The sequence below is a fragment of the Dryobates pubescens genome, chromosome 17, assembly GCF_014839835.1.
Source record: "Dryobates pubescens isolate bDryPub1 chromosome 17, bDryPub1.pri, whole genome shotgun sequence".
In the NCBI taxonomy this organism is placed as follows: domain Eukaryota; kingdom Metazoa; phylum Chordata; class Aves; order Piciformes; family Picidae; genus Dryobates; species Dryobates pubescens.
Genome location: NC_071628.1, coordinates 19,231,696 through 19,345,293, shown reverse-complemented (window position 1 = coordinate 19,345,293; position 113,598 = coordinate 19,231,696). Strand labels below are relative to the sequence as shown.

At 38.6% G+C, this 113,598-nt stretch overlaps 2 protein-coding genes across 3 annotated transcripts; one reads left to right on the top strand and one right to left on the bottom strand.

Annotated features, from left to right (window-relative positions):
* Nucleotides 1-7,376: 7,376 nt before the first annotated feature.
* Nucleotides 7,377-100,810, top strand: HERC1 (HECT and RLD domain containing E3 ubiquitin protein ligase family member 1). Its single transcript, XM_054168981.1, has 78 exons — nucleotides 7,377-7,523; nucleotides 24,484-25,439; nucleotides 26,655-26,750; nucleotides 27,042-27,236; nucleotides 28,827-29,138; nucleotides 29,809-29,905; nucleotides 31,439-31,582; nucleotides 31,677-31,804; nucleotides 32,677-32,821; nucleotides 32,914-33,085; nucleotides 34,194-34,328; nucleotides 35,232-35,397; nucleotides 35,980-36,105; nucleotides 37,582-37,803; nucleotides 38,913-39,065; nucleotides 39,235-39,367; nucleotides 39,895-40,086; nucleotides 40,412-40,633; nucleotides 40,878-41,051; nucleotides 44,310-44,424; nucleotides 44,568-44,688; nucleotides 44,930-45,101; nucleotides 47,105-47,411; nucleotides 48,653-48,773; nucleotides 49,052-49,103; nucleotides 54,820-55,091; nucleotides 55,400-55,615; nucleotides 55,700-55,820; nucleotides 56,354-56,591; nucleotides 57,540-57,730; nucleotides 58,674-58,829; nucleotides 59,061-59,167; nucleotides 59,402-59,512; nucleotides 59,591-59,767; nucleotides 60,677-60,916; nucleotides 61,137-61,220; nucleotides 62,292-62,812; nucleotides 64,521-65,296; nucleotides 66,406-66,604; nucleotides 67,545-67,705; nucleotides 68,037-68,153; nucleotides 68,287-68,518; nucleotides 69,636-69,760; nucleotides 69,993-70,213; nucleotides 71,600-71,868; nucleotides 72,387-72,439; nucleotides 73,617-73,817; nucleotides 74,445-74,619; nucleotides 75,244-75,514; nucleotides 76,126-76,339; nucleotides 77,112-77,317; nucleotides 77,883-78,010; nucleotides 80,541-80,668; nucleotides 81,844-82,044; nucleotides 82,879-83,009; nucleotides 84,052-84,251; nucleotides 84,736-84,850; nucleotides 85,354-85,500; nucleotides 85,963-86,064; nucleotides 87,015-87,188; nucleotides 87,494-87,787; nucleotides 88,453-88,518; nucleotides 88,635-88,760; nucleotides 89,382-89,520; nucleotides 89,977-90,158; nucleotides 90,896-91,051; nucleotides 91,487-91,609; nucleotides 92,179-92,281; nucleotides 92,832-93,001; nucleotides 93,550-93,688; nucleotides 93,948-94,117; nucleotides 94,456-94,625; nucleotides 94,799-94,964; nucleotides 96,821-96,897; nucleotides 97,280-97,532; nucleotides 97,770-97,922; nucleotides 98,893-99,198; nucleotides 100,139-100,810. The coding sequence occupies exons 2-78, from the start codon at nucleotides 24,510-24,512 to the stop codon at nucleotides 100,322-100,324; spliced, it is 14,589 nt and encodes a 4,862-aa protein (XP_054024956.1). The 5' UTR covers nucleotides 7,377-7,523; nucleotides 24,484-24,509; the 3' UTR covers nucleotides 100,325-100,810.
* A 5,668-nt stretch (nucleotides 100,811-106,478) lies between these two features.
* FBXL22 (F-box and leucine rich repeat protein 22) lies at nucleotides 106,479-110,488 on the bottom strand. Of its 2 annotated transcripts, XM_054169110.1 has the most exons (3): nucleotides 110,126-110,488; nucleotides 107,150-107,452; nucleotides 106,479-106,512 (listed from the first exon to the last, which is right to left on the bottom strand). In XM_054169110.1, the coding sequence occupies exons 1-3, from the start codon at nucleotides 110,458-110,460 to the stop codon at nucleotides 106,479-106,481; spliced, it is 672 nt and encodes a 223-aa protein (XP_054025085.1). In that variant the 5' UTR covers nucleotides 110,461-110,488. The 2 variants fall into 2 exon arrangements, with proteins under 2 accessions (XP_054025085.1, XP_009909468.2); XM_009911166.2 differs by lacking the exon at nucleotides 106,479-106,512 and having other exon boundaries at nucleotides 107,107-107,452.
* Between the last annotated feature and the right edge of the window lie 3,110 nt (nucleotides 110,489-113,598).

Genomic DNA, 113,598 nt, shown 5'->3' with positions numbered 1-113,598 from the left:
AAAAAAAGCAGCTATCACAACTGCAATGAAATGCTCCTTTTCCTGGGCTTAATAGTTATTAATAACTTTCATCAAATTAATGCTATATTCTGACTTAAATCCCTATTGCTGAAAGAAATCACCTAGGATCTTGTGTATAGTAATACATTATATTTGTGCAAAAAGATAGTTTTGAAAGGAAATTATGCATCTAACTAGTGACATTAAGGTCATTTCGGAGAGGAATAAATAGGAAGGGGCCTTACTCAATTTCGGATGGCCTCAATGAAAAGAAATGGAAGCTTTCTGCTTAACTGAAGCTATCTAGATAAAGTAATTAAGGATTATTTTTTTTTTAAATTATTTACTTTTGCCTCATGAAAATGGGGACTGGGTCAGTTCTGTGTTTATAACTGTGTAAACATAATCTTAATTCCTTATGGTTTTTTATCTCTAGAATTTCCTTGAAGCAAAACAGAATACAAGTACTTGTTAGAATCAGCTCAAGCATGATTTTGCTGCTGAGTCCAGTTTCATGTGATGCAACTCTTCATAAATATTAACTCATGAAATACTGTGGCTACTCCTTTTAGGAACAGCAGTAAGTTTACTGTGTGTTAAGTTAATGTGTACAGGCACACGTCTTCTGTGTGCTATATTTGGCAGTCCTCCAGTACATCCCCCTATGTCCTGCCAAGACTAACCAGTCTATTTGCTTCTGTTGCTCCAGGGCCATGATAGCTGGATGACCTCTCCACTTTAAATGCAAAGGGACAGCTAGTCTCAGTCTGTTTGTATCTGCTTACTCCAGCAGTGAGCACAAAGGTGATGTTAGAGCTCTGTGTTGTCTCTGTTCTGTGTTTCCAACCAGAGTATCACAGTATAACCAAGGTTGGAAGAGACCCCAAGGATCATCGAGTCCAACCTGTCTCCACAGACCTCATAACTAGACCATGGCACCAAGTGCCACGTCCAGTCTCCTCTTGAACACCTCCAGGGATGGTGACTCCACCACCTCCCTAGGCAGCCCATTCCAATGACGAATGACTCGCTCAGTGAAGAACTTTCTCCTCACTTCGAGTCTAAACCTCCCCTGGTGCAGCTTGAGACTGTGTCCCCTTGTTCTGGTGCTGGTTGCCTGGGAGAAGAGACCAACCCCTTCCTGGCTACAACCACCTTTCAGGTAGTTGTAGAGGGCAATGAGGTCACCCCTGAGCCTTCTCTTCTCCAGGCTAAACAATCCCAGCTCCCTCAGCCTCTCCTCATAGGGCTTGTGCTCAAGGCCTCTCACCAGCCTTGTTGCCCTTCTTAAACTGAGGGGCCCAGAACTGGACACAGTACTCAAGGTGTGGCCTAACCAATGCAGAGTGCAGGGGCACAATGACCTCCCTGCTCCTGCTGGCCACACTATTCCTAATACAGGCCAGGATGCCATTGGCCCTCTTGGCCACCTGGGCACACTGCTGGCTCATGTTTAGGCAGCTGTCAATCAGAGGTCTTAGTTTACCTTCTTTATTGAGCAGGAAAGACTCCAGGAGGGAGAAGCAATTGTGACAAGTGCTTTTCCTGTCTGTATTGCTAAGGGCATAAGAAGTGGAGACACAATTGCAGGATTTCACAACAATGGTACTTAAAAGAAAATGAAGGATCGAAATTCACTCATAAGGCCCTAAAGGTGTTATGAACAGATCATAAGAGTACATAGGGGAGTGGCAATCCTATGATTGGTACTTTGACCATTGGTCATTTCTTCTTTAACTCTATTAATCTTGATGCATATAGCTATTATATCACAGTATTTAAGGTACACTTTCGCTGGGCAGTGGATGTTATCACACTGAGCTAACGTGAGTTACTAATCCTTTTGAAGTTCCAATAATTTTCTTGCTAGTGTTCAAAATGTTTTGTACTCATGGATAAATTAGTTGGGCATTAATTGCTACTTAGTTGTTCATATATAATCCTTTTTTTTCCCCTTTTATATTCTCATTTATTGCCTTCTGGTGCAAAGCCCTATTTTTCCCCTTTGTGCTTTTCCCCATTTTTACTCTGATGTTTCCTGTTTGTGCATTTCTGCAGTGCAGAACACTAGCTTGCAACAGTTTGAAGTTACTAGCTAGCTAAAGAAAGAGAAAGATGGTGATGGATTGAATCAGATCTTGAACCAGGTTTCCTCAGACTGGCTCCTGCTCTGCATTGCACTGTGTGTTGGCAACACAGCCACCTGCAATCCTGAGCTCTGAAAGTGCTGATTATGTGGCAGTGATGATTTGTACTGGGGTAAGAGCCAGCTGGCTGTATGGATGTGGCTTTAGATTGCTTTCTAATAAATAACAGTTAGTGTAGTTCAGCTGGGTATGAATAGGAAGTGCTAAGCAGAACTGTCACTCAAGAACATGAGTCAGAAAATTAAATTAGTTACTGACACAAATACATATATTTTAATGTTTTCCTGCTCAGGAAAAGGTTCTAATAACAGCTCGGCTCATACACCTTGGATCCACAAGAAGAGAGCTAGTGTTGTGATGAGTAACATATAGAAGACATAGGTGAATGGTGGTGTTAGTCTGGCAATCAATTTTTTGGTAGACACTTCATAGATAAGTGTAGGATGGCTCCAGTCATGTTTCTTAGTATTTGCAACTGCTTCTTCCACACCTGGTCGGTGAGTGATGCATGTTTTAACTGGTACTAGTTAAGTTACTGCACAGGCAGATCAGTGTGATTTTAATGCTGCTGGAGCTTTATCCAAAGCTTTATCCAAAGAGCCCTAATTGAAAGATGAGGGCACAAGTAACAATTTGGTGTCTTATATCCAATCAAGAAGCTTATGTTCAATGTCTTTTATTGCTGGTTTGGGCTCTTCCTTTTTCCCCCTGTTAACCGTTTATGAACTGGTGGCACAGAAGTATCCAATGTCCATTATTCTAATTATTGTCCCACTTCCGTATGAAATGATTTCTGAGTCACATCCAAACCCCATATAGACTCCTTTCATTGCCATGACAACAGCAAGGCATGACAATGTTAGCAATGTCTGCTGGAGGAAAAAAAAAAAGTCAATAAAAGGCAAGCACAGTTAATTGAGCTGTTTCATACATAAATCTGATTTTCTGTAATGATCCAAAATTAGCCTGCATTGTAGAGAACAGTTAAGAACCAGCCCTAGATAAACCGCATAGTCCAGTGCTGAATGTTGAGTCCTGTCCTAGGCACTGCATTACCACTAAAACATTTTACAAAAATAGAGTGGAATTGGTCATAGGTCTGGTACAATGTCTGAATCAGAAGAAGATAAATAGTTAAATGTGGTTACTATAAATAAAGGATAACTACTAAGCTTTAGAAAAAGAAAAGCCTATGTTAAAGTGCGCATTATGTTTTCATTGCCATACCTTTCTCATTGTTACCCAAGATTAACAGTAAATTCGATGGCATTACATAACAATATCTTTAAAACTCCTAAATAATGTATTATCTCCTGTAAAGTAAAAGGAAATCATTGTACAACAGGTCATGTACAGCTGGGTGCTAGAAGAAATGTGCCTTAGTCCATGGGAAGCTGGGAAGGAGGATGGCCAGGAGGGTGGGATTTGAAGGATCTGCAGCCATCAGGAGGTATTACTTCTGTTCTAAAAGAGGGATGGTAGCACAGAGCTAATGGAGTAATATCTTCAGCCTCCTTTCATGGAAACCTGAACTATACTGTGGGCTTTCTTCTGGTCTCATTCTGTGCTTGGAATTTAAGAGGGAGACTGTCTTGGAAGTAGAAACTGAGCACAAATATTCTGCAGGTAGGGGCATTAGCTACTGACTTCTGGAAGACTGACTTTTGACGATTTCTGCTTATGCTTTCTGTGAAGGAGAGGGGAGAAGATTACTGATGCTGTCCACTGAGAATCTGTGATTCAGGTTTTCTTGGCCTTTCTCTAGGCTTCTCCCATTAAGCTCTTCTCAAGTTATTTTTTATTTAGTTTTGCTCTGTTAATAGGTAGCTCAAAATGACCAGAGGGCTATTCTTTTCTCTGAGTCCTCAGGGTGATGAAAAGTGTTTTAGGAGCCTCTTCAATTTCCAAAGGATGGAAGTGCTGTGTTTTCATTTAATAGTAGTTTGACTCTCAAATGATGTGGCTGACTTCTAATAACAGCCACAGTTGATGTCAGAGCAAATGTGGATCTTGTTCCCTTTATTTATAGCATCATTTTTACACCTACAGGTACTGCCGTAGACTAGGATGCCATTGGCTTCATTTGGGTTCTCAGAAATTTTGACAGTGCTCGCATGCATAGGACAGGTGGACAGAGTAGGCTGCCTCATCTTGCATCACTTGCCATCCTGGCTTTTCTTTATGTCAGGGAGGTCCTGAGTGCCAGCTGGCTGCAAGCGCAGACATTGCTCCAGCAACATAGTCACCAAGGAGCTGCAGCTCTAAAAGAGCCCTCCTGGACTGCCAGAGAAACTGGGGAAGTCTGGATGATGTTTGAGACTTAGCAAAGATTGTGGTTAATATCCAGTTGCTATCTAATGAAGCTTCACATGAGAATTCAGAAAGATAAATTGCAGTGGTTCTTTGCTACTTTGGTAGCACTTCATGGGCTGAAAACCTTATGAAGGTTGAGTATGCCAAAATAGATTATTTTTTTCCCATTTTGTTATTGTCCCTCTTACCCTTACTTTAGTTGGCAGCATGCTATTTTGCAACAGTAATGACTAGAAATTGTGTTGCAAAGATTTTCAAGGCATCTTAGAGGATTAGGTACCTTGACTACAACAGTCTACATTGTAGTCATCATCTATGTTTTAAAAGCTATATAGCCTAAAATCACAGGAAAAATTTCAACCTGAAGCATAACCCTAACCCTTACTGTAATGCTAACTCCCTCTGTTGATTGGTTTCCTTGATTTTTGTCATGTTCTTAGCACCTTAGGTCCCAGTCTGGAGGGTGGCTGCATAATGTCTCCAGTGTAACTTAGATTGTAAGATCAGTGAGCTGCTGTGGAAACATACATCGTCATGTAGACAAACGGTGAGATGAAAGCCCTAGCCTCTCAGCATTGTAAGGTGATTGATGGGCTGTGTCAGGACTTGACAAACCCAACAAGAAAACATTCAATGTGCCAACTTAAGAAATTCCTTGAAAACTGTGCACCACTTGGTTGCTGGTGTAGTCTGCATGCCCTAGAAACCTGCAGATAATGATAAGGTTTGTCTTCATGCTGCGGCTAACATAAGTATGTGGGTGTGGGCCATGTTAACATGTTGGAGAGTACTGCTTAGGCTGTCTGTTTTTTGGAATGGCAGACCTGCTGGACATTGCTGAATTGAAGATACTTTGATGCAACTTTAAATATCAAAAGTTTTTCTTACACAGCATCTTTTAGCTGGCATATCATACTTACAGAATGCTTTTTGGTGATGTTAGTTTGCACAGGTAGTCTCATCAATGAAGAAGTTGCTGATTCACAGCAGTTTGGCTTTAGATAAAAGATTAGCTGGTGCAGTTAGGGATACAAAACTTAGAAGAAAAAAAAAGAAAAGACTTCTTGAACAAAAAATTGGTTGCCTCAACCATTGTTCTGTGGGTCGATATTAGATGGGGTAAGCTGCCAACAGAGACTTTTTTGTCTTTTAGCTTGGTTGAGTGAAAGACTATTTCAAAGCAAGGTACTTCAGTTTTATTCTGCTGCAAATAATTATGAATCCATGAGTAACCTTTTAGGGAAACAGAATACAGAGCCATAAATAACTGGGATCTGCCTCCAAAGTTGCCACTGTTACTTGATCTAATTTTGTTTGGAACTTGTGTCATATGAAATGCAACAGAACCTCCAGGGAACTGAGCTCTCTACCCTTGGTAAATCCCTGTTAAAGATACGTGATTTGGGCTGAAAGGGGGCCTCATGCTGTGGCAATGCAGTAAAGTTTGGCTGCAAGATGGGAACACTGGTCCATCAGTACCATGTGTCTGAGAACAGCCATCACCAGATGGCTAGGGAAGAAAAGGCAAGCGTGCAGTAATGCGTCCCCAAAGACTCTATGGTCTTAATCTTAATTACGTATATATCAAGAAATAATCACTCTTCTGCTTATTTTCAATTTGACATCTACTAGTTCCACTTCTTAGCCTCTAGTTCTGCTATTGGAAGAGACACTAAGTAATTGTTGCCTGCTCCCCTATTTCATGTCACCAATATTTGTAAATTATCATTATGTTCCTGCCTTAGGGTGATATATCCAAATAGACACAATTGATCCTCACACGGAAGTTTTTCTCTTGCTTATCTTGTCAGTTTTCCCTTTAATGGAAGTCATGAGCAATGACATCCCTACCACTGTAGTTACACCTGGATGTAACTGACATGTCTCATTGTTTTGTTTCCTGCCAGCATGGCCTCAACTGATCTTCTGTGGCATGTCATTGTTGCTGCCTCATCTTAGCCTGTAATTTAGTCTTTATAGCATTTTACTACTTGTTATCTTGTTCATCACATTTAAGTCAAAGCTTTCTTTTTCATTTTATTTCTGCTTGTGTGCTGGTATGACCACTTTAACTGTTTCTGCACTTTTTCTGTCCTTACACGCAGCTGCCATTTCTCTGCTTCTCACTGACTTTCAAATATATCCATTTTTATCAGCATCCTCATCTCAGATACTTCATCCCCCCCATAGCTATTCTATAAATTGCTTTTATGCAGAAAGCTGCCTGCTCTTCCTTGCACTTGAAGAAAACAAATAAAACCGTTTCGGCAGTATTGTCATTCCCAGTGCCAGCAGCCTGCTTCCATTTTTGACTGAGGAAAGGCATCCCTGCTGCAGCTGCTGCCCTGCTCCAGCCCAGCCCTGTGCGATGGGTTTGGGCTCTTCTTTCTTCTGCACACCGATGTTTTCCCCAGGTTTCTCCATGGCTTTCGCTAGACTTTTCTGTGGCCCTGGTGGGAGCCTCTTTGCCTCACCAAACTCTCCAGAGTCAGCACCAGGCACTCGCAGCGCAGCCCTCCCCCTCCGCCCGCTGCCTGGGCTTCCGCGACAGCGCCGAGGCGCGTGGTAGTTCCCGGTTTTTGCCACCGTCGGCCCCCCTCTTTGCGCGTGCTTAGCCAGTGGGTGGAAACTGCGGCCGCCGCTCGGCCCGAGGCACTGCCGCCACTTCCCCTTGCCGCGGCTGCTCGCCCCTGCGCGGCGGCCGGAGCCCCGAGGCTCTTTCACTGCCTTTCCCCGCCGCGACTGTTCCACGCGCCCCGATGACAGCCGCCGATACGCCAGCGCGCGGAGCGGCATGGGTAGCCGCGCGCCGAGCTTTCCCGCCGCGCCGCCGGCCCTGCGTGCGGAGGCGGGGAGCGGCCGGTTTCTCGCGAGACCCGCGCGGTAGCCCCGCGAGAGTTCGGCGCCTCCCTCCCCCTCCCTGCCCGCGTCATGTTTTCTCTTTGACAAGCCGCCGTTGCTGCCGCAGGAAAGGACGCGGCTCCGGTCAGGACCTGCCGCTTGCCCCAGCTTCGCGGAAGACCTAGGCTAAGGTCTGCCACCTGCCTCCGCCACCGCTGCCTGGTGAGCGGTTGGTTGCGGGGTATTGCAGAGCCGGGCGCCCAGTGGGGTTAGGGGTGGGAGGCCTGAGCGCGTCGGGCGGGGGAGGGGGGTTGTTCTCCTTAGCGCCGCTCCCCACCGAAAGGAACCACCGTCTCGCGGGGTGCGGCCGAGGAGGAGTAAGCGTGGGGGGGGTTACGCAGATGAAGCCCCGCTGCGCCTCGCCACGGCTACCCACCGGCTTGTCGTGCAGGTGGGGCACGAAGAGGCGAGGCCGCGACTCTAGCCGCGGGCGTCTGTGGAGGGGGGAAGCTGCAGGCGGGGATGGAGAAAAAGAGGTGGCAGGTGGGGCTGGTCGGCTGTCAGTACCCTGTTGCTGAGGGTGAGAGAACGGCGGGCGGCCAGCAGCGCTCCTTTAGCAGGGAGTGGAGGAGGCGGCTTTTTGTGTTTCTTCAGAGCAGTATAAACCATACAAAATTTGCGTTGTGCTTAGGATGAGGTCCTCAGAGCCTGTGCTTTCCTTCTTGAGCCTCACGCATGCGGTTGTAGCGTGTCCGTGCGTTCTTCCTGCAAGTGCTAAATACATCTGTGGCTGGGTGCATCATAGATGTCTGGTGTCAAAGATTCAGACTGAAATTTGTCACGTTGGCGTTTATCAACTGTGTGTATGACTATAGGTGTTCCATGTGTATCCAGACATGCCATCTGAATGGCATTGTCGCCCTGTGGCTTATCTGCTTGCTCCTACTTGCAGTACTGATAAATGAATATGTATACTTTTTATTGGAGATTATTTATGTTTATTCGAAAATGATGACGTAGCAGGTTTGGGGTCTTTTGCTTTGTTTTGTTTTAGTTTTAGTGGCACACAGTGAATTTCTTTTAGAAGTTACTTTTTACAATCTGCTTTCCGTGTTTTTTAGGCACAGAACCCTATTGTTATGCACTTTCCCTTTCATAGTGTATACAGGAGAGGTTTGTGTGCAGTTAGTGAGATATATTAATCTTCTCTTGGTTTAGACCTGTTATTTATGTCACTTATCTGAGCTGATTCTTGTTTCATGGACTGTTCAATTTGATGTAACAAAGGCCATGTGCTCTATAGACACACATACACATATATATGCAAGTATTTATATTGTATGTGCACACGTACGTATCATGAGCTTTTATCATACTTGTAGTTTAGCAAAGTATTCTGTGCTATTACTTCATAACAAAATGTCAAAGTTATAAGTGTACATGTAATGAATTTAATGCTTCTCAACAGAGGTTCCATTTAACCACATCTCCATTGTATAGGGGGGTGGGACTGTGGAGCACTTGGATCTCAGGATTGAGTCTGACATAAGTATGAGGAAAAATACAGTAAACATTTAATCTGGAAATACAGACTGTGTACCTGCTCATCCTGCTTCAGCTTCCTAATACTGCAAGAGGATTCTGTTAATTTTGTATGAAAGATAAAAAGTGTTAGTGTGCTACCAGACAGAAGGGAACTGCCAATCTTCTGTATTCTTGCACTTGCAGGGAATTAGGTGACTTTATACACAGTGGTTGCCTCTCAGAATGAAACATTTTAGGGCTTCTTGTCTCTGAGTACAGACAAACTTGTATATGTTTGAGGCTTTCCTCTCTGCTATTATGTTCTTATTTAAATGTGGTGTGTATGTTTTATTGCTATCTTACCGTTAAGGGTAACCATGTTTTTGTGGCTGGAAGGATATAAGTAGAACTTGCAGCAGGAATGCTGAATTTGTTTTCTTCAAGCTGTGTAAAGGAGGTATTGATTTCTAATTTCTAATTAAGAGTAATAAAGATATAAAGTCCTTGACTTATTTTTACTTGGTGTAGTAAGACTATAGTACACAGCTGCTTTTTTTTTTTTTTATTTATTCATTTGATCTTTGAACTGAAAGATAGTTTGCAAGTGAAAAGTTTCACTTCTGTTGTTTTAGAACTGAATTAAATGAATGTTACTTGATTAGGAAAGGATTTAAATGTCCTGGCTAAAAATCTCAGCTGTCTTCTGTCTTTGAGATAAACATAGTCTTCATTCCTGTATGAAGAAAACAGTGCATGAGTGCTGTGCATGTTTTAAAGTGTCAGTGATGACTGGAGTGGGACCATTTTATGGGTAGGAAAATGACAGGCGATATTTTGATAGTAAAATTAAAAATATATACATTTAAATATCTTTGTTGAAAGATCACTTAATATTCCAGTCATTCTTCCTGTTTTTAATGTAATTAGTTTTGTAATAATTGTGGGGTAGAGATGCACTTTTATCATGGTTTTAGAAACATGTAATGGAGACAAGAATTCTAGGTATTTCAGGAAAACTTGGTGGAGCAAACATTTGAGTTCTCATCAGCACAATACAGATACTCAGTCTTCCTCAGTTTATGTAACTTCAAAGATTTTTACCTTGTTTTAGTTAAGTGTAGGGTGCGTTTGTCTATGGCTGATTTGACTTGTGCTGTCAAAGTCATCTTAGTGAATTGCGAGTAATATTATTTTTTTTTTTAGTTCTCAGAAGTAGTCAGGCTCTCAAAATTGCTGGCAGGTTTTCTTTTTCTGTTTCTCTGTAATGGTTGACAGTCATATGGAACATTCAAATCTAGTGGGTGTTTTCTCTTTAAAAATATCTTAACTAGCCCTCTGAAAATGAAGCTCTGTTTTTTCTAGGGCTGCTGGAACCATTTGCTACGGAATTTGCCGGTGAAAAGCAAATGTCATTGTAGCCTGGGAACTGGCCAGGTATATTCTCTGGCTTTGACTGCCTGTTGTGCTTGACCTGATGTCATGAAGCTAGTTGTGACTGTGTTCAGGTGGCTCAAGCCATCATGTTCTCTGCTGGAAGCTGAAATTAATTTTCTGTTTAAAGAGGAGCCTACAGTCTGAGTCCTCTTTACATGTAATACTTTTTCTTTTTTTTTTTTTTTTTTCTTTCTGTCAGCTCTGTGTAATACAGAAATTTAACTTTCTAACATTTCCTTGCAAATAATTTGGTTTATACTACATTTTTTTTTTTCAGTTAGTTATACTGGGAGTAATTTGGGTGAAGAAATGGAAACATACACTCGTATTTATACTTTGCTTATTCTGCATTTAAGTTGCAGTCTGGTCTGCAATAAAAACATGCATATTAAAACAAAAATGGATTCAGTTGTATTTTAAAGTAGGATTACCTACACTGTGTTCCAGAGAGAGAAAGGATTCAAAACTTTGCTAAGAGGACCATCAGGCAATTATGTTCTAAGTCACCTCTGGAGGTTATGTGGTCACAGAACTGTAGAATGGTTTGGGTTGGAAGGAACCTTACCTAGTTCCATTCCCACTGCCATGGGCAGAGGCATCTTTCACTAGATTGAGCTGCTCAGAGCCCTCTTCAGCCTGAACCTTGCACACTTCCAGGGTTGGATTATCCACAACTTCCCTGGGCAACCTGTTCCAGTGCCTCACCCCCTTCATTGTAAAAAGAGTCTCTCCATCTTATATGCCCCATGTATTTATATGTGTTTATTTTAATATATTTATATATATATTTTTGTAGGCTGCAGTCCACTTCTCTGCTTACTTCAGAGCTAACTTGACAGTTAAATGAGGTCACTGACTTGGTTGAATTTTTTAATATCTGTACTTACATGGGTTTTACAGTCTCCTGTCTATTGCTGACTTGCTCAGTTTAAAATCATGATTACTAATAAATACATCTTAAATTTTCTTTTTCTAGTTCTTACAAGAAAATTTCTGTTCCTATGTCTTACGACAGTTGGAAATGTCGTGACTAGATAGTTAGAAGTAATGCAAGTTAGTAGAAGTACAAACACTTGGTCATACTTTTGGCGGAGGGTGTTGGTGCCAAAACATCACCAGGGTTTTCATCCCTTTCCCAGTGCAAGATCAGGAATTTCTCTTTCCTCAAATTTTTGGAACATTTTTGATGCATGAGTGTGGCTGCTTCTCAGTTCCTCTTATGAACTGCTTTTGGTGGTTATTTCTGCATTCCCAGCTTTTGTTTCAGTGTACTTGTATGGATCTGAAGTAATGAATTAAATTGATTTAAAAGAAGTTTTTCTGCTGAACAGCATAAATAAGCTTTTCTCTTCTGCTTGGGTGTTTTTTTAACAGCAGCCAAGGGTTTACATTCAGAAATTGTCATCAGGTTTTTGCATCATAGTCTTATAAACATAAGGAAAAAGAGCAAATAGATTTAATTTCTTACCAATTTAAAAATAGCTTTGTCCTTCTGTCTGTTTCCCAGAAGGTTTTTGGAGTGACCCTTTATGTCCAACAGAAAGCATGGGTTATATTGGTTTCAGTAGTAGACCTCACAATAAATAAACAGTCCTAAAGGAAACTAAAATCATGTAGTAAGATTGAATTTGGAAGAATATCAGTAGTAGCTCAATGCTGCATTCTTGATAAATACTATAAAGGTAGGTGGAATTTAGTGTTTTTAAAGAAAGATTGACAATTGGCCACAGAATTAATGTGAATTAGGATATCAACAATTTGGTTTCCATATGCTGAACAGAAGGCTAATACAAAGAAGAAGGATAGTGCACACTGTGACTGGTGGAGACAGATGTTTGCAGAAATCATTTAATGTTAGTGTATGTTTTACTGTAATGTTTTTCTTATGAAGAATATTCTGCTGTAGCTGCTGTTCTTGCTTACTCTTTTTGGTTTAGTTCCTTTGGCTCAGTGTCTGGCTGTTACAGATTTATAGGAGACTATGGCTTATTTCTTTTATGCTGGTGGTTTTACTGTTCATCTCCTGTTACCTAGCAGTGCTTCCTATTCCCATTGTTTTGATTCTAATGTCTCTTTAGATTCAGTTGTCTGTTAATTTGTAGTAATTTCTCTGCAGCATCAGTGTTTTCTAATTTATTGTTTTCTCTTTCCCATGATTGTTTTGTATAGATTCCCATTCACCTCACATATGTCATGACGGTGTATATGTATTAAATGTATTGGCCCAAAAGAGCATTTGAGGAGCATTACCTTGTGCAATGATGTACAGTGCTTTTTGACATGAATAAAATATTGCACAAGTAACTCTTTTAGGCCTGTCCTGTTACTATCAGTTAAAGCTGTCATAGCTTGCCCTGGCCATGAGTAATATGGAACATCTTGAGTGTTTTGTGTTGCTTGTAGGTTTTGCATTGCTGGCCTGTGACAGGGCAGGATTTTAATTAACTTTATATATTCCTGGAATCTAAATTAGCTTTTCAATAAAAAGGTCATAAATGTTTTTTGGAGCCCTGATATGTGCTACTACCTCTTATATATACAACCCTTTATTTATGGAAAAAAAGGAAAGTAAACTTTAATTGTAAAACTTTCATAAGGATTGCAAAAACTACTTCATTCTATCAGTAGCCTGTGAAGCATGATTCCTACTGGTACTTAGTGCCTCTTTTGTAAGAAGCATAAAAGACTGTAATGGTGGAAAGTTCAGGTAACAAACTGTTTTCTAGAATATTAGAAACTGTTAGGACAGGAACTTGGTAGAAACAGAGAACAGGCCTTCTGTTGCGCAAGTTCAAGGTACTGATGTGTCTTGAATTTCACACTCAGTTTTGGAGTCATATGAATGACCTGCAGGCAGGTCATTAGATCAATATAGATGATCATATAGGAATAAAGGAACTTGGGAAAAGGCAAAGGAATATGGTATGAATGATCAGAGGTATGCAATACTTCTTTAAAAAAGAGGGTCTTTGGCTGTAGTCGATAGTGGAGAAATAGTCACATTTCTTTGTGTATCGTATTACTAGGAATTGGGCAGAATATTGATATAATAACTGAGTTGACCCTGATATGAATATAGACTTTGATTTACTGCTAAGAGTACTTTATAGGGGATCTAAGTGCTTATGCTATAAAACAAAAATAGTGTAACTTCGAAGAGATTCCACTTGTATAATGAAACTGTAGTAATGAGGCAGTAAATAGAAACATGTTTGTCTTGGTTTCATCTGGGATAGAGTTAATTTTCTTCCTAGTAGCTGTGGTTTGGATTTAGGATGAGAATGATGTTGATTAGACACTGATGTTTTAGTTGTTGCTGAGCAGTGCTCACACAAAGTCAAGGACTTTTCAGCTTCTCCCACTGCTGTGCCAGCAAGGAGGCTGGGGGTTATAAGTTGCTAGGAGAGGATGTAACCAGGACAGCTGACCCATCCTGGTCACAGGGATATTCCATACCCTACTACATCATGTTGAACAAAAAAACCAAGGGGAGTTGGCTGGGGGTGGCAGCCTACTGCTCAGGGACTGACAGCGTATTCTTCAGCAGCTGGTGAGCAATTACATTGTGCATTGCTTGTTTCATATATTCTTCCATCATTATTATTATTTACCCTTTCCTGTCCTATTAAACTATTTTCCTCAACCCATGAGTTTTACCGTTTTTATGTTTCTCTTCCCAAGTGAACAGCTGTGTGGTGTTTAGCTGCCTTCTGGGTTAAACCACAACTATATTGCATCAGGTTTTTTGTCATGTTTCAGTTTAATTAATTGTTCCAGACCCGTGGTCAGCTATGTATAAGGAACTTCTGGTTTCTTAATAACTTGCCTAAAACAACATCCCTGGGGAAAAAAAATATTGGAATGGTCAGTCTCATTCACGGTGAATGAATTGAATTATATTCTTAGTAGTAGAATTACTTGATTATTACGATTGTGAAATGTTTCCTGAATTCCATGTAAGTTATGAGAACCTTGATTCATCTAGGCCATCTGCAGAAATTACTTCTCATTGTTGCAAACAAAGATTTAACTACTCTTAGCAATGTTAAGAGCTTTAGTGCACCCTGGCTGCCATCTGTTTAAATATTAAATTTTCTAATCCTTTTCAGAAACGACCCAGGTGACATCATGCTTAAAATACCTCTAGCACAGTTTAGTCTAGGACCACTCATGTTGAAAATGGTAATGAATATGCTGTGAACTTGAGAAAAATAATTTGCAGTGAACATACAGTGAAGAACACTGTTCTTTAGAAATGCACAAATCTGCTTATTTGGTTTGCTTATTTTGTAAGTTTTTCTCCTCTTGCACTCTGTTGGTAAAATATCTTTACCTATCCATTGGGGAAAGGTAGTATAACATTAGTAAGTCAGTAAATAGAATTCAAACATGTGAGTGTCACAACCAGTTCATTAGACGTTTTGGCATTTCCTGCCTTCGATTTGACTGTACAGATTTACAGCTTCTTGTGTTACAAGCTCTTGTAATTAACTTTGCATAAAATAAAGTTAAATGTAGTCAGCATCTTACGAAGGTTGCTGAACCTGCCATTTGCAGAGGTGGGGGGAGGCAGTGTGTGCTTGTGAGGACTGTGTTTCCTCTCAGAAAGCTTCCAGTTTTCAGGGCACGTAATGTGTGCAGCTTTATAGGTACCATTTTCAAAGAGCTTTGCAGAAAATAAAGCTTTCATCTGGTTTTGTAGCTGTTCTGAGTGCCTAAGCACTTAGATTCTGTCAGAATAATTGGTTTTGTCTGTAATGTGTAGCTTTGCCAAATTCTGACATTTTTTTCAGAGTGGGTGCTAAGGGTCAACTGATTTAAGAAAGTGTATGTTCTTCATACTGATTTGAGATACTGTATCTCTTTTTATGTATGTCAGTTCTCAGACTGTGGTTCTGTCTTCATGTGTCCAGAATTCAGAAGCTTCCAGATCATACTTAGGTGTTTGTTTTTATTTTCATTACCTTTCTAATGTATCTTTTCACTTCTCCATAAATTAATCCTCATTTTGCTACAGGATATTGTAACTTAACCTTTTTGTAGGTCCTGGATTAATTCTTGTAGCTCTTCCCACATAGCTTCTAGCTTTTGGACTAGACTGTTGAAGCTGGTTTTAATTGCTTTATGCACAATACATTATTTACAAAGGGAGTGAACAAACCTGTATTTTATTTACGTTGATAGTGTAGGGAGGAAAAAAAAAAGCTAAAATAGAATTTGGATAGAATGCTAAATTTAATTTTTCTAATATTGTAACAGTTGCTGAAATACTTTTCTGATTACAGCTGATAATATCTGTGTTTTTTTTTCTCTTTGGAAACATTGTACTAAGTTACTGCTGAGTCATAATACTGCTTCTTACAATACATGATTTTCTCCTCTTATTTCTCTGGCTGACATGCCATATTTCCAGATCTTCAAGAGGCTTTTGTGTTTTGTAGACATTTATTATTGTAGGAGTTTGTGATAATGACCTGAGTGTCAAACCTTCCTCAGTTGTGTAAGTCGTGATGAGACACTCGTGTTTAAGAGATATGCCTTGTACAAGACACAGTATTTTGAGTATTTTTGATTTTTCATGCAGAAGTGTTTGCAAAATATCTTCCAAATTGGGTTTTTATTTCGAAAGAATAAAACTGTAACAAACCCAAAACATGGATGTGCTTTGCTTACCAGGGAATGTTAATGCTGTTCAAGAGAAAAGTAGCAGATAATGAGATACTTTTTTTTTAAAGTTTGAAAATCACTACGAAGTCTGTGACGAGTGATGCCTAAAGACTAGGTTAAACTGTGTTTTCCTTGTGTACTGTGTCCATTTGACAACACTTGATGGAAGATCAGTTTTACTTCTAATCCCTGTATGGAAATGTTTATTGTTTGGACCTTGTGCACAAGGCAGCACAAAGCAGTAACATAACAGGAAGATTAGTGTGTATACAAGCAATAGGAAATCCCTGTATTTGAAGGTTTAGCTACATTTTTAGTTGATTGGGTTACACCTTCTTCCATCTTATCTGTGGGCTTTTATTAGGATTGAAATTCTTGATAGAATATCAATGAGTACCTGTATTTGGCAGTGAGGTAGAACTGTTCTGTGGGTGCTCCTGGTAAAAAAAAAAAAAAAAAAAAGCCCTAGAATCAACTCTTCCCTTCCACACATTCAGGTGATTTCTGTCTGTGGATAAACTGAATGTATGTGTTAAGGACTGGAAAAACAGAAAAAAATCCCAACATTTTGTGGGGAAACTGCTGTCATACTCTGCTTTTTTAAATAGTGAGATAATATTCCCATTTTTCAGCTTTTTCATGATCTTTTGTACAGCCTTCTTTTAAATGAAAAACCTTCTACTTTTTTTTTTTCCTTGAGTCTCATACTTAAATCTTGCAGGAATGTACTTATCTTTTTGGCTAAGTCTAAATGCCTAAGCTGTTCCTTATTTTTCTGTTTCTCTCTCAAGAAGAAGCTCCAGTGTATGCTGTAATCACTTTGTGTAGTTTCTGTCCCATCTTCAACTTTCTTTAGTTTATCACAGCATTCTTTCTCTTAGATCTATGCACAACAACTTCTTGATAAATAAATGATTATTAATAAATATTTTATTTTATTAAATTTAAGCCCTAGAAGCAAGTTTCCTGTTTACTTACATGAGGATAAATTTGACAGCTGCTTTGAGGCAGGTTTTGGGTGACAAATACAAATATTTCCCATAATTTCCAAGCTGACATGAAAAGGGAAGACTGCAGAAATTCCTTCTGGGAAGTTGTGTGTACATTCTGTCCACGGCCAGTCTTTCCTGTTAAGCTATTATGGTTTACCCCCAGCCAGAACTAAGCCCCACACAGCTGCTCAATTACTCCCTGCTGGTGGGGTGGAGGAGAGAACCAGAAGTGTGCAGCTGAGAGAGCTGGTGGGTGAGATAAAGAAAGTTTGATAGGTAAAGCAAAAGTCATGCATGCAAGCAAAAGCAAGGAATTCAGTCACTACAGCATTGGTAGGCAGGTGTCAAGCTGGGCTTCATCACCATACTGGCTATTTGGGAAGAAAAAGGAAGTAACTCCAAATGTCCTTCCCACCACCTCTGTCTTACCCAGCTTTATACCCTAAGTATGGCATCACATGATATGAAATGTCCCTTTGTCAGCTGGGGTCAGCCTTCCCAGTTTCTTGTGCACCCACTTGGTGGTGGGGTGAGAAGCAGAAAAAGTCTTGACTCTCTGTAAGCTCTGCTCAGCAGTGACAGCATGCTGAATTAACAACCCTTTTTTGAGCACAAATCCAAAACAAAGCCCCGTACTAGCTCTGTGAAGAAAATCAACTCTATTCCAGCCCAAACCAGCATGTAAACTCAGAAGAAGGAACTTTATAACCTTATAAACTTTGACCTTTAACCCCATGCTAAAATACTTTCAAAATTATTATTTCCCTTCCCTTGGAATACAGGAATATCTGCTGCACTTTTCAAATTACAAAGTCCTTTGATGACTGTGTTAGAGTTAAGACCGTCTCTTATTAGCTTGTTTTGTAATGTTGTTTTTTTCTCCCTCAAGTGAGCTGTTCTTATACTTGCATTAGAAGTTGATCAAAGCTGTCCCAGTTACCTCAAAGTGAGAAGACCTAAAAGCTGCTTGGGTTTCAGAAGCTGTAGTAAAAATCTGGAGAAAAAAAAATAATTCCTACAGATTTGACAGTGTTTACATCTGAGCCACTCAAGTGGTTTTATGAGAGTTCTTTAGTGTTTGCTTTGTAACAAAATCTTTATTTTCCAGATAATGTAGGAGGTGGTTGTAAGTGGCAGGAATATTTCTGTTACTTTCCCTTTTTACCCTCTGTATGGTACACAAGAGAAACACAAAAAATCTATTTTGTATAATTTCCTTACAATTTAATTTCAATATTAAATGTGACATTTTGACAGAATTACTCCAGCTTTGAAAATAAAGAATTGTTAGACTGAAGTTACTAGGACTTCAAACATATCTACATGAAATACTGAAATATTTATAGTATTTGCTATAAATCCTGGCATATGTATGTATGTCAAAAAATACCTCTGAATCAGTTTTACATCAAGGTATTGCACATACATCCATGCAGTCAGTGACTTGATCATCCAGTTAATCCCAGTTTGTTTATTTTATAGAGACAATATCAAGTTCCTCTTTCTGTTACTGAGTGTTTAAATTGCTATAGTGACAACAGAGAGGAGCAGTGTTTTTAGTTTATCTCTTCATAATTTATGTATTTTCATGGAAATAACTTGTATATTTAGTTATGCATTTCCAGTGTCTTGTTTTGTTTGTATTTAAGATACAGGAATAGTTCTTATTTCCTTAGAAAGCTCACTTGTTTACTAGTCTCTTGTACCTAGCAATTATTTGCAGCAGCCTTTTGCATTTTGATACGTGTGATTTATTAGTTATTTTAGGCAAGCTTACATCTCAAAAATATTAATCTTTTAATTTATCTGGAAGAAGTAGCCAGTGATTTCAGACTGGCTTAATTCCTATTTAAGAAAATAAAGCTCGTTAGTGATGCACAATATTTGTTATTTGTTAGAAGTTTTTGTTAGGCCACTAATGACCGCATTCTCCCTCTGAAATAAGACAACTTTCCTCTTTTTCTCTATATTTTAACTCAGAAAGGAAGATCTTAAATGTATTCATTATCATTAGAATTTACTCTGCCTTACAGGCTCTTGGTTTTGTGTTTGGCTTTTTCCTAGACGCAGCAAATGCTAACCCAAAACCTCTTCAATAAAAATCATCATGTAAGTAAATAGATTCAAAGAAATATATGGAAAAAGGAGAAATTAAATTTGTTGTAAGTTTTCATTCTCTGAGATCTTGGCTGCCTGAAAATGTGTGGCAACCATTTAATTGTTATGAACTCAGAATGCTTAGAATTACTTGTAAGTTGACTTACTTTAATTTGAAATGCAGCATATTTTCTTTTTACGTGTACTAATTATTGCAAGATGTGAAGACTTTGTCCTGATCCTGGGATCTGAGGGTTAGTAGCATGCAATAATTGGTATTAGTTTCTTCACGTAATGGGGAAACCCACCAGCACACCAGAAGAGCTATCAGTTTTGTACTTCTGTGCTTAAAGACACAGAATCTGAAACATAGGGGGATAATTGTTCATTATGCAGTCAGGTGTAGCTTTGGAAGCTGTGGATTTGTCCTTGGGTGCATTTTAAGTTGTCAACTGATAAGACAAAGAAAGAACCGTTGTGTAAGCTGCAGGTAAGTTCGGTGTTTCTTACAAGCATTTTGTTACATAAATGTGCTACTCTTCTCTTAGCTTAGGAACACCTCCCCACCCCCCACCTCCATTACCTTCCACTTGTTTTCACAAGTTTAATTTTAAAGTTCTTTTCTTTTCTTCTCATCCCCTTTCATATGATGTAAGCGAAAAAACCCGGCAATTCTGTTCCAGTTGAAGGGTAATTAACAGCTTTGTTCTGCTGCTTGTAAATATTCCAGTAGAGTATCTGATGAATCGGGAGCCTTTTCTTCGGTTCAGTTGTGTAGTCTGTAGCCCTGCCTGTGACTCACAGAGCCATTAAGCATCGTTTTTCTCCCGGCTTTAATTGTAGTTTCTAAGAAGGTGGTGGACAAACGTCTTTTCCTTCACCTTCTGTTCAGCAGCAGTTCTTTCTATTTGTAATTGTTAGTAGTATCGTTAAGTTTCTCAGTCTTCATCCCAGCCTTTGTTAATGAAAACCACTTTCTTGGCAGGCATTAAGTTGGATAAGAAATACCCAAATTCTTTTGTGTAATTAATTTTTATTAGGAATGCAGTAGACCTTGCCCTGGGATTTGCTGAAGGTAGTTTCATGCTTGTGTCTTTGTTTTATTTATTTATGCTTCTTGTTTAGTCCTGGTGTAACAAAGTTTCATCAGCTACACTTGGTTAGTATTTCCACTTACCTAAATGCGTTCCTGCATTACCTTTTTTTTTTTTTCTCAGAGTCCCCTCCTAGGCAGAGGTTTTCCAGAATAGTTTCTAGCTTTATAACAAAGAACTTGGAATTCCAAGTTAAGCCAAAAGATCTCTGAAGGCAGTGTTAACGTCAGATTTATTCTACTGCAGCTCAAGTTACTGCCACTGCTGTTTTGAAAACAAAATTATATCCAGCATACACAGAACTTGTTTTTTAGGTTTTGATGTTTTCATTTTATCCTGACAGTTCCCTAGAGTTAGCTTTTGAAATAGGTTTTATGTGTGGTAACAATGTCTTTTAATCCGTGTTCAGCTACGCGTTTTAGGTCTGTTCCATTTCGTTTTCCAATCAGCAACTGTATGTGGGCATTTACTCCTCCAAAATGGCCACTTGCCCAACAGGAACTGTGATTCTAAAAGATACACAATATATGAGTTGTATTTAAAATTCTCCCTTTTTTTTTTTTTTTTTAAAAACTTTTTTTCCCCTGAAGAGAAGGAGAAAACAAAGAGTAAGGGAAAGGAGAGCTGGGCTTTTGTGTTCATGTTTTCTCACTGTCAATAGATTTTTCTCCTGGTGCTGGACAGATACATTTTTATCTGAAGTAAAATATAAAACTTTTTTTTTAAAACTTTGTTGCATATAATGAAATTATACAGTAGATAATGTTTAAGATTTAATGTAGGTTAAATACTTAGTTTTTTTGAATTGACGAGAGCTGTTCACTTGGAAGATTTGGAGGGCTCCTGTGTGCAACAGGCTAGTGGCTAGTGATTTGTCAGTATCATAGAATTGTAGAATGGTTTGGGTTGGAAGGGACCTTAAAGATCACCACACTGCTCAAGGCCTCATCCAGCCTGGCCCTGAACACCTCCAGGGAGGGCAAGTTGTTTATGGATGGCTGAGTATTTTCTGTAATTGCAGTTTCAGAATGTGAAAGTACAAACCCATAACAAAATGGAATAGGATTGCTTTTAAAGAGGAAGAGTTGTCACATGTTTATGCCTTCTTCCTTTGTGTTTAGAAAGCTGGTGGACTACATGCTGGCCACACTGCAGAATTGGTACCGTCAATGAATATATTCACATGGTCTTTCATAGTTGATTGTATTTTCTGTTTGCCTCCTCTTCAAAGGAAATTAGATGTCCTTCTGCCATATTTGGAAGCAGTTACAAACCTTTGTGGTCCTCAGGCAACGACCTGGAGGAAATAAACCAACTATTACCGTTGTTGCCTAGTTTCTGGTTAACTTCAGTAATATGTAGTCACTATGTTTGGGCTCCGCACAGAGACAGAGATAGTTTACATTTGTATTCAGAGATATTTTGGGATTTTTTTTTTTGGGATAATAACATATCAACTTGTTGCCATCAATGTGTCTGGTTAAAGGTTGCTACCTGTCACATCAAACTGAATGTTGTCTATCGAGAGAATAGGTCACTACTACCAGATCAGATTCAAGCTTCAGTTTCAATTTTTAGAGATACATATAAAGGGAAGAGAAAAAAAATCACTTTATAGGAAAAGCAGTAATTGCACCTTTGAGGTACTTATGTAAGTTCTGAAATTTCTGAATGAAGAAAGCTGGGCAAAGCATGGAAAAGCAAATTCATGATTCTTTTTTCAGGACTTCTGAAAGTAGCTAGGCCTCTCAAGAAGCCACTAACTTTGTCACTGAAGACCAGACTTTGGAAGCTTGTGTTTGTTGGTCTTGCAGCTGCAGTTCAGGTCAAACAGTGGTTAGCAATTCCTGACAAGTGAGCAAATGTTGCATTTTCTTTGGGATCAGGGACCTGCATGTAATAACACCTATCTGTGTCCTTTGGAGGCTGAGCCACTGGTGTATTTTGTAGGGACAGTGAACAGAAGGTGCTTCTGTATGAAATGTGAAGAATGCTCACTGCCTCTGAATGCGGTTAGCGGTTGTGGCTCCCGTGTTTGTGTGGTAGACCTGTTGTAAGGATTTTGTGTGCTGCAGTACAAGTAAGTAGCTGGGGCAAGGCTTGCTGAGGCTAAAATGAGGCTTTTGATACAGGTGCTAATCTATTTTAGGGAAAATTAGGCTGAAATAAAAGCAGATTTATAATAGTACAAATTGTGCTTTTTTGGCTTTTATTTGGCATGGGAGCTGCGGTGTAGGTCTCTGGTTTGTTTGTTTTAATTATGGTTTTTTAAAGTGCAAAATACCACAACAGAGTTGCATAGTATCTTATCTTTGTGCTACAAGCATTAGAACTGTAGTAAGCACAGCTTCTCACTAGATGGCAGAGACCTTCTCTCTGCTCTCCGGAGATTTAGTGTTAAATTTGGTCTTAATAGGACTCAGACTATCAAGGAACACAGGCTTCTTCAGAGAGTCAAAGGATGGAAACTGATCATTCAGAAACCATATAACCCATAGTTAGTGATTATAATACAGAAATCAAACGTCTTGTGTGCATTAGGAGGTAAAGCATTTTGGGGTTACTTTAAACAATACCTCTTTTAAAAAGAGCAGTTTGAAAACACTTGTCTTTTGAAAAAAACTTGCCTATTAAGCTAGGAGTTAGCTTGAGGTAATTTACAGCTGTCATCAAGAATATTATTATTGTGCTTTTATTTTTGCAATGCTTGAACATTGAATAAATTATGATGAAATTAACAATGTTTCTTTATTATGTTTCATTGAATTTTAATCCATGTGGAAGTGTCATGATTCATAATATGTTGGTATGTTGGTATTTTTTTTCCTAAAGTTGTCAGGAAAAAATGATCTGTCAAATTGATTGATGTCTTCAATTTGAAAGAATGTTGTAAGCTGTCAGGTGGATTTGGCAAGCACTTTGAACTTTTGTAGTAAACCAATGTTGTTGCGTTGCTATGCTTTCACTTTTACCTCTGCAGTATCAGTGAGCCCTTCCTTAAGTTGTCCTGAAAACTTGGCGTACTTTCAGAGTTGTACACTGTACAATGCGTTAATGTAATGGGATGCATAATACTTGATGGTGTAAATTTATGTGGAATAGTTGTAACGTGTATTTGGCTTTGAATGAATAGGATCTACATAATGTGCCTCTCTAGCTGGCAACCCATCTCTTCTGGTTTCTGTTTCATGTTCTGATGTGGATTTTAAGGAGATCTCTAATTCATCTTAGAGGAAAGAGTATCTTGTGACATCAGGACTTAAAATTCTGTTTGGCAGGTGGAGCCCTTGGTTATGGCCTGAATTAGCAGTCTGATTTGTTGTAAAGTGAAGGTTTCCCCTGGTGCTCCATTCACTTGTATACAGTTGTGTAAGATCTCGTGCCTTTTTGTAAGTCTTTGTCCTCAGCTTTACTGTCCGTAAAGAGAATACTACTTTTTTTCTACAGAATATTAATATATTTTAATTGAAACTGTGGCAGTTCAGGCTGGCTGCATCCTGCCACCTAAGCATCCAGAGGGTCCAACCCAGTAGGTGGACACAGGAAATAGCATATTTCATACCCATAATATCCTGTGTCCTATAAATCCATCTTCAAAGTCATTTGCTTCCTCTTTCTTCCCTCTCTGCTCCCGTGGGAGATGCTCCCAATTGGGTAATGGTGGAGGAGTATCTCAAGGGCTGCTAGGCCTAATGCCAGGAGGAGAAGGGGATGGGGGGACAGTCTCAGACCTGGCCAGCCTGAGACTAGCCTAGTAGTGTGGGCAGGGAAGAAGGAACCCTGAGGTTTTTGGGTATACCCTCAGGTGGGGAGGTGGGAAGTGTTGGCAGGCTTTTGGGCGTGTTATAGGGGACTCTGTATGCTTTGGGATTCTTTTGTCACTATGCTTGTAGCTTCTGTAAAACACTTGCTACTTTTCCATTTAAATTTTCCATCACTTTGGCAGTCTATTGGTGTGAGTGTCAATCTTTTGCCCCTCTCAAGGGCAAGAGTGGATCTGCCTGGCTTCAAACCAGCGCAGAAACACAGCAGAATTAAATCTGCTTTCTATTAATTTTTGTGTATATGGATTTAGAAAATGCAGGCTTTTGTGAAAATAACACGTTAAGGAAGTTGCACATACACTTGTACTTTTTTGTTTAAAATAAAGATAAAAACAAACCTACAAAATGTCTTTTGTTTAACTATACTGTGAGTGTCTGAATTCCATGTTGTAGCACTTATATAGCTAAAATAGTGGAACTTTTGTAATTCTTGGTGATTAATCTTTTGCTACTTGCTTTCTTAAAGGATTATTAGGATTTGTTGTACCATGAGTAATAAAGTCTATAGATAATATTGCACAGCTATTGACAGTTTGTTTTTCGTCTTTAGGACTAATGGTAAAGGAGTAAACCGACATGGCAGCTATGGTCCCACCTGTGAAGCTGAAATGGCTTGAGCATCTGAACAGCTCCTGGATCACAGAAGACAGTGAATCTATTGCAACAAGGGAGGGAGTTTCTGTCTTGTATGCTAAGTTAGTCAGCAATAAGGAAGTAGTGCCATTGCCCCAGCAGGTACTGTGCCTCAAAGGTCCTCAGTTACCGGATTTTGAGCGGGAATCTCTATCTAGCGATGAACAGGACCACTACTTGGATGCCCTTCTTAGCAGCCAGCTGGCACTGGCAAAGATGGTATGCTCAGACTCTCCATTTGCTGGAGCGCTTCGGAAACGTCTGCTTGTGTTGCAGCGTGTCTTCTATGCACTTTCCAATAAATATCACGATAAGGGTAAGGTGAAACAGCAGCAGCATTCACCGGAAAGCAGTTCTGGATCAACAGATGTGCATTCTGTCAGTGAACGTCCCAGGTCAAGTACAGATGCACTAATAGAAATGGGGGTTCGGACTGGATTAAGCTTGTTATTTGCACTGCTAAGACAAAGTTGGATGATGCCTGCATCAGGACCTGGCCTCAGTCTTTGCAATGATGTTATTCATACTGCAATAGAAGTTGTGAGCTCTTTACCACCTCTGTCTTTAGCAAATGAAAGCAAGATTCCGCCAATGGGATTGGACTGTTTATCACAAGTAACAACATTTCTGAAGGGAGTAACAATTCCAAATTCTGGAGCAGACACTTTAGGTCGTAGATTAGCTTCTGAACTGCTTCTTGGTTTGGCTGCCCAACGAGGTTCCTTGCGATATCTTCTTGAATGGATAGAAATGGCTTTAGGTGCTTCAGCTGTAGTAAACACCATGGAGAAAACCAAGTTACTGCAAAGCCCGGAAGGAATGATCAGCTTTGATTGCTTTATGAGTATATTAACACAGATGCGACGATCTTTGGTAGGTATCCAGCTTTGAGTTTTCTACATTGCAAATGTGGTAGCATTCTTAACTTTAAATAGTTTCTCAACACCAAATGCCAGTTTGATGAATGGTTTTCTTATTATCTTAAAAAAGGTGGGTTTTTTTTGTGTGAAATACTTTCTTTCAAGCATTTCCTTTCTTTTACACCATCTCTTTCTCTCCCACCTTGTCCACCCATTTCCTCATAGGTAAAGATGAAACAGCAAACCACCCACTGTGTTGTCACTTTCAGCATTATGCTTTAATTTCAGAAAAAGAATCAATGGTATACTAAATCTTCTTGCAGTTTATATTTCTCATAGCAAAACAGAAAGAATGGAGCTGTTTCTTGGGCTTGCTTTGCTGGATTTGCTTAGAATTTACACTTTTGCAGTGTTTCCTGTTCGAAGTTATTTATATTAGACATTCTTGGTCACCAGTTGGACTTTTGCTTATACTTCTTTGGAGAATCAGTAAGATTTAAGATGTTCAGTATTTTTCTATTGCTCAGAAATTAATGCAGTGAGATAATGAGCTAAATTGGTTGGAAGAGTGGCGCACTACTGTGTATGTTAAGTGCTTACTTCCAGTCCTATGTGAATGTTCTTTTTAGAGCTAAGACTTTATTGCACAACATGCAGTAAGAAGCAGTGTCAGGCTTTTACCTTACAAGCTCAGACTGAAACAGGGAACGTCTTTTTTCCTGAGGTGCTCATTCTTTTCTTTCAGGTTTGTAATGCTTGCTAATAAACATAAATTTTAAAAAGTAAAAAATCTAAAGAATGGAGATCATGAGAAGAGCATGGCATTGGCAGAACTTAATGTTTTGATGGGCATCACAGCTTTGTTTTGGTTTTAGACTAGATAGAAAGATAGAGACCACAATATGGAAGATACGTTAACATAAACCCAGTGATTTGTAATTTTGAACTGAAGATCCCTTTAAACACAAATTATATGCATTTTACAATGAGAAAATATTAGGAAAACCTAAATCCAAAAATTAACACATAAGAATGTTTAAACAGTGTTTGTCACATTTTGGTTATCCTGAAGCGCATACAGATGCCATAGCTCAGGGGAGAAAGGTAGTTTACCTGTGCTTGTAGAAAGAGCTTTTAATTTTGCTTACATACATAATGTATTTTGTATAGGTGCACTGTTGCTTTATGGAACTATTTTTCTTGTAATAACAACACTTAAAAATTCTAGGGATCATCCACTGACCGGAGTCAATGGAGAGAGCCAACTAGAACATCTGATGGCTTATGTTCTCTTTACGAGGCAGCTCTGTGTTTATTTGAAGAAGTAAGTCTTGAAACCAACCTTGACTTAAAGGTAGTTGTAGCTTACTTCTCCTTCTACGTGATTGGTGTGTGCATGTGGATATGGTTCTGTCTCTGCTGAGTTATTCTGCAGTAGCAGAGGAAAGCAGAAAAAGGTGAGAAACAGAGTAATGTGGGCAAGGTAATATGGTGATGGATGATTTGTGTTTTAGGCAGAGAGTCGTATTGAGGGGCAATTAAACTTGCACTGAGCATTCTGACTATATGGGAAGGAATTAAAATGCTGCTTGTAATAAATCTCTCATTCTGATAGGTTTGTCGAATGGCATCAGACTATTCACGAACATGTGCCAGCCCTGACAGCATTCAAACGGGTGATGCTCCCATTGTGTCTGAGACCTGTGAAGTGTATGTTTGGGGTAGCAACAGCAGTCATCAACTCGTAGAAGGAACTCAAGAAAAAATCCTTCAACCCAAGCTTGCTCCAAGTTTTTCAGATGCACAGACAGTGAGTGACATTTGTAGTGATACATTATGTAACATTTGACAGCTTTATACTGGAAGTGTGAAATTGGAAAATAGTACTTTATTCTGAGTCTCAAATTGTCATGAAGATACAGTGCTCAGAACCAATCACACATTATTTTACTGAAAGAATCTCATTACTGTTATTGATACCTGGAAAAAACATTCTGTTTTATTTATAATGACACACAGATCCCTGCAACAATATAGTAATACCTATGAAATATCTAATTAATTTGGAATGTGTTTACAGAGACAGCTTTGCTTGCCTGTAGGATTGGGGATATTTTGTTACTGTCGTTTAAAAGGTTTCTTAACTGCTCAATCTTCTTTTCAATTGGTGGTTTTCACGCCAAGGTTGCCTAGTTTAAAAGTTCAAACCAGGCTGACTACTGCTGCAGCAACCTTCATTAGTGTTACGAAGGTCAGCATACAGTGTGATCCTTCTGCTCTCACTCAGTTTCTACAGTTGCAGCTGAGCACTTCTGTTGATGCCTGACACAAAATATAATAGTTTTCTGTTATGATGCTGGCTTTACTGTGTTGACTGAAGTAAAAGCTTTTCTTTTTGGTCACTAGATGTTTTAGGTATATTTTCTGAAATTGTTTCTATTTATGTCACTGATATATTGGACATGTTGAAGGATCACAGGACCTGGCTTTATAAATCAAGTTTATGCGCTCAAAAAACTTTGCTTGAGGAAAGCACTAATACATAGGAGTGCAATGAGTGATCTGAATGAAAAGTTACTCATTTAAAGAGTATTATGTACACCCATACAATATGTTTGTGATTTCCACTGGGATAAAGTATTTTGTTCTTTAAACTTCATTGTTCTTTGTAGAGTTTGTTTCCATGAGTACATTAATTTACAAATAGACTTGTGACCATCTAGTCCATGAGGTGCTTTTATGCTGGTTTGTGATGTGAACATGCAGTGCCTGTATACTGCAGACTCAAACCTGCTTTGCGCTTCCCATGTGCTAAGACTGCTGTAAGAAATTATTGCAGGGTTAGTTGGCTTGCTATTAGATTATTCTTCAGAAGTGTGCTGAATTTCCAATAGAGACATTTTCTTACTTTCTTAAAAACTTTGGGGTTTATTTCTTCAGGGTTCTGTAATTAAATTGCATAGTCTCAAATGCTAGAGGGATTTTTGATGTTTGGCTTATTTCTGTTACCGCTTGGTACTGGTTAAGTTTAAGCAAAACCTACAGGGCATTATCAAGCTGTTACTTTGTCATCTTAAGAAATAAAATACCTTCTAAGGGTATCCATTTCGATCAATGAGTCATGGAGAGCTAAATGCAGCTTGAGTTCTGTAGTGTGTAGAAGAGATGCAAATAAGTAAGATAAATTAATTGCTATTTAACTCAAGGAAATAGATTGACTTAAAATATTTTTCCACAAATGGCAATTTTTCTGCTTGCTGAAGTCCAAATTTTCCTTAATTTTTACGTTCTTATATTAAAAGGTTATGTAAAGAATCATGACATTCTGTTAAGAAGTACTTCTAGACCTATATTGCATTTTACATAATCTTTCTTACTATTTTAACCTTTCTCTTTGTAGATTGAAGCTGGGCAATATTGTACCTTTGTTATTTCTACGGATGGTTCTGTTAGAGCCTGTGGTAAAGGCAGCTATGGAAGACTAGGACTGGGTGATTCCAATAACCAGTCCACGCTGAAAAAATTGACTTTTGAACCGCATAGGTCTATCAAAAAAGTGTCATCTTCAAAAGGATCTGATGGCCACACTTTAGCATTTACAACAGAAGGGGAAGTCTTCAGTTGGGGTGATGGTGACTATGGAAAACTAGGACATGGAAATAGTTCAACACAGAAGTACCCCAAACTTATTCAAGGTCCCCTGCAAGGAAAGGTATGTTTTGTGTAGTAGAAAACCTCATTTCGTTCTGTTCAGTTGTGGCAATGTGTAAAATTTGAAGTACATAGTATCTCTATGTTCTATATTTTTTTCAGAACTCCTATTTGAACTTAGGTATGCTTTCACCAAACTTACAGTTGCCTTTAGGCATGTAATCTGAAAGGGCATTGTCAGTAAACCTCCTTGTCTTAAAACTTGCTTGTGCTTTTGCTGAACAGCAGTGACATTTCAAGAGATGAGTACTTTTGTTAGCTGTAACATTAGGAGTTTCTGAATACAACTTTTTCGTGGCTGCAGTTGAAAAGTGGCTTCATATTGTCCTTTAAGGCCATCTCTTCCCTGTCTATGTTTTGTCTAGTGTTTTAAACATCCACTGAAGCTTCTTTATGCTGCTCTGAGACTGGGATATCCTAATGTTAAACTTGCTTCATCAGGACTAATTTCAAACTGAACATGATCACTTTTAGACTTGTCTCTTTGTCTACTGATTTCCACTTAGCAAATATAAAATAGAAATGATGCAGAGATTGGTTGATGTGTGTATGTTCACATGAGTGAACAAGTTGATTTACATAGACTTCTTTTGAAGATTGACTTAGATAAGCTTTCAAACTTCCTTTTCAAAGTGTGTGAAAACTTGATTTTATTTGTGCATGTGCTGTAGGTTGTTGTATGTGTCTCAGCTGGATACAGACATAGCGCTGCTGTTACAGAAGATGGAGAACTGTATACATGGGGAGAAGGAGACTTTGGAAGATTAGGTAACTTTAAAATGTCATGAAATGCTTTTGGAATAATTATTGTAATTGGTAACGATACCATACGTGTACTTGCCTTGTTCTCTTGTCACACAACTCTTCAGGTTCACATACCCATAGATATGCACACAGGTGTGTATACATAGGTGACTGTATTAAAATTAGTGCTGAGACTCATAAAAGATTGTGTAACAGTTAATTTTACAAATATTCTCATTTTTAACGTTTTTCTTTTCAGAAAAAGTTGCCTTTATTCATTCATAAGACTGTGTATGATTGCCACTACTACTGAAATGTAAACAGTGGACATTTTAAGTAAACTGGAATTGTAGATAACAAATGATCTAGTGATGGTAGGATTGAACAGTCATGAGTAACTGGCTAATAATATCCAGGGCCCAATTCTAATCAATGGTGATGCTAGTAAAGACATGAGAGACTAAGTTTGCCAGAATGACTTTATATCCTTTTATCTTAATATGTCTAAAATGTTAAATTTATCTGAAGTGAAAACCAGTGTTTCTGTTTTGCTTGAATATTTCCTGTACAGCTGCCTAGTATAAACTCACTCTTATCAAGCAGGTTCAGTTGAACCAACAGATTCTGCTTATAAGATCAGTTGCTTTGTTTTGTCTTGAATGTCACAATAACCAAGGAGAGAGGTGACAGCAAGTAACTGACAGGGGCAGAAGATTAGAACAGTGGTTTACAACATAAACTTTGTCAAGGTGATTGGTGTGAGTACTCAGCCTTCCTTTGCTGTTAAGAAAGCAACACTGGATTAGGAGTTTAACCTGCATTTTTGAGGGGAATTGTAGAAACATTCTCATTTAGTTTTAGGTTAATGTGGAGTTTTTATGTGCTTCGTGGAGCTTAACTTGGGGTATAGTGGTTTCTAGTGCACAGCTGAAATACAGCTTTTAAGCACTTACAGCTAATCATATAGTATTCTTATCCCTCTTCCCCATTTTTCTTCGGTATCTGCAGACCTTCTGTAGCTTGTAAGACATGTATCTCATGCTTATTGGGAAGTAGGTGATACTGTAATGTGTTTGGCTTCTGCAGAAAGGACCACTTAGAATTCTGGGTGACTGTCTAACTAGTTTGGTGATTTTGCCTGGGCAGTATCTATGCTTCTATTGACAGTAGTAGGAGTGTGCCCCAATTTTAGTTTCCTCATACTGTTCAAGATACCTGCTGCCCAGTATTAGGGAGTATAGGTACCTAATGAACTGATGTTAAAGGCAATTGTACTAGTGTTTCTGGTTGTTTTGACATCAATTGGTTTGTTCTGTTTTTCTTGTGAACTAGACATAAAATAGTCCTGTGATTTTAGTGGCAGTAAGGTATGGACAAATCTTCTGCAGTATGTTTTAGAAAAATGACGTTTGTTAACCTTTCTACTGATCTTTTCAAAAAGGGGGCAGAAATTATCATTTGTGATGATTACAATGTATATGGGTTTTGCTGAATCTTACTGAAGTGACAAGCCATAAACCTTCACAAAAAGAAAATCTACTCTTACGATTTCCTTAGGTCATGGTGATAGCAACAGCCGCAACATTCCAACTTTAGTGAAAGATATCAGCAATGTAGGAGAAGTTTCCTGTGGCAGTTCACACACAATAGCTCTGTCCAAAGATGGAAGAACAGTGTGGTCATTTGGAGGAGGAGACAATGGTAGGCAAAACTAACGTTTTGGTAGTAATTTTCATCTTATTCCACATACCTCATTTCCTCATTGACCTTCTACCTGTGTTTCCTCTTTTTGCAGGCAAACTTGGTCATGGCGATACAAATCGAGTATATAAACCTAAAGTTGTAGAAGCCTTGCAAGGAATGTTTATTAGAAAAGTTTGTGCTGGAAGTCAGTCTTCACTTGCCTTGACATCAACAGGGCAGGTAGGTAAAGACAAGTTTTCACCCCCATGATGACAGTTGTTGAAGATGGTGTGGGTTCATTAGTTCAGCATTTATTGTTTTTGATTGGTGAGAAAATACTCAAATAGTAATACAATAACAATGAAAGTTCTTGATTAAAATACTGTGATCCTGGTGTGCTAGAGCAATTAAAAATGTGTTGAAGATGTAAAAATGCACTTTTCTATAGCCTTCCTTAGTCACAGAAAATGAATTAATTTTAGGTTTGTGTCTATGAAAACATAACCAGTGCAAATTCTAATGGGGTTCAGGAAGCAGCGTGGGTCCTGAAAGCACAATGCAGTGAAAAGCTTGTAATTTTTAATGCATTAATCAACTCAGTTGATTAAGTGTTGTAAGAGTTTTTTTTAACGTTACATGTATTTTAGAATGTAAATGTTTAACTGGAAGTTTTATTTCTAATCTGAAAATCTTGAGAGAGCTTGGAGGTAAGTGTTTAGGTGGTAAATGAAGGCCCTCACTGGCGTGATGTGTATACATGTAATACAAAAAGTGTTTCTACACAAGTAACCTAATTGCCCCCCCAAACTCACCCCACTGTGATTCAAGGGCAGTGAGCTTTTAAAGCATAGATTAGGAATGTTGAAATTTACTGCTGCAGTTTAATTTCTTGCAAAAGCCTCCCTGTTGATGTGCTCTGTGGCCAGTGATCTGAGTGGTTGGATGTAGATTGAACATGTTACCTGAAATGTATGTTGGAGCCATGAAAGTACTGTGCGTGTTTTGTTGAAAGAGTAATTGCAGTTACTGTGCAGGTGGTTATCTGGTATTTTGTTTGGTCACCAGTAATACTAATTGGACCTCCTGATATTTTGTGGTTGGTTTGCCTCTAGGTTTATGCATGGGGCTGCGGTGCATGCCTTGGCTGTGGCTCTTCAGAGGCAACTGCTCTCAGACCCAAGCTGATCGAAGAACTGGCTGCTACAAGAATAGTTGATATTTCGATTGGTGACAGTCACTGTTTGGCACTTTCCCATGGTAAAAGGAATAAAATGTAAAGATACATAACCCTCTTGATCAAAAGCACTTGTATCTCAGGTTTTGTTTTCTACTTTATTTACTTTTTTTAGATAATGAAGTTTATGCTTGGGGTAACAATTCAATGGGACAGTGTGGTCAGGGAAACTCTACCGGTCCCATTACTAAACCGAAGAAAGTAAGTGGTTTAGATGGAATTGCAATTCAACAGATTTCAGCAGGAACATCCCATAGTCTTGCCTGGACAGCTCTTCCAAGGGACAGGTAATAATGACACTGGGGTTCAGGTATAATTTATTTTTTTTAATATGAGTTCACTTTGGAGTACATTTAACTCTTCCCTGAAGGTGTTAACCACATCGTGTGTTTCGGGTATTCTGCTTGCAATGTGTTGCACTGCAGAGTCCTTTCTTCTCTCTTTCTTTCCCCTGCTTCTGCTCTGTTTCCTTCTCTTCTTTTCAAGTAGTTAACAGATTACAAGTAAAAATAAAGCAGCACCAAGGATTTGTATATTACTATTTTTATATGAAGATTTCTAACTGCTGTTTTTGGGAGAAGAATAAACTCTTTTTTATTTTTTTTTCCTTTTTTTCTGTGTGTACTTCTGACAGGAATTTTTCTGGCTTAGGCAGTTTCCTTTAGTGTAACAAGGAGTGAACTAAGCAGAAGATTTTGGGCAATGGGGCAGTTTAGACAAATTACTGAAGTGGATTTAAACAGCTTAACAGATTTCTGGATGGTTGCATGTTAATCTGGACTAAAACTAGGTACCAAAATAGTATGGTTATTAATATATAGTGACTGAAATACTACTTTGTTACAACAAAGACATGAACAAGTAATTGAAGTGAAACAGTAAACTTCAGATTTATATATGGACTAAGACAAAGGAATAGAAATATTTAATAGTTGAAAGATAATTCAAGGGAGAATTTCAAATGCCTGATTTAAAAAATAGCTATCTTAGAAAAATCAATTAAGAAAACAAGACTCAAATAGTTAAGTGGCACTGCACCTTTTGAATTCTCCCTACAGTGCATCGAAGTCTCCTGATAATCTGGCATTTGTGATAAGACCAGCTTTGTGAGTCCTGGTCTGCTCTTGCACAAATCAGATTAAATACATATGATTTGATACTTACGGAATTGTAGACATTGTTCTTCATAAATGAAGAATGTTTGATTTCTGAAGAACTTTACAAAAAAGATAGCAGTATATACCTTCAATAATCAGGAACTTGGTCTGCCTCAATCATGTTAGTTTGTTCTAGGAAAAAAATAATAGGTTCTGCCAAGCGTGTCCTCAACCTGCTTAAACTGTTAATTTATTACAGAATGTTTGAGTAGCTAATGCACTTTATGTTTGATTCCAGGCAAGTTGTGGCATGGCACAGACCGTATTGTGTAGACCTTGAAGAAAGTACTTTTTCCCATCTTCGTTCTTTTCTTGAGCACTACTGTGACAAAATTAACAGTGAAATTCCCCCTCTTCCCTTTCCTTCATCAAGGTATATACAGCATATGCATGTTACAGATTTGTATAAGTTCTATTTCTTTACAGCAGTAATGTGTGGCTTTATTGGTCTTTTCATTAACAAGCGTAAGTGTGTTTAATTGCTTGTTCAGGTGTTGTTTGTATACATAATACAGGAGCTTTTCAGTGGCTCAAATTGGTGCACTTGAAAATGCAAGCTTCCCACAAATGTGAGATTCATAGATGGAATGACAGTTAGGTTTGAAATACATGTACAAGAAGCATTTTTCTGTGCTTTGGGTTTGGGGATTGGTTTGCATTTCCATACAATTGTCTGTGCTGGAAAGAGCTCCAAGAAATTAAATCCAACAAAACGAAGCCTGTCTTCATAGGTCCTGTTAACTAAAACAGCCTCTTGACAAAGCAGCAGTGATTGTTACTACATCTTCCAGATTTGAGTCTTTTCACCAAAGGTGACTCTCTGCAAAAAACACTGTAAATATCAAAGATCTTTAGGAATCTGGGTTTTTTGCTACAAAGTTTTTTCAAAGTTTTCTTTTTAAAAAACACTAGAAATTAATATCCAGACTTGTCATTTTTTAATCTGATCATTCTACTCTTAAATCTTCCAAGAGAAAACTACGTTCGTAGAGGGTTGGGGTTTTTTGCGAGGAATATATTTGTCTGGGACTACTTCTGTAACTGAATACCTCTTGGAACTCCTGTCCACAAAGACAGTTTATTCTAGTTTTGTTGTTTGTTCTTTTAAGCAGTTTTGCATAGGCTTTCAGAAGAGCTTCTTTAAAGTCCCAGTTGCAATTTACTTATCTTTCTGGTATGTAAAATCAAATAATAATTTAGTGCTTGCAGCCCAAAAAGTGGAAGGGAGTACATATAATAATAGCAGACATTAGCAGGGATGCATTTCTTTTTACAGGGAACATCACAATTTTCTTAAGCTGTGTCTGAAGCTTCTTTCAAATCATCTTGCACTTGCACTGGCTGGAGGAGTAGCTACTAGCATTCTTGGCCGGCAAGCTGGTCCTCTTCGAAACTTGTTATTTAGACTGATGGACTCTTCTGTCCCTGATGAAATTCAGGAAGTAAGTAATGCCTTTTTGTTTTCATGTGCAGATCCTACTACTCATTCTTTGTTTGACTGTAATTAGAGATTTATCTGAATTTCTGAGTTGGGCATTCTGATGAAGACAGTTCTTATTTACCAGCTTTACTTATTAAAGTTCTAAAATGTAATCAGCACCACTGTTTTATGATTTGAAAGCAGAGGAGAATGATTGCCTAAGAATTCTAAAAAGTTGCTTTTGTATTATGACACTTTAATCATTGATTGAATTCAAAATGTTAGTATTGCAAACTCCCTAACTCAAGTAATTTTTTATAAGGTGGCATTCTTACACAAAATGGCAACTTAAAAAGGATTCATTATTGCTTTGACAACATGTTGGTCTCATTTAATTCTTGCAGTGTACCACATGTCTTTGCATCATAGAATAAAAGGTTAATGTGCTATTGTGTGACAGAATTCTGATGCTAAATGAAATCAAGTGAACGTTTTGCTTATGTTGTGTGATATACTGTAACATCTTAAAGAAACAGCTGAGTTGATGCTTTCCCCCTCCCTGCCCCCACCACTGAAAAACTATTTTCTGCTACTGTAATTTCAGGTTGTAATTGAGACACTCTCAGTAGGGGCAACTATGCTGCTTCCTCCATTGCGAGAGAGAATGGAATTGCTACATTCTCTTCTACCCCAAGGTCCTGATAGATGGGAAAGCTTATCAAAAGGACAGGTAAGGTCAAGTAAAAATGTGCTGTGCTTTGAAAGCAGTTGTAGTTTTTCTGGTTTGGTTTGGTGGGTTTTTTTAATAATTTTGAACAGTGAGGTGAGCCTCTTTGGCAGAGTGCAGGCACATTATTGGTGAGATGCATTGCAGAGCTTAGCCGAACAAGCTCTATAGGTAGCCTGGCTAAATCAGAATTTAGTGAGGCAGGCACCACCACATGTTTTCTCAAGTGAAGGCTAACCAGAGGAAAGTTAGGAATCACTGTGTTAGAATATCTAGTCATTAAATGTTTGTGAATACTAGCATGATTTAACAAGTCTTGATAACAGAAAGTCACCTATTTTCTATGTAGAATATTTGTGTAATGCTTTTTCTTTGTGGGGACACAGTCTCAGGCTGCGCCAGGGGAGGTTTAAGCTGGACGTTAGGAGGAAGTTTTACACAGAGAGAGTGATTGCCCGTTGGAATGGGCTGCCTGGGGAGGTGGTGGAGTTGCCATCACTGGAGGTGTTTAGGAGGAGACTTAATAGGGTGCTTGGTTGCATGGTTTAGTTGATTAGGTGGTGTTGGATGATAGGTTGGACACGATGATCTTGGAGGTCTCTTCCAACCTGGTCTGGTCTGGTCTATTCTATTCTATACTATTCTACCCAACTTTGCAAAGATGACTAGGATGGTTTTTTTCTTCCTCTTCTTTCTTGAATGCAATGAGTAGGAATTAATCTAGGTTAGGAGGCTTACCCAGTATCCTACAAATGGCAGTAAAGAAATGCAGGGCTATCTGTTCCTATCCCTGAGGGCAGTAGGAACTGAAGGTTCAGCAGCAGTCTCAAAAAACTGAGAGAAACTATTGTTTAGTTCCATACACATAGGATCCTGGTGAAATCCATTATTTTATACACTATGGAATTGTCTGGTTTATACTGAGACTGAAACGGGTTTTTCTAAAGATTTCTGAAGGGTAGTACTGGTACAAAGTAAAACCCGTGACAATTACTAGGGTAGAACAAGATCAAGTAGCTGTGGCAAACAGTACTGCAATAGAAGGTCATTGCTCTGCATCTGCCATGTCCTTTAGCCTAATGCATGCTTGTCCTGCTTTTTACCCTTTTCCTTTTTCCTATATATAGATTAGAATAATTTCCAACCCCCTACTCCCTAGCCCCTCAAGCAATCAGATAACTGGAAAAACCTGGTGAAAGCATTTGGTGCAGTGTCTAATCTCACTGTCTTTATCTCAGTTTTTTACTAGATATGGTAATATAATTTGATATATTTATCAGTTCTCTAATGCTACAAATCTGCAGGAGAAGCTGTTTGGATTTCTGTGTTGGTTTTGTGGTTGTTTTTTTGTGTGTTTGTGAAGTTCTCCAGCTTATTTTCATGGCTTATTAAGAATATTTTTATTGGGTAACTATTAGGGGTGCTTTTTCTTAGGTCATTGTTTCATCCTTATTAACAGAGTGTTTCTTGTTTCTATAGAGAATGCAATTGGATATTATTCTAACAAGTCTGCAGGATCACACCCATGTAGCTTCCCTGCTGGGCTATAGCTCACCATCTGACACCACAGAAAATTCCTCATTATGTATCAGCTATGGAAATCTCTCTGATCAGACCTACGCTGTCCAGAGCAGTCATCCAGATACTCATCTAGCTGAAATCTTAATGAAAACTCTTCTACGAAATTTAGGATTTTATACAGTATGTATAGGCCTTGTATTTATTTATTTAAGGGCTCTTGGATTTTAAATAGTGTTGATTGGTTTTCCCCATATCAGAAAATATTCTTTTTAGCTAAAGTATCAGTGCTATATATATTTGTCCTGAAGTGAACAAAAGGGTTAAATCATCATTATTGTTCTAATGTTATTATAGTGGTATTTTGTTAATGTAGTGGTCTTTTGTTAATCTGAATGATCTCATATCAGTCTAAAATATTTTATTGCTCTTGATTTGCCTCAAAATTTTTTCAGGATAGAATGTAACATATCAAGTAAATACATTGTATGGAACCCTTTGTCAGAGAAAGTTAGCTTCACTGAGGTAACTACCTTATATAATAGTGCAGCAAGTATGACTTAGCCCTATTCTTATACATAGTGTGTCAAACAGTTTGTTGTTTTAGGGGAGTGTAACAGCAAGTAACTGATTCACAGGTTTGTCCAACTAGCCAGTTAAATGTAGCAGTGAAAAGAAATCAGAGATTTTTGTTTCTCTGGCATAGTATCTCTAGGTCTGAGGGCAGGGGTTGGTAGTTCCTTGTTCCTTTCTCTAGACCTCTGCCAGTCATCTAGCTTGAGCTGTTTGTACATGAAACTAACTCAGTTTTTTAATAGATTGCAGAATAAAGTCAAACTGGTAGCTACCTCTTGCTCTTCTTTTTGCTATCCTAGATAATGCAAGAAAGGATTCTAATCTGAAATAGTTTGTGTCAGACCACAATAAATTCTTAAGGGTTATTGCTTATTTCAGCATACTGTGAGTTAGTGGCCAGGGCTGGGAGTGAGTTCTTTCATCCACTTACCTTTGGTGAGCTAACGAAAAAGATTTTTGCATCTGAAAATGCTCTTTCTAGAATATAAATGCTTGTTTGACAGCTGTCACAATCACTATTATGACATTCATAATGATTGTAATATCATTTGTTTGTCCCATGATCCACTTGATACATATGATGTCTTCAGTGATTACAGATGCACGTGGTAAAGGTAAAAAAAGCATCTTTTTAAGATGACAGTCAATTATTACAGCATTCAAAGACAAACTTAATTGTTCTTTCTCCTCCCCACCCCTTTCCTTTGCCTTAATAGGACCAAGCCTTTGGAGAACTGGAAAAAAACAGTGATAAATTTTTACTGGGTACATCATCATCAGAAAATAGCCAGCCTGCTCATCTTCATGAGCTTTTATGTTCTCTACAGAAACAGTTGCTGGCTTATTGCCACATCAACAGTGTTAGTGAGGTGTGTGTCCTTCTTTTTCTCATTTGAGGGGGAAAAATTAATTCAATATGCATAAACACTGGAAGGTTGTAAGACTCCTGTTGAAAGTCTCCTGAGTATTTGAAAACTAAACTGATTTAAATAATGAACTCTTGAAATAACTTTACAGCTTGTGCTTGTTTCCTCCTAGAATTCCAGCAGTGTGGCACTGCTTCACAAACACCTTCAGCTTCTCTTGCCTCACGCCACAGATATCTATTCCCGTTCTGCAGCACTGCTTAAGGAAAGCTCATGGAATGGTAGTGTTGGGGAAAAACTGAGAGGTAAATGCTCATGGGAAAAAAAAGTAATGGGGTCTCTGTAACCTTAGGGTAGTTCTTGTTTGTTTAGACTTAAATAATAGAAGGCATTATTTTCCTTTTATCTGTGTAAAATAGACATCCCAGGTTTCCACAGAGGACATTAAATGTCTATCCAAGGACAGCATCTGGTCCATGTTTTCCATAGAACATTTTGCATGGAGGAGAAATATGGAATAGAGAAGATACTGTCTTTGTAAATTTTTGTTTCAGTTTTGTTCTGGATTATTTCTCTTTAAAAAAAACAAACACCACCACCTTTATTTTAAGATTACTGAAAAACACAGGAGTAAAATATGGAATGGATTAATAATTATTCAACAGCCCCCCTAATTCAACATTTATAGTTGAGGCATTTTGAGACAAGTATTTTAATGCAGTTCTTTCTGACTTGATAATTTGTGCTTGGAATAGAGTGCAGAACTATAGCTGTACGTGCTTAGAATTGCATAACTACAGCTGTAACGTAAAATACCATTTGTTCTCCATAGGTGTAATTTATGTGTCAGCTGCTGGTAGTATGCTCTCTCAGATTGTCAACTCATTATTGCTACTGCCAGTATCAGTAGCTCGGCCTTTGTTGAGTTACCTGCTGGATCTGCTGCCACCTTTAGATCGTCTTAATAGACTGTTACCTGCTGCAGCTCTTCTAGAAGATCAAGAGTTACAGTGGCCACTTCATGGTAAGTACACACTTTTTGAAAGAATGCTATGTCACCTTTTTATACTGCAAGTTTAACTTTCCCGTGCAATTTTTTTTTGTTTGTTTTGTAAGCTAAGTGTCTTGCTACATCTTTGAAAATTCTTTAATGTGCTAACATGATAGTTACAATGGTAAGTGGTCTGTTTGTCCTAACTGCTCATTCTTCAGTTTGCAGGTTGTTGGCTGAGGGGCAAATCTGCTATTAACTGGGAAATGCTAACAGATCTGCTGTTAATTTTAGCAGTTTTGGAATTTAATCTTGACAACAGTGACTAATCTGACGATTCATTGCTAATTACTTTTAGGTGGACCTGAATTAATTGATCCTGCTGGTGTGCCCTTACCACAACCTGCCCAGTCTTGGGTATGGCTTGTTGATCTAGAGAGAACTGTAGCTTTGCTTATTGGGCGGTGTCTTGGTGGCATGCTTCAAGGACCTCCAGTGTCACCTGAGGAACAAGATACAGCCTATTGGTTGAAAACTCCTCTTTTCAGTGATGGAGTGGAAATGGATATCCCACATTTAGGTAACCTGTTAAGTGCCAGTGTTTAATAGTTACTGTAAATATTTGTGTCAATCTTCAAATTTCTGATTGAACAAGTCTGGGTGCTTAGGGTTTGTCTTTCAGCAATCTTGGCTATTTATGCAGTATTACAAAAAATTGGGTAACAGATATCTAAGCGTAGGCTGTAGTTTATGAAGGTCTTGGAAATGCACGTAGCCCTCAAAACTGGCAGAGTTTAATTTCTTGGTTATTTCCCTTTTGTTAGACAAATGCATGAGCTCCTTATTAGAAGTGGCCCTATCTGGAAATGAGGAGCAGAAGCCATTTGATTATAAACTGAGACCTGAGATTACAGTCTATGTTGATTTGGCCTTGGGCTGTACAAAAGAGCCAGCAAGGAGCCTCTGGATCAGTATGCAAGACTATGCTCTTAGTAAAGGTAAGACGTGGAAAAGATGCGTGTGTGCACGTGTTTAAAAGCATATTGCATGCGTCAGCTACATGCCTAGCAGAATCCTGTCTTTTCTTTAGCAATAACTTTTAGTTCTGTGACATGATAAACTTAATCTATTGTCAGGATGATTCCAGTGATTGGCAGATGTAGTTCAATATTCCCTTTCTCTCCAAACTACACCAAAAGAGACTCATTTACTTACTCAGTTGTTAGTGTTTCTCTTTTCTTAGTAGAGCAGGGTGAAATTTGGAATTAAAAAGAAAAAATTGATGGGTAGGAAATGGGGGAAGGCAAAGTGACTTGCAAAGTATGTTAGGAATGGGAAAAGGGGGTAAGTCACGTTTTGTTTCTCAATCCTGAGAGACTGGCCTTCCAATATTAATGGTTCTTCCTGCTTACTGCCTAGATGCTTACTGCTTACTGGCCAGATGAAGATGACAGCAAATGGTATTGTGTGCCTGTGGAGAGCAATACAGTTGCAAAATTCCCCAGATTAGGAAGCAGAAAGTTGTAAATATGGTGTGTTTTTAAAGAAGTTCCATATAAGTCAGTGTCTTGGTAGAGAGATGAGTTCCAGATCAATATCCTTGCATCAAAGAGAGGTTGCACCTGAGTTCATCTATTTGAGTCTCTGGTGAAAGCTTGTGTGCAGACCCTTGGCTGACTCTTAGCCTTAAGTGCTTTCAGCAGACCAAAGCATACTTGTCTGAAGCTGTGTATTTATGAGTTACTGTTGCTACATTTATTTCTTAAGCATTAACACTACTTCTAAATGGAAAGATGTGTATGGGTGAAGATTTTTTTTAATGACCTCATTGAAAATATATTTGTTTGTTGGAAACAAACGAATTATTTTATAGGCAGCTAGAGGCTGTCTCAAGATTGCCAGACTTTGTTCTTATGGGTGACTTTAACCTGCCTGATATCTGCTGGGAATTTAACACAGCAGAGAGAAGGCAGTCTGGAAGGTTCTTAGAGTGTATGGAGGATAGCTTCTTATGCCAGCTGCTGAGTGAGCCTACCCGGTGTAAGGCTTTGCTGACCTTCTTTTTACAAACAGAGAAGGGCTGGTGGGAGATGTGGTGGTTGGAGGCTGGCAGGGGTGCAGTGACCATGAAGTAATTGAGTTTTCAATATGCAGTCAAGCTAAGAGGGGCATCAACAAAATCGCTACTCTGGTCTTCTGGAGGGCAGATTTCAGGTTACTCAAGGAACTAACTCAGAAGGTACCCTGGGAAACAGCCCTTAAAAACAAAAGGGTCCAGGAGGGCTGGACCTACATCAAGAAAGTAATCTTGAAGGCGTAGGAATAGGCTGTGCCCATGTGCCGGAAGATGAGCTGCTGGGGTAGGCAGCCAGCCTGGTTGGGCAATGAGATTCTGAATGAATTAAGGGAAAAAAAAGAGGTTGTATCATCTTTGGAGTAAAGGAGAGGTTGTTTAAAGGATGATGCTATGTCATGTCGGAAAAACATTAGAGAGGCAAAAGCCCGTTTAGAGCTTAGACTGTCCACTGCTGTGAAGGACAACAAAAAATCCTTTTACAAGTATATCAGTAGCAAGAGGAGGGGCAAGGACAACCTCCACTCCTTAGTGGACATGGAGGGCAATAGTGTAACAAAAGATGAGGAAAAGGCAGAGGTACTAAACAGCTTCTTTGTCTCAATTTTTAATAGCAGGATAGGTTGTCTTCTGGACAACTGGCCTCCTGAGCTGGCAGATGGAGTCAGGGATCAGTATAGTTCCCCTGTGATCCAGGAGGAAGTAGTTAAGAGATGTGCTTAGCTGCTTGGATCCCCACAAGTCCATGGGACCGGATGGGATCCATCCTAGGGTGCTGAGAGAGCTTGCAGATGAGCTGGCCAAGCCACTCTCCATCATTTCTCAACAGTCCTGGCTCACTGGAGAGGTCCAAGATGACTGGAAGCTGGGCAACATGATGCCCATCCACAAGAAGGGCCATAAGGAGGAACCAGGGAATTACAGGCCTGTCAGCCTGATCTCAGTGCCAGGCAAGAATATGGAACAGGTCATCTTGAGTGCAATCACACAACAAATAAGGATGGTCAAGGGATCAGGCCCAGCCAGCACAGATTTAGGAAGGGCAGGTCCTGCCTCACCAACCTGATCTCCTTCTGTGATCAGGTGACCCACCTGGTGGATGTGGGTAAGGCTGTGGATGTGGTCTGCCTGGACTTCAGCCAGGCCTTTGACACCATCCCCCATAGCAAACTCCTGCCCAAGCTGTCAGCCCGTGGCTTGGACAGAAGCACTCTGCGCTGGATTAGGAACTGGCTGGAGGGCTGAGCCCAGAGAGTGGTGGTGAATGGTGCCATATCCAGCTGGTAGCCAGTCACTAGTGGTGTCCCCCAGGGATCAGTGCTGGGCCCCATCCTGTTCAGTATCTTTATTGATGATCTGGATGAGGGCATTGAGTTCATCATCAGTAAGCTTGCAGATGACACCAAGCTGGGGGCAGGAGTTGATCTGTTAGAGGACAGGAAGGCTCTGCAGAGGGACTTTGACAGGCTGGACAGATGGGCAGAGTCCAATGGCATGAGACTGAACACATCCAAGTGCCGGGTTTTACACACTGGCCACAACTACACCATGCAGTGCTACAGGCTGGGGTCAGAGTGGCTGGAGAGTGGCCTGCCAGAGAGGGACCTGGGGGTGCTGGTTGATAGTAGGCTCAAGAAGGCCAGTGGCATCCTGGTCTGTGTCAGGAGCAGTGTGGCCAACAGGAGCAGGGAGGTCATTGTGCCCCTGTACTCAGCACTGGTGAGGCCACATCTTGAGTCCTGTGTCCAGTTCTGGGCCACTCAGTTTGGGGAGACTGAGGAGCAGCCAGAAGAGAAGGCTCAGGAGAGACATTACTGCTGTCTACAACTGCGTGAAAGGAGGTTGTAGCCAGCTGGGGGCTGGTCCCTTCTCCCAGGCAGCCAGCAGCAGAACAAGAGGACACAGTCTCAAGCTGCACCAGGGGAGGTTTAGGCTGAATGTTAGGAAGTAGTTCTTCACAGAAAGAGTGATTACCCATTGGAATGGGCTGCCCAGGGAGGTGGTGAAGTCGCCATCACTGGAAGTGTTAAGGAGAAGACTGGATGAGGCACTTGGTGCCATGGTTTAGTTGATAAGACGGTGTTGGGTGATAGGTTGGACCTGATGATCTCAAGGGTCTTTTCAAACCTGCTTTATTCTATTCTAACAGTAGCAAGTTTTGAAGAATCCTTTCTATTTTCAGATTGGGACACTGCAACTTTAAGTAATGAATCACTCCTAGACACTGTGTCCAGATTTGTTCTTGCAGCTCTTCTGAAGCATACAAGTTTACTTAATCAAGCTTGTGGTGAGAGCAGGCAAGTAACACAAAGCTTTTTCTAAAAGTTTAACTTTAATTTCTAAAAGAAAGTTTGTATGATTGTTTTTTTTTTTTTTATTTAAATTATTGTTCAAATTATTTTTTCAAATTTATTTTGTGGTTTGGGTCCTTTTCTCATAGGTACCAGCCTGGTAAAGCTTTGGCAGAGGTGTATCGTTGTGTATATAAAGTTCGGAGTCGCTTGCTTGCCTGCAAGAACATGGAGCTTATTCAGACTAGATCATCCTCCAGAGACAGATGGGTAAGACAGTAAATCTCTTTTCACTTGTTCAAGTTTTACTGTGCATTAAGGAAATTTTGCAGAATGTTAGTTATTAAAGGAAAATAAAATTTTCAACTTCTTGAATATAAACATCTGTCATTTAATTCACACAATAACAAAAGTATCTTTTTGAATAGGAAAAAACCACTTGTCTCCTTCTATGCTTAGCTTTCATTTTGGTGAGAATTAATCTCATTGTCTATATTTTTCTTTTCTCAAGATGTTAGATAACCAAGAACTGGCTGATGTTGATACTCAGGAACATTCTTTTACTCGTACAATTGATGAAGAAGCAGAAATGGAGGAGCAGGCAGAACGTGACAGAGAAGAAGGACACCCAGAGCAAGAGGATGAAGAGGAGGAAAGAGAGCATGAAGTTATGACAGCTGGTAGTAAGTACTAGTTATGTGTGTCAGTAACATAATGCACTTGGGAAAAACAATACATTTTTCTTTCCAAGGTAAAGAGGAGAAATAATTTAAAAGATTATGAAAGGTTTGTCTCTGTAAAAATTGTGAGACGCTTATTTTTATAAAATGATGTAGTGCTTTTATTGGATCAGAAAAGTCTTCTGATGCAAGGGAATGTGAATGCTAGGCATGCTAGAGGCCTAGCAATTGCCTAGGGGCAATTCCCAGGGCATCTGACATATACCAATGCTTCTCATGTGCACTGTACACAAAACTAACAGGTTTCGTGTTACTTTCTCTGAAATTCTGTTTAACAGATCTCTGAGTTTGCATCAGCAGTTACATAGAGAATTTTTGCTGTGTTCTGTATGTGTTAATCTTCTATGTAATAAGCTTTGAAGGGTAATGCTACTCAAGCTTGGAAACAAAAGTGCTGTTGATAACAGTGGTCTGAGCAAGCTGGAATTCACTTTTATCTATGAATATTTCTTCTTGAATCCATTAAAAACGTTGATATTTTAGTCAGCTTTGTATTTGTGCCACTATTTGCAGTACTTTCTTGTGGGCTTTCTGAAAAGGTTATTCAATTCTTCAGAAGCTAGCTTGAAAAAAGTGGACTTCACAAACTCATGTTACTGACGGGCTTGTAATCAGGCTCAGTGGGATAGTTAATAGTTAATTTTTCCTATTCTAGTGAAGAAACACACAGTTGCACTCAGTTGTTTTTTTTCTTGCTGCCCTAGTGGTGGTGAAGACAGAAATCATGTTAGCTTTTGAAAATTACTTTAGAATCTGCATTGCTTACAAAAGAAAATTGTCTGACTTGAAATAATTTCCATAGTTAGAGAATGTATTTTTTCTTTTCCAAATCCTGTTCCTCAGGCTACTGCAAGAACATTTAACTTTTCAGCTGCTGCTGTCACCACTTATTTTGCTGACAGTGTTTACTTTACCAATCAGAACTCCCATCTTACAGGCCAAATTGTATGTTACACCTTTAGTTTCTATATGCCATGTCATTGTATCCACAATGCAGTAGGCTTTCCTGACAGCCTGCTATGGAGTTCAAGTGCTTATTCATTAGGTGATTTATGGGTCTGAAAAGTATAGAAGCGTTACTTTTTCAGTAGATGTGATGTGCTTTTGCTACTCGGTAGAGTTATCCTGGGCACATGTCCTCATATGCTACCTGCATGGATTTTTCTGGGGACAATAAAGGAAATGTATCCAGACAGACTGTGGAGTTACATGCACAAATAAGTAGGAAGATGATGACTTTTACTAGAGGTCCTAAGAGAGGCTGATCCTGACATGGAGAGTTCACTTTGTGTGCTTGATGCTTTGCTGCTTTTATTAACATTAGCAGAGGAAGTGTTTGAATCTACCTTTGCCTTTCCAAAGGGGAACTGAACTTCAGAATCAGATTATTCGCTCAAAGTAATGTACAGAGATGAGTTGGTTTCTCTCACAGCTTGTTTAAAACAATCCAGCACCTACAACAACAGCATAATTTAGGTGAAGGCTAAGAACTTTGGTAGGATCTTCATTGTACTGACTAAAGCTGATAAACTCATGAAACTGTTTCAGCATTGAATTATAGATATGCTGGTGTCTGGAATACAGATTTACAGAAGCATTGCTCTAAGTATGTTTGCTGCAAGGCAAACACGAAATAATCTCTTTCTCTTTGATGCTACCTAAACAGGAGTGGGGTTGCAGTAAGACATTGAAAGAATGTGTAGTGTTCCATCAAATTTCATTGTCCTTTTTATTTTAAACTTAGCATTTTGTAAATGCTTCATTTAACCTGTCTGCATGACTTCTTTTATAGTGTTAAATTATTAATGTGGGGTTTTTTTACTGTTGAAAAAATATTTGTTGTTCTTTGTAGTGGGGCAGTTTGTGGCCCAAAATGTAGATTAATATTTCATTCTATGTAGCTTTGTCTGAAAGTTAAGACCTTCTTTTTGTGTTGCATGTTACAGAAATATTTCAATGTTTCCTATCAGCCCGTGAAGTAGCTCGCAGTCGGGATCGAGATAGGATGAACACTGGTACAGGGACTAGGCTTGACGATCCACCTCCTCAGTCTCAGCAGGAACGAAGGATTAGCACTGATCTAACAGAAGGTCAAGATGTGTATACTGCAGCATGCAACTCTGTGATCCACAGATGTGCCTTGTTGATCTTAGGAGTGAGCCCTGTTATTGAGGAGCTTCAGAAACGAAGGGAGGATGGACAGTTACAGCAGCCTCCCTCTACTGCTCCTGAGGGCATTGGACTCATGACAAGGTTTGCTGTCTGCTATCTCTATTTCCTTTATAATTGATTAAATAACCTCAAGTTTGTGTCTGATGATTCTAGGAAAATTTATTTAAAGAGAATTTTTGCCTGAGGCCATGTTATCTTTTTGCTGAGTAAGAGTTTTATCTGTGTAGACTATATTTACTTTTCAAAGCTGGATTTAGTAATAGTAATGAAGTCTAGATCATCAGCTGTACAGATTATCTGAGGTAATTGGAAAAAGTCTTTACTTTTCTTATAATTAATTTGGATATTTTTTATTACCATATTTGTATTTTCTTGAACTTCACCAATGTTCTATAGTTTTGTTTATAGGCAAGCATTTCAAAGCCTATTATGAAAAAAAGTGTCGTTCATGACTTTTGTTATAAATATGCCCAACGTATTGGCATGTGAGAGACACTATTCCTATGCAGAATTACAAAATAAAGCCAGATGGCTCATTGAATTGGAGAAATACATAGTTTAAATGGTAGCACTACATATTATATTTGAATTTTCATAACGTGAGATATTCTGGCTAATGGTTTTACTCCAAACTTGACCTATTTAAACTTGTATTGTAGCAATCTCTCTCTCTCTGTGTATTGGAATATGACACAGGAATTACGTAGCTGGTACTGCTAGCTAACTCCTGAACCTACTTAAGCTTCTATTGTACAGAAATGCTGTTCTGATATTTCACTGAAGATACTGATGGGGAGTGCAGAGGGAGATTTTATATATATATTCAGTACCCTTTATTCTTTTTGCCTCTCTTTGGAAATCTAGTCCCTAAAGTATGAGGTGCTGCCTCTGTCATTGTCAGAGTGGCTTTTTTCAAAGTGGCTTTCATCTCCAACATACCAAGTTCAGGATTCATTTGATGGGTGTTTTTTTAAGAAGTTCAGTGCTTCTTCACCTTCTTTTTGTCTGTGTTGTCTTGTCCTCTCAGCTCAGAAGAGTTTTTGTATTCTTTATGAAATACTTACCAAGGCACTGGAATGGCAGTTATTTGAGGTTGCCATTTGTTCAGTTGGCCAGTAAGAGCATTAAGAAGTAACAGATTAGTAATATCCTTTATAAACATAATAAAGCCATCAGACCACTTTTTTCCTCTCTAATGTGGTCTTGTGTTGTTCTGTGATAATCTGCTCCCAAATAAAACTGAGGTATTTGCTGAATTTGACTATCAATTCTTATTTTTGCCTAATATCAGTATTTTCTTTCTCTGTGTGGCTCTGAAGCAGGAGTGAAAGTCTTACTGCAGAAAGTCGTTCAATCCATGCAAACTCAAACTACAGACTGATTAAGTCAAGAAGTGAGTCTGATTTATCTCAGCCAGAGTCAGATGAGGAAGGTTATTCACTTGTAAGTAAAGTAGCATTATATATTTAGAGATTATCAATATAATACTCAGATGGAAAATACATCTCAAAACTTCTATTTAGTACTGTGTTTTACTACTTTAGCTTCTAATAACTACCATTGTTAAAAAGTAGTACAATTTAATACAAAAATATTGTTATAGCTCTGATAAACTTTTCACTTTTATGGGTGAAAAGTACATTTTAAATACATGTATTTAAATTATTCACCACATAATGTTCACCTAAAGAAATGAAGCTTTTCTTGATCTTTTAATCTAGAGCGGGAGACGAAATGTTGATTTGGATTTGGCATCATCACACAGAAAGAGGGGTAAGTCTTACTGTTTACCTAGTGAATATTGACCTGATGAATATGCTAATAATTCTTAAATGAAAATGTATTTACAGTGAAATGCCCTATATAATGGCAACCAGCACGTTAAAACTGAGCATTTAAAATGCTGCTTGTACTGAGTTGTGTTGCTTTGTCGCTGGTTATAGTAATCCCTAATTTATAGCTATTTATTCAGTTTCTAGAATTGCAGTGCTTTTTTGAGGGAAGTGAGGATTTCTGTGGGATCAAGTCAATTGGGACTTTTCATTCTATTTTCACTCATGTGACTGCAAGACGAAAAATTGGTGGAGAACTTTTAAGGAAACAAGCAACTGCTTCCTCCATTGCTTGAATGTACATATCAGTGTTTTTGCTTTTGTACTGTTTGTTGTTGCTGCTTGATTGTGGGGAAGCACTCAAGGTGGTGGAGGAACGAAAAAAAAGGTCCCACTTCACTCAGGATAATGTAGAGAGAGAAAATCCAGGGCAGCTGCCCTGAGCTGGCTAAGGGGTATATCCCATGACATGAACACTACACTCATCGTAAAGGAGAAGGCCTACTGAGGATGAGGGCTCCGCCTATTCCTTCTCCTACTTCTTTTCATCCCTGGAGACTCCTTTTATTGTCTCCACTGTACATTCACTGGGCTGACTATAGCTTTGTGTAATTAATATAGGCATTAGTGATAATACCAATTTTGCTATTTCATTAAATCTGTTCTCATTTGAACTTACGGATCCCCTCACCTTTTTCTGCTCCCCCTTCTCTGCTTGGGAGGAGTTGTTGAGTGATAGAGAATGGATATAGTTAGCCCTGGATATGAACTAAACAGAGACAGTGAGAAACAAGCAGTGCATTTTTTTTTCTTATTAGGGCTTTTTTGGACATGTTCTTTTGTGTTTGTACCTTGTGCTCCTACAGCTTTTGCATATGATCTGCTTTTGAGTGGGAAATGTGTGAAGTTTTATGTCCCTTTGAACTGAGGGAGGAATGGAAGGAAATGCTTATGCTGTATAGATGCTAGAGAAGATATCTGAGTGTAGAGCATAGTTGTGCTTTACACCAGAAGTATACATGGGAACACTTCTGGAATTGCATCTCACATACAGTAAAGCCTCCCGGTTTTTCTTGTCTCTCTACAAAACAGCAGAAACCATTGTTCTTTAAGGGACTTACAGCTGAACTCAGATTTTTGTTAGATTGAATGTAGAGTTGGCAGTGGGAAAGAACGAGTGGAGCAGAATCATAGGAACCACAGGAACTGCTTCTGGTTTCTTTCAGTTGGAGTTTATTATTCAAAAGATTCAATCATGTTTCCTCTTACATGCAGTTTTTGGATTAATATCTTACTGCAATTTGTAACACTTCCTTGAAAGTATTTGCTCTCTTAAGTGTGTCTCCATAAGCTGTGAAATAATGTATTGTGTATAGATTATCGGTGAGGGGTTCTTTAACGGGCAAGAGAGTAATTCCCTGTGTAGTGCATTGGCATATTTTAGAACTTCTGTTTATTGCATTAATCAAAATTCAGATCACATTTCTGGGATAATTGAATCTCATTATTGGTTATAGTCCAGTTTTTATTGTATGAAAGCTGTTCTTATTCATGAATTGCAATATAGAAAAGAAGCATTTGAAAGGCTACTAATAGTAATAGTTCAAGTTCCTGTGATCTTTGAGTTGAATATGGAAGGAAAATATTCTTTATTTTTTCCTCAATTAGCATTTTAGACACTCAGTCCAATATTTAATGTCCTTCTGTTCAGAAATATGACTGTGGGGGTTCCTACTTCAGCCTGAGGATCCTTGGAGTATCTTTTTCCCTGCTATTATTTAGTTATTTCTGTGTTAGTAATCTTTTCATTCCATTCCTGCAGAAAAAAATCTTTTTCAGTGCTTTTGCCATAGTGATGAGCACGCTATTAGATCCCCCCCATATCTTAAGACATTTGGATTTTTTTGTTGTTGATTAATCTTTTTCAATTTAGTGTGCCTCAAAAGGTCACAGCTATCCTGTGCACTGTACAGTGCATGTGGGATATTGCACTCTGCATTAGGTACCTAACAGTAAAGAATGAAGATTGAGCACTGCAATCATAAACATAGCTGCAGAGAGATAATTGAGAGTTCTTCAGTCCTGGGGTTTCTTACTTAACAGAGGTCTTAATTCAGTGACTTTCACTGTGCTTCTTGTGTGTGTTGTAGTGCTTTACTAACACAATCGGGCAACTCTGGAAAAGGCAGCAACTTACATGAAGTCCAAATTAAATTGAAGTTTGTATATCTGCAATAATAGAGTTCCACATTAAGGAACTGAACTATGGTGTTTGAGTAAGGGATATTAGCATGTCTTGCTGTATGTGTATAATTGTGTTGAAGGGTTGTTGTGGGTATGTTTGTTTGCTTTTTCTGAAAAGAAGGTAGAAAACTTCAAAGTCTGTTCCCTAGGCTATAGTAAATCAAACTAAGAGTAAATATTTTTTTCCCTAAATGTTGCAGCTTCATATACTATTGTATTGACTGAGATGAGATGAAGGTGATCATTTAAGTCTAAGTCAGAGTAATTGTCAGGAAGAGATGTTGTGAATGTATTACCTTCTGTTTCAAATGTCTGCTTTTTCTTCTGATTCTTGTGTGGTGTAGTGTATTTTCTCCTTTTTGGCCAGTTGAGCCCCAGAAAAAAGAAGAGCTTCAAGCAAGTAACAGATGGCATGTTTATTTTTTTTGTCTTTATAGCTTCCCTATGTATTTTATGTTTTATGGATTGTTACTGCAGCTGTGCCACATTCATTTAGAAAACTCATTAGAAGCTGGCTTATAAGGACAATTTTTTTTTTATTTTTTTTTACTGTAAGCTTGAAGTTTATTCTTACATGCAAAAATTTAATGAGATTGTAGAAGCCTATGGAAGTGCTAAGCTGCAATCAGTTCTGTGTAATTGATATTACAGAGAATCAAGCTAAGTGCTAATGTACAATCATACTTTTAATTCTTTTTTTGATATTTAACATCTTCAAGGAAAAAATATGACTTTGGTTTAGATTCATGTGCCCTAATTCTTACGTGTGTTTAATTCTGAAATGTACTACTTTGACTTCTGATGACGTAGTTTTTAAACTGTACTTTGTTACAGCTTCTTGTTCTACATTTAATCTCTCGTAATTGTTGGACCTCGTGGTTTTAAATTGTTGTTACATTTAAACATTCTTGCATTTAATACTAAAATAATTAGGTTTTTTAAATACCAATTTGTTTAGGTTTTTATTGAAGTACAATCTTTGGGTTTTTTTCTTAAAAGACTTGTTACCTACAAAACTTAATTTTCTTCTGATGTTCTGTTAATCCTTAAAAGGTCTCTTTTATCTTATGATTTAAGACACTGAAATTGCTTTTTGTTTCTTCACTAATCCTTTGATGCTGTGCCGTATAGTAGCACAGCACAGGACACATAGAGGCTAGGAAACTAATGTCACTTTGAGATGCTTTAAGCTCTCCTGCTGCTGAAAAACTGTAGGGTTTATGAAAGCTTTTGAAACAGTTGTTATATAGGCAACCTTTTGTGTGTAGGTAATATGAGATTTCATTTATCTTCTCCCTGGGGCTCTGCTTACCTTCCTAGATGAAAAAGTATTTTAGCAGCCTTTTATTCTACTCTGTCCTATTTTTCTTATGTTTATCTGCCACTTCAAGCATATAACTTAGATTTTAATAGAGAACTTTAAAACAAGAATTATAAGAATTTAATATTAAAATTAAGGTAAGGTGGTATCTGTCTTTATTTCAAATATTGTCAAATAGACTAACAGAATATCTTCAAGTTCTTTTGTAGTAAGCCTGCCAGTAATGTTGCAGTTAAATCATCATAAATTAGGAAATTGGATTGCACTTTGAAAAGTAGTGTATAAATTTAATCTCTGCATTATCCAAAATAAATTCATGTGCATGTCTTTTCCTCAAATATTTAATGTAATCTAAGCATTGTGATGTTTTGTTCTGAAGCCATTTTAGTCTGTTTAGACTGCAAGAGTGAGGAATACCATATAAATACACCTGAACACTATTGACAGAAAAAGGAAGTGGACAGGTTTTCATAATTCATTGCCCTGGCAATTAATTTTTTTGGCAACTTAGTGGAGATTAGGTACCTGATTTACAAAGGATAAGCAGAATTTCACAGTATTTTGAATTTGTAAGTTGTGTGAAAGTGCTAGTTGCAGATTATTTGGCAGGATAATAACATTTTGCCTTTAAGTCAGGGAAAGCTTGGTGTAGAATGGTTGCTAGGAGAGTTGTCTGGAGTTCAAAACCTAATGTCTTTCTTCCCTTGATCCTTTGAGCAGCCACGTACAGAGCTGCTGGAGGAAGGCAGTGTTTAAAGAAGTTCCTGAAACTAGCATCCAGCTTCTTTTCATTGCAACTCAACCTCACTGATAAAAGAAAGCTTTCAGCAGATGAGTTTCTATAAACTGTTACAACATTTGCTTGCAGATGGCTAAATGTAGCTATGTTCGAGGCCAGTACCCTGCAGATAAGATGTTAAAAACTGAAGTGCTTATGTGTGAGCGCTAGGAATGGGTTATGATTCTCAAAGTGATACATATGACTCATCATGCACAAGAGATATTATTAGTTAAAAAATCTTTTCATATTAACATAATTCAAACTGAAATTTTGAGTTGAATGTAAACTTCACTTAGGTTTCCACAGAAGTCTCCAGACATCTAAAGTTCTTTTGAGCAGGGTCTGCCCTCTGATAAGACCCTGCAGAGCTTCAGGTTGGCTAACGGCATTTACAAAAACAATAAAATGCTGTCTTCTGTGTTACTAAGTATATTTAACTGATGCAGATGATTTAACTGCTGCTTAAGGTATGACTTGAAATATGCCACTCATTTGTGCCAGGAATACAGCTGTAGAAAAACTTGTCTGGAAATGAGATCAAATACATGGCGATGACTAAATTCCAGATCTGCAGATTAACAACTGATGTTCATTTGAAGAAGTCTGTTTATTAGTGATGGTGAAGTCTCAGGTAGTCTAATGACATGCCAAAGTAATAGGGAATACTTCAAAATAAACTAGTGAAGTTGCCAGATGGCAAAAATACAGATCTAATACATGCAGTAGACAGTAGTTAATATACATGTCTCTCTCTTGAATCATAGGAGTGTAAATGTTCTGTTAGTCTAAAAAGAAACTATTTTCTTTTCCCATCTGCAGCCATGAATTTTGTAAATATTTCTTTGAAAATAATATTGTACTTCTCCAAAACTATGTAATATATAGTGGCTTCATTTTAAAAAAGATAAAATTGATTATATAGTTAGATCTTCAGATAACTATCCAAACGACATTATTTTTGTCATAGCAGATTTTTTTTTCTTTACTATTTCATCATTTAGCTGCAAAACATTTATTTTATATTCGGTGTTCTAGCTTTAAGATGAGCAGTTTGAGTGGCTTCTATCTTTTTGTTTTCTTACTTGGCAGCCTGTTGCAATACTGCTTGACATAATGAAATACAGCCTTTCCTTTAGGGAAATGGCTGTAAATTTAAACCAATTGTTTCGCTCTGAGTTGCTTAATGCATGGTTCAGTCAACATGAATATCCATTTTCCACCTGTATGAATAGCTGCAGATCAATCTTTACCTGTTGTCAAAATGTGCCTGGTGAACTGCAGTTTATGAGACTTCATTGTGTGTATCTGTAGGAGCAATACACAGTCAAATGGAACCTTTCAGTGACTCATGGGCTCGACTGAAATACAGCAGAGACTGGTTATACACATCCTCCTACTCATTTGTTGAGTCCGATTTTGATCTCTCAAGATCCCTTGGAGTTCATACTTTGATTGAAAATGTTGTCAGCTTTGTAAGTGGAGATGTGGGAAACTCACCGGGATTTAAAGAACCAGAGGAAAGTATGTCCACCAGTCCACAAGCATCAATCATTGCAATGGAACAGCAGCAGCTGAGGGCTGAGGTAAGTTTCAGTTTAACACCTTTTTTTTCATATCTTATGCTCATTGCATGATTTTTATTTTTTTTTTTTTAAAAAAAAAGCATTTCCCAATTCTCTCTATTCAGGACCTTTAACCTCTCTTTTCTGTTAAAATATCTTAACTGGAACTGGGACCCTTAGGTAAAGAAATTCTAAAATGAAACTTTTTTAAAAAAAGGTGTCCATAAGAAAACAGTTCTCATTTGTTCTCGCTTGCATCCGAAGATCTAATTGTAATTTCTAAGGAAACTTTCTTGTTAATACTGTCATTTGCCTGCTTTTATTTTTAGCTTCGACTGGAAGCACTTCATCAGATTTTGGTGCTTCTGTCTGGGATGGAAGAAAAAGGCAGTGTGCCATTAATGGGAAGTCGTCAGGTACCAGGATTTCAGTCATCTTCGTTGCTTACTTCTGTTAGACTACAGTTTCTTGCCGGCTGTTTTGGTTTGGGCACTGTAGGACATGCAAGTGCCAAAGGAGAGAGTGTAAGATTGCATCACTACCAGGTGTGTACTTGAAGAGTTTCTGCCATTTCAATAACTGGGTGATGAAAATGCGTTAGTCCTTAAAATACTTATTTGTTGATGCAGGATGGTATCAGAGCAGCTAAGAGAAGTATACAAATTGAAATCCAGGTGGCCGTGCACAAAATTTACCAGCAATTATCTGCTACATTAGAAAGAGCTCTGCAAGCTAATAAGCACCACATAGGTAAGTGAAAACCATAATTACAAAATGTGTCCTGTTATATACAGTACAGCAGCTCATATAATTAACAAAGTAGATTTTGACATTACAGACCAGAATTTACTAAGCCTGACCTCTTTTCCTGAAAAGTATAATCTTTTAACTTTTTTCTATCTTAATTTATTTCAAATGTTAGACCTTTTAAAGATACTAAAATATTGTCAGCCTTTCTATTCCACATACCACAGTCCTCCGCAATCACCCAAGTCTTTGGTGCTTCAGTTATTTTAAGGCTCTTTTAATAATAAGCAGTTTTCTGGAGAGGGTAAAAATATCCACTTTTTTTCCTTTGTTCAAGTGAACTTTCTTTAAATGATGAAACAAAGAACAAGGCATGAAGAAGACGATGTTGTAGTGTCTGACAGAGAAGCCTAATGCTTAGTAATTTAAATAATTACATTTTATTACCAAAAAAAAAAAAATCATCTGTTCCTTCTGCCTTTGTGTTCTTGCTCTGAGCAGCTTATTAATTAAAAACAACTTTATTTTAATCTTAGAAGCACAACAGCGTCTTCTGTTGGTGACGGTCTTTGCTCTAAGTGTACACTATCAACCTATTGATGTCTCCTTGGCCATTTCCACTGGTCTGCTAAATGTGCTATCACAGTTGTGTGGCACAGACACCATGCTAGGACAACCACTGCAGCTGCTGCCCAAAACTGGTATTTCTCAGCTCAGCACAGCTTTGAAAGTAGCCAGTACAAGACTACTTCAGATCCTTGCTATCACAACAGGGTAAGTATTGAATGCTCCCTTGCTTTCAGAAGACTTCATTGTTAAGCTTTTCAGCACCCTTTCAAATAACTTTTCTTTTGTGAGAGCTTTCTTAAGGAAAAAAAGTGTTTTTCTGAAGCATATAAGTGAAAGGGAGCGGGAAGATTAGTCACATAATTAATAAGAAAGATTCACTGGTAAATATTTACAATTTGTGAGAAGTTTCACACAATTTCCAGAATTTGGGTCAGAATAGTTACAACTTCATAGATTGTATTATAGTATTTCCTGGTTTTCAGCTTTTTTTCAGTTGCTGTGGAAAAGTCATTTGTGTAAAAGCAATACCAGTAATGGGGCAGGATTTCTTCAGAGCAGTACACTGTGCTGCTTTTCAGAATATAATTTTCTCAGGAATACTGACTCTGCTAGACCAGGGAACAGCATCCAGAATACTGTCGGTGCTTAAATACTTCACATAACCGAGTAAAGAAAAAAGCAATAGCAAAAGTACTTTCTATTTTAAGCAAGAATACTACTTACTATTGAGTACATGCGTCTTCATTTCAGTGTCTATACAACACACTGCATCATTTACCTGTCCCAGTCAGTTACTTAAGAAGAAACACCCCAATAACCCCACACCAAAAAATGACCACCCCGAACCCCCAAAAGTAACATGCCATCTTTGGAAGTTGCAGTGGGATTATGTTTAGTTGACTAAGATGTTGTTTTACCCCAAGTAAAACCCAAAGATTGGACAGCTTTAACGTGTCTTAAGGTTCAGGTAAGAATAATCTGTCAAGCATGTGATGGAAGATGAGGAAGCATAACTTGCTGCAGAAGAGTGTGTTCAAGTTAGTTCTGTATTAGCTCCAATCAGCACTTGGAATTTATATAGTTGTATCTTTATGCTGTTGTTCCTTAGATCAGCTCTCAGGTACTTTTATTTTTACCTTTTTGTGTGCATAGAACCTATGCTGACAAACTGAGCCCAAAGGTAGTCCAGTCTTTGCTGGATTTATTATGCAGTCAGCTAAAGAACTTGCTATCACAAGCCGGTGTGATGCTTATGGCTTCCTTTGGAGAAGGGGAAGGTGAGGAAGATGAAGTAGAAACAAAAAAGGTGGATTCAAATGGAGATGAGAAGAGAGACTTCAGAGGTAATTACCTTGCATAATTTCTGTTTCAATTTTGAAAATTCAGAAAACAATGATAAAAGCAATCACTGTAATCACTACTGTAATTTTGATTATTTTGGGGACATTCTTTACTCTGTAAATCAGATCAAATAAAGCCATGAACTAATTTTGTGCCCAATTCAGATTTATATAGATGTGGTAAAGCAACTTAAAGGTAGGAGCAGGTGGAGAATAAGAATTAATCCATGTGGTTTGGAATTAGTAGCAGCTAACTGTTTTCCTTGGAAAATTAGTTATTTGTAGTAGTGTTTTTCATAAATGTGGTCATGGGAATATAGTGATCTAAATTTCAAACTGCAAATAAGTCTAACCATTCAGGAAATTGTTTGGTTTGCTTTATATTACATAGTTTCGCAGTCTGAGGAGAGTGGAAGTTGAACCTACCCTGTCATTTGAAAATTGGCAATGAAATACTTTCTGCAGTATGAGTATTTTCACATAGTCTGCAGATTATTAATGAGCATTTTAATGTGAAGCAACCACAGTCCCCTCCCATTCCTGATCCCTGGACTCAGAGGAGGGGAAGTAGAAGAAGTGGGGTCAAGTCAAGCCTGGGGAGAAGGAGTGGTTGGAGGGAAAGTGTTTTTATTTTGTCATACTCTAATTTATTACCAATGAAAAATAGTTTTGTCTTCCTTATGTTGAGTTTGTTTTGCCTGTGATGGTGGCGAGTAATCTCCCTGCCCAAGTTACAACCTACAAGCTTTTCATCTTATTTTCTTCTCCTGTATCACTGAGGAGCAGAAGTGAGACTGTCTTTGTGGGCACTTACTAGCAGCTAGGGCTAGCAGCTAGCCATCATGTAATAACTGATCACTGTATTTTCACTTGCAGAACAGTTTGTTGCCAGTAAGGAGGACTGTTAATGAGGTTGTAAATTAAAACTTTTAATATTAACTTCCAGCTGCCCTCCGAAAGCAACATGCAGCAGAACTGCACTTGGGAGACTTTCTTGTTTTCTTACGTAGAGTTGTGTCTTCAAAAGCAATTCAGTCAAAAATGGCATCCCCAAAATGGACAGAAGTACTTCTTAACATTGCTTCTCAGAAGTGTTGCTCAGGTATAATCTTTTCAAAGTGTGCTCAATGGTTACTTGCATTTCCGTAGTTCAGTTCCTAAAACCAAGTCTTGTTAAAACATGAGTTGTATAGTGAACAAGTAAAACTAACTTCACTAGATGTACACGAGTTACAATTTGGAGAGCTGTGTACTGCTGGCATGCAGCTGACAGCATGCTTGTGCCTGATGCAAAAGTCACTTTCAGGTTATTAACATATTATTCCATTTTTAGGCGTTCCCTTGGTTGGCAACTTGAGGACTAGACTTCTTGCGCTTCATGTACTAGAAGCTGTATTGCCCGCTTGTGAATCTGGCGTTGAAGATGATCAAATGGCTCAGGTCTTTATATTTTGTTATAAGCTTTTACACCTTTCTTCAAAAAGTCTCATTCAACTTTTAAATGTTTCATAGGTTTGTCTGGAATCCAAATCAATTGAAGCTCAGTGTAGATACTTATCTAAAGAGCAGTGAATATTTTGACATTTAAATCTACAAAGCAAAGCAAACCCATGTAATATTATCTGTTGTCCTCATCTTGCATTTGAAATGATCTGAATTGTTTTAATGCTCCAGGTTGTTGAACGATTATTCTCACTTCTGTCTGACTGCATGTGGGAGACTCCAATAGCTCAGGCTAAACATGCAATTCAAATAAAGGAGAAAGAGCAAGAAGTGAAGCTACAGGTAATGATGCTTTTACTTAATTTGACTGAATGAAACTGTGCTACATTTACCACAAATACTTCGTCCTTTTTCTGTTAGAAGCAAGGAGAATCTGAAGATGAAGATGAGAATCTTCCTATACAGGAAGTGTCCTTTGACCCTGAGAAAGCTCAGTGCTGCATAGTGGAGAATGGACAGATTCTAACTCATGGAAGTGGAGGTAAAGGATATGGTTTAGCATCCACTGGAGTTACTTCTGGGTGTTACCAGTGGAAGGTAGGTATCATAAAAGTGTATTTCTTGACCTGTCTCACTTTGTTTCGAAATATGCTGTGATTTATAAACAATAGCTACCTATGTTTACTCATTTACCTTGAGTAAATGACATTTTGGCAGTCTGTGGTTGGACTCAGAGATCTTTTCTGACCTAAAAGGAGTTTGTAGCTGCTTTTGGGCACTGCTGTTTGGGTATTTTAGTGCACAGACTGGAGACTCTGAGTATTTGTTGTGTGCTTCTAGAGGTGATAGTAAACGTCCCCAGGACCGATAGCCAGCACAAATGTGCATTGCATGAATGTTCGTTGTCTTGCAGAAGTTACCTACTGAAATACATAGACTATGAATTTGTTTCTTGAGAAAAACACTTCACAAAACATTTTGTTCTCTTGAAAAAAAAACACATCAACCTGGTTGACTGACAAGATCAGCTGTTAATACATCATCTGGAGTGATGTTTGTTAGGAATATAGATACGTACACGGTTATGGTCATGGTTAGTACCGTCTTTGAGCATAACACTTCTCTTTTGACTTGAATCCATGTAAACCACTCACTGTGAATATGAAGAATAAAGCTTTTTTTATTTCAGTAATACTAATTTTAGCACTCATAACCCAACTTCTGGATATATTCATTTTGAGTCCAGAAAAAAAAACAACTTCTTTGTGTAAGTGCATAGAGTTTTCTCAGATACTAGTAAGTTCAGTTTAAATTGCTTGTTAGAGACTGATCTTACACATCAAGATGTCATCTTAGAGGTAAAGCATGATTTTAGCTTGTGTTCTATTTATATCTGAGTAAAACAGTTAAAAGTGTACATAAATATGCTTAAGATAGATTTTCATTGCTTTACTGTGTTAAAAATCTGTATTCTTACCTCTTTTTCATATTTGTTTTGCCTGCTAGTTCTATATTGTGAAGGAGAATCGAGGCAATGAAGGCACATGTGTGGGAGTTTCTCGCTGGCCAGTACATGATTTTAACCATCGCACTACCTCAGATATGTGGCTGTATAGAGCCTATAGTGGTAACCTTTACCACAACGGAGAACAGACTTTGACTCTGTCCAGCTTCACCCAAGGAGATTTTATCACATGTGTATTAGATATGGAAGCAAGGACTATTTCCTTTGGTAAAAATGGAGAGGTATTTAACATTAATTTTAGTTTTGGTGGTTTTTTTCAATGGTGTTTTGGTATGGGCGTTTTATGTAAAGCTAAGCGTGATAGTTAAGACGTGACAGTTGCAGTACTTACAAGGATTATAATACAGGTATAACTTTATCACATTCTGTGGTTTTGCTTTTGAGGTATTCTAAGTTTGAGGGGTTTTCTTTTGTGTTTTTTTTTGTTTATTTTTTAACTAGGAGCCAAAACTAGCCTTTGAAGATGTGGATGCAGCAGAGTTATACCCTTGTGTTATGTTCTATAGCAGTAATCCAGGAGAGAAGGTAACTTAAATGTTCATCTGCATAAGTGTACTGATCTGGGCTGGGATAAAGTCAGTAGTCCACAGTATGTGGTGCTCTGTTCTGGGCTTTTGACCAGAACAATGTTGATAATGTAGTGTTTTAGCATTTTGCTGCACAGTGAGAGCATCAAGACTTTCTTGACTTCTCGCTCTCTCACCCAGTAAGTAGATTGAGTGTGAAGAAAAGGCTGAGAGGGGATGCAGCCAGTCAGTTCATTAAAAGGGACCAAAGTGATATTCCATATGATACAACATCATATACAACCACAGAAGTGGAGGGAAGTTTGCCAGGCAGTTTTGTTTTTAGGGACTATCTGGGCATCAGATATCTAGTGGTGAGCGATTGAGTTTTGTATAACTTGTTTTGGTTTATTTTGCCCTTTTTCCTTCCCTTGTTTTATTTATGAAACTTACTTTATCCCAATCCACAAGTTTTCTCACTTTTGTCCTTCTGATTCTCATCCTTATTCTCCTAGGGGAAGCAATGGAGTGTCTGTGTGGGTCTTATCTACCTTTCTGGGGGTTAACCCATAAAAAGAGGTCCTGTGTTTATCGCTTCCCTTCTGCTCTCCTTTGTGTCCACATTATGAATGTTGGGTTTTTTGTGGGGTGCGGGTGGTAGCTAACAGGCTGAGAACATCACTGATGTTCATTTTGGTTGATGACATACATAGCACTACATTACTTGCATGCTATGTAGACTTGTCATAAATTCCTATATTGTACAATTTAGTGTAAATTTATTTAGAAATGGATTGACAGACTTTATGTTCTACACATAAAACTGCATTCCTCAGAAACCAGGGAGAAAGGTAGTATTGGAGATTCCAGGTAGTCTTACATGATAAATGGTGAACTGCTGTAATTTCAGCATCCTTGAGTTTGAAGGGATGCAAGTTGTAATCACTGTTAAGGTGGATTTCCTAAAGATCCTGAGCAGAAAAAGACAATGATGGTAGTTTTTTTATTCATCAGGAGACTCTCGTATTTATAAAATGAGCTTCTTCAAGTTTGTTGAGAAGGTAACTTATAAACTGTTCTCTGTAAACAGGTGAAAATCTGTGATATGCAGATGCGTGGCACACCAAGAGATTTGCTACCTGGTGATCCCATTTGTAGTCCTGTTGCTGCAGTACTGGCAGAAGCCACCATCCAACTCATCCGTATCCTTCATCGCACAGACCGTTGGACACACTGCATAAATAAAAAAATGATGGAAAGACTGAATAAAATCAAAACATGTCTGAAAGAAGCAGGCCAGAAGCTGAAGAAAAGTCGCTCAGTGCAAAGTAGAGAAGAGAATGAGGTGAGAGAGGAGAAAGAAAACAAAGAGGAGGAGAAAAGCAAACATAGTAGGCATGGCCTGGCTGACCTTTCAGAACTGCAGCTGAAGATGCTCTGTGTGGAAGTGTGGCCTGTTCTGGCAGTAATTGGTGGAGTTGATGCTGGTCTTAGAGTTGGAGGTCGATGTGTACACAAGCAAACTGGACGTCATGCCACCTTGCTTGGAGTAGTGAAGGAAGGCAGTACATCTGCCAAGGTCCAGTGGGATGAAGCAGAGATTACTATCAGGTATGCTCTTTTCCTACACCTTTCAAAGCATAGTGGTGTTTTGTGCTTGAAAATCTGAAGTAGTAACATGCATTTTATATTAGTTGTGCTGATCAATCATTGTAAGCTTAGATTTCAAAATCTGGCTCTTTAAAATAAATACGAGTTGAATTTTTAGGCTGTCTAGTAATAAAATACCTTTTATATTAAAAACAAATTTAATTTTGAATTGATAAGTATCATTAGACTTCTTAGGGTCTGGCAGCGTTGTGATGTGACCAGATAGCTGATTTTCCTAGATTTGGAATGAGTGGTGCCTTTTTTTTTTTGGTACTGGTATGTATTGGCTAACTAAAACATTGTTGCTGTCTTAGTTTCCTACAGCTTCTGGGGTCTGTGTTTAAAGAACACACATGTTTACTGGGGGTTAGTGCACACTTCTAAGCGGTGAACCTGGTTCTGAAGAGCGACCTGATTGGGTTGAGAACAGGTGTCTTTGCTGCATTGTCATTCCCTTCTTAGAGGACTGGAAATTGCTCTGTGGTGCTTGTGCAGTGGTTAAGTGCAGGATATGGGAAATTTGTCTTTTCTTAATGGTGGACTGGATGATGGCATTCAAATTAATGTTGCCCTGAAGTAGTGTTCGTCTGTTCTCTAACCTTCCTTAAAGATCTAAAGCAGTGCCCCTATATTTGCTGTTAATACTCCAGAGTTGTCCTGGAGATGATCATGAGAACTGGGGGGGAGACTGGAAGGAAGTACCTTTTTTTTTTTTGTTTGGTTTTGTTTTCCCCACCTGTCTTGCAATTGTGCCTTCAAAGGGAAGACACTTGGAAGGAAAATCTGAAATTAAGGTGATGGCTTCTCTGGGCTCTCTGGTGGTCTTGCAAGAATTGCCTGTGGTTTTGTGTGTAAAAGAGTTGACTCGTTAAATTTCCTAAAACTCCCTCTAGCTGTAATTGAACCATAATCTTCTGGAAAAATAGAGACTCCTTTATCTGCTGGATGTATGGAAAATACAATGTGTATGGACATATAGGCTGGTGAATTTTTATCCTGCTTAGAATGAAAATTAATCAAGTGGACCAGTCCTAAATATTGCTAGAAGTTATCACTGAATGTAGATAGACAGATGTACATTATGTTTGTCTGTTGTGTTTTCTGACCTATGTTTTTAAAAAGTCACTGTCCTCTCCAGGAAATCTGTCCTGACATAACCAGAGACAGAATTATCATAAGCTGTCAGTAGTGTGCTTCTTGTGATGAGTAGTTGAACAGTGTTGTGAGACCAACCAAAGATTTTCCTTAATATGAAAAAAAGCTTAGGAGAGTTCTTTTTCTAAGCTTTTATACCTATTCACAAATTGACTCAGGTATGATGATAAAATTCAGCTTAAGGTAGTTTTTCATGATAGAAGTCTGCTGGATACTTCTTAAGAATATAACAAAACCTCTATCAGCACAGAACTGATGGCTTCTATGATGCTTCTCGGTTTTAATGTTTGTTGTTGATACCCTGTGCATGCTTTGTTGCCTTCACTCTGACACCATTTCTCCCTGTTCTTTGATCATAACCTTCTTTTCTCCTGTTTACATTTAATTTTTAGAATTGGTTTGTTTATTTCAGTAAATATATTTTACATCTTACTTTGCTTACATTATTTCCTGTACTTTCCTCCTGTCTCTCCCTCACTTGCTTTTTCCTGTGTCATTCTGATCTTTATTAAAGCTTCCCAACTTTTTGGTCGCCTAGTGATACTCCGTTGTATAATCTGGAGCCCTGTGAACCACTGCCTTTTGATGTTGCAAGATTTCGTGGGCTGACAGCTACTGTGTTGCTGGACCTTACCTATCTGACTGGCATTCATGAAGATACAGGAAAGCAAAGCACCAAGAGACATGAGAAAAAACACAGACATGAATCTGAAGACAAAGGGGAAATGGACCAGAAAATGGAGGGTGATGCTGCATCAGATATACGATTAGGGCAAGGTGCTGATGATGGCAAAGGACATAGCACTACAAGCTCTAAATCAGAAAATGAAATTTCTTCCTTTTGTTTAGAACCATCAGCTCTGGGTATGGAATCTCAACACCAGCCTGCTGAAGGAAAAAAAAAGAATCACGAACATACTTCAAGAAATCATGATGTGGTACAGTCAGAAATCAGAGCAGTGCAGCTATCTTATCTTTATCTTGGTGCTATGAAGTCACTTAGTGTCCTTTTAAGTTGTAGTAAGTACGCTGAACTACTGTTAATACCGAAAGTCCTGGCAGAAAATGGTCACAACTCTGATTGTGCTAGTTCTCCAGTTGTTCATGAAGATGTTGAAATGCGTGCAGCCTTGCAGTTCCTGATGCGACACATGGTGAAACGGGCAGTCATGCGCTCACCCATAAAAAGAGCTCTGGGACTGGCAGATCTAGAACGAGCACAAGCTATGATCTACAAATTAGTGGTTCATGGGCTCTTGGAGGATCAGTTTGGTGGCAAACTTAAACAAGGTACATTTTCAAAATTATGGAAGTGTAGTGCTAAATGGTGGGTTTTTTCTTTACATTAAAATTGAATAGTAACAGTGATACCATAATCTTGTAGTTTTATGATGGTTTATACTTTGGAGAAATCTTAACTGGATAGAGAAATTTTACAGTTTTACTCTTCTGTAGATACAATGCTGACTCTTGCCTGTTTTTCCAGTGACCTATTTTAATGAAAAGTGAATGCATGTCAGTCAGAGACATGAGTAGTTAGTCTGTTTTTAGTACTTTTTTAAAAATGAGCGATGCTGCATACAGGTTTTGGAAACATTTGCATGTGATGTAACCATCAGAGTGTTCAGTGTCATTAGCTGTGATTGTATGCAGTCATGTATGATGTTGAGCAGGTGTATTTTTAGGGTGTTAGTAACCTCTTTCAGTGCAAATCTCTTAAAACAGTTGTCAAGCTTTAGTTTTGAAGTATTGTTTTCTGACTTTTCTTTTTCCCCCTGAGGTACTTTGCACTGCACAAACAGAAGCTGAAGATAAAATGTTTATTATTCCTTTTCGTCTTAAAAATATGTGTATTACAGTTTGTATCTTCAGGGAAACCATGAAAGCTGCTTCAACAGAGAATAAATACCTAAATTATTAAGACTAATGGCTGCACTCTCTGGTCTTAAGGACTTTTAAACCAACAAAAAACCTCCTTGAAAAATCTTACACAGCCAAGTTAAACTTAGTTAATAGTAGTTAATAAGCTCTGATTTGATATCTGAGACTTTATTCCCTTTTGCCCAAGACAATAATCCTAGCTGTTCCAATCATAAATCTAAATCTCTGTATCTAAATATTGTAAGATTTAACCAAGAAAATGGCTTTTGTTACCATCTGGAAATACTTGTTTACTATTGATCTCATATCCTTGTAACAGCAAGAGCTAGTAATCTTATTTCTTTACATAACTCCAGGAGTTATTGGCAGAAGTATTTCTGTGGGTTGCATTATCTGCATACCTCTTTCTTCAGGGATTCTTTTAAATAATGATAGTTATTTTTGAACGTTTAGCCACGGCTGCTATTTTATTGTGCAGTTATATTAATGTTCCTGTAATGACTTTTTTTCTGTTGCAGAAGTAGATCAACAAGTAGAAGAAGGGGATCAGTCTCAGCAAGCCCAAACACCAGTTACAACCAGCCCTTCTGCTTCTAGCACAACATCTTTTATGAGCAGCTCTCTGGAGGATACTACCACTGCTACCACTCCAGTTACTGATACTGAAACAGTTCCAGCTTCAGAATCACCTGGTGTTATGCCTCTCAGTCTTCTTAGGTGAGATTTTTTTATTTTCAGCATATGTATTTTTGTGAGCATAGGGAACCCTTTGTGTGGTTTATACACAATACATGTCTTTAGCTCTCTAAGCCTTTAGCAATGTTAATGCTTGTATTTATTGTCAAGAAATGCTCTGCACGGGACAGTTTGTTACTTTTCCTTGCAGAACATGTGTTACTAGAAATGAAAATCCATTAAGGTTTTAGTATACACTCCATATATATATGACATCTGAATTCTAGACAGGAGAAAATACTTTCCTGATATTGTTGTCCTTCAGTTCTCATGTTTGTTAGTTTAAATTAAAAATATTTGAAATTCTGCATTTTTAATGAATAGTTGTTGATTCTTAAACTACAGTAGATTTTAGTTTGTCAGTAAAATCTAGTAAGCTGAGACCTGATTTCATCCTACCCTCACAATCTAAAATGGAAGTACAATAAAGCTCATTAATCTGCGGAGGCTCTTTGTAATGTAGAAGGAAATCTGCTTTACACTGAAAAAAATTCTGTTCCAGTTTTATTAATTCTACTGATATATCTGACCCCTGTTCTTGGAGATTTTGCAGAACCACATCCTATTACCAGGACAGTGAAAGTGAAGAGTTACCTGATTTATTGTCTATTCTGAACAAAGTAGAGAAGTGAGAAGAGTGTTCACTTCTCTTTTATCTCCTAGGACTGCTCTTGGTCTGTTTGTTTTTTTCCAATTGAATGCTTTACATTTAAAATTTTCCAGGCAAAAGTTGTAGGTATGAGCTGTTCCAACAGGGTTTTTCTGCCCACCCCAATGTTGTGTGTTGCACTTGAACCCTTTCAGAACTCAAATCACTTTAAAGTATGAGCTGCCAAGTGCACTCTGTATTTCTTGTGCCAGACCTTTTTCAGCGTAGATCTTTTTAATATAAGTGTATGTTTGGTGTTTTGTTTTTTTTAAGGCAAATGTTCTCCAGTTACCCTACTACAACTGTACTTCCAGCACGACGTGCTCAGACTCCTCCGATATCTTCTTTACCAACATCGCCTTCAGATGAAGTTGGAAGGAGACAAAGTTTAACTTCTCCTGATTCCCAGTCTGCAAGGCCTGCCAATCGGACAGGTAAGCTTGTAGGGTACATAGATAGAAATGGGGGCAAGTTAGTCAGCAGAATCCAGCAGGATTTCTTTGTAATGCAGCCTAACATTTAAAGCATTGTTGAATACCTTCTACTTTACCTAATGTCCTACCTTACCTTAGGACATAAAGCTGTACAATGTCTAGCTGTAGACTTCATCAATATTCAGTTAACTTCTAAAATTGATTACTAATAACTTGTATAAAACAAGAATGCGGTGTAATTGGTAATTCTTTCTGAGTTGGGCTTGTTTCCTTGGTTGTGTGCTACTGTTCAGTGCACTAATTCAACATTTAACATTTTGTGCCTTTTTAGCTTTGTCTGATCCAAGCAGCCGACTTTCAACATCCCCTCCTCCTCCTGCCATTGCTGTTCCATTGTTGGAAATGGGTTTCTCTCTCAGGCAAATTGCAAAAGCCATGGAAGCTACAGGTAATCTATAATATCAGTTTAAACTGAAGTTCTGTAACCATTTGTGGAGAATTTTCATTTTTCACCATCAGTGATACAATACAATTCTAAAGTGTGGTTTGTAAAATGTATTTTTTTTTAACCCTGCTTTCAGGTGCTAGAGGAGAAGCAGATGCACAGAATATCACAGTACTGGCCATGTGGATGATAGAGCACCCTGGAAATGAAGATGATGAAGAGCCCCAGTCAGAAGGGACTGCAGATTCACGACATGGGACAATAGTCTCTGGAAGTGGGGGAAAATCTGGTGATCATTGTTACTTGCAGTCACCAGGTGATATCCCTTCTGCTGATGCCACTGAAATGGAGGAAGGCTTTAGTGAAAGGTAAAATATAGTCTTCATCTGATTGCTTGTGATCTGCTGCTGCAACTGAAAATCTCACAAGTTCATTGTTGCTGCCAGAATATGATGTTGTAATGCTGCTTTTAAATGTTGTTAAACCACGAGTAAAAGCAAAGATGCAATTAAATTAGGTGTATGCAGTACGTTTATTTTCTGCTAGTGTTTGTGCACAGAACTGGAGCAGAATGTAAATGAGCACCCTCCCTTCAAAAAGAAAGGAGGAATGAAAGAAATGAGAGGGTGCATTACTTACTTTTTACCTAGAAAACCTAGTAAAAAAGCAACATTTCATTGAAGGTTTGTTTGGGTTTTTTCCTTCAATGTTTTCATGAACAGTTTTTCTGCAGTTGTCTTCTAAAATTAGTTCTTGGTTTGTCCAGAGAGTATGAATCTGCATTGAAGTTTACATTCTCAGTCAGCCATCACTAACCTTAGACCTAAACTCTCTATTAAACAAGGAGGAAAGGTGGTTATTTTGTTCACTTGCGAGTGGTTCTATTTTTAAATGACACTTATTGCAGATTTTACCAGCTTTTTTGTTAGTAGGAAGGGTACTCATTGCAAGGTGTATTTTGAGAATGCTTTTGTTGAGATTCCTCGATCCTCCTGAAATTACATGTATTTAACTTTCCTCAATTACTTTCCTAGGTAAGAAAATTCAGTTGGGAGAAACTAGACATTTCAGTTGGGAGAAATAAACTAAGTTTTGCAAAATATTTTGGTTAGAAGGGGGGATGACGGAGGCAGCAACAACAGTAATGTTGATTTTATTTCTCTTTAAAAAGAGAACAAACTTTGTTTGGCCTATAGTTAATGTTTACAGCATAAAATGAGTGTTCTCCCAGAACTCCTGCAATGCTTAGGCATTATGGAAGCATTTACTAGGTGTTGATATTTACTAGATGTAAATTTTTTGAGACAGTACATATGTGCTGCATTGGAACTGATAGTTGTTAAATTCCAAATTAACTTTTTCCCTTCTCTGAGGGAAAGGAAGGAAAAACAGCCAATTAATACAGTCTTAGTAGTTTTCCTTACTTACTGTATGTGGCTGTTTTAAATGCGATTTGATTTACCTATGCATTACAAATTTTTGCAGCCCTGATAATATGGATCATGTGGATAATGCAGCTTCTGCAAGTGGACCTCCTTCTAGAAGTCGGTCAGCTGTGACAAGAAGACACAAGTTTGATTTGGCTGCCCGAACATTGCTAGCACGTGCTGGTAAGTATGCCCAGAGACTTTCAGCCCTTTGCTTAGCTGGTAAATGAAGGGAGGGGGATTGGTACTTAATGTGGAAGTTACAAAACTCTTTTGCATGTGCTTAGCCATGTGACCTATGTTTTAATAGGTAGATGATGTTGAGCAGAAGAGTTAAAGCAAAAGGAAGTTGAAAGTGTAGTCATCTCTGTTACATGCCAAATAAGAGTACTGTTTTCCTTTTTCTCTCCTTGAGCGGGATTATACCGCTCTGTACAGGCCCACAGGAATCAGAGTCGAAGAGAAGGGATATCTTTGACTCAGGATCCAGGGGCACTTTATGACTTCAACTTGGATGAGGAGTTGGAAATCGACCTAGATGATGAAGCAATGGAAGCTATGTTCGGGCAAGACCTGGCTAGTGATAATGATATTCTGGGAATGTGGATCCCAGAGGTATTGGATTGGCCTACCTGGGTGTGTGTGACTGCAGCGGGAGCTGCTTTAACTTACTGCTTTTTGCATGTTCATATTTTCAAATTTAAAGTAATGTGCATATACTTACAGCATGTTTGAAAATGTTTAGCTAAATGTCAGCAAAGCTTAAGATCATCTTGTATTCTGTAGCTTCACTGAGATTACAAACGGTGTTTTGTGTTTCTTGCTCTCTACTTCTGCATGTATGTAGATTTTATTATTCCTACCTTGAAAGATGGGGAATAGAAAATAGAATAAACCAGGTTGGAAGAGACCTTCGAGATCATCGTGTCCAACCTATCATCCATCCACCACCTCCCCAGGCAGCCCATTCTAATAGGCAATCACTCTCCCTGTGTAGAATTTCTTCCTAACCTCCAGCCTACACCTCCCCTGGTGCAGCTTGAGACTGTGTCCTCTTGTTCTGGTGCTGGTTGCCTGGGATGAGAACAGAACTAGTGTAGTTTTTGTTCTAGTATCAGTAAGATATTAATTGGTGTTCCAGATTGCTTAGCTTTTTAAGATAACAAAACCAGTCATGTTTGTTCTATTTAAATAATTATTATAATAACCCCCCCGTGATCTGACCTGTAGCAACATAATTAGCACTTAAATAATTTTTTCTTAATTTGGTCATGTCATGTATTTCATTCTCTGGGAAGGATCTGTTGACAGTCCTCACTCAGTTGTTGGGTCGCCCCTTAAAAATACGTTTGAAGTGGAAACAAAATATAACAGCATTTTGCTAATCTTTGGGTTATCCACATCAGAGCAGACAAGCAAACCTCAAGACCAAGCTTTTGTCTCCTGAGTATGATGCTCCCCAGTGAGCATGTTAAATTTTTCAGAGAGCTTGTTTCACTGGAACATTGCAATGAAATTACTGACTTAAGACAGAAATGTGGTTACAGAAGAATGAATTTCATATTCAGGGAAAAAAACCCCAAAATGTTTTGACAGAAAGGGCAATATTGTTGCTCAGTAAATATGAAGTCCAATTATCGGGGGGGCGGGGGGGAAGATATCTTTTTACTTTGATGTAATCTCAGTCAAGTTCTGAAGAGAGCCTAATGACTCACTGATCTAGCGAAGTTATATATGACAAGTTATATTGTCAAGAGTTTTGATTCAGATATGGAATGAAACAAGGAAAATCTCATCCCCTGAAACTTTACAGCCAAATTTTTTCTTATTCTGAGATAGTCTGCTTTTCAGTGTGTCATAAATTGCCTACTTTGCTTTGCTTTTGTGCAAGATAACCATTTAAATATCACTCTGTGTGTAACAGGAATGATCAGGAACATCCATCTCAGAATATTGAGATTTTATCTCTAATATGAAGATATTTACTCTGTATAAGTAACATGTGAAACTCTTATTATGCAGCATGTTTGTGAATCTGAAGACAGAGAAGAAGTAGTGGTTTGTGAATTGTGTGAATCCAGTGTTGTCAGCTTCAATCAACACATGAAAAGAAACCATCCAGGCTGTGGTCGCAGTGCAAATCGCCAGGGCTATCGCAGCAATGGCTCTTATGTGGATGGCTGGTTTGGAGGTGAATGTGGAAGCGGAAACCCTTACTATTTGTTATGTGGCATCTGCAGGGAGAAATACCTAGCCCTGAAGAGTAAATCTAAAACATCAACTTCTGAAAGGTACATACAAAGAACAAAATACAAAATAGTGGTATACTCTGTGTAAAGAAAGGAAACAACTAGCATCAGCATTTTAAGAACTTGATTAAAGAATTCAATTCTTAGCAGAACTGATTGTCTTTACTGTAACTGAGGCTTACATTCATTCTCTGTATTCAACTCATATATATTTAGGAAAAAAGCTGCGCTATTTCTATTTTCTAAATGATAACCAAGGAATTCTTTCTTGGGATGTTACCTACTCTTGCTGACTTGTGAAAGCTTCCTTTTTCCATTTTGTCTGACAATTCCAGTATATTTTTATGGGCATTTCTCACATTAAGACTGCAGAATGTTTCCCTACCGAACACTTCTAGAAGCCATTTGCTTTTTTCATCTGTTACTAGCCATTTCCAGAAATTGTAGATGTGATGCATAACAGTGAAATAACTTTACTAGTAAACCTAGTATAAAATTATGATGTGTACATGTAAAATGTTAGAGCCATTCAGTTATTTTCTTTAATTTTTTTCATTCAGGTACAAAGGACAGGCTCCTGACTTGATAGGTAAACAAGACAGTGTCTATGAAGGTATGTTTTGAGTTGCAGGAGATATTAGATATTTCTCACTTGTGCAGTGTTTTCTTTTTCCAAAAATTTCCATGCAAATAAACCTGTCATGAAACTGTACTCAAAGGTATACTTAAAAATCTTTTTCAGGCTAGATGTAGTATTTTAATTCTTTTTTTAGTTCACATTGGAAGAAAAGCAGCGACACTTCTTACTGTGTTTTTCATCTGAGTAGCTGAAATAGCAGGCACCTAACTGTGGGTGATAAGGTAGTGTGAGTAGATGCTGTATCCAGAACTGTACATACAAAGCCTTATGTTCAAATACATTTCTTGAGGCGCCTTTGTAGGAGAAGTTAATCAGCATAAACTGAGTCTCAAATGTCTGCCATTAGGCTTATTCTCACTTCTTCTACCTTAGTACAAGCTGAGAGTGGCCTTTCACTTCAAACAGATTATTTCTGATGATTTTAGAAAAACTTCTCCGGATAATTCTTTGGTTTTGACCCTTTCTGTAGCCATATGATCACAACTGTATGATTTACCATATTTGTCTAAGACTAAACAGGTGTTCCTGAGCTTAATGGCAAGTCCATCTTCCAGTTTCTACTGCTGCGTGGGAAGATGGAGCAGGACAGATCAGTGAACAGAAGTTGATGTCTATGTAAATGTTAGAAAGTGAATGGAACTGAATTGCTGTTAAAGTGCCTTCCACCCCCACCCCAGGAAGGAAAAGCAAAAAAGCCTGGGTGTACAGTTATGGCCGAGGAATTCATGCATACCTTTGGAGTAGATATGAAGACCAGAAGTTTCTATGATTTTTTGCTATTTATGTCTTACAAATATGCACCTGTTACAATGACTTAAAGCACAGATATATGCAGGTTTTGGAGTTCTAGGTGTGATGAGCTCTCATTTCTGTGTTTTAATAAAAACAGCTGGTTTGATAATTCAGAGACTGTTCCATCAAGCTCCTGTGCAGTAGAAATAAAGATTGAATTTAATGGAGAGGGGCAAGAATAGGATTTTGTTTTTCTGATTTGCTGTGTTGTCTATGTTAACATCAGAAGATGAGGTTTTAAGACTATTGTGTTACAGCTGACAATCTACATTCTACTGCCCATGTGGGTTTGTTAATTGAAATTATTTAATATTTTTGCTTTTGTAACCAAGTCTTAATTGTATTTCTCCAATTCTAGAAGACTGGGATATGTTAGATGTAGATGAAGATGAAAAGCTGACAGGAGAAGAGGAGTTTGAATTACTGGCTGGACCTCTTGGCTTAAATGATCGACGTATTGTACCTGAGCCTGTACAGTTCCCTGACAGTGACCCTCTGGGTGCTTCAGTTGCGATGGTGACAGCCACCAACAGTATGGAAGAAACATTGATGCAAATAGGTAAATTTGAAATGAGTTTCATTTGAAGAACAAATCTCTCCCCTTTGCTGTGATTTTATAGGGGCATTGTGTAAGTATCTTGACAGTGTTTCCTGCCTCCCATCATGAGGAAGGAAGGACAGGTTCTAGATTTTCCTTTTATTATAGGGGAGTTAGAGGAGTGTGAGGTGTTTATATTGGCAGAAGGCTTGAAGCTTTGATCTAGTAATAAAACTGACCATTGTCCCAGAGTGCATGCCAGCAGCTTGTTTTGCAAACTCCATGATGGATTCATGGATGTAAGTTGGGACTTATAGACCGGCCTATTGAAATCCAGAATCAGTATTTAGGTTTGTGTATCCTTCCAATGTAACAGGGAAACAGGGGAATTAACATTAACTTGAATATTGTCAAGTTGTGCTCATCTGGCTTTGAAAATAAGAAATTATTAAATAAAGTGTATTTAAGGAGTTCATTTTTCTCTCAGTTGTTACCACAGTAGTTCTTGATATACCAAATGTAGAAAATCAATGAATAATATGCTAACTTGAGCCAAATTTGCTTCCATGCTTACTGCTGTATGGTAATGTTTTGGGTTGTGGGTTGTTTCTTTTTCAAACACTAATGCATGTCATCATTATTTCCAAGGCTGTCATGGCTCTATAGAAAAAAGTTCTTCTGGTAGGATAACCTTAGGAGAGCAAGCAGCTGCCCTAGTAAACCCACATGACCGTGTAATGGCTCTCAGAAGAGTGACAGCTGCTGCCCAAGTTCTCCTTGCAAGAACCATGGTTATGAGAGCACTCTCACTTCTGTCCGTCAGGTTTGTGGCATCTCTAGCAATGCTTCCACCTTTCCACGTAGAATGAGTTATCATGTTTACAGGGAGTGTAGTTCTAAGCTGTTTGGGAAAGGGAGTCTCATTTTATGTACTTGCATCATACTATTAAGAGAAAATCTGTTGATTTTGTTCTTTTGAACCCTGTCTTCAAACTTTATGAAAGAAAATTACATATGGGAAGTGACCTCATAACAGAAAGATGCTGTGTTAGTACATTTTTGTTCAAGTATTAGAGGTAAACATTGGAGGAAAGAAGATGACATACCTGAGTTGGTGGGATATGAGGGTTTAAAAACTGGCTGACACATACCTTATAGTATAACTCCAAACATGAATTATGCATGTAAGCTTGTGAGTGATTCCAGGTAAACTCATGGGTTTCTCTTAGTGCAAGTCTATAATGTGGGTTTCTTTTCAGCTTACAAGAAAAGGGGTGGAGGGGCTGCAGCTTCATTTCTCTTTTCCCTCCTTCTCCCTGTGTGGTGGTAATGTCAAGCTAAATAAACAGGCAACGTTCACTAATGGTTTGGGTACAATTTTATCCAAACATTGCTTTATTTTAAAATTTACTAAAAAACTAAGAGCATTTGTGTTCATTTTTGACAGTGGTTCCAGTTGTAGCCTGGCAGCTGGTCTTGAATCCTTGGGATTAACAGATATCAGAACATTGGTTCGCTTAATGTGCCTCGCTGCAGCAGGGAGAGCAGGCCTCTCCACAAGCCCATCCACTGCCTCAAGCTCAACAGAGCGATCTAGAGGAATACACAGCAAAACAAGCAAGCCTATATCCTGCCTTGCTTATCTGAGTACAGCAGTAGGTTGTTTGGCATCAAACACTCCCAGCGCTGCCAAACTGCTGGTGCAGTTGTGTACACAGGTAGGACTTGTTAGTGCAACATAAATACTTACATTAAACTATGTGTGAGGTGAAGCAATCCATTTTATACATATTGAGAAGCTGTGCTTTTATCTTCTGAACTGTGATGAGACTGCACTCAGTTTGAGGATCTATTTGGAATTCTTTATGGTTTTGCAAAAGTGTGTGTTCTATTGGTGGTAAAAATCCTGCAACTTCACATCTTTTATGCTGAGTTCACTTTTCAAGCAGAGAAAAACAGATGTGCTGTTATGCTTTTTGTATTGATAAGATTTCCTGTTAAAGTTGTGTGGTTTTTAATTGAGCCAACTCTGTGTAGATTGTTAATGTTTAGAAAGAGATGATCTACAGCTGTGAATGTGTAGCATGATTTCATGTGTATCAGGAAAATTCTAAGTAATCAGAGTAATTAATTATTTGTTCTCTTGAGTTTGAACAGTCATTGTAGAGAAATAGGAGTGTTGGATGGGATGAGGGATTTTATTATGTGTTAAATATCTTTACAATTCTGCATCATTTGTTTCAACTAAATTTGTTTTCCAAAATTGATTTTTTTGTTGTTTATTTATTTTGTTTGTTGTTTATTTATTGTCTTTATTTGTAATTTTTAGAATTTGATTTCTGCAGCAACTGGTGTGAACTTGACAACAGTTGATGATCCCATTCAGCGAAAATTTTTGCCAAGTTTTTTAAGAGGAATTGCAGAAGAAAACAAACTTGTCACATCTCCAAATTTTGTGGTTACTCAAGCACTTGTAGCACTGTTGGCAGACAAAGGGGCTAAACTGAGGCCAAACTATGATAAAGCAGAAATTGAAAAGAAAGGTATGATACAGGTTGTTTATTTCGATGCTAATTATTGAATCTTATATTTAAGGGGAAACTAGCTATAGAATACTCTATAATACGTAAAACTTGTTTTAATCCAAGTAACCTTGTAGTATATACCAAAATTTTACTTAGTCTGATTTGGTTACACAATTGGCATCTCTTGCCACTTGAAAGAAGATCTGAGCCATGTGTGTATTCAAAGCCATATGGCCAAGATGTTCAGCTTCTGTTGTGCCACCTAATGAAATTAAAAGGAATAACAGCTGATTACTGTCACCAAAGTACTGATTTATCTAATGCAGAAAGTTGTGCTGTCTCTGCTGTGACAGGCTAAGGGGCCAAAAAGCAACTGTTGTACCTCACCAGCAGGTTGTTGCTGTTAAAGGGAGAGAAGGACATTGCAGTGACAGCAGTTTATCTCTGTCAGAGGAAGCATTTTCCTTTCCAGAAAGCACTTGTTCCTTGAGCAGCCATTTTCCATATGGTGGGAGTAAGGCTGTTTGTAGTTCTAGTCTTACAAGTTAGTTGTGACATTTAAAGGAGTTTTTTCTCTTGGTGTCAGAAGAGTGGGGGGTTTTATAGTTAACATGGTTCCAACATTCTTATAAGATGTTTGTTAATCTGTTTTTCTGGGAATTGTGGCTAATGCTGTGTTCATTTGTGTAATTTTGTTTGGTACTCATCTAGGCATCATCTCATTGTTTTGTTTAAGCAGGTTTAATTGCCCATTTGTATGCCCATCCTTCCTATGATCCTTCTGCTGTAGGCCCTCTGGAGCTGGCTAATGCACTAGCAGCTTGCTGCCTCTCCTCAAGGTTATCTTCACAGCATAGGCAGTGGGCTGCACAGCAGCTGGTGCGAACTCTCGCAGCACATGATCGAGATAATCAAACTACTCCTCAGACCCTCGCTGATATGGGGGGAGACTTACGAAAATGTTCCTTCATAAAGTTAGAGGCTCATCAGAACAGGGTAAGCATGATTTCTGTCATGGTTGCATGAATTTTAATGCTCTCTTTCGTAGAATAGAGAAAAATTAATATTATTTTACAAATATAGTGACTGAACTGATTTCCCACAAGAGATATTTTTTTGGTGATAAAGTACATTATTACTTGAGGGTACCATTGATGCAGAAAAATGTTTAGTTTCTTTGAAGCTTCAGTTAAAGGGAACGTGAACATGTTCTTAGAGTACATGAAAGCAGCAAAATCACCCTCAGTTTTTTCTTACTATTCCTTAATTTGCTTGGCTTTCTCAGTCATAGTAGTTAACATCTTTGTTCAGTGTTCTGTGCAGTAGTGGCCTGTGGAGCGTGGGTCTGAACAAGTGTAGCATACTTATAAAGAATGGTTAATTACAGTACACAATACTGTGAAACTAGAAAGATAGATCTCATTTTAGTGTTACAGTGTATTTCTATAATGTAGTCAATGATCTGACCTGTTGGTTTATGTTTGCTTAATATGACTGAACAAGCACACCTAAGCTTTAGATTTACATCCCAGTTTTGCCATGATTACTTTCATATTTGTAGGTCATGACATGTGTTTGGTGCAATAAAAAGGGACTTTTGGCAACTAGTGGAAATGATGGCACCATTAGAGTGTGGAATGTGACGAAGAAGCAGTATTCATTGCAACAAACCTGTGTGCTCAACAAGCTGTAAGTTGATTCTTTATAATTGTAGGATATTAATTTAAGCTGTAAGTGTGCAAGTGATAGAGCCAACTCTGAAGTATCTCCTGCACTGATGTTCTCTCGTCTTTTTTCTGGGACTGTTGCTGTTTTATGGCATACAAAGTAGATTAAATAGCTTAAAATTGAAACCAAAACTTTGGTAAGACACATATTAAAGCTGTTTAAAAGTGTTCTTAATTCATATAATGTGAAATTGATTAAATATAGTGTGAAATGGATTAAATGGGGTGCTTGGTGCCATGGGTTAGTTGTTTAGGTGGGTTGGATTGGTTGATGGGTTGGACACGATGATCTTGAAGGTCTCTTCCAACCTGGTTTATTCTATTCTAAATAAAACTGTAAGGGACTGTTACATTAAAAAGCCCTGTGAATCTCCTTTAAGTGGGTTCCAGTGGACAGTTCAAACCTAGTCACATGCTCATTATGAGCATGGTCATTTGAGTCTAGTGTTAGGAAAGTATTTGTGACTTTGGGCATTCAGGAACTGAGCGTAATTATTTCATGAGAGTGCCTGGGAAGTACTATTGTGCCAATTGTGCCAATTGGATGCATCCAAAAAAAAGGAAGGACAAGGAAATATTAAATGAGTTGGACTCAGGAGAATGAAGAAACAATAAAGAACTAGAAGGTTGCTTCATGTTCATTTTAGTTCTTTGCTTGCTGCTGTTAGATGCTTCCCTAAAAGAAATAAGTGCAATGATGTAACTTAACTTCAGAAGATAGTCAGGAGAACAGCATCCTACTTTAACAGAGATCATCTTTTATTCATGTGACACAAGTGTTCTCCCTGTACAGTAGATTCAGAATTCAGTACTTTAATGGGCTTCATTGCTAAGAGTCTCAGCAATGATTTCAAGTACAACTGCAAGACAGTTCTAATTGTTTTCTTTTTTTTTTTTTCAGTGGGTAAGTGCCAGTTTTTTGTTAAAGGTAGAATTATTGGGTTTAGTCCTTAGACATGAGCAGATGAAAAGGCATTATCCTGTCTTTTTGACAATGAGAATGTTTCGTTTCCCTAAGTTTGGAGAAATATTATTTAAATGCTAGTAGTTTACTACTACCTTATGCAGTATTACTACCTATTGGATTAACTTCTAATGTTAGTATGTTTGCATGTGCTATGTTAGGAAGTTACTGTTAATGATAGTTACAACATGCCATTACCTGCTTTATTCACAAATTCCTGCTTTGATCATGATCACATCAAAGGTAGTTTTCCTCTGTATGGGGTCATTTTGCCTACAAGCATCCTGGTGATGACACAGCCTTCTTTACCCTAAATGAAATCAGTAAAGACTGTACCTTAAGGACAATCATAGAATCAATAAGGTTGGAAAAGACCTCAGAGATCATCAAGTCCAATCTATCAGCCAACACCTCATGACTAACTAAACCACGGTTTCAAGTGCCACATCCAAGCCCCTCTTGAACACCTCCAGAGACAGTGACTCCACCACCTCCCTGGGCAGCCCATTCCAATGGCAAATAACTCTCTCCGTGGAGAACTTTCTCCTCACCTCGAGCCTAAACTTCCCCTGGTGCAGCTTGAGACTGTGTCCCCTTGTTCTGGTGCTGGTTGCCTGGGAGAAGAGACCAACCCCCACCTGGCTGCAACCTCTCTTCAGGTGGTTGGAGACATCAATAAGGTCTCCCCGAGCCTCCTCTTCTCCAGGCTAAACAATCCCAGCTCCCTCAGCCTCTCTTCACAGGGCTTGTGCTCAAGGCCTCTCACCAGCCTTGTTACCCTTCTCTGGACACATTCAAGTGTCTCAATGTCCTTCTTAAATTGAGAGTCCCAGAACTGGACACAGTACTCAAGGTGTGGCCTAACCAGGGCTGAGTACAGGGGCAGAATGACTTCCCTGTTCCTGCTGGCCACACTATTTCTGATGCAGGTCAGGATGCCATTGGCCTTCTTGGCCACCTGGGCACACTGCTGGCTCATGTTCAGCTACTGTCAATCAGTACCCCCAGGTCCCTTTCTGCCTGGCTGCTCTCCAGCCACTCTGACCCCAGCCTGTAGCACTGCGTTGGATTGTTGTGCCCAAAGTGCAGCACCTGGCACTTGGACTTAGCAGTGGTCCTGTTACAGTTAGCCAAGGCAAACATTAAAATAGGATATTAGAACAGTGTTCAATGTTGTAACAGGAGGAAGAGTTTAAACTGGAACTGAGAGCAAGACGTACCTCATTCATTCCTTTTGTCCAAGCTGTTCTGTTTCATTTCACAACTTCCCAGGAAGTTTTGCACTCACCAGAGATGCTCAGTTTGAGATACAAATAAGTAAAGTTAAACATAATTATATTTATATTCTGATTGAAACCTAACTTCACATTTTTTACTGTGGAAATAATAACTCATTCTATAATTTGAAATGGTTTAAAGTAGAATAGAGAAAGGAGGACTCTGCATTTTAACTCTTACTTTATAAATTCTTTGCGTTCCTTTCTGTTTAAAGGAAATACCCTTGTAAAAATATTTTATTCTATTATAGAGAAGGTGATTCTGAAGAAGGTCTAGGGTCACCCAGTGACCTCAGTTTGTCTCTTGTCTGTTGGAGCATCAGTGGCAAGTACCTGGCTGGAGCTACAGAAAAGATGGTGAACATATGGCAAGTCAATGGTATGTTCTTAACTAGTTTGAACACTTTATGGTACAACATATTTTGAAGGAAAATGTTAAGTTACTGAATCTTTGTTTACCCAAGTATTTGTGTATGCTCTCTAGTTGAAATTCCTACTATCTTCCAGAATGTCTTGTAAGCCACTTTAGTTAGAGGTACTAACTACAAATGGACGTACGATTTACCATTCATTCAGCAGAAAACTAAGCAGCGTATGAGTCCTTGTTGGATCAGAAGTGTTTGTGTGAGGCTTGATCACCCTTTGCAGCTTTTTATCTGTAAACACAGATTTTGTATCGTTGGCAAAAGTTACCTTCCTACGTGCAACAGGGAGAAAGGCAAAACTGATACAGAGGGAAGAATTGCAGAAGTGATCAGCTAGCTGGAATGTCTTCTACTGAACGCAGAATGAATGAGCTTGATTTATTTTTTTGAGTAAAAGAGCTAATGGAAAAGCTGAGGGAGAAAAAACAGCTATGTAAGCAAATGGAAGGTGTTGACACAAGAAGAAATGTAAATAAATTGGCCATGAATAACTTTAAGAAAGCTTCTAATGCTCAAAAGATTGTGATCTCATCTTTTATAAGGAGGAATAGCAAGTTGGGGGCAAATGCTATAAAATTAATTAGATAAACTTGCACCATTGCATTGTGACAGAGGGGACTGAATCTGATCCAGCAAAGGCTCTTACCAATTCCACCGTTCAGTCTGCAGTCATCCTTAAGTGGAATCTTCTACTGTTCTGCAGTTGACTAATCCAGCACATTATCTTTAGAACCCCTTTGAGAAGAACACTGTTAATCACTTTGTCATTTGTGTTCTCTGAAACTTCATTCTCCTGACTTGTGCTTATGAAAATCACCAGTTCACTGCCTGCATTAATAAGACAGTCCACAGGAAATGTATAAACTTAATGAGTACTGAAAAATTTCACTTCCTTCCTTAACACCTTTCTTAACAAAATTATATGAGCTGAAAGATAATTGAGATCTGTTAGCTAGATTTTATGTTTGCATAGATCCATGTACAACTGCTTTGTAATCTTGGAACTTACATGGCTTTGTAGTATGTCCTTTGAATAGGATCTCTTTATACTTTCCCATGAAAAGTATTTTTGTTGTTTTATTTTCTTTATGGAGATGAAGTAGTTTTAAAAGACTTTCTGGGCTTCTAGGAGGAAAAGGATTATTAGATCTTCAGCCTCACTGGGTATCTGCTCTAGCTTGGCCAGAAGAAGGGCCAGCTGCATCATGGACAGGAGATGCTCCAGAATTGTTATTAATTGGTCGTATGGATGGATCTCTTGGTCTTATTGAAGTTGTAGATATTTCAACCATGCACCGTCTAGAATTGGAACACTGCTATAGAAAAGATGGTAGGTGACTATACTGGTATTTAAATAAGAGTTTAAGCAAATACAGAATCTCATTTTGTTATTACTGTTCTTGGGATATGACTTGTGATACCTTAGTTGTAAGCATCATACACTTGTATTCATGGGAAAAGGAAAGGCAAGGTTGTGGGACCTCCATCTGCACCCTGATTCCCCTTAGAGTGGAGGCAAGCAGTTTGTAGCAATCTAGAGAAATCCTGACATTCCTTTCCACTGTATAAAATGGAGTGTCTGCTATGTCTATGGATAGTGTGTAGTCAGTCTCCTTTAAATTACTGAGTTACTGGCCTCTTTCCTTTGTATTTCTGGTGCCAGGGGATATCAAGTAGCACACTCTAGTAGCACTGTGTGGTTTTGCATATAGCTGCTCCAAGAAATGTGCAGTTTTGTTGTTTGGTTTTTTTGACAGAATCAAGGTGAGGCAATACCTATGTGCTAAGAAAGGCTCAAGTTGTTTTCAGTGCTTTTCTTAGAAGTATTCCTATCTCAGATAAATGTGTAGCATCCAGTCTACTTTTTTCTTTTCCATAACATAGTTCCTCTCACCGTGTCTAGAATAGAAATTCAGCTATTTTAATAAAAAGAAGATGACTGAAAAAATTACAAAATAATCTCAACAGCTGTCATTGCACTGACACAGTTTTGTGTTTGCCATACAAATTAAGTAAACGTTCAGATCAAAAGTACGTCAAAAAACCTTTGGGGCATGGGGTGGAAAGTTGTTATGTACTGCATGTTTTAAACAGTTGCACTGCAGTTTGTCAGGGGTGAAGTTCAGTTAAGTTTAACAGATTTTTGTGTTGTCCCTTTACTTAGTGTCTGTCACGTGCCTTGCCTGGTTCAGTGAAGACAGACCATTTGCTGTTGGCTATTCAGATGGAAAATTGCTAATAGGAACAAAGGAACCACTTGAAAAAGGAGGAATCATTCTAGTTGATGCTCATAAGGTACATTTAGTCTTTTTAGAACCAATGAGTATGTTTTGTCGGTAAAGATCTGCTTAAGCTCTTCTGTCTATTTGATAGCTCTTTATGAAATCAAGTGCCTGTTATTTAAGAATACCTAGCTATTTCTGATACACTGATTAAAGACAACATATTTTAAAGGAACAGTCTACCAAATTTGAAAAATGAGAAGGCAAAATAAATTTTCAAGTCCTTTTTGCCATCAGAGTTGGTGAAGTGTACGTACATGCAGTGACAGAAGTTTGTTAAAGATGTAGCTATGTGTGTCTGAATTTTAAAAGCTAGCTAATCTGATTGCTAAAAGTGCTCATAACTAATTCCAATTTTGGTTACGTCACACGGTTTTTTAAACCTTAAGTTCCTGTGCAAAGCAAAAGATGTTTTTCTAAATAGGCAGCTGCAAAGCTTTAGAACCTTTATTTGGCTAGTATGTAATAGGAAGTCATTAATAGTCCATAAATGATTTGTTAGTTTAAGAGGAGAATTCCTCAAGTATGCATCTTGAGCACTTCCATGAGCTGGTCTGGGTATGTGAAGCATGGCAGTCATAGAACTGGGCATGCTGTGACAGTAAGGCTATGCTATTGGCTGTTCTCCTCTCCTGCCTCAGTTAGACTCAAAGCTACATCTGTCCCATTGTTTATTAACCATTAAGGTAATTCATGCTACAATTCTGTAACAAAACAAAAAAAAAGAAGGAAAAATTGTCTCTTTTGAGGGGGAGGGGAGAAGAAAAATTGTGGAAAGTAATGAAGAAAAGTGTGCAATGAAAAGAGATTATTTTTTTTCTGTGCTTTTCCTTCAGTTTCCTTGAGGAAGCTAGGATTTTGGCTTTATTTGATAGTTCTGAAAAGTATTGTTAAGATTTCACAATTGCAACTCACTATGTCTCTAAGGATTTATTTGTAAATAAAATGTTCTTTGTTACTAAAAATTAAACACTACATTAGCTCTGAGAATTCTGTTTTCCTCTGTTCTTACTGTATTACTTCATACTGACTTCTAATTATTCAAAATCCAATAGGACATGATTGTTACTATGAAGTGGGATCCAACTGGTAAGATTCTCCTGACATGTGCCAAAGAAGAAACAGTGAAACTCTGGGGATATATGGGAGGATGTTGGAGACGTTTGCATTCGCTGTCCCATCCATCTCTGGTGAATGGCATTGCCTGGTGTGCCCTTCCAGGAAAAGGACTCAAGCTGCAGCTTTTACTGGCGACGTATGTTTGTGGGGGTTTGTTGTTTGTGTAGCTCTTTTGCATGTCTTTTCTACCAGTCTTTAGTGTCCAGAGCAGAGAGAATTTTTTATTGTTTTTCAATAACATCTATTCAGTGAGCCACTTGCCATGAAATGCATGAGTCTTCTAAGTTCAGGTAGAGTGGCCTTGTCATGTGGGCAGCTGTTTTCTCTGTGCCATGAGACCTGTTTGTAGTGACCCTGCTTGAAAATTTTTTGCCTCGTTCAAGTATTTTTTCTGAGAATATGTTACTAGTAAAAATGGAAAAGCTACGTGGGGAGGAATAGGGTTAAAAAAAGGCTTACATCCATCTGGAGCAGGCATTTCGACTTCAGATTAATTGATACAATACAGTTTTATAGGAATGGGTGAAGACTATGGATGTTTTAAGTTAATACTAGACTACTGATATTTTTATCACTTTATACCTTTACTTTGTTTTTCTGATTTATCCTGACATCTTTAGAGGATGCCACAATGGTTTGGTGTGTGTCTGGACTGTTCCCCAGGACATAGTAATTACACTGCAGTCCAGTTCAACTTGTTCAGAAAGATGGTGGGACCAAGAAACAAGTGCTAAGGTAAAAGGAATGAATTTGGTAATTAAGGAATTCTCTTTGATTGTTCTGAAATAGGGGAAAAAAGAATGTGAGAGATCATTTACTATAAAAGTTTATATTCTATTTGTAAATGTGTAGGCATTTTCAGAACAAGAAGTGAAAAATCACAGGTTTAAATTCATTTTGACTGAAGGTCATATTTTGGTATGTTTTAATTTTATAAAAGGCAACAAATTTTTACTAAAATGTAATGAGTTTAACATTTTTGCTTGGTAAAATTAAGTCAAGATGAATTTCACTTACATAAACTGTAGTATATTTTGTAAGGCTGACATTGTTTTGTAAGCAGAGGAAAGCTGATAATGTGACAAAGATATTTATAAAATACTATCATAGTGCTGGTCTCTTGTGGAAGTGACCCCATCTCTACAAGAGGTCACATTTATTGCAGACTACTGCATCTGTTACACTGCTTTATTTTCTGTGAGTAGTTCAGTGTTGCATAACTATCAAACAATTTGCAGGACGGATACAGAAAAGCAGTGGAAGTCAAGTGTGTATTTCAGCTGAGAGGACATATTACTCCTGTTCGCACTGTTGCATTCAGCCCTGACGGACTGGCATTAGTATCTGGTGGACTTGGTGGGCTCATGAATATTTGGTCTTTGAGGGTAAGACCATCTTTGTCATAGCTTAGTTCTTTCTTTTAGTATGAGTATCAAAAAGACTCAAAGCATAAGACTAGCATGGTCTAAAATAATGGTCTAAAATTATTTATAATGAAATTGAAATTGAACATGGAATTATTTTAGATTTTATGGTTCTACTTTTGATTTATTCTGTAGGCTTGGTCATGTTAGCTTTGCAGCCACTCTCTTTATAGTTTAACTTTGATAACTAGTCCAGCAGTCAGATAATGTTGATTATTATACACTTTTAAATCCTTAGTTATCTCCGTAACATGATAAAAATGCCAGATTTAGTATAAACACTTTCAGTATAAACACTTATTTTTGTAAAAAATAGTTACTAAACAGCATGGGAGAATATCATCCCTTAGAGATGTGATTATATGCATTTAAAGAGAAAAGTAGCTGTGTATGCACACTGACTCAAACTACTTCTTCCCTTAGGATGGCTCAGTATTGCAGAGTGTTGTGATAGGCTCTGGAGCTATTCAGACTGCAGTATGGATACCTGAAGTTGGAGTAGCTGCTTGCTCTAACAGATCAAAGGTGACACTGTGTTTTAAATTAATGCCCTTGTTTTATTGAAGTAAAACTTTATCTGGTTTTTTTTTTATCCGTCTTTCATTTTTTTCTGTTTTTCCAAATATGCAGATAGAAGTATTTATTTAACTTTTTGACTTTCAGCCATCACCTAACCCTAGAAATAGTGGAGGTTTTTTAACAGTATCTCATGTTTAATTCAGTGGGAGCAAGGCGGAATCTTTCTGACACAGTGGTTATAAAGGATCCTGCACACCAACTACATCAGATTCTCTTTTTAATGGCAGCAGCTATAAAGGAACAAAAATAGGCAGAAAATGCCAAGAAACATTTCATTTCCCCTAGCAAATAAGATGCTTCAAGTGGTCTGACTTAATCTAAAGCAGCCTCAACATCAAATTTTTACGGAGCAGAAGAATTTATCTCAGTGTTGGCTGTGTCAGGAACTGCTGGCATCTGAACACAAGTTTCATACCAGTTGATTATTCTAAAAGATGGTACTTTTTGTGAATGAAGATAAATATGGCACAAGTCATGATTTCTGTTAATCATGCTGTGTGTGGTTCTAACTATTTTTGGATTTTTTTGGATGTCTTCTCTGAATTCAAACTAAATATTGAAGGTCATATTGCTAGGCAAATCCTAAACTAAGGTTAGACCTAAACTAAATCCCAAACCAAGGTTACAGCATTCACTCAAATGAATTCTACTTGTTACTTGTTTGTTTTCCTTCTTAGTGTGATACTCAGTGTTGCCATGGGCATGTGAGGAAGTGACAAAGAGAGATGGCTACTTCATAGTTATTTGTCAGCAGATTATTCACCAACAGAGACAAAGACTTTGTGTTTTCTGGCCCTTATGGAAACTAAAATGATTGATGATAAATCAATGAAGCTGAATAACTGTGCTTTCTGATCTTTCAATTTGTGATGTGTCTTGTGACTGCTATTAAACAGGATGTGTTGGTAGTGAACTGTACATCAGAGTGGATATCTTCCAATCACATCCTTGCAACATGTAGGACTGCACTGAAACAACAAGGAGTTCTGGGATTAAATATGGCTCCCTGCATGCGAGCTTTCTTGGAACGTTTGCCAATCATGCTTCAGGAACAGTATGCTTATGAGAAGGTAAGAAGAGATACTGCAAACAATAAAAATGTCTGACATGAGCTTGCTGCTGAAATCTCTGTTGGTTTCAGTCTTTCACCACAGAGAACCCAGGAGACTTTCCTACATCTTGTTTGCAAATTTCAGTACTCTCAAAGCTAGTGGTCTCCTAATTTGTGAATGTTCAAAATATTCAAAACCCTTTGATTAAGCATGAAGGAAAGTGTTCTTCCACAAGCTTTGAGGGATTCCTGTTTCTGAATTGATAGATACATATTTCTAACTTTGCTTGTTCAATTTCTCTTCCCCATCCTCCTCATCTTTAGCCGCATGTGGTTTGTGGAGACCAGCTTGTTCATAGTCCTTACATGCAGTGCTTAGCATCACTTGCTGTGGGCCTTCACCTAGATCAGCTCTTGTGCAATCCTCCTGTACCACCTCATCACCAGAGCTGCCTCCCTGATCCTTCAGCCTGGAATCCCACAGAATGGGCCTGGCTAGAGTGTTTCTCTACTACCATAAAAGCTGCTGAAGCCCTGGCCAAGGGAGCGCAATTCCCAGAATCCTTTACTGTTCCAGACCTGGAGCCAGTTCCAGAAGATGAGCTCACTCTCTTAATGGTAAAATGTGCTGCATTGTCTCAGCAGCAAAGCATGTGATTATTGAGCATATGGTGTCATGCTGTAAAGATTTAGATTCAGTAACATAAGCACCAACAATAACCATAGGTTTATTTTTTAATTAACTGGTTAGAATATACTATAAAGGTTGTTCTCTGTGTGTTACGAGCACAGAAACCTGGAACAACCCAAAACTGCAGCAGTACTTTTTTTTAATGATAGAAGCAAGAAATTTAGAGCTTTACAATGCTATCTAGAGTAAAAATTTGGCACATTTTTACACGAAGTTATATTGCTAGAAATTTTGAATTAAAGATTTCTTATCAGCAAGCTTGTAGTATTTAAGCCAGTGTTTGCAATTAAAACTTAGAAAAAGCCTTAAGCATCAGTAAATAGGAAAAGATGACTCCATCATGAATTTTGTTTTTCCTATTTTGGTTTGGATTGCAACTGTCATTGCTAGTTAGAAGTAAACACCTATGGACTAAAATAAAGTATTGGAGTCTGCACATATTCTCTCTGACTGCTATACCAGGGTAGGTCTAATGGCAGTATTGTTTTTAGAAAGGAAAATGTGTATTCTATTACAAAAATTAAATATTGTATAATAAAAACAGCCTGCATCTCTTGAAGTGAATGTGCTAACTGTAGCTTTTGTTGTGTAGGATAACAGTAAGTGGATCAATGGTATGGATGAACAGATAATGTCTTGGGCAACATCAAGGCCAGAGGTTAGTAAAATTGATGGTTTGGGTTTTGTGGTTTGTGGGCTTTAAAATTCTTTTTAAGCCTTGTAAGCTATTGAAAGTGCTCTTGTTCTAAAGTGTTCTTTCATACTATTCCATAGGATTGGCACTTGGGAGGCAAATGCGATGTGTATCTGTGGGGAGCAGGAAGACATGGGCAGTTAGCAGAAGCTGGTAGAAATGTCATGATACCAGTAGCAGCACCTTCGTTCTCCCAGGCTCAGCAGGTGATCACTTAAAAAGTCATGATTTAATGATTTACCATGTATCATTTATACAGTTTGTCAAAATCTCTCAATATCTTCTGAATTGGTTATTGGAAATGACAGTTAAGTACCCCCAAAATATGTGCTTTCACTAAAGAGCAATTCTTTTCATTATTTGACAAGTTCAAATCAAAAAAGCCACTGAAATCTATCAAGCCAAAATTATTTGATATGAGCATGAATTGAAAATACCTCACAGCTTTGACACAGTACATGTGCCAGTTTTGTTCTCTGAAATGCTGTTGACATTCAGGCTGGAAATGTCAAAACTGAATCTCAGGTGGGAGTACACTGGGATTTCTCCCACTGGAATAAAGTTTGTCAAAACTAGCAGCAGATTTCAATGACATGATTTTTACTGTATTGTGATGGAATAAAAAAACTTCCATCAAGCATGAAGTGAGTGAAGTCTTCTGGTAATGGGGTTGTCACAAAGGTTTTGCAGTGTGACAAAAGAGTCAGTTGTCTTGATATAATTACAAAGCAAAAACCTGAAAAGGAGATTGTAGATTGTAGTACAGGTATTAAAATGTTGCTGCATCCAACACAATCTGTAACGTCCTTTATGTCTTTCTAAACCAGGTTGTTTGTGGTCAGAACTGCACTTTTGTCATTCAAGCTAATGGCACCGTTTTGGCTTGTGGAGAGGGGAGCTATGGGCGACTGGGACAAGGAAACTCTGATGATCTTCATGTGTTAACAGTCATTTCAGCACTGCAAGGTAGAATTGTTGGATTAGAAGTGAGGCAATTGGTGGAGCACCAATAAGCATTTGGGCATTAATATTATTTTTGTGCATGATGGTTTTGCAGATTTATGCATTACAGTATTGTAGTCTTTAAAAAATGGAACAGATACACTATAGATGTTAATTTTTCCTTATGATTTAAGTTGAAATACGTTAAAATTCCTTAATTTTCATAGTGCTTCAGGGAGAAGTGTTTGTTCAAGATAGGAACATTTCATTTCAAAACTAATGGCAAACAGAAGCATAGGTTTTACATGAGAAGAGAGAAGTTTTGTTCAAAATAGAAAGAAATTGCCGTAGAGGAAAACTGTTATGGTTTGTTCTTTTCCCCAGACTTAACTGGCTACTACTGGGGGCACTTGGATAAATGTGTGTTAAGAGTTTATTATGATTTATTCTAAACTTTGCTTTCTTATTTTTCTATAACAGGCTTTGTTGTAACACAGCTGGTGACCTCTTGTGGATCTGATGGACATTCCATGGCTTTAACAGAAAGTGGGGAAGTCTTTAGCTGGGGAGATGGAGATTATGGCAAACTGGGACATGGGAACAGCGACAGGCAGCGCAGGCCTAGACAAATAGAGGCTCTGCAAGGAGAAGAAGTGGTGCAGGTTCTGAAATACTTTTTTGTTGTTGGTTTGGGTGTGTTGTGTGTGTGTTTTGTTTGGCGGTTTTTGGGAGGGTTTTTTGGTCTACAAACTGCAGGCATAGTGCTAGGAACATTCCAGGGTCATTGTCAATCTTGACAGTCTGAATTCATACACTGAATGAAAACAGGCAACTTTTGACTTCTCAGAGTGTTATGAATCAAGCTGATGATTTCCAGTTGAGGGATGTTAATGTTGTTGATATCTACGTTAATTGACTGGAGAAGACTAAAAATTAGGGCATGGAAGAAAGAGATGATCAGGAGACTATCAAAATACAGAAATGATTTAGAGGCTTCCTTTGGTCCTTATCTTTGACCTACAAAACAAGACACCAAGACTGACTGTAAAGTGTGCATTGTAACAATGTAAAAAGCCTTACTTGGCTTTGACTGGAGATTTTTTTTCCTAAATTATATATAAAGTATTCCTATAAGAAAAGCAATCTGCTTACAGAAAATAGTAGCTGGTAAAAATAAACACCTGAAAGCCTTTTTCCACCTTTTGTCCTGCTCAGTGTTACTGTTGAGAGGAAGAAGAGATGGGTTGTTGAAGTCATTAATACTAAAATATCTATGTTTTATCTCTTCATAAAATGATTATAGTCTAGGGGAGGAATAAGTATTACACATTTATGTCTAATAGCGAATACAGTTTTCCTTACAAATTTAAAATGTATGTAAAAATGATGTTCCTTCCAGATGTCCTGTGGCTTCAAACACTCAGCTGTGGTGACAGCAGATGGCAAACTTTTTACATTTGGAAATGGTGATTATGGTCGCTTAGGACTTGGAAATACTTCCAATAAGAAACTTCCAGAAAGAGTGACAGCGCTGGAAGGTTACCAGATTGGACAGGCATGGTTTATCTAAAATTATCAACATACCTGTTTAAAGTTGATGTTTTGAACGTTTTAAGTGCTCTGGGTTATTTTAACCTTGGCTTTTAGTTTGATTGTGATGGCAGAATTTCACTATGTAAATTACTATTTTTTTTTTAACTGCTTCTCTGACTCTCTTGATCTGCAAAACTGTTAAACAATGAGCACGCGTAGCAAAATACTGTCCTGTGTGTCTAGGAGCTGAGAGGAAGTAAACACCTAAAGAGTTACCACCATGATTGTAAATGTCTTTAAAACACTGATAAGCAGTGGAAGTTGTAATGGTTTTAAAAGCTTACTGATTTTTATTTTTTTTAAAAACAGGATGTTTCTTTTCTTAAAGGTAGTTTGGATGTTTGAGTTAACAGTGAGTTAGCCAAAGCTGTTGTAGTAATATACTTCTCTCAACCAGGTGGCCTGTGGACTCAATCATACTGTAGCTGTGTCAACAGATGGATCCATGGTTTGGGCTTTTGGAGATGGAGATTATGGTAAACTTGGTTTGGGAAATTCCACTGCCAAATCATCACCACAGGTTAGAATTTGTAGAGACATTATTCTTTGTATGACTTTGAACACTGTGTAATATGTTTAACAACATAAAAGAGTGCTCCGAAGTTAAATTATTAATTCCATCTACTGCTCTAAAACAATCTGGCATAAATAATTCTGATGATATCTTTTGCTGACTCTGAGACTTTTCGTGTAAATAATAGTTGACTTACCTCAACATCAATACAAGTAGCAAAAACTGAAGTATTGGCTTAAGGACGAGAGCTTTCTTATTTTGGAATTTGGGGAGGTGGTTATTTACATATTCATCTGCTTTCTCTCTTACCCTCCCCAGTGGAAAAAAACAAGGTGTTTTCAACCATTGTACATGAATAAGGTGTTAATTCCATTAAGAACAGAGACAACACTGTGTCTCAATTTCCTGTGTTAATTTATGAGCATTAATGAGAGTAATCCCACATTTTTGTGCATTGCACAGAGGGAACTATAGCATTTCTTTTTGGAAGCCAGAGTTACAGGTAAGATTCATAGTTGTTTACAGTTTATGTCCTCGTAGTACCATAGCTCTTTTTCCTTTTGCTTACCCCTTAGAAAGTGGATATTCTTTGTGGAATTGGAATTAAAAAAGTTGCCTGTGGAACACAGTTCTCTGTTGCACTGACGAAAGATGGTCACGTGTATACTTTTGGACAAGGTAGGACAATGTGGTATTTGAACCCTTCCATCTATAGGTTTTTGTGCACTGCAAGTTAAAAGGAAGAATGTTAAGATACGTTCATTATAAAACTGACCTAATGGTACCTTTTATATTTGTGCTGCCTTAATCTGCATTGCGGAACTTCAACTATGCAATTTTAACATACATTTAAAATCCAGATTTGAAGCTCTCTCTAGTTTGATTTCAGTATAGCCTTTCAGTTTACTTTTTGAGGAGTGCTTTTTTTTTAAAAACTTCATTGGATTTCACATGTCTGAAAATATCAGGTTCCTTAAAAATTTACTTTCTCTAGTAAATCATATATGTACACTAGTTGTTTGAAAGCCTGGACAGAAGAATTTCCAAGTGCACTGAATTAAACGTGTTTAAACTTCTCATGTATTATAAAACCACACATTTAAATACAGAAGTCCTTATTTTAATAAGTAGGTAGAAGTGTTTTTTGTCCTTCCCTGAATACTGTCTGCAAGTAAAATTAACTTTTGTAATCTTCTTTACATGCATATACATGTGCTTTCAATTTTAGATCGCTTGATAGGTTTGCCAGAAGGTCGTGCTCGAAATCATAACAGACCCCAGCAAGTTCCAGTACTGTCAGGAATCTTCATTGAAGACATAGCTGTGGGAGCAGAGCATACACTAGCATTGTCATCTACTGGGGATGTGTATGCTTGGGGTAGCAACTCTGAAGGGCAGGTATGTACTGCTCCCTGTTACAGATGTGGTTAAAAAATATACACTCTCATAATACAAAATCCAAATAAGATAGGACACTGAGTAACAAGTCAGAGCAGCTTCAGTACATTTTTCTTTTTACACAAATTGCGTTTTCATAAACACAATTGTAAGAATTTATGTTCTAGATCAACAATGGTGTTTTAATGGCATGGAAGAGACACATAAGCTCTTTTGTGTAGGCATGTGAGAGTCTGTGCAACATAGAGGACTTAGCAGCATAGATTAGTTCCTCAGTCTGCTTGCAAACAAGCTCTAGCTGTTTTAAGGTCTCTGCGACAACTAGATCTGCTGCCCCTATAGAGCATGGATGCAGTATTCTATTAAACAGAAAAGGCAAATGCTAGCACAATAAGATATATATGATACATACTTTTCATCCCAGTATATCCTGTAGATAAGTACCATTTCTTACCACTTGCTCTGAATTTTTACTTGGAGAATTATAGAAGTATCATCACAGTTGTTGATTCTTCTTTGTGCCTTTTACATCTGCTATAAATTGTCAGCTTGGACTGGGCCATACCAACCATGTGAGAGAGCCAACCCTAATAACAGTACTGCAAGGAAAGAACGTTCGACAGATTTCGGCAGGACGATGCCACAGTGCTGCCTGGACAGCTCCACCTGTTCCACCGAGAGCTCCAGGTGAAGAACTGAGATTGATTGTATGGCTACTGTTTTGTAGACTTTGTGTTTCCTGGGGGATGAGTGCAAATTTTTTGTTTTATATCCTTGCAGTTTTTCAAATTAAGTCTCCTCATTTTGTTGCTGTCATGATTTAACTCCAGTAGGCAACTAAGCACTGTACAAGCTACTGCAAAGAAAATCTGCTCCCTCCCAGCTGAAAGCAGTACAGTTCCCTTAATGAAATAATGCTTTTTTTTTTTCCCTTTTTCTGGGGTAGGTGTTTCAGTGCCTTTACAGCTTGGTTTACCTGATGCCATTCCACCACAGTATGGGGCACTGAAAGAAGTGAGCATTCATACAGTAAGGGCAAGGCTCAGACTGCTGTACCATTTTTCTGACCTCATGTACTCTTCATGGAGATTACTGAACCTCAGTCCCAATAACCAGGTAAAATTCCATGTGGGAAAAAACAGCTCAGCTGTGTCACTAGACAGTTTCTGACCAGGACCACTGTATTCTAGTTCCACAGGATCTTGTAGTAAAAAAAAAAATGCATAAGCCTCAATTAAACCAGACTTTTTCAAAGTACTGTTATTTGTTTTCACTTATTCTAACATTGCCATGTCAGTGCTTCAGGTTCCAAAATCTTACTAGCCTCAAAGCTAAAACCAAGAAGTGAAACACTGAAGTGCTAGTGATTACTGTGCTAGTGAAGACTTCTATTCTGTGAAAAATTGAGTTTATGTTCTTTATTAATGTTTATTTCTCCTCATGCTTTATTGCAGAACAGTACATCTCATTACAATGCTGGAACATGGGGAATAGTTCAAGGACAGCTAAGGCCCTTGCTAGCACCACGAGTATACACACTCCCCATGGTACGCTCAATAGGAAAAACCATGGTTCAAGGGAAGAACTATGGGCCACAGATTACTGTGAAGAGGATATCAACCAGGTTAGTCTTGTTTCCACAGGCCTTGCATTAGACCTCAAACCAGTACTAACACATTTTCCATAATTTTTGTTGTGCTGTGATCTCTCTGTACACCTTTGTAAATCAAGTGACTGCAGTAGCATCGCGTGTTTATACGTCACACTGTATGGCTGTCTCTCTTGTTTTTTTGAAAGAGGTCGGAAATGCAAGCCCATTTTTGTACAGATAGCAAGACAAGTAGTAAAGCTGAATGCATCAGACCTTCGCCTGCCTTCCCGTGCTTGGAAAGTGAAACTGGTTGGAGAAGGAGCTGATGATGCAGGTGGAGTGTTTGATGACACTATTACAGAAATGTGTCAGGTATGAAAAGACCTGGGTGGAGGTCTTGTTCTCTCTGGTGGCTTTTAGTATTTTTCAAATTTCCTTTTTTCAGCAAAGCAGATACTCATTCTTCGGTCCTGAGCAGCCACACTAGAGCTGCCTGTTCAGGGATGTCTTTGAGGATAAAGAAATCTTCCTGGGTTGTGGCAAAGGGATACCATAAGGCCATGCTATAAGTGATACTACAGCAGACCCCTCAAAATTCTGAGACAGCTCCTAGACATCCTGGGAGCATTTTGCAGTTCGTATTCTGTCTGGCCTATATATTCTATAAGAAAAGTTCACAGGATAACAGGATGTTGGAGTTGGAAGGGACCTCCAGAGGTCATCAAGTCCAAACCCCCTGCCAGAGCAGGACTATAAAATCTAGCACAGGTCACACAGGAATGCATCCAGATGGGTCTTGAAAGTCTCCAGAGAAGGAGACTCCACAAACTCTCTGGGGAGCCTGTTCCAGTGCTCTGTGACCCTCACAATGAAGAAGTTCCTCCTCAATGTTGAGGTGGAACCTCCTTTCCTGTAGTTTATATCCATTGCCCCTTGTCCTATCACAGAGTGCAACTGAGAAGAGCCTGTCCCTTCCCTTTTGATACTCAGTCCTCAGATATTTATAAACATTTATTAATTTCCCTCTCAGTCCTCTCCTGTCTAAAAAGCCCCAGGTCACTCAGCCTCTCCACATAGGGCACGTGCTCCAGTAGCTTAATCATCCCCATAGTCTTCTGTTGGACTCTTTTGAGTAGATCCCTGTCCCTCTTGAACTGGGGAGCCCAAAACTAGACACAGTATTCCAGGTGAGGTCTCACCAGGGCAGAGTAGAGGGGGAGGAGGACCTCCTTCAGTCTGCTGGCCACAGTCTTCTTAATGCACCCCAGAATACCGTTGGCCCTCCACAAGGGCATATTGCTGTCCCATGCATAATTTGTTATCCACCAGGACTCCCAGGTCCTTCTCTATAGGGCTGCTCTCTAGTAGATTGCCTCCTAACCTGTACTGGTGCAGTTTATTATTCCTTCCTAGATGCAGGACTCTGCACTTATCTTTGTTGAACCTCATTAGGTTCCTCTCTGCCCAGCTTTCCAGTCTGTCCAAGTCTTGCTGAATGTCCACACAGCCTTCAGGCACATCCACTAAGCCTCCCAGTTTGGTATCATCAGCACACTTGCTGAGCAGACACTCTGTCCCCTCATCAGTGTCGCTGATGATGATGTTGAACAGATTCCAATGCATTCCATGCATGCGATGCAGAAACACCTCAGGAAGGTGTTTCTCACATAGCCAAAGATACTTGTCACCTTTCAGATTCAGTGCTGGAAAAGACATCAGTAGCAGAAAGTGCTTTTCAGAATCCTCTGGAAACTGAAGACTTCAGACTACCAGAACTATGATTAAAGATGGTCAGTGCTAATACGTGCTGCCTATAGTTTTAAAGACATGTCTCAGCTATATGACACAACTGTGATGGTAGCCAGGAGAAGGATTCAAAGCAAATGCTGACTGGAGAAGTTCTATTATTCTGGGAGCCTCAAAACCCAAAGAATGAGGATTAGTGAGGATATAGCATATCTGCTTAGTCTGGGACAGGGCTTACAGCTATGGATAGTGCTGGAGCTGGCACTGAAGTTAGAATTAGGATACAGGATGGAAGAAACTGAAGAACTTCATTTATTAATGGAATTTCTGACACCTCTAAGACTAGAGGAGGATTGATTCATGTAGGGACTTGAGGGTTGGGGACTTGGGTTCTTTCCTAAAGACTTGTAATGTCAGAATATTTCTGTAATAGGTTTGTTATCCCTGTGTCTAAGAAGGCTTTTTTGTTGTTGATTTTTAAGGAACTGGAAACTGGAATAGTAGACTTGCTTATTCCTTCCCCAAATGCTACAGCTGAAGTAGGCTACAATAGGGATAGGTAAGTTGTACTTTTACTGCAGATGTTAGTGGGTGAAAATTTAAAATCTTTTTATTAACCATTTTATACCAAGTAATGAGACTTCATGATTCTCTCTAGTATATTTTTTCCTTCAGGTAGCATTAGTTTGTTGTGGAGGAGAGGGCATGGTTTTAGTGTGGACTTGGTAGACTGCTAATGCAGAATTCAGAGTAACTGCAGGATTAGTTCTGTCTTGGCCTTCTTTATTTTAGCAGTTAAAGATAGTGATCTTCTAATTTGGGCATTCTTTGCTGTTAATCATGTTGCCAGTTATTGTGCTCTACTTAGAAACGCTTTGTCTTTTAGTGAAGTAGCATAGAAACGATAGTACAATATTTCCATCGATTCTTTGTTCTTTCAGGTTTCTCTTTAACCCTTCAGCATGTTTAGATGAACATCTGATGCAGTTTAAGTTCTTGGGCATTCTCATGGGTGTAGCTATTCGTACAAAAAAGCCATTAGATCTTCATTTGGCTCCAATGGTCTGGAAGCAACTTTGTTGTATCCCACTCATCTTGGAGGATTTGGAGGAGGTAGATCTGCTCTATGTGCAGACCCTCAACAGCATTCTTCACATTGAAGACAGTGGGATTACTGAAGAAAATTTCCATGAGGTAAGATATGAAAGTAGAAGCTTTTGGGTTTATTCTGAAGGCAGTTACTCTGTCATGTTGACTTCAATTTCAGTATTCATATAATTCAATATCTCTATTATTGGCATAAGACACACTCATGCATTTGGAAGCAATTTATGATCTTACTATTAGTCACCTACAACTATAATAAAATATTACACTTAGATCACTCAAGTGGCTTACTACTAAACGTACTTTTCCTGTTTTGCTTGACAGATGATTCCTTTAGATTCTTTTGTTGGCCAAAGTGCTGATGGTAAAATGGTTCCCATAATCCCTGGAGGGAACAGTATCCCACTTACCTTTTCAAACAGGAAAGAATATGTGGAGCGGGCAATTGAGTACAGACTCCATGAAATGGACCGTCAGGTAAGAATCTCTGTGACCCTGTCTGCCTTGCTAATGCCAACAGTGGCTGTGATGTGTGCAGTTTTCCACTACAGTGTAGTAGGGAGTAACAGCAGCTTGGCTTTCTGCATCTCGCTGGAGTGCCTGTGGCTTTTTTTAACTCGCAGTGTTCTGGGGTTTTGTTTTAAACTTGTCCTAATGTTCTTAATAATTACTCAGTTGACAAAAGTCGTCAGAACTTGTCTTTCATTATAGCAGTCCTGCTGCAAGTGGGAGTCCCATTGGAGACAATAACCTGTGCACACTGTCCACTGTAGTTAGACATCACAGCAACACAGAGAGCAGATAAATCAATTATTTCTGACAAACATTTGTTTAATTTAAAACTCTTCTCTGCTGTAGCACAGAAGCTATGAATATTTCATGATCTGTTTTGAGAAGTGTTAAATTATCTATTTGCATAGTAAAGCTTGTGAAAGCAGGATGCTAATTAGATGCTAGGAAAATTCCTTTTTCTCAAGATATAAATGCATGCATGATGATATCAGCATTAGAAAAGTAACTTTTGCATCAGGGGTAGTAAATCCTAGTAGATTTCTCTCACCTAGTAAATCCTTCCAGAACAAGCATGGACTTCTTACAAGTGTGACTCCATTCCAGCTCAAGTGTATGGTGCTTAAAACTCTTTTTTTGGTTTAGCCAGCATCATTTGTGCTGCAAGCTTGTCTTCTTAAAGTTCTCTTTTGTATCAGAACATGTTCTGTAATGTGCAATTACAATTTTAAATAGCTGTAATACTCTCCAGGATTTTGAGAAAGCATACAGCCTTTACAGGGGATGCATATGTGGGAGGTTGTATTTGCTAGATGTTTTATAATTCTCTTTTTACCCCATTTCTCAGCTGACATGCTGCTTTTGTATTTGGGTGGTACAGTAAGTGGCAAAGGCAAGAAAACTGCTCTTCCAATGTCTATTCTTTTTTGGGCGATAGGTGGCCGCTGTAAGAGAAGGAATGTCTTGGATCGTTCCAGTTCCTTTGTTGTCTCTTCTGACTGCCAAGCAGTTGGAGCAAATGGTCTGTGGAATGCCAGAAATATCAGTTGAAGTTCTGAAGAAAGTTGTGCGATACAGAGAAGTTGATGAGCAGCATCAGCTAGTGCAGTGGTTCTGGCATACCCTTGAAGAATTTTCAAATGAGGAGAGGGTCCTTTTCATGAGGTTTGTGTCAGGAAGATCTCGATTGCCAGCCAACACAGCTGATATCTCTCAGCGATTCCAAATAATGAAGGTTGATAGGGTAAGGCTCTTGTTTTCTCTTCTGTATTTATTCCTGTCTAGTCCTTTGGCAAAAGGAAACACATTTCCATAATTACAAATTCACAGAGAAAGTGGGATGGGATGTGCTCTGAGTTATTAAACCCAGGCATTTTAATTGTGTAGAAGTATATACACTCTATTAATTTAATTAATTTGGTGCCTTTATGATAGTTCTGTGTTTGGAGATCAAGACAAGTTCTTGCATGAGAATCAAACTTTATTATAACTTGTCCACAGTAATTTTCTGTTCCAATCCCTTTTGTCATTTGATTGTTTTCACTCCTGTTTTTAGTTTTAAAGCTTTAAATCTGTGTAAGTGGCAGCATATGATCATTGGTGAATTCCAGTGTCTTAAAACCACTGCAGTGAGCTTATGGTATCATAGAATGATTTGTGTGGGACAGGACTTTAAACTATGTTAGATCATAAAGTATATATTGATAGCTCATAAGGTAGATTATATAGAGGATTGCCTTCATTTGTCATTACTTCTGGGTTTTGTGCAGTGAAGGCATGTTCTCTGAAATACCTGAGTCAAAAACTTGGCAAAATCTAAGTTAACAGTGGTTCGACTATCATCTTTAGTTAGGTGCCCCTCATGTTAAGGCACACTATGATGTGTAATTTAAATGTTGCTTGGTATCTTCCAGTGGGCTGCTGAATAGTAGTATGTTACAAATAATTGAATTTCATGAGATGGGTTGGTTTATTTACAGAGCTGGTGATACCCTATTGTTTTGCTCACACGTATGGATGGAACAAGAGAGGCTAGTCTTGCTTCTTAAAAGGAATTTGGAGATAGAATGTGAAAATGCTGACTGATTGAGGCAAGGAAGGAAGGGAGCAATGAAATATGGATGTGTTGCATTTTTTGCTTCGTTCACAGCTTAATGGTGTCCACCTTTTATCCATTTCCACAGCCTTACGACAGCTTGCCTACCTCACAGACTTGTTTCTTTCAACTGAGGCTCCCACCTTACTCCAGTCAACTAATTATGGCAGAGCGTTTGCGCTATGCAATCAATAATTGCAGGTCTATAGACATGGACAATTATATGCTCTCACGGAATGTGGACAATGCAGAGGGCTCAGACACGGATTATTAACATTCTGTGAACAAAATCATCTTCCTTTTACTACAAATAGTGCCCTAAGTCCAATTCATTGTTGACATAATTTTACAGTAACTATAGATGTTTTAGGAGAGTAAAACCAGATGTTAATAGGCAGTGGCCACACTTTAGTTACTCTAAATGTAACAAAAAAAAAATTAGATGTTTTTATTTTTCTGTGATTGTTAAGGGGGGGGGATAAAAGGAAAATGAAAACAAAAACAGGTATGATCATTTAGGGTTTTTTTCTCCTTTTTGGGTCACTTTTGATAAGTTTGCATGGAGACATTTTGGTGCATTTTTGTTGGAAATAGTACATTTGTAAGCCCTCCCAGTGAACATTAAGAGTTGTACATTGTGTATAATTGTTCATTAGCAAGGACAGTTTTACATGAATATTCACATATTTATTTTGTCTTAATTTGAATTGCCTGTGCAGGGTTCCTTATGCAGAGAAAAATAAAGTAAATTCAAGACTCAGTTGCTTGTATGCATTTGTGAACTGTGCCTGAGTTACTCAGTCTTCATACTTTTATATTTTGTCTCAGGAAATTATAGTATTGCTGTGTTCAGCCAGGATATGACATATTTGAAGCATCTTAATGCATATTTGAAGCATCTTAATGTTTATCTTCAACGAATGTGATATGTAGTACTGCACTCTGCGTTCTTAATGTCCTTGAGGTACTGTTTATTTCAGGTATACTACTATTCCTTGTACTTGAAGTTAACATTGTACTTGGTTCCTTATTGACTTTCATCTAATCATTTTTCTCCTGAGCAGTACTGGTTGACAATAAGAGCATCCTGCCATCTTGACTCAGAAACCTTTAAATCTGTCAAAAAAAAAAAATCCTTTTTAAATGTACAGATTGATGCACTTGATTCCTGATCAGTACAAAAGGATGGAAATGAAAGTGACAGGCTAGCAGTGGAGGTTATGGTTTGTTACATGTATTCTGAGTTTTTGCCTTTGGTGTCAGTAAATGTCACCTTTGGTCTCCTCTCCTGGCAGGTGTGGTTGTGTTATGATCACCAGGGTGTGGCTTACACTGTAGTGTGTTCATCTTTGGTTAGGACAGTCATGTACTGCACAAAGAGGTTTTTGTTCTGTGTCTCAGGGAAACATTAAGGAATGGATAATTCCCCAGCAGCTCTGTCAAAAACATGGTTTGTGTCAAACTACAACTGCTGCTTGTTGTTGAGGAGCAGGATTTCCCTGGGCTGAGGTGAGGAAAAGGGTAGAGTCTGTCGCCAGGTGAGTCGCTGCTCTGCCCTGATCTCCTGCCCCTCAGTCTCACTGAGCTTGGTAAGGATGCTGTGGGGCCCAAGGGCTAGTGAGAACACTGACTTCATCTACTTGGGACAAAACTGATACACCTGGGTCTGGGAAGAGGGTAAAACTCCTTGTAACTTTCCATTATGCAATTGTTGTGCATTTGCAAGGCTTGATAGGGAAACTGGTTGTCCAAGACTGAATTGGTGTGTTGCTGCCTGCTAGTGGGTGATCATGGCTGTTAAAGCATCTGCAGATCCAGGTTTTGTTTGATTAAATTCTCTTGGACTAGTTAGCTCATGAAAAAGACAAAAGGTTCTTGAGCTATGACCAAGAACCAGACTGTCTGAAATATGAAACATACAGAGGGGAGCTTTTAGCAGTTTTTGGAGGAGGGACTCAGGGCTTTGAAATCATGCAGAATTAGTTTACTGCCTTGTTATGTATTACAGTTCCAAATGGGACTGTGATTTTTGGTGTCCCATCGCTACATTGTAGGGTAGGATACTCACATCTTGGTCTAAATTTGTAGATGTAATGCGTTAAAAAAAATAAGGTTAAAAATAAAAGAGGAAACAGCTATGTAAAGTTCTGTGTAGGGTTAAATTATGTGTCTGAATTAGTGCTACTAATTTGTCCCTCTGTTTCAATCAGGCACAAAAAGTAGTAGAACTGTGTCTAAAAATGACAGCTTTGTATGGACTCTGCAGTTGGCCTCTTGGATCATGGGGGTATTTTTGGAGGCAGTTTGTGCTAAAATGAAGGAGTGTTTTGATATTGGTAAATAACTGATGTTGATTAAAGGATTTGTGCTTGATTGCTTTAATTGAGACTGTGCTTGTCCTTTGAATATTCTGTTGTAGCATCATTAAAACTACCAAGTGCTTACATGCTTAATTATTTTTGTTTTATCCTACTGTTTGTTTTCACCAGAGTTACACTGTGTATGCATTCCTTTTAACTGATGACTGTTGTTTTTCTGTTGCTCAGGCATCTGAATGAGACTGTAGTCATGTTCAAGTTTCTTGCATAATGCTGCCTATACATAATTGCGTACAAAGGTAAAGAATGTCCAGCACTGATTATGTCCTGCTCTTGGAGACCATCTGAGAAAGTCACAGCTTTGTGTCAGTTTAAGGGTACGTTACTTACACAGACTTCTCCCAGTATAGAAAGGGGAATAAATATCACCAGGGTGCATCTGCACTGTGCTGTGAGTAGGTCATACACATAGTTACGTGAAGACAAAAATATGCAGCTCAGTCTTGTACCAAACCTTCCAATTTGGTATTGTTGCCCTGGGCAGCTGGCTGCAGCAAGGTGGACTGAAATTATTTCCAAATATCATACCTCATTTCCTTCCACCTTTCAGCATTGGATGGGACATGGGTGTTTGACTTTAGCACAGAATATCAGTGGTAATAAATGCCTGTAAGAGGTAAGAACATGGGTGTGACAATGTGTTTATCTAGACCTGTTTCAAATTAATAAGAGATGTGAAGGCATGAATATGCTGGGTAGGTTTTTAGATGCCAAAAGCCTGCGGCTCTTGTTGAACATGACTGCTATTTGCTATTGCTTGTTTTTTGATGCGAATAGTACCTCACTTCCTAACATCTCCAAGAACTCTCAAGAAGCATGTGCTCTCTGGTTTGTAAGGATGTTACTTCTCAAAACCTGTAGCTTCTGTTTCTTATCATGAGATTAGGTGACTTAATATCTACCACTTTTGGTGTTTCCAATTGCTTTTTCCCACTAGCTTTTGTTTTTTTTTCCCCTTACCCATCTAGGAAGTACATCCCTAGCCTTTTGGGCTGTCAGAGAGCTGGATAGCCCTTTGCAGCAGGTAGGCACACTACAACAGAGAGAAGATGAACAGCCAGTCCCCAAGGCTATTACTGTTGCTAACGGTAGTAGTGTTGGTTCATCTGACAGAGCTGGAATGTAGCGGTAGGTGGAATGCATGTCCATCATGCTAAGGGGGGGACTGGTAAGAGCAGAAGGTGTTCTTGAACAGTACTGTTCTCCAGATAGGAGGTGAACAGGTGGTCAGGTTAGATCTGGAAGTTTGATTTAGATCTGTCATTTAAACTTTTTGACCGGGTGATGAAGTTTAATGGCAAAAAAAATACTGCTGCTGGCACGTAAACAGTTTTACTGTGCTGCAGGACTTGGATTTAATTGCCTTTTACCTTATTGCCAAGCTGACCTGTTACCACAGTGGGAATCTGAAGGGTCTTCTGGATGTTGCTGTTCCCTTATTGTATACAAAAAGACACAAAGTTCTGATAATGAAGCCTTGTTTGCCATTTCCATCTGATAAAGCTTCCAAATAGGCATCTTAGTTTATCTCACCTTTCTTTTAGCACTTTTATAAATGATAGATAACAAGCCTTCCTCCCTCCATACCTGGTAAAGTTAGAGGTAGGGTCTGTGGAGAACAAAAAATGTTTCAGTGATGTTAAGAGTACTTTGATGGAACTTAAATGGCTTGGAATGAAAGAAAACTTACATAATTGCCTAAGTAAAATGTAATCATGGTGTACTTAATTTTCAAATTGCATAGCTAATTAAGAAAATTCATTGTTGATTGTGAAAATTATAATCAGCACAACTGTGTTCATGTTTTGCCATGTCATGAACAGATATCCCTGTTAAAGGAGAGGAAGAGCAAAGTGACTGAGCATTTGTACAGAAATAGACAAAGAAACCAAGTGGGAGAGTGTTTCAAAGCCCTTTTTTAGCTCTGTAAAGTAAACACAAACCAACCAAAAAACAAACCACACAAAAAAAACCCCAACAAACCCCATAATACCACTGCATCCATCCATGTGTCATCTGTGTGTAGGGGCCCCTCCCCCCAAAAAAACCCACCCCACAGTCCTGATACAAAAGCATAAATAACATGTAGATAGATGCAACCCCATGTTCACATTCTGCAGCGACCTGAAAATCTGTTACATTTACAGAGATGTGTCTTTCATCACAGGGCACTGGCATCAAGAGAAGGACTGTGGTTACTAATGTGATTATAGAGAATTTCTACCTTATTTTGGCTTGTCAGCAATATGTGAAACTGGTGGGGTTTCACCAATTTGGGTATTCAAGGCAAGAATTGCATCAGCATCCTCACTTCCACATCACAGTAAGTTTGTTCAGACCAGCAATCTCCTTCTCAAGTTGTAAATGCTGATTTAGGATTGCTGTTAGTTCCTGACTGTGCTTCCAGTTTTGTTCTTTACTTTGTAGTGCCTAAGGGTCCTACTTAAACATTTAGGAATAACTTAATGAAGTATCAGAATATTAGTGTCATGACATTAAATATCTCTTAAGTTGTAAAGAGGCAGTAAAGAAATTAATTATTTCTAGGTGAGCATTTCTTACAGATATATCGATCAAGTATTTAGTCTCAGCTCTGCTTAAGTTCTTGTAATGCTGTGGTTTATTTCATAGCTCAGCCAAATTAGAGCATACCAAAGCATATCTGAATCTCTGAACCATTCACTTCTGTTGAGAGCTGTGAAGTCCTTTTACTATTTTTGATGCACCACATAATCTTTTTCAAGAGTTCATAACTAGCTCATTTGTTCTTGCAGACAAAAGAATCAGCCCTAGGACTGTAGTCAATATTTCTGCTAAGTCATGCTGTTCCCTAAATCTAAAGAAAAAGATGTGTCATGTTAGCTGTTTGTGGCAGCCTTTAATAATGCATTGAACAGCCATTTAAGAAGTCACTGTGGTATATGCCCATAGATGGCTGTAGTGGTAAAGTCTGGAATAACTGCTGTGTAATGGAACAGAAGTGCTGACTCTGGGACAGAAGAGTATTTCTGAAAGTTAATATTCTAAATTTGCATTTGCTTTTTAAGACCACTTATATTCAGCTAAGGTTTTAATTTCAAATGAAATCTTAACTGCTGTAGACTTCATTGTGATTTAAGCTGGAAGTATTTGGGATCCAGAGAGCCTGTCAAACTGGTTTGTACGAAGCCTTCTGTTTGATGTTTAAGCTGAATGGACATCTGGTCTTCCAGGGGAGACCAGGTTATTGCTGGCCAGATTTAACCAGCTATGAGGCTTTGTAAGTATAAACTTCTTCAGTGGATTCTATTGAATGAGATAGAGATTTAAAGACAAGTTCAGCTGCATAGTCAGCCAGAACTGGCAGGGTTGTATATTATGGTGTGCTGAGAGTCAGAATTCTGAATTTGTGTCAGGATTGCTGGACAAAAGAAGAAACAAAAAGCAGAATTTGAGGCCGTGCTGCCACACAAAGTAAAGCATAAGATTTGAGACAGGATGCTTTTAAAAAAAGCATGATATAGTTTAAACAACCTTGAATAATTGCAGGCAGATGATCAGAGTTTTTTCTGTAGTGTTACAATGAGACAGATTCAACAGGCAGACTTTTAAGAGGTCACTGCAGTAAACACAGTAAGGTGGCACTCAGAAATGTTTGCTCCTCTGTGCAGTCATGGAATGTGCTTTTATCGGTTTTGAGTACATAGCACTGTGACTAAATCCCAGTGTTCCATCAAGGCAGGTATTTGACCATGCCAGCCTTTGATGTCAAATTTATTAGATCGTGCCATACCAACCCTTCATTAAGAAGAAGTGTCACTTCCATGTAGCAGTGCAGCATGCAGGGAAGCGACAGCCTTGTGGTTTGGGATTAAAATGGCCATTTGGGATTTTTTGTTTGCAGTGAGAAACAGGTGTTTGTAAAGATGTCTGCTGTAGTGTGCTCCTTGGCATTTAAGGCTACAGGTGGCAGGTCATGGCCTTTTCCTGTAGGATGGTTCTGTAAACCCGGGTTGGTTCCTTCTGCGTTTCCTCAAATGTCAGCTTTTTAAATTAACTTGGTCTGCCTTGTCAGAGCACATTACCCAGAGAGGCAGACTGTGATCTGTACCCATTGCAAGGGGGATTCACTCTGAACCTTCTGACTCAATGGGAGGGTCCTTCTTACTTTTTGCATCTCTGCTCTCTTGTCTGAATCATTCTAACTCAATTCTAACTCAGTTTTCCTTTGTATGTTTCTTCCATGCAGTGATTAATAAGGTGACGCTTGCCATGGAAATTATTGAACCTTGTCAAACCAATGTCAACCTTTGTTAGAGTCCATTGAATTTACTGCACTCTGTCAAATTGTTGTTTTACCTCAGTAAAATGCACTGCTGCTTCTTGCTTCCGAGTGAGGTGCATTCCACTCATGCTTGACTGCAGTTTTCAGCTTAACCAGATCTAGCATTTTGTGACAGCAGTGCAGGGCTTTCTAGTTTAGACACAACAGAAAGCAATCATTTTTGTTTTTCTTTGACTGTACTGGTGGAAATGCCCTTTCTCAGTGCAGCCTTTACAAAACCTATCAACCATGTGTTTGGACTCAAGCCAGAATTCAGGAAAGGAGCCACAGGTCATTGAAGCAATGTTACCTGGGAGGGGAGTGAAAGTTAGCTGAAATACCCACACTTAACTGAGCTTATACAATTTCTTGTACTCAAACCTGAACCAATTTTCTTGATGCTTTTCTAAGCATCAACTTTCTTTGGGGCTTATTGTCTGGAATCATGTTAGCACTTCTCTCTGCTCTCAGCATTACTGAGGGACATTTTTCCCTTACTCTCTCTAGACCAGTTTGTGTTATGTTCCGGCAGAAATCCACATGGAGTGTTTGCAGTGATGCCCCATAGCAGATCACTGCTTCTAGTGTCTGGTCAGTGATCCGCACACAGTTTTCCAGTTTGAGTGTCTTGAGGTTTGGGCAGTTCATGAGAAGAAGCGAGATGCAATCGTCTGTAACGTGGCCACATCCAGAGAGGGTCAGAGACAGCAGGTTTGGACATCTGAAAGCATGACGGTTACAGGTGAGATGTGGGGGAAAATAAATATTAGAGCTTGGAGAAGCTAATACACTCAAGTATAAATATGAAAGTTAGAAAAATATCTCCTCCACCAGCAGGAGAGGTGAGAATGCATGAGTAGGTGGTGGAACATGTAGGTATTAATGCTCAGCTCTACCAATTGCACAACTTAGCTTTTGCTTTTCTGTTGGTACCAATGTTACAGCTGGGTTGTCATAGTTGGTGGTGGGTTTTGGTTTAAGGGTTTACACAGTGCTGCATTTCTTGAAGCACAGCGAATGAAGACCCAGTGGAGATGAGATTTAATTCAGGCTGAATTTGAGGACAGTTGAGTGAGGAGGATGCAGCGTAGACATGCTGAACGGGGGTAAGACACTCTCACTCTTGACACTCAATGGGTGTGTATCAGTTCCTTGGATTTACTGATTAGGTGCCAGGTACTAGCTAAGAGTCCTGATGCTTGAACCCCATACAACTCTCAAACCTTCCTTCAAATAATTGAAGCTGGCAAGAACTCTGCTGTTCAGCAGTGACACAGCAAAGTAAAAATGCTTTTTTTGTTGCTTGGGTAGACCTAGGAAAGTATAGAAAAGGCCTGTTCCAAGGCAGTGTGTTCATGGCTTATACTAACTGTCCTTGTATAGAAAACTGGATCAGACCAGTTATTACAGGCTGTTGTGCTGACCAGGCATGGTTGCAAGGACTCTTGTGTGCCAGCCTGTACAGCCTTTTGTACTAAATGTCTGGCTTCTGGCTCACACAGCTCTCCAGGGAGCAGCAGTTCAGCTGTTCAGCTATTTAGCTAAAGGCAGCTCCGTGTTTCTTTGTTAGTACAGGCCTTCTGCAGGCTCTGTTGTTGCAGGGAAAGCAGATTACGGAAAAGCTAATGGTGATCTTGTGAGCCCTGTGGGCAGAACAATTAGTGTGCCTCCATCCTGCAAAGACTGTAAAGTGTCCTCAGCGTGACCGTACCAAGCTTTGTGGTTACAGCTACTATCAGGGTTTTAGGTGTCCCACAGCAGCGGGGCCAAACAAGGAGCTCTGCCATCAGTACAGCATGTGCTTTGGTCCCTGTGTCTGGCACACAGTACACACTCTTGCTCTGCAACCCGCCTCATCCCCCGGCTGCTGCTTGACTTTGCAGTTTACTCCGACGTAATGAAGTGAGATTATATGAGCTGCATGATTGTAGTTTTTCCCTTTACACCTCAGTTAGAAAAACTTTTAAAGCAGGCAAGATCAAGAGAGGTGGCCACCTGCCATTTCATGTGGCTTCATCAATGGAGTCAAGTACTCCAGACTCAGGGAGAAAAGCTGTGTATTTGTTGAGTTTGCATTATTCTTTGCACAGGATGCTAGAAATTTTGTGCAGAGGGAAATGTTTTCACTGGGTTACTTAAAAAATAAAGTCAGGAACTTGCCTTAGGAAGGCTAAAATGGGAGCAAGTGTCAATATTCACTGTCATTTAGAAGAGTGGTTGAACTTGTGGAAACAAATCCATGTAAGGCTGAACGGCACTTGCTGAATTTGTATGGACTTCTGGGATTGCTTACGACCCAGGCTCTGCTTGGAATTTTGTCCAGCAACCAGTTTGTGATTATGGATCCTGCACTTACATGTAAAACTATTTCTGCAGAGCTGTGGTCTTGTGTCCTCTTTCTGAATCTTAATTTGTGATGGCAGGAAGTGGGAATATTACGTGTGGACTCACAGTAAGTATTCCAATGCCAAAAGGAGAGGATACTTCCTTTGTAGGCAAAAATGCTCCCTTACGAGACTTTGCTAATTAATCCTATCTTTTAATCAGGTGTTCTGAAACAGTTACTTCTAAAGTTTTGTATTTGCAACTTAAGGTTCTGTTCAGAACCTGCATTTCAGTCCTCATTTTATGATTGCAGTATTGCTAGTTCTCAACAAGACACTGTGTGTCTGGGCACCATCCTCCCATTTCTAGGGGTTTTAATTTTTACTTCCAAATAGAACTTGTTGGTTTGTGTTGCGGCAAAAAGGTGTGCCACTTCAGGAGAGGCACTGACGTGTCCCTTTTGGCTCTAATCTAAGGCCACAGCTGTCCTCAGTGCTGCTAAAGCACAAGGATTTGCTCTACCCTATTTTCTTCTCCTGTAATGCAGCTTTTTTTCTTAGAGCTGCTTTGTAGCAGTAGAGCTGTTACACACAAGAATGTGCACCCAGAGCTGGTTTTCCTTTACTATAGTATATAATAGACTTAGGTAAGAGTTTCATTTCAGTACAAAGCAATGCTAAACCTCAGAATGAAACAAATCTGTTCAGTAACGTTTAAAGAACTTGGTTTTGTTATAAGGCACCTGCACTATCTGAAATCTAGTCCTTCCTCTAGCCTCTCCCCACAGGACAAGGCTTTTGCACTGTCAGAATAGCAGACTTCCCCTAAACAGGAATTTAGTAGGCACCACTGCACCTTTGTAAATCAGTCATTATTCCAAAAAAAAGGGAAAAAAAAGGCTGAAGGAAAGTGAAGGCTATTTGCACCATATTAAAATTGCAAAGTCAAAGCACTCACACACTTAATGCTCCATTTCAGGCAAGATATATGGAGTAAACAGCTCTCAAATGTCTCATTTCATGGCAGTTAGCCTTTGTAGTAGCTGTAGTTTCACACACAAAGAACATACCTGTTGCAAACTTCTAGTAAAAAATCACTGACAGTGTTTTCATGCTTGTTACAGAAGTCTTTCTGGAGATTGTTTTTCATCCAGTCCTCAATGTTACACACCTTGACTCTTTCTGAATACCAACAGATGGATAAGTATTTTAAAGCAGGTCCCAGGAGAAAATTATCCTTCTTCAGTTCCGTTGGAGAATGGAAGTTCAACAAAGGCCACAGTAAAGGATCCTGAAACACTTCTAGCAACTTGTGACATGTTTTTCCTAAGCTTTTCCGGCTGTTCTTGTCCAGAAAAGAAAATAGATGCAAAAGGCATTCCTGATTCAGCTGGGTTATGTGCATAGCCGTTCAGAGCTTGTTGCTAGATAGAAGCCAGGCTTCTGGCCCCGTGAACTAACAGCAGTGCTGGATGGGGGCTCAGGATGCTCAGGAGGCTGTTGCACATATATGGCTGTGGAATGGTGTTTATTTTTGGCTAACAGCTGGTGCAGGAGCACAGAACAGGGACAGGAAAGAAACACACGTGCATGAAACTCTTGTTACATTCCATTAAGGGAATGGAACAGGCCTGTAGAATAGCAGCACTTGACTTTCACAAAATGCTTCCTTAAAAGGGATTTCTTTTAGGCACTTCTGAAGTTTTGTGCTGCTCTTGTGCTTAGTTACTAAATTTGGGGGGGTGGGGGGGCAGAGTGCAGGTTGCCAGCCTCTCAAACTCGGTGGACTTGCTTTTTTGTTCTCGATTCATTCACTGGCTCTTACAAGGTTGTACTTTTTGTTTCTTGTTCAAGAACTGTTACATTGGGACACTTTCAGGAACAACTTGTAACAGGAGCAGAAAAATTCCCTGGGTGCTTTAAAGCCTGTGTGCACACAGAGAGTCTGCAGCTTCAGCCTTAGACTTAGGTGGAGTTCCTCTGCAGTTACTTGAGTAAACAAAGCTAGCTGCTCCTGCTACATCTGCCTGCAGGAAGTTTGGAAGTAGCTTGCATTTTTAGTAGCCATGGGAGGTGCATTTGAAGTGGCTTTGTTTCAGTATGTGACAGGGGTGAGTGGGACCACAGTTAATTTTTTTCCTTCTTACCCTGAAAATGCAGTTTGAAATTCAGCTCTGAAAAAACAGTATTTGAAATTTGTTTGCAGTCTGACAATTACTGTGGCTTCTTACCAGTCTTTGAGTCATGTCTCTGGTTACATACAGTGAGTCAGAAAACCCCAGGAATGGTGACTGTTCAGTTCTTCAGGGTCAGAAATTTTCTATTATATATGGTAAGCTGTTCTAAACAGTTGTTGCCAGTATTTTTTTTGTTGTTTGTTTCATAGCCTTTAGTGTTTGCTATTGTCCTTGAAAGGAGAAGATGATTCCTGCTCCTTACCCACACTCAGAAAGAAGCTCCAGCCAGTGGCATGAGTACTTAATTGAAGGTATGGAAGGGATGAGTAAATGTGATTCCAAATACCAGGTAAGCTAGTCACTGTAAAACAGCAGCTTACAGAAGGTGGCCCCAGTTGGTGTTCTTGATCCTCACACTGCCATTCTGTCTTGCTCATCCTTTTGAGAACTTACCTTCATTTCTGAGCAGGTGTATATAGTTGAGGCTGCTCAGAGTTCTAATAAAGATGAGAATATTGTTTATAAAACCCCCAAGCCAGCAACAAACAAGCAAACTTGAATGACAGGGTTACCAGCAGTAGTACACTGAGAGCACGCCTCCCCCCTCTGACAGAAAAACTAACAGCTGTTGGGTGACAGAACCTTTTAAAAGAGGTCCTCTTAGGGTTTAGATGCAAAGTTGTGCTACAGCTGTTTCACAGTGGGAGTGCTTCAGTTTGCTTTTTGTTTTCTCCAGAACAAGGTAAAATACTCTGTGTTGAAAGGATTTACACTATTGATACTCTGCAACCTGCAGAAGGAGGAGAGGAGCTTCATTTTTCTAAGGAAAGGAGACACTTTAATGGCACATCTTCCATAAACACATTGTGTGAATGAGAGATAATTCACATTCAACCTGGAAATGATCCAGAAATGCACAAGATGAGCACAGTCAGTAATTCTCACTGAAAATTACACACTAGATTTTAATGGTAAACAATTACAACTATGGCACTACAGTACTCGAGGATATCCTAAAGCACACTGAAATCAATTTTCAAGGTGCTGATTACCTCATCAGTAAGACACAGACACATCAGTAATGAAACATTGTTGGGGAAAGTTTTGAACACCACGTCTTACATTTTCCATTGATTTAGTAAAATCCTTACAAACGGCTCTTGCTTTTGATACGAGTCCACTGTCCCTGTCTGTCAGACAGTGTTAAACTCGCTCTGGAAAGCACCTTCTGCCTATACAATAAGAAGGAGCTCTGTCTGCAACTGCTTTAGAGTTTGGCATAATGCTGCACTTACAGCACACTACACAGCACACTAAAGCAGAAGTATTTGGAGAGCTGGACATTCTGTAAGTCTGTTTTACATAAATCTTGTCTCCAGTTGTATGCGTGGCTAAACAATTACTAACAAAAGGACAACCTTGATCAGACAAATTTTGGTGAAAAATATGCAAGTCTTTGAACTGTAGAGAGCAGTTGTTGCTTGCAGAGCAATCACAAGCAAGAAACCAATTCTTGCCAGTTAGTGTGTACTATGATCAGCAGTAAGTAGAAGAGAAACATTTGGCTTAAATGAAATGAGATATTCCCTCCCCTCCCCAGCTAGTAGATAAATATAGGATATACAAGTAAGGTTAAAAATGTAATACTAGGCCAGGTGCAGTATATGTTACTGGTTCAGTGCTTAATTACTCTCTTTTTTTTTGACACCACACTGAATAGAATACAGTGGATAAGCAAAGTTCTCCACCAGGAAGAGAAATACTTGTGTTGCCACAACAAACTGTTCATACTGTCCATCTGGGTTTGCAGTGGGAGTAAGTTAAATTAGGAAAGGATTTACAATGTTCTTGTTCCAGTGAAGCATATGGCTGAGTCCTTGTCACCACCTGCTGCCAGAACAAGCCTGACATGATTGCATTGTGTTTCCATGGCTGTCTCAAATGGACCATGCCCAAGACCTTAACATTACTGAAAGGAAATGGTGAAGTGAGAACAGAACTCTGACCCCAAAAATTAACTGGAGAAGTAGAAGCTGCTTAAAAAAAATGAATGTTGCTGAAGATTACAAATTTAGGTTTCTAAAAATAGAGAAAGGCACATTTACATCACTGGTTTGCAAGAACACTGTTTCTGGCCCATAACTACTTGTGTATTTATAGGTTTGTATTCTCAAAATTAAATTCTAAAAGCAATGCAATTCAAGTAGCATGCAGAAAACACAGCTATAGAGGGGCACTACTTATCTCCCCAACTGTGAGCAGTAAGGCAGCACTTCAGGGTAATCACATGGTAAGGTACTTCACTTGCCCTGCACACCAGTGAAGTCTCTCAAATAAATACCTTTTTCTGCCTGTATAAATGCTAA

Coding starts and splice junctions, on each gene's coding strand:
- HERC1 (XM_054168981.1), top strand. CDS start 24,510: ATGGCAGCTATGGTCCCACCTGTGAAGCTGAAATGGCTTGAGCATCTG. Junction 44,425..44,567: donor CAAGCTTGTGGTGAGAGCAG/GCAAGTAACACA, acceptor CTTTTCTCATAG/GTACCAGCCTGGTAAAGCTT. Junction 75,515..76,125: donor TGGTGCAGTTGTGTACACAG/GTAGGACTTGTT, acceptor TGTAATTTTTAG/AATTTGATTTCTGCAGCAAC.
- FBXL22 (XM_009911166.2), bottom strand. CDS start 110,460: ATGCACATAACCCAGCTGAATCAGGAATGCCTTTTGCATCTATTTTCT. Junction 107,453..110,125: donor TTACTAGAAGTTTGCAACAG/GTATGTTCTTTG, acceptor TCATGCTTTCAG/ATGTCCAAACCTGCTGTCTC.